The 115844-nt window shown below is 53.3% G+C and overlaps 5 protein-coding genes across 12 annotated transcripts; 1 reads left to right on the top strand and 4 right to left on the bottom strand.

Moving 5' to 3' along the window:
- Nucleotides 1-1444: 1444 nt before the first annotated feature.
- On the bottom strand, nucleotides 1445-11101 carry TOR4A (torsin family 4 member A). 5 transcript variants are annotated; one of them, XM_050319791.1, is made up of 2 exons: nucleotides 11047-11101; nucleotides 1445-4243 (listed from the first exon to the last, which is right to left on the bottom strand). In XM_050319791.1, the coding sequence occupies exon 2, from the start codon at nucleotides 4202-4204 to the stop codon at nucleotides 2645-2647; it is 1560 nt and encodes a 519-aa protein (XP_050175748.1). In that variant the 5' UTR covers nucleotides 4205-4243; nucleotides 11047-11101; the 3' UTR covers nucleotides 1445-2644. The 5 variants fall into 5 exon arrangements, with proteins under 5 accessions (XP_050175748.1, XP_050175749.1, XP_050175747.1 ...); XM_050319792.1 differs by lacking the exon at nucleotides 11047-11101 and adding an exon at nucleotides 10050-10096; XM_050319790.1 differs by lacking the exon at nucleotides 11047-11101 and adding an exon at nucleotides 8400-8573.
- A 4827-nt stretch (nucleotides 11102-15928) lies between these two features.
- On the bottom strand, nucleotides 15929-25980 carry ANAPC2 (anaphase promoting complex subunit 2). The gene is made up of 13 exons (XM_050319786.1): nucleotides 25906-25980; nucleotides 24503-25125; nucleotides 23807-23939; nucleotides 21506-21680; nucleotides 21240-21359; nucleotides 20696-20813; nucleotides 20434-20615; nucleotides 20153-20294; nucleotides 19341-19416; nucleotides 18584-18787; nucleotides 18256-18385; nucleotides 17731-17966; nucleotides 15929-16426 (listed from the first exon to the last, which is right to left on the bottom strand). The coding sequence occupies exons 1-13, from the start codon at nucleotides 25969-25971 to the stop codon at nucleotides 16214-16216; spliced, it is 2418 nt and encodes an 805-aa protein (XP_050175743.1). The 5' UTR covers nucleotides 25972-25980; the 3' UTR covers nucleotides 15929-16213.
- A 28-nt stretch (nucleotides 25981-26008) lies between these two features.
- On the top strand, nucleotides 26009-28844 carry LOC126642329 (microtubule nucleation factor SSNA1-like). The gene is made up of 3 exons (XM_050319830.1): nucleotides 26009-26060; nucleotides 26136-26335; nucleotides 28709-28844. The coding sequence occupies exons 1-3, from the start codon at nucleotides 26009-26011 to the stop codon at nucleotides 28829-28831; spliced, it is 375 nt and encodes a 124-aa protein (XP_050175787.1). The 3' UTR covers nucleotides 28832-28844.
- A 1428-nt stretch (nucleotides 28845-30272) lies between these two features.
- Nucleotides 30273-48069, bottom strand: TPRN (taperin). The gene is given in 7 exon segments (XM_050319777.1): nucleotides 30273-31463; nucleotides 32250-32374; nucleotides 32594-32777; nucleotides 45892-46991; nucleotides 46994-47089; nucleotides 47092-47256; nucleotides 47259-48069. Coding segments are annotated over 7 exon segments (2544 nt in total). The 3' UTR covers nucleotides 30273-31400.
- A 5101-nt stretch (nucleotides 48070-53170) lies between these two features.
- On the bottom strand, nucleotides 53171-100854 carry NSMF (NMDA receptor synaptonuclear signaling and neuronal migration factor). Of its 4 annotated transcripts, XM_050319800.1 has the most exons (16): nucleotides 100603-100760; nucleotides 92075-92136; nucleotides 81071-81547; nucleotides 75798-75873; nucleotides 74268-74273; nucleotides 73681-73749; nucleotides 69902-69954; nucleotides 67783-67872; nucleotides 66061-66182; nucleotides 65196-65279; nucleotides 64130-64163; nucleotides 63503-63573; nucleotides 62289-62368; nucleotides 60737-60839; nucleotides 60580-60655; nucleotides 53171-58765 (listed from the first exon to the last, which is right to left on the bottom strand). In XM_050319800.1, the coding sequence occupies exons 1-16, from the start codon at nucleotides 100713-100715 to the stop codon at nucleotides 58668-58670; spliced, it is 1614 nt and encodes a 537-aa protein (XP_050175757.1). In that variant the 5' UTR covers nucleotides 100716-100760; the 3' UTR covers nucleotides 53171-58667. The 4 variants fall into 4 exon arrangements, with proteins under 4 accessions (XP_050175757.1, XP_050175758.1, XP_050175755.1 ...); XM_050319801.1 differs by lacking the exon at nucleotides 67783-67872; XM_050319798.1 differs by lacking the exons at nucleotides 73681-73749; nucleotides 74268-74273 and having other exon boundaries at nucleotides 100603-100854.
- Nucleotides 100855-115844: the final 14990 nt, after the last annotated feature.

The following is a 115844-nucleotide window of genomic DNA, read 5'->3' as shown; positions in this document are numbered from 1 at the left end:
GGAACCCCAACCACAGTGTTCCTGCCTGGAGGGCTCCAAGCCCACAATTCCGGTGGAAGCAGTTCACTGTCACTCTATCACAGAATCCCAGAATATGCTGAGTTGGAAGGGACCCACAAGGGTCATGGAGTCCAAGCCTCAGCCCTGCACAGGCCCATCCCCAAGAATCACACTCTCCAAGAGTCAGTCCCATGTTCCTGAGAGTATCATCCCAATGCTTCTTGAACATAAAGTAAAAACCTCCCAACTCACATGGAGAAGCAATTTGAGGGCCAACTGGTCTCCAGCTTCCAGCCCTTTCTCAGGAGCCACTAAGGATCCTCCTGCCACTGGAAGATGGGAGAGCCTGGCTGGGGGGTGGAACCAAGGACAGGCCACTTTGTCCTTTGGTCCCCAAATTCCAACCTCGGAATTTGAAGGATTACCTGTTTACTTCCCAAGCCAGGCTCATCATCCCAGCCCTCAGTGGGTGTGCCAGGGTGTAATCTGGACCAGGTAGGTAAGTGTGGGAGCTGATGTCAGCTCCTCCAGCTAAGCCCCCACCTTCTTAGCACTGAGAGGAGCTTCGTGAGAGGCAAAGACCTTGGCAGGTCTTCAAGGTGCACAGGGCACCCAAAGCCTTGTGCCAAATCGTCAGGACAGCTTTGCTTTGAGAGGGTTTTGATGTGCAGAAGTGGGGGGAGACAGAGGGGGAGGCCAGAGAGTGCAGGATGTCCCTGACCTCCCCAAGCAGAGCCATGAGGGGCCTTTTGCTGCTGCACCCAAGGGTGCTGAGCTGCTCACGGTGACCCAGTGTGCAGGTCCTGGTGGGTACAGAGCCGTGGGCTGTGGTGCCTCAGCAAAACTCAGGCAGCTCACTCAGGGAAGGGCTGGGCACCCTGGTTTGGGGCAGGTGAGTCTTAGAGGGTTGGGAACAAGCTCTGCTTGAAGTCACCCTCCCATTTCACATGGCATGATGGTTGGTGCAGGGGCACCCAGGGGACTTCTGGCACAACTAAACACTCCATGGGGGTGTTTAGGAACAAGAGACCTCGGCTGAGAAAACAGAACTAACATCTGTCCCTCTCCCAGCTGGAAGAGGAGGAGAATCCTCGTTCCTGAGTTGTGTCTTATCCAGGATAAAAACATCTTAACTGTCCTAGTAGTAAAATCTCTCTAAGCTATGAAAACCAGCTCACACACGTTGGTTTTTGAGGACACTTGAATTTAGGAGATGGCTTAGATGGAGGAGCTGTGCAGTGCCCAGACTGTGGCACTGCTGCACCGTGTGGGTTTGGGATTGGGCTCACCAGGAGCACCTCGAGGTGCTGCTCACACACTGCATCGAGGTGGCCTGCAAAAAACCTGCAGCAAAGCTGTAACTCTTGCTCCCAGTCCAAGCACCAGGAAGCACAGGCATGAGAAATTTGTGAGGAAAACCACATTTCAGTCCAATAAAAGGAAATGCACTTTGAATTATTTTATTCAGGACAGTTTGGGTTTACTCCTGACAATAGCTCTGGAAGCAGGAGCTGGTGACGGAGTCTTCGCAGACCAACAAATTAGCAAGAGGTGAATCAAACACCCAGTGCAAACATCCACAGGGTCACCTGTGTGGGAATTCACAGCGAATTGTAGAACCCTTGCACAAAACCCAAACCTGAAAAAACCAACGTCATAAATACCTGCTCGGTTTGCCTGCTCAGAACATGGACGTGTGCTCTTCCTGAGGTGCTCCCACTTCTCACCTGGGTCTTGCTGGCAAAGAGCCTCCTCCTGGCCTCACAGGACTGGGAACAAGCCCAGCATTGCCACTGCACAGGCCCAGGCAGCCCAAACTGTCTTCTCACTGTGTGCTGCTTAATATACATCAGTTGCTATTTTGGGCTCTCTAGATAAGCAGCACAGTGACGTGGGCCCAGAGCAGAAAGCAGAAGAGCTCTCGGGACGAGACCTGAAACAATCCGGAGGTTACTCCTGCACCGGCTGGCACAGCCCAGCACTCTCCAAGGCGAGCCCAAACAGACCTGCAGGGCAGAGAACTCGCTGCAGGTGCCAAAGGTGAGCTCAGGTATGAGCTCAGAAGAGCAACAGCCCAGGAGCAGATCCAAAAGGCGCTCTCCCGAGGATGTGGTCGCGTGGGAGGTGTGGAAAGCAGAGCTCTGGCTGCCCGCGGTTTGGGGGAGCAGGAGCCACAAATTCTCTCAGTTCCCCCAGGTGTCCAGCCCTGCCTCTGCTCTGCACACACCAGCCAGGACCAAGAACAGCAAAGAGCTGGTGACTGTGAGCCTGGGAGGGAGTGAGACACGTGAGGAGACGTGTTCTGCAGGGGCAGCGACCCAGGAATTGTTTCATCCTCCTCTTTAGGTCCTACAGCTTTTGATGCCACCTCACAGCTCCCTAATGACAAGTATCCCAATGAGAACGTGAGGAACTGGGAGGTGGTTTGGGCTTCCTTGCCCTTCCTTATTCACAGAACATCAGGAACAAGCGAAGCCTCAGGAGAACAGGGTTGTCTGGGCTGCCATCCCTCCACCTCGACCAGGACAGAGTCAGTGCAGGGCTGAGAAAGGACACCTTGACCACAGCCTGATGTAACACACCCCTCCATGAGCCCACAGTTTGGCCAATCCTGAGAGCAGGGCTTGGTCTCTGCAGTAAATCCCTACTGGAGGCTGACTTTGGCCACAACCTGCTTGCAGCCCGTCCTGGAGTACTGCTTGCCCCCTGCAGAGTAGTAACTGAGCTGATCCGCCAAATGTTCAAGGTGCTTCTGCTCGGGGTACAGCCCTTCCCTCCTCATCTGCTCTAGGAAGCAGTTTACGACGTGAGTCTTCTCCAGAAGAACAAACGGGACGATGTCTGCAGACTTCCAGAGAGGGTGGACGTGGCTCAGCACTGGCTGGACGATGCTCACCAGCTCTTCAGCTCCCCGGTGCTGACGCAGGAGCTCAGCGGAGTCGTTCTGGATAAGGAACTTCGTTATTTCACCACCTCCTATGTTGCTGATTAAAATGTAGATGGCGTTGAGGAACTCGTTGGTTTGGTTGGGTTCAAAGAATCGGCTGAGAGTATCCAGCAGGACGGGAGACATGAGTTCCACCTCATCCAGAATAAACAGCGGTGTCTTCTCCTCTATTTCAGCTCTCGTAACGATGTCAGAAATCTTCTCTGACAGGTCTATCTCACACGTCAGAGGAGCCACCCCGCTGGGGCAGTGGTGCATTACGAAGTACTGCAGCACAAAGTCACTGGCCATGACGGAACGAAAATGCTTGGCCAGCAGCCAGCCCACGTGGCTCTTCCCTACTCCTGTCGGGCCATTTAAAGAGATGACTAGAGGCTTGTTGTGGATGTGGGTGGCCAGATAGTCTTTCAGTAATTCCACAATACTTTCCACAGCCACCCTCTGCCCAAACACTTCCCGGTGCATTGTTTTCTCCAAACCGTCCAGGTCGTATTTTTGGAGGTTATCATCCAGGTTCTCTATTGCGTTGAGAATCTGGAAGAAGATAATGGCCATGAGCAAGAAGAGGCAGCGTTTTGCTTTGCTCTTCTCCTCTGTTGGAAGGTACCTCTTTGTTTTGTCTGGGTAGAGGACCATCCGAGACTTCCTTCGGCTCTTTTTCCGCCGGCACTTTTTCATCGCGTGCTGCTCCACCGATGTGTCGAAGGTGAAGTACTGGGAGCTTTCAAAGCCTGTCTGGTTAAAGAGGGACATGGAAGGGCCATACAGGCCAGTTCTGTTCAGGGAGAGCTGCCTCTGGAGCAGCCTTGTGTGGACAAACTCGGCAGGCTTTTCCCGAGGGAGCTCCAAGTGCAGGCGGCTTTTCTTCTGCACGCGGTATCGCCGCCGCAGCCGGACGATCGCCCGTAGGGGAGAAGAAAGAGAAGCTATTTTCCTTGAAGCAGCAGGGATTCCAGCATCTGGTACTTCTTCCCCATCGCTCTCAGAGCAAGATGCCTCTTCTTTTGCATCGCTTTCAGCACAGGGCATTTCCCCTTCCCCATCGCTGTCAGTGCCGGGAATCTCTCCTTCCACACTGCCCTCAGCACAAGCTTCCTCTTCTTTTGGGCTGGTCATCTCTCCTTCTGCATCTCTCTGGGCACCAGACACTTCTCCTTCAGTAGAACTCTCCACACAGGGCATCTCCCCTCCCAGATCCGCTGTTGTGGCAGAGGACACTTCTCCATCCACCTCAGCACAGGGCAGCTCTCCATCCATCTTGTCGGGTTCTTGCAGCCCATTCACATCATCTTCTCTCTAAAAAGAAAAAGAACAATATAAGATCAGTCTTTGTCAGATCAGGAAGTGACCAAGGACAGTGAAATTAGACAGATATCCCACTTTCTAATGGACAGAACAATTACCTGCAGCAATCAGCAGTGGCAAGGTGGCAGAGAGAGACTCTCAGACCTAAGCTAACTTTCTGGAAGGCGGTCTAGATGTGCAAAACCACAGATGAAATTCAGTATAAATAAATGCCAACGGATGCATAACACAAACCCAACCCTGCCTTCACATGCAGAAGGAAAGGTCAGAGCTGGCTGAGGCCAAAGCCAGAGGCTCCACCGTGAGGAAGAGGCAGGACAGCAGGACAGACTGACCCATGCTCTGAACCAGAGCTGCCCAGTCCTCCTTCCCTACACCTGCTAAATTTAAGGAAGACACAAAGCCACACCCCTGTGCCAGCACACCCCTCCACCCCTCTAGGGAACAGTCACTCCTACACCCACGGAGATCCCTCGTGGTGTGGGAGTAAGCCTGTGGAAAGACTCTTGCCATGCTGGCTGTAGTGGCACAGCATCTCCCAGGGGAGGATTTTTCCCGGCTCTTCCAATGGGTATGCCAAGCAGCACCAGTGCTGCCAGCAGGAACAGCTGCCCCTGGATGGGAAGGGCTCAGAGAGGCTGCAGAGAACCGACATGGGTGTGAGTGAGCCTGTCAGCAGCACAGGGCTGTGGGGAGAGGAGCAGGGCTGCCCCACAGCGAGAGGTGGAGTCACCATCCCTGGAGGGGCTTAAGGAGAGCCTGGATGTGGCATCAGTGCCATGGGCTGGGTGACAGGGTGGGGTTGGGTCACAGGTTGGACTTGATGACCTCAGAGGTCTTTTCCAATCCTAATGATTCTGTGACCCTGCTACCCCCACAGTCCAAGCCTGCCCCATGTGCCCACACCCTGCCACCCCTGGACACTCAGCAGGCACTGTGCCCCTCCCACAGGAGACCCCCGAGCTGCACAGGGGAGTGCAGGGACACGATCCCCCTGGGAATACCCATCTGGGTGGAGAACACACAGACAAACCTCAGCTGGCAAAGGAAGAGGACAGAGAGAGGCTCCAGCAGCGGGGTGTGACGACAAGAAGCACAGACCCGTTGGGGAAGCCCTCAGGAGAACACAGCTCTGCCAGCCTGGGCGCAGCCACACGGCACAGGACACACAGCCACCTCCATGTGCTGCAGCCCCAGGAGGGCTCTGTCCCTGCAGAAGCTGTGTCACAGCGGGAGGGAGGGTGTTTTTCTCCGCCTCAGGACCGCAGCAGCACTGACGCAAGGGGTGGTTTGCTGTGGTGACAGTGCCAGCCCCGAGAGCAGGAAACCGGCGCGGGCAGAGCGGGAAAAGCTGCTTTCATCACCCACCCAGAAAGGTCAGCCCTGGGTCCTGCCAAAGCACCACGTCTCTGGGGAGGAGGAGGAGGAGGAAGACGTCCTAGAGGGTTTCTTATTAACTCGTTTCAGCTCAGCAGGAAGTCACCAACCTGCACAAAGTCACGCTCCCGAGTAGGTTCTGCTTCCCCCGTGCGAGGCTGATGCCAGCACGTTCCGAGCCCGAGGGCACCCAGGGAGCCTCATGGGAGCCACAGGCACTGGGAAACTCTGCCAGAGCCTCCTGGGTTCACCCTGCACCTTCCCTGGCTCCTCTGAAATGCTGGGACACACGAGTGAAGCCTTTACCCCACTCCAGGGACAGGTTGGTCTCAGGACCATGTGCCAGTGGCTGACTGAACCGAGCCTGGCGCTCATCGCTGGAGCTGCCACTGCTATGTAGCAATTAACCCTGAGTGCTAATTGCTGACCTAATTCCTGACCCGGTACAGGCTCTGGTGTGCAAAGGCAAAACCAGCCAGACGGGATCCGGAGGAGGCCCTGAGGCAGCACCGGGAAGGAGGGCAGGATGCCACCATCACCCAGGATGCCACCGGGAGCCCTGGGCTGTCCCCACACCATGCTGGCATCACACCCTTGCTCCTCTCCATCCTGCACACTTTGCCTTGCTCACACAGGCCCTGAAGGTCCCCAAATGGATCAGCCCCTGTGGCACAGACCAGCACTGGTCCCCAGGGAGCTGCAGAGCTCAGCCTGGGACTGAGACAACCCTCTGGGCCCTGCCACACATCGACACAAACACAGGGGCAAGCTTTTCTCAGCCCCAAACACATGCAGATATAGAGGGAGCTGGTTAAATGCCAGGGAGGAGGCTGTGGAAATTTACAGGAAAAGTTTTAGGGAGCAGAAGGAACACAGAATCATGGAATAGTTTAGGTTGGAAGGGACCTTAAAGTTCATCTCATTCCACCCCCTTGCCATGGGCAGGGACACCTTCCACTAGCCCAGGTTGCTCCAAGCCCAAACCAACCCCTTGGACACTTCCAGGGATGGGGCAGCCACAGCTTCTCTGGGCATCCTGTGCCAGGGCCTCCCCACCCTCACCGTAAAAAACTTTCTTATATCTAATCTAAACCCACCTTCTTTTAGTTTAAAACCATCACCCCCTGTCCTATCACAACAGACCTTGCTGAAAATTTGGTCATAGGCTCCCTTTCAGTCCTGGAAGGCTGCTCCTGGCAGGGAAACCTGGGACACCCCAGGCACTCCCCATGGATGCTGCCGGATGCAGCCCCAGCTGAAGCATGAAGTGATTTGGCTCCTCACACCCAGAGCAGATGCTCCCACTGCCATGTCCATGCAGAGAGCCTGAAACTCCTGCAAGGCTGATGAAAAACAGCTGAGTGCTGATTTAGCCAGGAGATGCTCAAGACCCTCTTTCCCAAACGCCACAGCACATCCATCCCACCACCAGCACAGGATGCCCAACCCTCCAGATGAGCCAAGCAAGGCAGGGTGGAAGGACAAAACCCCATCCTCAGTAAGGAATCTGTCCAGTCATGCATATAATAACCCTGTTAATGCCATGACTCAGTCCCTAATACCTGCTGGTATTTACATAGGACTGGAATTTTCTAAGAGCAGCCCCTGCACGCTCAGAGTCGGATCAGGGCCGGGGCAGGAGGCTGTGCCAGCCTGCAGCAATGTGCTCTGGGCAGCCTAATTTACTGTTGGTGAAAAGCAGAGGAAAGAGAACCCGGGAATTCAGTCTGCAGCATCCCAGCGCTCGTGTAAACACCATCAGTCACTGCTCCGTGCCAAACCCGGACACCTCAGGAGAACTTGCGCTTGGAAGCGCTTCCAGCTTTCCTCCTTTAGCTGTTCCCCAGTGTCTGCATTCGTGTGCCACCCTGCTCCTCCAAAACAAGCTCTGCACAACAGAGGAGCCTGTGTGGGCAGCCGGAGGCAGAGGGAGGGGAGCGGGATGGGGCAGCCCCAGCAGTCACCGGTAGGAAGTGTTCTGCTGGCAGGAGATGCCAGCTGGAGAAACGTGGCCCTGGTTAAAGTGCTGCCGAATCCCGAGGATGGCACTGGGGAAGGGGGAGCTGCACCCCTGTCTCAGGCTCCTTGGGTTGGCAAAGTTGCTGGGAAAAGGGAACAGCTGGAAAAGCCTAAAGATTGACACCTCCCTGCCCCCAGGTGGGATCCGAGCCCCTCCATCCAAAAATGAGCATTTTCAGGGGTAAGGCAGAACAAAAGAGCCCCTTGCAGAGGCAGCTGTGGATCACAGGGATCAGGGGCTGGGAGCAGAAATCCGGGATGCTGGCAAAGGCCAGCAGGGCCCCGGCACCCCGAGCTGCAGCTCCCCGGGGGCCCCTTGGGAACAAGCTGAGCAATGTGGTTTGGGTCAGGGCTGGAGCTGGGGGTGTGCAGGCGCCCGACCCTCCCCAAAAACAGCGCAGGGCGACAACCGAGGCGATGCAAAACCCCCTCCCTGTGCTCCCCCAGCAGCCTGTTCACCACCAAACCCCACCGGCTCCGCTCCCAGCCGAAATTTTTGCCGAGACCGACGGGAAGGGCAGCAAAGCCAAGACCAAGGGGAAGGGCAGCAAGCGGACGGAAAGAGCCTGAAGCATCCTAAAACAATCGGGAGCAGGAGCATCCCCCCGAAACTGGGGCAGATTTTGGTGGAAAGGACGCGCAGAAGGCAGCGCCGGGGAGATGGAGCTCGAAGTAGCCGAGGGGTGCCGCGGTGACCCCCCGAGGGGTGGGGAGCAGGGCGGGGGAGCCGAAGCCAGCGCAGTTTACCCACAGTGTCCCCCTCGGGGCCGGTCGCTGTCGCTTCCCTCCGTCCGCCGAGCGGAGCCTGCGGCCTCGCACGGGCCGGCAGCTGCTCCGGCCCTGCTCTCATCCGCAGAAAAGCGTCCCCAGAGAGGAAATGTGAGGAGGAGTGGCCCACGGCAGCACTTCCTTCTCCCCGTGCCATGGGATGGCCGCCGGACGGGTCCGTCTGTGTCGCCGCAGCCGCTCAGAGCCCGCTCGGCGCTGCCGTCACCCCGTGCGGACACAAAGGACGGGGCAGCGGGGTGAGCTCATCGCCCTCACCGCCCCGAGAGCCCGGGGCTCGGGCAAAACATCCCCACCCTCCGGGGTGCCCTTAGTCATTAGCCGGGAAACCGGCCCCGTAAAGGTCAGAGCGGTGACGCTGCCGAGGGAGGTTATCGGGGCTGACCCCGCGCCCGGGGCTGAGAGACCTCGGCAGCGGGGAAAACAGGGAGAGCAGAACGCAGTCTGAGGGAATCTGGGGAAAAGGAGCGAGTCTCTAAAAAAGGAGAGTCTGGAAAAACAAATAGCAAGTCCGGAGCGGTTGGTTTGTCTGTCCCTGGGCAGGGTCCCGCTCCGCTGCCCCCGGCCCTCCAGACCCCACGGAGGATTTTGGCCCCTTGGCAGCCCCGGCCCTGCAGCACAGGGACACGGGGACGTGGGGACAGCCAGGGCCAGGCTGCTGTGGGACCGAGTTCTGGTGCGGGCACAGAAACTCCCCGGGGAAAACCACTTCATCCATCAGCTGCATTCAGAGACGGAAGCAAAGGGGAGAGGTTCTGTACCCAGCAGTGCAAAGGATCATCACGGCAGCTCCTCCTCACCTGCACCTGCACTCACCTCACTTTTAGCCCTAACAAACACGCCCTGGAAACTCCCACCTCTCACCTGCACTTGCACAACCCGGCCAAGGCTTTTTTTCCCCCAAAACAAACCTATTTGGTAAAACCAGAGCAGCCCAAAGCAATCTCTTGCTGGCGTTTCAAGCTCCTGTTTTTGAATAACCCCTCCAGCTGGCACCTGCTCCCTCCAGCTGCACAGGAGCAAAAATAAGGGGAAAAAAACCGAATTTTGGGTGTTTTAGAGCATCAGGGCACAGATCCCAACCTGGCTGGGTAAGGGGATGCTCCAAGCAGGGTCCCCCCAGCCTGGACTCACAAAGTTTCCCCAGCCCCGTGCCAGGCAGCTGGATGTGCCTCTGCTGGGGCCAGCGGGGATTTGCCTAACAAATCCTTGCAAATGTGGGGATTTCTGTGTCACGAAGGGGCAGGAGCTCAGCTGGAGCAAAGCCACTGGCACAAAGCGTCTGGGAGCTGCCCTCGGAGTCGAGGAACACGGCAGGGCTGACCCCGAGCAGAGGTCCCCCCTGGAGGAAGTTTTGGGAGCAGCCGGGAAGAAAGATGCTTTTCTGGCTAAGTCAGGTTTTTGAGAAGGAAGAGCTTCCTCTGAGCAGCATGGTTGAAAACCATTTAAAAAAAAACACCCAAAACACAATGCCCCCCCACCAAAAACCAAAACCAAAAACACAAAAACCACCCAAAAACAAACCAACCAACCAAACAAACAAGCAAACAAACAAGCAAACAAACAACAACCAAACTCTAAAAGAAGCAAAATTAGAGGAGCAAGAAACTGCTACCTGCTCTTGAGGACTGTCAGTGAACCTCAACAGCCCAAAAAAACCTGTCTTGCTGTAACTGGGAAGGAACTTGATCCCTCCCAGCACCCCGTGGAGGGGGCAGGAAGCCTCCAAAATGCAGCAGGAAACCCAGGGAGGGTGGAAGCAGAGCTGGAAGTGCCCGTTAGGGATATGCACCCTGCCCAGGAAATGCGGGTTCCAAACCCCTCCTGAGCTGGGGGACAGAGGGCACTGCTGGGGCCACGGCTGGAGCAGAGGGTGACGAGCTCCTGGTGACAACAGGGACATGGGACTGACCACCCTGGGATCCCCACGGTGCTGGGGGAGCCCGATGGCACACGGGGACGAGGATCTGGAGGGGCAGCACAGCCACTGCCAGCCTGTGCCCAACCCAGGGCCAAGCAGAGCTGTGGGGTGAGGAGGGGATGCAGGGCTGGGGACACTGCCCTGGTGTCAGTGCCAACCAGCCTCCAAAATCACCAGCTCAGTCTGGAGTGGCTGCCAAAACATCCAGGGAGCACCTGGGGAGGGCAGGGGCAGGGCTGGCACCCAGAGGTGTCCCATGGGGGGATGTCCCTCCAGCACGGCCCATCGGGCAGGGGGGACTAGGGGGACAGGATGGTGGAAAACAGCCTTGCTCACATTCCCAGCCAAAATATCCCCTTGTGCCGTGTCCCCCACGGGGCTTTGGGGACCTCCAGCACCCCAAAGTGTGTGGGGGAAGCTGCTGTGCCATGGGGAGGGGACATGCTGGGGGGCACATGCAGGCACAGGGGCAGTGCCCAACATGTGGGCACTGAGGGCAGCGCTTTGGGGGGCAGCGCTTTGGGGGGCAGTGCTTTGGGGGGCAGCGCTTTGGGGGGCAGCGCTTTGGGGGCCATGTGTGAGCAGAGCAGTGAGGAGGGGCAGGCAGGGGTGTGCAGAGGGGTCTCTGCAGGGCCAGGAGGGGTGCCCCGGGATCAGCCCTCTCTCCCCCCAGCCCCAGTCCCCCACTCACCCCGGGACTCGAGCCGTGTCCCCCGTGTCCCTGACGGTGCCGAGGCTGCACCGACGCCCCCGTCGGGGCCCCACGGAGGGAGGAGACGGCGCCGGGCCGGGATGGGGACGAGCCGCGGGGCCACGGCCCTTCCTGCGGCCACGGATGCAAATCCTGTGCAAGCACAGCCCCTGCCAGGGCTCTGCCCCGCCGGGGGCACCCGGGGGACACGGGGCAAGGAAGTGCCGGGGACGGAGAGGTGGCAGCTCTGAGCTGAGATGGTTTGGGCACCCCCCAGGTGATGGACACCCCCTGGTTTGGTACCCACCAAGAGGCATCACCAGAGTTTGGGCAGCCACACTGCCTCGAACTGCTGGGCACAGACTTATAGGACAATTTTAGGGTTTCCTCCATTTTTTGGCACGTCACTTTTTTAATCTGAACACTTCCAGGGCTGAGTAGCAGCAGCTGCACTCCAGACATGGACAAACCCCCCTGGTACCTCTGCCCCCAGGAAGCCAGAATTAGGTAGATGAACCCCCCAGGGCCAGCAGGTCCCTTTGGGGGGAGTCCAGTGGTAAATGGGGCCAGGGTGAGTCCCAGCAGCTCCAGGATAGAGGGCAGTTCCCACACCCACAGCACTGGCCTTACCTGGAAAAAACTGCAAAAAAGAGAAAGTCTGTCAAAAAGGAGAAAGTCTGTCAAAAAAGAAACTAAGAGCAGCTGCAAAATTGTCAGGAAAATGGATGTAGAGATCAGAAACACGGCCCGTGGAGGCAAAGCCTGGAGCAGGCAGGGAGCCCCAAAAGTAAAAGGGAGAGGCTGCAAGTGGAGAAGGGGAAATGGGGCTGGGGTGAGGATACAGAAACCCCTGAGAAGCCCTGCAGCCCCAAAAAGGGAAGAACTAAAAGTATATGCTAAAATAATCTGCTCCATGGTGAGCAGCAGATCCCCTGGTGTGGGGCTGCCCGTGCAGACGGGGTCAGCAGCCCCTGGCAGAGGTGCAGGATCCAGCCCTGCAGGCTCATTCCTGGAGCCAAAGGTTCTTTTCCCGAGCCTGGAGCTTCCCCTCTGCAGTGTGACCCACCAGCTCCATGGACACATTAGCAATGGCTTGGGCTGATGGGTGGGTTTTTCTCCTTTTACATCACCCACCTTGGGTTATCTGCCCTGAACTGCTGCTGCTCCAGCCCCTCTCTCCCCTGGGGTCCCTCCACACCATCAGCCCTCCTGAACCCTAAACCCATCAGAAATCCAGCAATTCCCTGGGCAAGATGCACTCCCAGGGCTGTTGAGCTGCACCCCTCACCCTTCCCAATCTCACCCTTAGCAAAAATTTCCAGCCTCCGCCAGCAGCCCCTGCTTTAACACATCTGAGATAACCCAAACAGTTTATCCGTGGGCCGGGGAATGTCCCCTGCAGGGACACCGCATCCTGCTTGGGTTATCGTGGCCCTTCTAAACAGTTTATAAATAGACCAAGGTGAATGAGGGCGAGGGCTCTCTGTCAGAGGGTTTTTATCTTATTGCTTCTTCTCTCGCCGTTGGAGGGGCGCTGGGTCAGATGGTGGCTCCCAAAACCTAAGGTAAAGCTGCTGCTTCTTTGTCCTTCCAGCTGAGCTCCGTCCCCACCTCACTAAAACAACAAGAAAAGAGGTAAAAACTAAGAAAAATGGGATTGGTGGGTTCAGCCAACGTGCCAGACACAGTGGGGCCAAAGGGAAGGTCATGGCCATGCCACGAGGCACCATCCAGGCCCAGCACGAGGGTGGCAGTGAGAGAGGGCAGGGAGCAGCCCTGGGAAGGTGTGGGCTCACACTGCTTCTCACTTTGGAAAGAAGAAGAGGTACATCAGGGAAAAAAACCTGGAAAACCTGGGAAATAATTTGAAAAACATTGGAGAGCAGCGAGTGCCTGCAGCAGTGGGACAATAACTGAGGCATCCCCCAGTGCCACCAGTATGGACTCGTTTCATGAGTGGTCATCAGAGAAAATCCCTCTAACACCTCTCCCTGTGACACAGGGTGTGCAGAGGGGTTTGCATCTGTAAAACACCCCTGAGGAACTGGAGCCATTCCCAAGCACCTGAGTAAAGAAGTGTTAAAGGGCAGCTTGGAGCAACCAGGTCTAGTGGAAGGTGTCCCTGCCCACGGGAGGGGAGTGGAACGAGATCATCTTTGATGTCCCTTCCAACCCAAGCCATTCTATGAGTCGGTGATTCTATGACTTTACGTGCATTTTTGAGCTATCAATATTTTTTTCTTTCTTTCTTCGAAAGGGGGAGAGATTTGTGAAGGCAAGGGATGTGGAACAGGGCTTTGCCTCAACCAGCAGTCACAGCTCCAGCCTGGAGCAACACAACTGCACAGCAAACAGCAGAGGGAAGAGCCCAAAGCCCTTTTTGGTTTTGTTTTTTTTTTCTCCCCAGCTTCCTCCATCAGGCTGAAAAAAAAAAATCACATTTCCAGCTTGTTTCAATTAATTTTAAGACTTTGACATTCCATGAAAGCCAAAGCAGTCATTAAACCAGAGTTTTTTCCTGTTGTAACACTTTGAAACGACCACACTGCAGCTCAGCTGCTGGCTCTGGCTCCGCCGTGCCGGGACCTCCTGTGGGGAGAGGAGACACTCCAGGTCCCTTCAGCTGTGGCAGCGCTCATCCCCTGGCTCAGGATGGACCAGCTCATCACACCCCATGGCTCCAGCCCATCAGGGCAGCTGGGAAAAGCCAGGGCAGGAATGATGCTCATCCCGTGCCCTCCCACAGCATGGCCAGGGCTGGAACGCTGCGGGAATGGGGCACAGGGAGGACACACCACTCCACAGCCCCTGGGGGGTGAGGAAGCACTGCAGGAGCAATAAATCCACCTGCACCCACACGTAAATCAATCAGTATTTTTGCATCCATAAGCAAAGCAGGCACAGCCAAGGCCCTGAGTCACCCACAGCCACCTCCCTTACAGCCGGCCCCGGCTCTGGGGACAGCCCTGCTGCAGCAGCCCTGCTCCAAACTGGAGTTTCTTTGATCTCCAAGGATCAAAAAGAGCTGTTTCCCTGCCCTGTCGCAGCCACAGCCCGGCCAGACACTCTCTGGGCAGTGACCAAGCAGGGAGTGAGACGTGGGCTGGCACACCCTGGGCTGCCAGACACTGACCCCGCTGACCCACAGTGCTGGCCCTGCCAGGCGCTCCCAGGGGCTCAAACAGTGTTCTTTCATGAAATAAAACAGTGTGAAATGCAGCCCTGGGGCTCTGCACCTGCAGCACATCAGAGAAGAGGTCAGGCCAGGGGCTCTCTGCCCGTTCTCCTTCCCTCCTGCCCTGCCAGGGCAGGTGAGTTCGGATGGAGCCCGGGCATTTGTGGCTGCTGGGGTTTATTCCGTGGTGAGTGAGAGCCCAGGCAAGAGCTGAGCAAGGGCACGAGGAGCCTGAGGGAATGTGAAGTCCCCAGGAGGTGTTTTCTGCAAGGGAAAGCCCACCAGGACCTGCTGCAGGAGCTCTGAGCAGGCAGCAGGACCTGCCTGGGAACGTTAAAGCAGCTGTGGTTCCACATGTGGTCCCCAAAATGTGTGTCCCAGGGATGGCCCAGCCCCATCCCAGGCTGGGCACGGCAATGACAAGGCCAGTGGTGTGTCCTGGACACCCCACCTAACCTCAAATGCCAGTGGATACATCCAGTGTCCTACCAGGGTCCCGTGGGGCTCCTCAGGCATGGATGTCCATGCCCTCCCTGCTGTTTATCTTAATTGGAGTGATGTCCTCCCTGTTCACAGGCTGGGGTTTATTCAGTTATTACCAAATCTCCTTCAGCACAAGGAATATTTTAACCTTCACAACAGAAAAGAGTTCCCAGTGCCACCCCCCCACCAGCCCAGGGCAAAGTGTCACCAGGGAACAAAAAACGTGACCCCCATGTAGGAAAAACCACCAGCCTGCCCAAGGGGGAGAGGAGTGCTGTACCCCACAGCCCCTGGCTGCAGGAAGGGTGTCCACAGGGTGGGACCTGTGGGGCTTCAGGCACTGAGAAACAAGGTTAAAGGGTAAATACAGGCTGATTCTACATTCCACAAGCCCTCGATGCAAGGCCAGGCTCACAGGCTGCTCCCTTGTTTTCACTGTGCTATCTCAATTCCAGCTGCTGCAGCGCCCACAGGCTGGGACAGAAGACTCAGCACAGGGGAGGGAAGACCCCTTGGGCTGTGGAAACTCATTGTTTGCTTCACAGAAAGCAAATTTTTAGTGAAAGCCAGATTTCCCCAGCACATTCCTCCTGATGGGCAAAACTCAGGACTGGAGGAAGCCCGGACACTGTGGAATGGAGTTGGAATAGAGTCCTGAAACCCCCAGCTCCACACCTGGGTGGGGGGCAGGATGATTAACCAGGAGCTCAGGGATTATCCCATCCAGCTGAGTCTCAGTGGTGCAGCTCTGAAGCTGAGCAGGAGGATGTGCCCCAGAGCAGCTCCACGAGACAGACATTACCAGTGCCATGGCCAAGCAATCCTGCCAGTGCCTGGATAAGACACTTAACTTTTCTCCAGGACTATCCAGCTTGCCCTGAGGAACTGCTCCATCTCATCCATCTGAAGCATTCTTCATCCCACAATAAAACTATTCCACACCGTTTAAGAGCCCCAGACAAGGGGACCCTGGAGTTGTTCCCCCTCCCTCAGCCAGAGGAGACAGCACCAACATTTGCTTTTGGGCAGGGTCTTGCTCATCACACCCGGCTGCAAGACACTGCTTTAGCCACACACAGAGCCCCAGACAGCAGCTGGAGCCAACAGCCCCCTCCCAAAACCTCCTGGGGCTGCAGATGCAGACCCACGGAAAGGGAGCTGCTGCCCAGCAGACTGGGGAGTTTCCTGCCTGCCCTTGGCTGATGCCAAGAGGAAAGCAAAGAGTTGGAAAAAGAAGACTGCTGTTCTTTATTAACCAGTGAAGTGGGCCCAGGCACTGACATTCAGCAGGAAGGAATGTGGGGGGCAGGCCCAGACGTTTTGGGGGTGCACAGCCCAGGCTGCTGCTGAGGGAAACGACACCCGTGTGGTGAAGGGGGCACAGCAAACCCCCAGAGCACAGAAACCCCCCAGCAGGACAACAGGAGCTGGTGGCACCCTGGTGACACTCCAGAGTGGAGCACAGGCAGGGGGCAGGGGTGCTGAGGGGGCAGCAGGGACTCTGCCAGCCTAGTTGCAGTTCTTGGGCAGGCGATAGACCCCCCCTGAGAAGATGAGCTGCTGGTCCCGCACCTTCTTCTGCAGGAAACCCTGCAGCTCCTGGATATCGATCTCGGTCACCACGGGGCCCGTCATCACAAACATCTTCAGCATGCTGTGAATCCTCTCCAGGGACAGGCTCTCCAGGTTGGTCAGCATGGCCTGGATGTACGTCCAGAACAGCTGCAGAGGGACACAAGCAGCAGTGAGTCACACTGACACCTCCACCACGAAGCAAACATCCCACGTCCCAAAAGCAGGGCAGGGCTGGAGGCAGGAAGTTCTGCCTTCATGCAGTCTTTGAACAGGGAATATCCAAGAACAGCAGCTTGGATATCCAGGCACACACAGCTAGAAAGTTGGACTAGATGATCCTGAAGGTTTCTTCCAACCTTGGTGGCTCTGTGGTTCTGTAAAGAAGGATCTGACGTGCAGCACAAGCATGACCCTCCGTGGATGAACACCAGTATGACACCCCCGTGTTGCACAACACACAAAACATGACTCACAGGCAGGAAAGGCACTGGAAGTGTCCAGGAACCACAACACAGAGAAGGCAGAGATCCAGCTGTTAGTGCTGGGTAAGCCTTTTGGGCAGCCAGAAGTGCTGGGGTGCATCCAAACAAGTTATGACCATTTGCTAATATGAAATCATGTCTCAGATTATTTTTTTTTTGAACTGAAAAAAAGAGACCTAGAGTTGTCCAAGTGGTTCCCTGACTCAGCAGCCAGACACTTGTCTGGAGGGAAGGCTGTGATCCAGCACCTGCACCAGTGAGCCTTAACCAAGGACACCCACTTCAAAACCCAAACCCTCGTGGCTGGACTCAGCCACTTGAAGTGGAAAATGTAAATACAAAGTGTAAATAGAATCCATCATCTTAAGTCAGACTCCCCAAACCCAAAACCACAGGATATTTCACAGAATCCCAGAATCAACCAGGTTGGAAAAGACCTCTGAGATCATCGAGTCCAACCTGTGACCCAACCCCACCCTTGTCACCCAGCCCATGGCACTGATGCCACATCCAGGCTCTGCTCAAACCCCTCCAGGCACGGGGACTCCACCCCCTCCCTGGGCAGCCCATTCCAAAGGCTGAGCCCTCTCTCTGCAAAGAACTTCTTCCCAATGGCCAACCCAAACCTCCCCTGGGGCAGCTCAAGGCTGGGCCCTCTTGTCCTGCTGCTGCTTCCTGGGAGCAGAGCCCGACCCCCCCCGGCTCCCCCTCCTGTCAGGGGGTTGCAGAGAGTGAGAAGGTCCCCCCTGAGCCTCCTCCTCTCCAGGCTGAGCCCCCCCAGCTCCCTCAGCTGCTCCTCCCAGCACTTGTGCTCCAACTTGGTGCCATCTGCAAATTTGCTATGGGTAGACTCGATCCCCTCATCCAGATCATCAACAAAGATATTAAACAGGACTGACTGAAGATATCAAACAGGACTTTGCATCATCCTGCTGGCTCCACAAGCAGCCAAGACACAGGGACAGGTACCTGCAGCTCCTCCTCCTTCTGGTCAGCCTGTGAGGCCATGGCAGAGTCCCCCTCCTCGTCACTGTCAATCAGAACCACCTTCTCCACCTGGTCCTTCTGCTCCTCCTCAATCACAGTGAAGGTGCCCTCGGGCTCTTCCCTCAGCACACCCTGCTGCAGCCACAGCGTCATCTTGCGCTTCAGCGACGTCACGGGCACCTTGAGCACCTCGCTCAGCTCTGTCAGCGTCCAGGTGCCTGCAGAGACCACAGAGATCAGAGGGGAGAAGAGAACAGGACACCTGCCCACGCCCCAGCATGCCAGGAATGGGTAAGAGGCTGGGGAAGCGCTGGCAGGAACCAGCAGCTGTGTGCAGCCACTGCCCAAGGCAGATGGGTGAGCAGCTGTAGCCCTGATGGGTGACAGACCTGCCTGAGCCCTGTGCTAGACCCAAGCCCATGGACCAACTCTGGGTCCTGCTGCCAGGGCTCTGAGAGCCTTCAGCCATCTGTGGGAGCACCCAGACAGGGCTGGCACAGCACTCACTCTTGGTCTGGAAGTGCAGGATGATGGCGGCGTGAACAGGAGAGACGGAGAGGGACAGGGTGCGGTCGGCCAGCTCCACATCCAGGCTCACCAGCCCCAGGTGGTACTTCCAGTTCAGGGTCCTCATGGCCTGGAAAAGGGGGAAGCAGCCACTCACAGCAGATCTCCCAGCAGGAACCACTGAGTGCTGGGTTACTGGGAATGTCACCCTAACGGCGTGGGCAAACTGACAGCTACAGTCTAAAGGATGACAAAGGGGACTCTGCAAAAACCACGCCACGTAACAAAATCCGACCAGCTTTTTAAAGGAGGGTTAAGGTGGCCTCACCTTTAACTTCTCATACTTCTTGGAATAGGCTTCCATGGCTTCCTTGATCTGCTCTGGAAGTTCCAGCTTCTCCTCTTTCAGCGGTGGCCAGAACTCGCTGGACAGGATGACGGCAACGAGGCTGAACGGGGGCCTCTCCTCCTCCGGCAGCTTCTCCTCCTCATCCCGAATGTTGGCGTTGATGCGCCGCGAGTCAGCCATGTCCTGCAACAGCCAGAGCAGCCTGAGGTGGCTCCTTCTCTTCCAAGTCACTGCTAATCCTTAGTGAAGCAGCTTAAACAAGCTTTGTCCCCAAATGACAACAGGGAAACTGGAAAGGACACGATCATGTGTGTCTACCAGAAAGATTATGAGGCTACACACTCAGAAACATTCGAGGGAGGGCTTACAACTCCTCACTAGCCTTGACTGGAGTCCCTCCAGACCTGTGTTCTTCCTACAGTGCTCCAAGAGAATCAAACTCCAGAGTCCCATGCCCAGAGGAGCTGGAAGAGCCCAGCTCTTCAATGCCAGGATACTCTACTGCAGGAAGGCCAGGAGAGGCAGCAGCACCAGAGCAACCATTCCCCAAAAACCCAACCCACAGGGCTTAAAACACGGACATGATTTCAAAGCACTTCTGCCTGTCACAAATCAGCCCCCTCACTGGCCTTCTGGGCCCCCCTTTCTAAAAGACCCTTTTTGGGATGTTCCTCAAGTCCCTCCTCTTCCCCAATGGGCTCAAAGACCCTGGACTTGAATTTAAAAATAAAGTTACTTTTAACATGACTTCACAAAAGTGCATCTGAGCTTCACCAAACCGCAGCTTCAGCAGCTCCACGTTGCGGATTTCCCTGGCAAGAGACACAACAGGTCAGACAAAGGTCCCTTGGATGGACAAACCTGGCTTGGCCTCCACCCCTTGCCACACAGCCAAAAATAGGGGGTCCCTGGCACAAGGGTGCTTTTCCTAGGAAGCCTTGCAAGGCACATTATCTGACCAGGATGGCTCCCAGTACCCAAGTGAGGAAAGGCACCTCTTCTAGGCCAGCAGCTTTTTGAAGACTGAATCCCAGAAAGGTTCAGGATGGAAGGTCAACCTTGCTGCTCAAGCAGGGTCACCTGGAGCAGTCACTCAGGACTGTGTCCAGATGGATTTGGAATATCTGCAGGGCAGAAGACCCCCACACTGTCTGTGCACTCTGTTCCCGTGCTCAGTCACCTCACAGTAATGTTCTTGCTTATGCTCAGGTGGAACTTCCCGTGTTTCAGAAATACAGACCTTCCCATCCCTTCCATTTGGGAGGGCCACCACAACATGTGGGATGGAGCTAAGAGGGTGTGTGTGCCTCCCATGTCCTACACACTGCTGCACTAGCACAGGCCGAGGGCAGGGCTGGGCAGGAAGCAGCCCGAGAAGAGGCGAGCACATGGAATTCTAGACACAGAGCTGCAGAAGGAATGGCCAAGGACATCCCTGGCTCCACAAACAGCCATTGACAGGACTGAGCCTGAAGGTGTTATCCTTCGGACAGCAGACAGAAGAAACCCCAGGTGATTTTTCCCTGGGGCTGGGCAGGGAGGCCTCACCTCTCGGCACTGTAGTTGAACTGATGCAGCAGCCGGTCGGCCAGCAGCGTGCGGTACTCGTTGATGAACAGGTCCTTGCTGCCGTAGATGCTCACCAGCAGGCTGATGATGTCTGAGGAACGACGCTTGGAGCTCGATTTTCCTAAAGGAATCCAGCAGACAACAGTGGGAGATTAACAGAGCCCTGCCCCAGCCCAGCTCAGCTCCAGAGCACCAGCAAGCGAGCCGGTCCCCTGAATCAGCCCACCAGGCTGCCAGGACTCCTGGGCTTGGCATCACACCTGGATCTGCATCAACCGGGTCAGGGACCCAGTCCCCTGGCTCTGAGATGTCATCATCACTCTCCTGGCCGTTCTCCAGGGTCACTGGGTCAGCTTTGGAGAGCTCATTCGCCAGGTCACCGGAGCCCTCGGCGTCCCCGGTGAGGCCGGCCACGATCTGCCGCACCGTGTCATCCCGGGTCCTGCCGACGGCAAAGACACGGAGCAAGTGAAGGGAGGGGAGGGAGCAGGAATGTGCCAGACTGCCCAGCACGCCTCTTACCTCAGATACTTCCTGATGGGCTCACAGGCAACCTCCAGGATAACCATGGAGGGATCCAGCTCCCGCAAGGCCTTGATGGCCGAGATGTACAGAGTGATGATGTCGGATGTGTTGACTCCTACAGGAGAGGAGCAGAGGGAGTCAGAGCCCTGAAGCACAGCCCTCTGTTTGACCTGTGGTGTCAGAGGAGAAAAGCTCCCTGCCCTGCTGCCCCAGGCAACAGGAGGGATCCGAGAATGCCTGAGAAAATAGATCCAACCATGAACGGAGCTCAGAGATGAGCCCTGACACAGTGTCAGGAGCTCAGACCACACACAGTAAAGAAGTCTTTGCCCACGTGGACCAAAGCTAAACTTCTAGCTCAGCTCCTGACCATACTGTAAAACTGAGGCCAAAAGGGGCTGGGATACAATGAGCTGCTGCTGCCCACACCCACTGGAACATGGAGAGCGTGCCACGGGCACAGCCACTGCCTCTCGCTCACCAGACTGGCTCCCTGCTCATGCCCAGGCTCCCCACAGGGTCAGGACACAGGCAAACCCACCAGGATGTAGGAGTCGCATTTCCAGAGCACTTTTCAGGGAGCTGAGCAGCTGCTGCCTCTGGTTAGTCCTTTCCAGGCAGAACTTGAGGTCCTCCACAGCCGGCTTCGACTCCGGGAAATCTGCAAAGCAAGCAGTGAGCAGGGGCAGGGCCACGCTCCGAGGGGAGGCACAGGGAGGCAGTGTGGCCCCTCAGGGGATGCAGACAGCTCTATCATCCACCCAGGCCCAGCCCAAGAGTGAATGAGCACTGGCTGGGCCACCCTACCTCGGATGATGCTGAAGAGCTCCTCGATGCGCATGCTGGCGTAGATGCGGTAGAAGAACCTCTGGACGTGGCACCTCCAGCGTTTCAGGGTGCTGCTGGCTTCTGGGGAGGAGCGTGCCAAGGGCCCATCCTGCAGGAACACCCTGCTGAGCCAGCCAATCACCTTCTCAATCCACTGCACGAGGAGAGGGAGACACAGGTGTGAACACTGCAACCACGTCCCACACTTAACCCACCCCAGGCAGCCACCACGGCCAGCAGGAACAAGGACAGCATCACCACCAGCTGCCTTCCAAATCTATCCCAGCCTGGCTTAGGGCTGGGGAAAGCCCAGCTGAAAGAATTGGGACTTTAAAGACCCAGGATATGGACTGTGCAGGTGTGCATGAGAAGATAAGCGATGACTGAGGGCTGTGTGCAGGTTCTGGGCTCCAGAAAGGACAGGGTACATTCCAACACTTGCAGACTATTCCATTCTTGCAGAATTCCATCCCATTCTATAGTTGCAGAACTATCCCATTCATGAGAAAATTAACAAGTTGCCCATCACACCACCCTTGGCCCACAATTTTTGTGGTTCCTGAAATCAACGAAAAGCAAACAAGCCATCCCAAGGGCTCACAGACACCCAACCCAGGCACTTGAAACCTCAAACACCAGCCCAGCCACTGAATAATAAAGTAAAAACCTGAACAGAGAGCATCAGAAGGTTATCTACATTTGAGATTTGGTTTTCTACAGAGAAATGTGTAATTGTCAAATTTCAAAGGTATTCAACTACAAGATCCAGATGTTCAAAAGAGATGTGCTTTTTTCCCACTATGGTGGCAAATATATGGTGCTTCCTGGGATAGTATTTGAGTATTAACAGCTAATAGATATTAATATATTTTTCATAGGCGAATTCTGACAGCCTGAAAGAAAAATGCTAAGTCAAGGTCTGTTTTGCTGATGCTCATTTTTAATTATCTGCTCAACTGAGGAAACACTGAAGAAATGCACAAGTTCTGCCAATGACCAGGCAGGATGAGCCTGAGAACTACAAACACCTGGGCCTTGACCCAGGCACAGCTGTGAGCAGCTGATACAGAATTTTCCTAAAGGACAAAAGGATGGGACCATAACTGAAAAAAAAAACTCAATTTTAAGGAATTACTATCAAACCGACCCATTCTTCCCCACGGTTTATCTTCTCCAAGTGCTCCTGTTACAGCCTGATTGCAAACTGACCCTCCAGGCAGCTGCTGCTGTGTCTGCAAAGGGGTTTTGCCCTCAGCACCTCTACTTTCAGAGCAACCTGTTTCTCAGGGTTCTCCTATTTTACCTTTAGGTTGCCAGGCTTGTGCTTTCTTTTTTTTCTTAAAATTGCCCCTTCCTAATTCTGACACGCTCCAATATTCTGTGGCCAAACACACAGGCCCTTCTGAAGGGGTGGGAGCAAGGGGACCTTCTGTAATGCCTGATGAGCAGAATGCAGCTGCATTTTGCCTGGTGCCCTCAAAATACCCTTAAACAATCTCCAGCTCACCCAAAAGCATTTCACACCAGGTGCAGTAAAGAAAGTGTTGCAGAGCCACTGAAGGGCAGTAAACACAAAGTGACTCCTGATGTTTGCAGGCAACAAAAACAGTGGGGATGGCAAACAGTGAGGGAACCAGGGCAGCCACCACGGTCTGGCTTGTATGGCAACCTGGCTGCACACCCTGTTCTCTGACACAGGCAAAGGTAAAGTCATGACTGAGGGACACAGAGCACAGGACTGTGTCCTGGAAGAGCCATAACCCACAGAATTTTATTTTAAGCTCATAGTGGTAAACAGCCTCACATAAACTTGGTTTAAGTAGCAGCAAAGCAACTGGACAGTTGCAAAGAAAGGTTTTAATTCTCTGGGTGGCCACTGGTGAGATCAATAACAGAGTATCCTCTCCTCTCCTTGCTTCCTGAAAGAGGACAGAAAGCAGCCACACAAACTCTAGTTGTGGGCTCACCTACACAGAGGGAGGGTCCTCTGCAGGCCAGGTTGTGGATTTTGTAAACTGGAACCACAGAAATCCCCTCATTACTGTGGACATCACAAGGTGAAACACAACGGTCCACTGTGCATGGGTCAGAGCAAACCTTTCCTTCCAGCAGCAATCAGAATGGGGAGTTTAAACCACCTCTCCTGCCAAGGGATGGTGGAAGCCATAGCCCTGGATCAGGTGTTTTCAGGTGGGATCTGCTTGAAGCCCGAGCTGCTGAAGCAAGAGCAGCTGCACAACTCCAAAGGACGGGCCCTGGCTGCCCACACCCCTGCCTTACCTCCTGGAACTCACTGAGGAAGGAGTGCTCGTACTCCCCCCGGCAGCGCTGCTCCATCCTCTCCTCGATCATCCTGTGCAGGATGGTGGTGACAGCATCAGCACTCACCCTCTCCAGCAAATTCAGCCGGCGCCTACGGACACACAGTGACCCATCAGGAGCGTGTGGGAGCAAAGGTACAAGCAAATGAAGAAAATCTAAAACCTGAGGGCACCTTTCTCCCTGTACACATGCTCAGTTCACATGCTCTGATAGCCCAGAGATGCACTACATATGTAACACATGACACTACTGCTGTCCAATCTTCCTTACTAACGTTATTCTCTAGCCATCAAAAGCTTTTTAGAAGAGTTTCATAGAGGTTGGGATAGAAAAGGACCTTAAAGATCATCTAGTACAAACCCCTGTCATAGGCAGGGACACCTTCCACTAGTTTGTTTCTTTGTGGTCAGAAGGCCTCAGAGCAAGAACAAAAATATTCTCATACCCAGGGAGAGGAACTTTCTGTCCAAAGATCTGTTCTACTTCAACCACCAGTTGGAAACCAGCTGTGTTAGGCTCTCTACCCAGTACCATGACACAGCCTGACCTCACACACAACTCCTCGGGTTCTCAGGGCTCAGTAAACCTGCTGCTGCTCCCCATCCAGACCCTCCCTTGTTCCCAGTGACAGCCACCACCCCATGACACACGTACAGGATGTCATTGAGCTGCTGAAACTGCTCCATGGCTTCGGGGCACCAGCACTGCTCCCTCTTGCTGCTGCAGCCCGGGCACAGCGAGCCCTCTCCCCCAGCCTCCTCTGTGTCGCTCTCCTGCTCGGCCTCGCTCATGCTGCTCTCGCACTCGGTCGTTCCATCCTCTCCCTTCTTCCACTGCCGCATGTAGATCCTGAAAGTGCGGCTGTAGAACTGCTGGATCATTTCCTGGAAGGATTTGGTCGTGGAGAAGAAGAGGATGGCCTTGAACATGGTATAGACCTTCTCCCGCAGCGTCTGAGCGCCTGTGCCCAGGAGCAGGCCCGCCTTGGTCCACTCCTCCAGGAGCTCCAGGCTGTTCAGGTAGGGCTCCAGGCGGCTCTTGAGCCGACTGAAGGCGTCCAGGAGGAGCGCGGCGCACTGGGGCTCCTCGGCCGTGTTCTCATACTGGATGATGCACTTCCAGAACTCAGGGCCGATGTTTGCCTGCAGGTCTGTCTGCAGCACCTCGGTGAACCACTCCTCCACCACCGAGTGCAGGTCATAGCACTGCAGCACGTCCAGGGCCGCCCGGAGCTCCGCATCCTGTAGAGGCCCTGCAGTCTCCGGCCTCGGGGCTGCCTGGAAAGGAAAGGGCAGGGGGACACTGAGTTCAGCATCTGATGGAACACACACACGGACTCTGCTGCCAAACAGCACCACGTGAATGCCTGCCAGGGTCTCAGCCCACTGCTGGAAACCCAGTGTCCACCTCCCAGGGCTCACACCTGCACACCATCCATCCCTCCATCCCTCCATCCACCCATCCATCCATCCATCCATCCATCCATCCATCCATCCATCCATCCATCCATCCACCCATCCATCCATCCATCCATCCATCCACCCATCCATCGCTGTCCCTGCTGGTGGCTGCTGCAGGGCACACACCCTTGGGTGCCTGAAAACGCCAGACTGTGGGGCAAAACCCTTCTTTACGGCCAGGTACTGGGGTAAAACCCCTCCTCACAGCCAAGCTCTGGGGCAAAAACCCTTCCTTGGCCAACACCAGCTCCCTCGGGGAGCGAGCAGAGCCACAGATCGGCCCGGGGAAGCTGCGCCCCTTTGGGCACATCCCTCTCCTGGCTGGGGTGCTGGGGAGAGGGGCCGGCTGGACCCTGGGACCCCGACAGCCCCCAGGAGAGACCACTCGCACACCCCCAGGCGCCCCTGCCCCTCTGCCCCGCAGATCCCCGGCGGCCCGGGCCGTTCCTCCCTCAGCCCCGGCGGCTCCACCCGCCCCGCGGGCCCGGGGGCGGAGGGGCCCGGCCGGGGCGGGGCCGGAGCCGGGGCTGGAGCCCCCCCGGGTGGGTGCCGAGACAGCTCAGGGTCCCCCGAGGGTCCCCCCCGGTGCCCCCTCACCAGCCCCAGCGCGGCGGGCGGCACCAGCGCGGTGCTGAGCGTGTGCCAGGCGGCCGAGAGCTCCATGGGGCCGGGCCGGGCCGCAGGAAGGGGCGGAGCGGCGATGAGCGGGGCCGGGGCCGCGCTGCGGGGGCAGCGCCGGGCGCTGCGGGAGGGTGAGCGGGGCCGGGCCGGGCAGGGCCGGGCCGGGGGCCGGGCAGGGCCCCCCGTGTGACGGTGCCGCCCCGCAGGGCTGTCGGAGCTCCGCGCCCGGCGGGACGAGCTGAGCGGGCAGATCCGGGCGCAGGAGGCGGAGCGGGGCCGGCTGCAGGCGCGGATGGCGGCGCTGGCCCGGCGCTTGGCCGACACCAGCGAGAGCCTGGCGGGGCTCCGGGCCGCCCGCGCTCAGATCGACCGCACCATCGCAGAGACCGAGGCGGCCTGCGGGCAGGTACGGAGGGAATGCAGTGCCGGCCCTGCGGTGTAACATCCTCGGGAGAAGAGGAGGGACGGCACCGATCTCTGCTCCCTGCGACCCCCGGATCGTGGAATACAGAATCACAGAACATCCTGAGCATCCGGCTCCTGGCTCTGCACAGACACCCCAGCAATCCCACCCTGTCCCTCAGAGCGTTGTCCAAACCCTCCTGCAGCTCTGGCAGCCTTGGGGCTGTGCCCACTGCCCTGGGGAGCCTGTTCAGTGCCAACCACCCTCTGGGGGAAGAACCTTTCCCTGAGATCCAGCCTAATGTTGTGTCAGGGGAGGTTTAGGCCCCAGGGCTGCCAGAGCTCAAGGAGCATTTGGACAACACTCTCAGGGACAGGGGGGGATTGTTGGGGTGTCTGTGCAGGACCAGGAGCTGGACTGGATGATCCCTGTGGGTCCCTTCCAGCTCGGGGTATTTTGTGATCCTGGGAACTCAGGAGCTGGTTTTACCTGAAGGTCTGTCTGCAGCACCTCCATGAACCATCGCCCACACTGCAGTGAAAATCGTAGCACTGCAGCCGAAACAACCGCCCCGACTGCTGCCTGGGATATGATTCCAGCTCCAGCACACACACCCTGGTCACAAGGGGGTTGAGTTGGACTGGGATTAGTTTTGGTGCTCTTTGAGGTTGGGCAAAGCTTATTGTCAAAATACATCAAAGTGGTCCTTGAAACAGACCCCTAAAAGCAACCATCCCACAGCCATCGTTTGGGGAAAAGGAGGAAACCAGAGACATGACACAAGAAGCCCACAAATTCATGCAGTTAATAACAGTGCTGATGGAGGTGTTGGCCTGACACTCTTCCTGCCCAACATTTAGTGTAGTTTCTTTCATCTTTAATATAATAATGTCATTAAGAGTCAGAGTGTTGGGGCAGTAGATGGGGAGAAGGAGCAAACTGTGAAGGCTGGTGCTGTCATTTCAGCTCCTGGGACAGCTCTACCCTTTCATTCTTCCTGGATTTGTAAACTGCCAGGCAGGGATTGCCTCATTACAGGATCATGGCTTAAGTCACTTCTGCATTACACACCAACCAGATTTTTATTTTTCAAAAAGGATCTTTCCAGGCTACTTTCAGAGAAGTGGCAATTTTCCTTCTGTTGGTGGCAGGGCAGCTTGGGCCAGAAACACTCGTTTCCCCTATTAGCTGCTGTCTTCTCCTTCTCCCATTTGCTTTTTGAATGAGATCAACTACTCTGTGTCAGCTTCTCTTCCTCTCCCAAAGTCAGTACTTTTCCATGACAATTATTTTTCAGGTGAGGCTGGAGCTGTTTCCTCATCAGGTCCTGAAGCAGGCTGGTTTGAAGTGAAGGGGGAAGCTCACATAAAAATTTAACAGCTTAAAAATTGTATCATAAAGCTACACAAAGAGCCCCTTTGAAAAGAAACCTTACCTGAGACCCAAGTCACACCCCCAGCCTACAGGTGAATTCCTGTTTATTGAAAGGAACTTACACTCAAAGGAGATAAAAAGAGGTGAGGAGGAGAGGGAGGTGTCCTACAAACAAACCAGTAACAGAGTTCCTTTCCTGGGGATGTACAACACTGGTTTGTGATCACTCCTTGCTTTCCCCAATCCCCACAGGACTCCACCTTCCTCCAGCATGGCAAGATCCCACCTGCGCCTCATCCTGCTGGGCACTTCCCTTTGGCTCCTCTCCGACCACTTAGTGATTTCCACAAGCTCACAGGAACATAAAATGATCTTTGGGGCTCCAACCATCACATTTTGTTACTGTGTTAAAATTTTACACTGGTGAGATGGGCAGGCAGCAAGGTCTCCTAAACCTCTTGTGGCCTAGAGCACAGTAAGGGATGTTAGATTATATACACTGCAAGGTAAAAATAGGAGAGAGTTCATGAGAGATTTAGTCTGACTTAAGGTCACTGTGGAGCTGAGTTAGGCTTGAAGCCAGAAGCCCCAAATGTGCAGTTTTAACAGCAGAATAGTTGAAACTGGGTGAGCTGAACACAATACTGATCTAAAAAGCCCAGGGATCAACATCTCCCTTAACAAAACCAACCAATCAACCAACCAACCAACCAACCAAAAACCCCAGAAGTTCATCCCAGTCTGCTTTGGGAAGTTCTCTGCCTTGTGCTCCAAGACAGATAAGTTGCTTAAGGTGTTTCGTATTCAGAATATGGGCACAAACCAGAGAAACTCCCCCACAGACATTCCTGCAGGAATGTTACAGGATGATACATCACCAGGAATTTGGGACTGTAAGGGCTGGAGAACTCCTCTTGCTGCAAGGCACATCAGCTGAACTTGAAGGGAACTCATAAGAGAAACAGTTTATGTAAAAATAAGCTATTTTTATTTCTTTCCCAGGTACTGGACAATTCTCAGACATTGCTAGATATCCTGAAGGAAGAAAGTGGGAATGATGGTAAAGCCAGAGAGCCACAAAGCAGTTCATTAGGACAACAAGCACATCAACAAAAGCGTTCCTAAACTTGATTTTCAGCCTGGGAAGTCCTGCTGGTCTGGGACAGCTGCTGCTCTGGTACAAGGATGCCACATTTAATAAAAGCCTTTGTTTTGCAGAAGTAAATTCTCCTTTCAGATGTGCTTTGGTATTAGTTAGAGAGCCACTAAAGTTGATCCTCAGATGCTAGAGATGAGGGTAGGCATGTGTACAAAAACACCCTTTATTTTGAGCACAGTGACCCTGAAGCTGCTTCTGCCCTCAGCACAGCACTCACCTTGCTCTGCCAGGAGTGAGCTCAGGGCACGTGGCACAGGCAGGGAGCAGAGCAGAGCTGGGCAGTGGGAAGGCAGCGCTGGGTGAGGTTGAATCAGGGCCAGAGCAGAGCAGGAGGAAGGAGCAGAGGAGGCAGCAGCACACACGCACCATCCCCCACCCCCTGAGCCTGCCCTGCCCAGGGGCTGCAGGCACTGAGTTAACTCAGGGTACAGCACACCGAGTACCAGAGCAGTGTTTCAGCTGGCTGAGGTCAGGGGAACAAGCTGCAGGATATTGTTGGCTTTAGCATTCCTCATTGATCCATAGCAGAACAAAGTCAGGACTAGTTCAGACACCTTGTCCCTAACGTGAGCTGAAAGCAGCTTTTGCCTTACCACCTGCAGTTTTGCTAAGCTGTGGATCTAGAAACAGAGCTGCCTTAGACTGACCTGGGCTTTTCCACAGGGAAGGATGCGCACTGGGACCCTGCCTGCTAAAAAAGCTGTCAAAAAACCTTTTCTTCAAACATAGTCCCTGATCTTTGGCTGTGGGCAGTGTTTAACTCCACACAGCTGAGAACTTACCCCTTAAATCCAGCACTCATTAGAGGCCTTGCATTTTCCCTCATTCTACCCCAGCCTCGGCACCTTGTCCTGAAGTATTTCATTAAGAGAAGCTTTACCACATGAAATTCCACAGTACCCACAGTACCTGTGTCATGTCCCAGGCAGATGCAGTGCAGACACGTCCTGCTCCTGGGAGGTCAAGCAGGGAGCAGGTTTTGAGTTGGCCTGGACAGGACAAGGAGGTGCAAAGTGTTCCTTTGTGGCCCCTCCCTCTAAAAACATCTAACAAACTACTGAGTATCTCATCTTTTTTTTTTTTTTTTTTGTGTGTGTGTGTGTGTGTTCTCTTTCCAGAATTATTTAGGCACAGAAGGGAACAGCTACAAGTAGGTATGTGCTAACATTTAATCCTGACCGTGTTTTTCAGCAGAACAACCTTCCCCTGCTGCTACAATACACACCAAACCCAGAGCAAGGTATGCAGAGCATTTTCAGTTCACAGACCTTGAGTAGACATCCATCATCTCTATATAACGGGCAAACCAATAAACATATCAAATTTAATCAAAGATTCCAGCCTGTTCCTTTGGACAGAGCCTCATGCTGGGGCACCACTCATTCCATAGAGCCCAAAGAGGCCGGATCTGTTCCAACTGCATCTCTTTTAATCCCAAAGTACAAATCACATTAGCAGCAGTGTTCCATCTGTTCCAGAGTGCAATTTTGACCCTGAGTTTACAGTAGTAGAAAATGTAAATGGAAGATTCTAGCAGATTCCTTTGCATATTGGCTGCATTAAACAATTACAATAGAACTATAAAAATCCTAGAAAAAAAACAAAACAAAAAAAATTTCCCACATTCCTTGTTCAAGTTCTGCAGAAGAAAGGAGTGAAAGTGCCCTCCTGTGCTTTGATTAGAGGAGCAGAGCGAGCGTGGTTCAAAGGAACCCTCCCCACCAACCACGACAGATCAGTCAGATCTGGAACAGAGCAACAAGAGGAACTGGCAAACTGGAGCACAACCAGCAATTCCTAGAGACTGGATGCCAAAATTGGGTAGGTAGGGACAGATCAAAGCTATGGCCAATGTTTGGGAATTTTCAAGAGGCTCGAGCCAGTCTGGACACGTCGTTACAGACTCGGTGCAAAAAGGACACCTAAAGTTAAAGGCGTTCATTCCTCTCCCTCCCTCACAGGGTGTGCAGTGAACTCCACAGGCACGGAACGGGCACATTGATTCCATGATGGTTCAGTGAAACCAGTCCCAGAAACATGCCAAGAACAAAGCAATGGTTTTCCAAACTGACACCCCACCTGTCAATCACAGCCACGCTGTGAATCCAGCTCAGATGCTCCCAGTGCTTGCTCCAACTCCAGAGCCATTCTCCACTGAGGCCTCTGATGGGAAAAGCGTTACAGGAACTGTCCAGACCCCACACAGTGCCTGGACTCAGACAAGCACCGAGAGAATCGACATCCATCCCGGGATCACAGCTCTGCCCTTCACACACTCGCCTAATCAGCAGCCGATCTTGAACAAGGAACGTGCAAGGCCACAGGCAGAATGAATCATACGCCTCAAAAGTAGTAATTAGGTCCCAAAATCCAGTGCAAATATTCTCCGGAGATGCCCGACAGCACCTGGTCCCCCCTTGGCATCGGGATGCAGCGCAGGCGGCGGGGCGGGAGGGCGGGCGCTGTGCGGGCTCGGGGCAGCTGCACTGACACGTCCTGCCCAGCAGCTGCTGCTGCAGGACCGCGGTGAGTCCCTCAGAAGTAGAGCGCGGGCTCGCTGCTGAAATCCGAGAGCCCGCCCTTCTCTGCCGGGGTGAGCTGTGGGGAGAGCAGAGCGGCAGGAGGGGTCATCAGCCAGGGCAAATCAGCACCCACACCTCTGCACTGGCACCTGGCCCAGGGCATTGATCCCCCCCTCCAAATGTGCCCCGGGTTATCACAGAATCCCACAACAGTTTGCATTGGAAGGAACCTTAAAGCCACGGGCAGGGACACCTTCCACTGGCCCAGGCTGCTCCAGTCCCCCTCCAACCTGGCCTTGGACACTCCCAGGGATGGGGCAGCCACAGCTTCTCTGGGCAACCTGTGCCAGGGCCTCCCCACCCTCACAGGGAACAATTTCTTCCTAAAATCTAATCTAAATCTCTTCTCTTTTAGTTTAAAACCCTTTCCCCCTTGTTCTATCACCCACCCATGTAAAAAGTCAATCTCCTTCTTTTTTACAAGCCCCTTTAGGCCCTGGAAGGGGCTCTCAGGTCTCCCTGGAGCCTTCTCTTCTCCAGGTGAACCCCCCCAGCTCTCCCAGCCTGGCTCCAGAGCAGAGGGGCTCCAGCCCTTGGAGCATCTCCATGGGCTCCTCTGGACTTATTCCAACAAGTCCATGTCTTTCCAGTGCTGAGTGCAGAGTGTGCAGCTGCCCCAAGACTCGTTCACACTGAGAGGGAGGTCTGTACGTGGCAGTGGGAGCGTGTGTTGGTCCCTTTGGGAGCAGTGACACACCTCCCTGGACAGTGAACACAAAGGCACATCCCGTCCCATCCACTGCCCAGAACAACCCCAGCACCACAGAAAAACTCAGCAAGACTTCCTTATTAAAAGCCTCACCATGTCCTGGTTCCCATGGGAATCAGCTTCCTTTGGGAGGGGTCCCTCTGCAGCAGGACCCTCATACTTCTGCTCCTGCCACTCGCTGAACTTCACGGAGTGCTTTGGGGTGTAGCTGGATAAATCTGCAGGAAGGAGAAAGCTGGTGTAAATATTCCTCACCACCACAAAGGAAGTGGGGCCAGGATCCTGGCAGGGACAGCATGGAAGCTGCCCAGCTGCAGTTCCCTGTTCACCTCCATTGGCATCTCCACTCGTGTGGAGCCCCAAAGGGTCTGTAGGAAACACAGACAGTGACAGACACCACCAGAAACCCCACAGTGCCAACACAGGGCCTCACTCACCTGAGTTGGGTGTACTGGGATGCAAAGTGCCATTTGGGCGTGGAACGTAAAAGGGGCAAGATTTCTCCTCCTCTGTTTCCGAAGCGTGGCCTTCCTCCTCCTCCTCCTCCTCCTCTGCCAGGGAGCTCTCCGAGGGGTACTCGAACATAGTCTGCAAACTTGTCTCATTGAAGGAGATCTTCATCTAGACAAGAGCCAAGGAGGATTGTCAGGGAGCAGCACAGGAACCCACCGATCCCAACACTGGCTCAGGTCACTGTGCCCCCCAGGGCTGCACCCTGGTTTATAGGAATGACTGAATATCCCCCCCATCCCTTCCCATGGGCCTTGGTGGATCTCTTGGCACGCTGACAGAGGGCCAAATGGATGGGATGGGATGGAGGCAGGAGGCTGAGGGGTCTAGAGCACCTCTGGCCTTTTGCCCTTCACCATCATCTCACTGATGCCCAGCACCCAGGAGCAGCTGCCAGCGGGTCTCTCAAGAGATCAGTGTTGCCAAGCAGGAAAGGAAAACATCCTCATGTTGGAAAAGTGACATTGCTAATGCCTGACAACTGGTTTGTGTACCCAGCCTACAGAAATACTGGTGATCAGGACCCCGGTCCTAGGAGGACATCCTGGCAAAGAGCTACTTAAGCTACATAAAACAGGGCTTAATAGCAGAAGTGAGAAGGTGGAAACAGCTGAAGGAGAGATGGTAACAGGTGGTAGCAGAGAAAGGAAAATACTGGACAGGGTTCTGGTTTGAAACCAGTTTTATTCAGTATTCTCACTAATGACCTTGGCACAGTAACTGGGAGAATGAAGGTGAATGAATGAAGGAGGAATTGAGGAATGAAGGTGCCTCAAACCTCAAGGGAAAACCAGAATTTTATGGGTCATGAAGAAAACTAGAGAGCAAAAACACTAGAAATGGAACGGTGTTTAAGACCAACCCTTGCTCTGAGACAAATTCATCACCTGTGAATAACAGGAAGAAAATTTCGGATTGGCTACACGCCTGTAATCACCATTAGGATACTGCTTAAAGCAGGACTGAAGCAAAGCATTTCTGCTGGAAATAGGGACTGCCTGGCTCCATCCTGCCTGTAACACCCAGCAGGTGGTGGAAGTAACTCCAGATGTGCTCTTCCAAGTTGAAAAGAAAAGCTGAGGGAAGGGTTTGCTCCCCTGCAGCCTGTCCTGTCCTAATCATCAGCTACCCTTGTGCTCCGAGGATCTGGTTGCAGGACACCTCAGCAGGTGCAGAGGAGATTCACTGGCTAAAAAACTTCCCACCAGCACAAGTGCAGGTGGAGAAAAAGCACCACAGCTCTTTAAGAACACCAGAAAATAACCCCCAAGGAGCAGAGAGCTGCTGATGCCAGCACACAGCAGACAAACAAGGAGGAACTGCCAGGAATAGATTTATGCCAGAAGTAGGGAAGTATCCAGCCAACAGGGATCAAGGTTCAGGAGCAGCTGTCTAAAAGGGTGTTGTGATCCCTCTACTTCTAAATGCAATTAAACCCCAGACAGTAAGGTTATAAACAGAATTAAAAGGACGTGGTAGCTTGTGGCAGGCGGCAGGAGCTGGATGGATCTCTCCAGGCGCTGTGTAACGACCGGCAAAGGAGCAAGTGCAGCACGTTCACCTCCTGGGCCATATCTGCAGTTACTCTCACACCCAAACTCCCCCCAGGGGCTGGGAAGTGGCACCTGGCCCCAGGCAGCTCTCAAGCACCACAAGTGCTGCCCAGGTGCACCTATTCCCTGGAAGAGCTGTCTCTGCATGTCCAGTGGCCGGAGCACTGGTGCCACACCACTGGGGGCTGCTGAAAGTGCCCAGGGGCCAGAGCTGCCATCAGGCACTGCCACAGTGTCACCTGTGCTGCCCACAGACAGGACCCAGGAGCTGTGGGGGATCAGGGTCTGCAGGGCCAGACAGGGAGCATTTCACTGCTGCATGTCAGCAAAACAGCAAGGGGAGTTTAACTCGAATCTGGGTAACAGAGTGAGCACCTGCACCTCTCCCACCCTGCAAATGCACACTTGGGGTGCCACTCCACCCCAGGACGGGATGGACCTTGGACACACTCCCAGGATGGAAACAGCACAGAGGGCAACCAGCTGCCTTTCCCCATTCCCTGCCCCAGAGCCACTCGGACCTTCTCCAGCTGACACATGGGGAGAAAAGTGACTGCATTTCAGAGAAATGGGGCTGGAATAAAACAGCCCTGAAGACTGGAGCATCCCAGTTGCTGTTCCCTGAATTTCCCATCCCTGCTGCTGACCTAGATGCTCCCTGATCCGAGCCAGGCTGGGACTGCTCACAATGTGGTGTCTGTGCTGGGGATGAGCCACTCTGCCAGGCACGAGGGCCAGAGGGTGGAGGTGCCCAGGGCTCCTGGAAGCTCAGGAGCTATCCCAGAACCAGACACTGCACACAGGCTGCTTCCCAGTGCTGGCAACTGCACTGAAGGGCAAGAACTACTTGGCTAAACGTGGAAAACAAAGGAGACAGGAGAGATATGCCTTGGATTTAGAATTTAAGCTTGGGAGACGGAACTCAGTGTTCCTGGTTTTCTGTTATCTGGAGGAAATCTCTGAGAAAAATGACTTGGAGTCCAGTTTGGGCCAAAGGTGCGTGTAGTGCTGGAGGAGGAAACAGCCTCACCAGGGAGCCAAACCAAAGGGCAGAACGCAGCAGAAGTGACCCAGAGATGTGGCCCTGCCCACACAGTGCCCAGAGGCAACACCCCAACAGCCCTAAACTCACACAGCTCCCAATTCCCACAGCCAGTTCAGCCGGGGCCACGCTCCCTCCTGGAGCAGGGCTGGGTGTCCTGCAGGAGCCCCCCAGGCAGGAGGTGCAGGAGGCAGTGCTGGAGCCCTTCACGCAGAGCAATCATTAACCACAGCAGTGCAGTAACCCACACACCCAGGGACAGCTCAGGACAAGACAACCTGCTGCCCCAGCAGCACACGCCGAAGTTCACACCGGCCAGTCGTGTGAACGCGGCTGCACCACGGCACAACCCCCTCAAAAACCACCCTCTGCATCCAGAGCCTGCTCCCAAGCACCAGCAGAGCCCCACAGAGCTCCAATAAAGCTCTGGACGCACCCAGGCAGAGCAAACACAAGGAACAACCAGGAAAGGACTGCAGGGAGCTCAGTCAGCCCTGCCCGTGCAGGGAGCACTAAAACCCAGAGCAATAAACGTGCTGGGCTGCCCTTCCCAAGCATGACGTGGTTTCAGGGAAGCACAACCCAAGCTCGACCCAAAAGACGATGGAGGGTGAGCTGCTCAGGCAAAACCAGGGGCCACAGGGGCAGAGCTGCCTGAAGAAATGCTCTGAGCAGAACAGAGCACTGTGTGGGGAGCACGGGCAGCTTCAGGCCCAGGAACCATCTAAACAGGAAAATCAAGAGCCCAGCAATGGCACAGACAACGGGTCTGCACAGCCAGCAGCCCCTTGCCAGACCACTGAGGCTTTTATGGGAACACAAAAGGCAAGAGGGGACGTTTCTGTAGAAGAAAAGCGTCTCCCAGCAGAGCCAAGCACGCTGGAGCCCAGCCAGAGGGCTCTGCTCAACGTGTCTCAGCACTGCTTTCCCCACTTCTGCCCCAGCAGCAGCTGCCAGTTGTGGCAAGGAAGAATTTTGCACCCTTCAGCTGTGGATGTTTGCAGGGATTTGTCACTCTTCACTCAGCTGAAGGCTTCACCCACAAAACTGTGTCACAAACCAACCCATATATCTATATATTGCTACTCTGCCCTGCAATCAGAGACACGCTGGGAAGAGCAAAGTAGGCTTTTCAGGGAATATTGTGCTGTTCAGCCAGCAGATTCTTGTTGCCATAGCAAGAATCATTTATTTATTTGCTAGGATTTGAACAGCAATGAGTAATAAAGTACCCAGGAAAAGAGAAGGCAGGGTAAACATTGCCCAACGTGCGTAAATCAGAGTAGTCATACAGGGCCCCCATTTAGAAAAGAAAACAAAAGTCAACCTTCTTTCAGGGCAGGCTGCTCCCAGACCAACCACCAGAGAGTCCCCGTGGACACAGACGTATCAGAAATAACCAATTTATAGAACCCAACCTATGACACAAGCAAGGCCAGTCAGCAGATACCTCACCTCCAAAAGGGAGGCAGGGAAGTCTGCAAGGCAGTTTTAATGACAGAGCAAACACCCGATGGCTTCTCACACGAGGGAGCTCTCTGGGAGTCTCCTGGGGTTAATCTGCATCCTCAGCTCCAGAAACAATCTCTTTAGTGTGGCTTTTCTCTTCTCCACCCATTATCACATTTGCTTCTTGGCTGATGAGGCAAAGCCCAAATGATCACCTAGGGTGTTTACACCTTTTAAACAGGAACTTCTTTGCAATCCAAATCCTCACCTTGTGAGAGTCAGAAAAAAAATACACGTTCTGGGCATTAAAAGAAACAAAACAAAACAAAAAATCACCCTGTAACTCTATTCCAGCAGGGAGAGTCAGAGTCAGCAGATTGCTGACAACCCACAGCACCCAAGTGCTTCACCAGATCCAAAGAGCTGAGCAGCACCAGGGATCAAGACTCTTCTTTTCAGCTACTAATTTTCCTCTGATCATCCTCTCTCCTCAAGCAACTTAATTCCTAAGTGACAAACCCAGGGACTGCTCTGACCCCCCGGGACATGTGTGGGCTGCCAAATGCTGCTGGGTGTGATTTTAAAGCAGCTTTTCACACCTGGTCAATCCAGCGCCTCCTCCTCCTCTCTCAGCAATGTCACAGGAGGGCTTGGCTGGCATCTGCAGGGAGGGAGGACCATTCAGCGTGAGTGAATCCCAGAGATCAAGCATGAACAAAGTGAGTGTTTGGGAGAACCTCGTGTTCCTGTGCACTCTTACGCTGCGCTCCCTTTGTGCTGCACTGGTTGTCTAAGGATTGGGTGGACAACATGAAAGCAACAAGGACATCACACCTGATGACCTGAGACTGCAGCAGCCAGCTGGGAATGGGTCAGGAAGCCTGGGCACACAGAGCATCCCTGGGCTGAGCAGGAAAACTGTTCAAAGACCAAACCCATTCGGGTGGCTGATGGAGGCTCTGCCCAGCAGAGCTCAGGACCCTTCTAAACACAGAACAACCTCCCAGCTGCCACGGGCTGAGAGGGAAGGTCTCTGCACAGATAAATAACTGTTTGTGACACTGGAAACAGAGGGCAGAAGCAGGTATTTTATGGTGGGAAAGATCTCCAAAGGGTTTACCCTGGTCCTCCCACCTGACCATTCTCACAGAGCAGTAGGTTTAGCAAAAGGAGGCAGAGGAGCAGAAACCTTTTTTTTTTTTTATAGCAACCTGCAGTCAGTGATCTAGACAACTCCCCTGGAAAGAAAGTTTTAGATAAAGGATTTGTGTAAAAATGAGCCATTTCCTCAGAGTTAGCAATGAGCTTGTCTATGTGCCTGCACATGTCCTGAAAACGTGGCCATGTGTCAGCCCAAATTGTTGAAACTGTGTGCAGCAGCCTGGAATAGTACCCTGGGGACTGCAGGAGCATCAGCACATGACCAAGGCTTTTGCTATCATTCAGAGAAGATAAGGAGCTTTTGCACCTCTAAAGCCTTTCCTTGACACGGGAATAAAGGGGTTTTCCCTGACAAGTATCCCTTGGAACTGAGGGGACTTGAGGCTCGGCTCCTAAATCGGATTAACCCTGTGCTGCTGTGGCTGAAGCAGCCTAAGTGTGCCCAGGAAACTGCACATGGCACTTCAGAAATGTGCTTTTCTGTCATTCTGCACAAAAAGAATAATTTTGGGGAACTGGAGTTGGCTGCATCACCACAGGCTTGCCTGATCACATGTAATCCTCTTTTCCAAGAAGTGTTTCCTAAGAGCAACACTGACTTCTGCTCAGCTATTAACTGCACCACAGTTACTGAGCAGAGCTGAGGGCACTAAAGATTTACAGCAGGAGCATGCCAGGGAAGCCCTGTGGGGCTGGCAAAGGAGAGGTTTCCTCCAGGATCACATCCCAGCTCCCAAGCCACAAGGCAAAACAAGAAAGTCTCCATTTACAAGGCAACCCACACAGCCAGCCCTGTGTAATCAATATGCTGGAGCACATGGCAGATAGGAGCAATGCATGGAGATTCGAAATATTAAACTCCTCGTGCAAGACAGGGGCAAGTTTCAAGTTCCTGATGAGAAGTGACAGGGTGGGGACAGCCCCAGGAGCATCACAGGACAGGCAGCTTGGTTAACTCTTCCCTCGACTGTGTTGGACAAGGAGAGATTCCAGAGCCCAAACGACCACAGCTGGAGCCCCAGTGTGCCAGGGCACAGAGCAGCCATTCACCAGAGAATCCCTTTATTCCTCCTCACATCTGCAGGCAGAGGAGCCAGAGCCTCCCACGGTTTAACAAGCAATTCAAATATTACTTATTTGGCCCTTTAGAATTGGACAAATCTCCCTACATCTACAAACAAGGCTCCTCTGAGTACACAAAGAGAGCAGGATAAACAAGGTACAATTAGTGTCAAGACTTGGTGTCTTCATAAACAACACCCAGAACTCCCCATCAGCAGAGGATTCTGCTTGGCAGGCAGCTCTGAGCACACCACTTGTGGCTACAACGTGGGGCACCCACAAACATTTCTGTGCAACCCAGACTGCCCAGAGCAGCTCAGACAAATGCCTTGGCCTGGTGCTGGAATGGGACCCACTGGAGCATCATTCCATGGGAAATATAGGGAGGCTGGAAACAGAATTACTTCCCACCTCGCCAAGGAGCTCATTCCAGACTTCAGGACGGAAAGGTTTCAGTGATGTGCACAGTTATCCCCTGCATGACGCAGTTCATGTCTCTCTTGCCCTTTTTCTCCACTCCTACCATGCAAAAGGTGCTTCCTCAATGGGAAGTGCAGCAGCCCCAGGGATGTGCCCTCAGCCCTGCACGTTCACCAGCTGCAAGAGACACCATTTCCCCGAGCACACAAGTGTTTTGCTGTCATTGTGTCTGAGATATTTCCTCCAGCTTGCCTACATTCCTTCCAGCGCCCCAAACCCAGCAGCTCCATCCTGCCAAGTTCCCAAGATCATCCCAAGGGCACTTCTCGGAACACATCAGCACCAAGCTCCTGCAGTGCAGATTTTCCCAGGATGTTTGTGAAGCTGCTCTGTGTGACACAGATGCTTCACATGACTCTTCCTACACAAACTGTCCCAACGGTGGCATCCTCACAGCCTTGTGCCATACCCACATCCCACTGCAGTCACCAGGAGGAGTCTGGGTTGTAAATAGGTTTTAAATTCAGGTTTCACTCGGGAGGGGGGTGAGCACAACCCCTCAGGTGAAGGAGATGTTGCTGCAGCAGCTCTTACAGAGAGTTCCTTTGCTACCACTGAACTAAGAAACTAAACATTTTAACTTTTTTTGCTACTGTTCCCCACATGTAAGACAGAGCAGCAGGGCTCCTGCCCCAGCAGGCTGAGCATGTCCTTCCTCTGCTCCTCTCAGGAACACCATGACCACGTACTGGAAAAAACCAGAGTGGGCAGGAAAACCCCAACCCAAGCCAAACTGAATCCTTGAGATAGAGGGAAATGATAAACTGTCTCCAATCTGGTCCACAGATTAAGGAAACTGATTAAGATAAGGTTAACTGTAATCCTTGTGATTAGACTTCAGAGCACAAAGTATTTCAAATCTCCTCTCGAGCTCTGGGGCAGGCTGAGCCCTGGGCACATCCTAACCAGCTTCAAAGCCAGGCTTGCCTCTAATTTGCCTAAGAGTTTCTATTTTAGCTCTTCTGTCCTGTTCCACTCACTGCTGACAACAACAGGGGATGGGAGGAAGAAAACCAGGGGAATCTGGAGCAGCTCAGGCTGTTGCTGCAGCACGAGGCGAAGCATGGGAGTGGTGAGGCCATGGGGAACCTCAGTCACTGAAAGTTTCCCACTACAGAGATGAGATAAATCTGACTCATCTGCTCTGCCAGGGTTTCGTACAACAAAGCACCAGCATTTCAAGCAGCTGGCAGGCAGGGGGGAAACCAAAAAAAAACCCTACTGCCCCACCATCAGCCTTGGGTGCAGCTTGTGAAGTGGTTTAGAAGATAAAACCACAGCAAATTCTGATTTGTAGAGCCTTCAGCCATCAACATCACAGGGTAAAAACCAGCAGAGTTAGAGCCTGCTGACATCTGACAGCTAATGGAGATCGGCCCTGCAGGGGAGGAGGGACTGTGCCTCCTCATCCAGGACCTTATTTCCTGAGCATGACTTATCACTGCTGACCTCATCTACCAAAAATGCAATACATCCATGTCAGATACTGCCACAGCCCCTCCTTAAATGTGGCAGATGGACCTGCCCCAGCAGAGCACAGACAGAGACAGAAAACAGAACAAGAACAAGCTCTCTGAGAGCTGAAGAACATAAATCTATGCTCTGATCCTTCCAGAACACAGAGGACATAATTAATCTAAGGAATTCTTGCAGTGAGATTTTTGCTTCTACCACCACATTAATTTACTTGTGTTACAGTTAATTTAATTGTGTTATACATTGCAAAAAAAATACTTCAGGCAGCCACTGATGTTTAGACTCCCCACTGTGCAGACTTGCTCCAAACAGGTCTGGGCAATAGCTGGAGGTGTTCATCCCTGCCAGCATCCTGAGCCTACAGCTGGTTCTCACAGGAGACCATCTCCAACAGAACTGAGCTGATGGAGAACTGCAGAGCAGGAAGTTCAGCTGGTTAGACCAACAAAGCTGCTGCCCAATCCTGCCCACGATGAAAACTGAGGGATATTAAGAATAAATTTTTAACAGACATTTAAGTGGGAATTTGGAAGCCACATTCAGGCATTATGCAGCTCAAAACATTAAGAAATGGACCTTGCTGAAGTCCACATGAGCTGGAACATTTTGAAGTTCAGCTGAACATCTCTGAAGACAATTTACCATTAGATCCAACTGTTTGGATCCCACCAGCCTTGTTCCCGTAATCCCTGCTCCCACAGGGCTCAGGCTCGTCTGCCAGCACATGGCAAACCACCAGCTGTGATGGGAAACACACATCAAAACCATCAACAACCTGATGAGTGTTGGCTCTCAGGTCCTGTTACTCACAGGACTTTGGGTGGCCTGGCCAGAAGTCACTTTCCCCAGAGAGGACAAACATGCTGTGGCTTGGGATGAACCGCAGGAGCGACGGGACACGTGGAAGGAGCACACTCAGGGCAAGTGCTGCACACACAGGAGCTCCCCAGCACAGTCCAGCCTCCAAGGAGATGAGAGCATGAAGCCTAAAGGCAGTGGCTGCTCCTCAGGAGCCCGGCTGGCTCCGCACTTTGCCGTCCTTCCCAAGCCCTCGCTCCAACGTGCCAGTCACACGCTCTGCAGAAACCCAGATTTCTATCTCACTGAAAAACATTGTTGTACGTTATTCTGGCAGGTGACCAAACTACCATTGACTCTTTTCAGCTCAGACGAGGTAGATTTTATCCTCTGAGATGCCAAAGATCCACATCCTGCAGCAAAGCCTCCCCTTCCTCCCAGGGCTACGGGGCTGAAAGGCTTTCAGTTCTCTGTGATAACAAAGAGGAGCCCTGAGCTGAGGCCAGCAGCAGTGCTCTGCATCCTCTGCCCCACTCCTGCTTTAGAATAAAGGTCAGTAGGTCTCCTTCCACCCCTGTGCTCGTATCCTGTCCTCACCACCGGAGCTGAGAGCTCAGCCAGGCTCCTCCAGCAGCTGCCCAGCACATCCGTTCGGAGCTGGAAACGGTCACTGAGTCCTCACACTGAGTCACACCCCCACTGCTTTATCTGAACCAACCTTGGGACACCTTGGAGAGGCCTCAAAACAGCCACAAGAGCAGATGAAGGGTCCTCAAGGGCACCTGAACCCTGCAGGAGGACAAAAGCTCCAAGTCCCTGCCCACACAGGCAGCCTGATCCCCAGGATGGGCACAGCCCATCCAGCTGCAGATCCCGCTGTGTCCCATCACACACAGCCCCACACTGACCTTCAGAGCCCTGGGTGAGCACTGCCTGTCCCACCACAGCAGCTCCAGTTGCACAACAGAGCTGGGAAATTGTTGTCCTGACACAGGAACAGCATCTCTCTCCCCCTCACCAAGATCCAGCTCCAACTCCAAAACTAACAGCTGCCTCACATATTTGAAGGTCTGGAAGGAGCAATAAAGCTGTTTTTCCTGAAATGTCTTGCACACCAGCAGCACCCCTCAGGCCACAGCAAAGTCACAAGTCTTGCAGACTGCCAGCAGCCCAGGGCAGGGGCTGGAGCTCCCTCTGTGCAGCCCAGAGCAGTGCTGGAACCTGCTCCCGGCCTGTCCCAGCCACCCTCCACTCCCAAAAGCCAGGCAGGATGTGGGCCAGAGGACGTGGACCTCACCAGCTCCATCTTGCTGGGATCTGTACCACAGTCAGGCTTTCAGTGGCCAGACATGGGGATGAAAAGAGAGGCTGAATTCCCACATTTGAAGCAAAACACCATTTGCATCTCACAGAACAGAGGGTCCAACTGCCAGGGCTGCCTCCCTCCCTCCTAATAAATCCTTAGCCCTGGCTGTACATGGAGACACCCACTGATCCACAGCATGTCCAGGCTGTGCTAGACCTGCCTTTTATCTCTCCCAGATCCCTGCTGGGCACCAGCAAATCGCTGACATTTTCCAAGTCGTCAGTTTCCCTAAACACTAATTCCTTGAGCAAGGAGCATCACTAAAGACCCTTGAGCAAATCCAAGGCAGGGTTTGGAAAGGAAGATGCTTAGCACAAGGTGGGCTCATTCACCCCAAGAGACACAGGTTCACTAAAACCAGCGTCAGGTTTGATTTTGATGCCCCAAAAGAGAAAGGGATTGTGGTTTGAGCTCTCAGCTCACAGGATCCCTCTGCTTCTGCCCAATTCAGGCCAAAATCAAGTTTCTGAAAACCCCTGCACAGCTACAAAACAGAACCCTTGTTTTTGGCTGGTTGCCTTGGCGACACACAGCGATCTCTTGGGAAGAAACCAAGGAATGCATCCTAATACGAGCTCCTTCCTTTTCAGGCATCAGCACTCAGCCTTATTACCCAGAGTAAAAGCCACAAACATCCTCTAGGTCAAGAGTAAACAGAAATCTTTCCATTTGCTCCAGCATCAGCATCTTCTAAACGCTGTCTACAGAGTCAAACCCTGGGCTTGCCCCTCCGAGCAGGAAGGGAACTGAAAGAAAAATGGCTGTTTCTCCCACTCCATCACCACATTTAATTTTACCCAGAAACTTGTGTCTCTACTACTTCTCCTTAAGCTGGATCTTAGTTTCCAGAGGGTCCACATTTGTTTCAGTCCCCTGAGCTCTGCAATATTCAAAGGCAGAGCAGGAACTGCCTGTTACATCCCTCCTCTCCAAACCTAGATGTTTACCCAAGTTCTCATGCAGGACACCCCCCTGAAGGCTGTTAGAGCTGTGTGTGCACTTTGCAGTATTTAGCACCTCATGTGCACAGTGGGACAGTCAATGCCATTAAGCTGATAAGAACACGGGCAGAGAAGCTCCATGACCTGCCCAATGTCACACAAACCCAACACTGACAGACAAAACAGCTCCTAACCAATATCATGACATTTTTGGTTAGGAAAGATCCTCTGGAGGTCTCTAGTCCCAACTCCTGCCTTAAGCAGGTCTGACCTGCCAGTTGCTCAAGGCTTTCCCCAGGCCAAGTTTCAGACAGCTCCAGGGTTGGAGGTGCCACGACTTCTCTGGGTTCCTGTTCCGGTGTTTGACCAACTTAAAAACAACTCAGTCACTGCACTGGCCTTGCCCTCATCTCCCTCCCTTCATTTTGTAATGTTAAGGACAGCTTCCATTGTGCACCATTTAATTTTAGTTTGGCTCTGTTCTTTGTGCCCCTGCAGCACTCCCTGCTCAGAGGAATCGGCTCCTCAGCTGCATCAGGAGCAGGGCTTACCCAAGCGTGGCTGTCCCACAAGGTTTCCCCTGGATCTTCTGCTCCATCCTAAGAGCACCCATAACTGTAACATGTTGTCTTGATATTTTCACCATTTATTTACACCTGATTTGGTGTAAATCTGTTTAACACCCCAAACTGAACAGAGCAGAGCCAAGAGAACAGCTGGAATGGGTTCAAGCCAGCAGGTGTTTAAACAGAACAACTCCAGTCAGAACAACTCCAAGCATTCCCCTGTAGGAGAACAAGATAAAACTTCAGGAGCACTGAGCCAGAATCATCGCTCCTCATTTGCTTATTCTGGATCTCAAGGTGCTCGTGCTCCAGACCTGCTCCCTGCATTAGTCACCATCAAATTAACACGGGCTGCATGTGCTTAGGAAGGAATTTAACAGCGTTAAGCCAGGGCAGCAGCACTCCCCGTCTCCCTTCAAATGAGATGCATCCTGCTCAAGGGATTTCCTCAAATTATAATACTCAGCGCCTCAGGCACCTGTGTGGATTCAGTCCATCAGCAATCCAGTTGGATTTAGGTAACGGGAATGTCAAACAACTCTTCTTGTTACGGGAAAACATGTTACACTGCAGCTTAGAAGTTGGGATCTGTCACCTCAGCGTGCTGCTTTCAGAGCCCAACAACACGCCCACTCCTCCTCTTATCACATCCAGCTGCGTTTCACCAAGCCCTACAAAGATTAATTCTCAATGGAGGGCTCACAAGGATCTAAGTTAGATCCCAAGCAGTGAGAAAATCTGGCATTCACTCCAAAGGCACTTGGAGCAATCGACATCTCGGGGATCTTCAGAGCTGTAGCTGCACATCCAGAATGCGCAGGTGGTTTAATCCTATCAAGGGGAGTTAAGTTCTTGTTGATCTCTTTCTGCCTAATCGAGACCTAATTCTTGAGCCTCTATCAATAGATCACTAATGCGGGGAGGAGGCCAATGCCACGCTGCCCAAGTGACCACAGGCAGCTCAACATGTCCAGCACCTACAGACACAGCCAGCAGAGCTGGAGGGAAAGCCCACAGCTGTTCAAACCATGCAACTCACCCTGATTTCCTAAATATCTGAAATATTTTACTTTCTGTTATCATATCTCCAAGAGGAGACGGGGTGGGAGAGGCCCTGCAGTTATCACAGGGCATATCCCACCCTCATCTGCTTTGTGGAACAGCACCCAGTGCCCCCTCCCCGAGAGCAGCCTCTGGCTCCCAAAAGGACCAAGCCCTTCTTCCCAAACACACTTCCCATCTTCCCACCCGGAGCCTCACGGAAAGAGAGCCCAAAAGCAGCCACGTCCAGCCTGGCTGTTCAGCACAGAGCTGCCCCAGGCAGTTCTTACCTTCTTGCGGCGGGAGCCCGTCTTGCTCATGCAGGACCTCTCCAGGGACAGGTACCCTCCGATCACTTCGATCTCGTTCACCGAGGGGTAGCGCTTTTTATGGGGTATCCCCACCTGGGGCCCATCAGCGTTCTCCATGGCTTTGCCTCTTCCTTTGCTCTCCTCCTCCTCGTCCTCTTCCTCCCGCTGCGGCTTTCCGCTGGCATCAGCGAGAGTCTGCAGCCCCGAGGCAACGGGCTTCCTTTTGGGCACGACAGTGAAGGTGCTGCCTCCCCTCTGGTGGGGCGCGGAGTGGGGTCTGTAGAGGGGCACGGAGGAGAACTCCATCTCCAGGTCAGGCCCAGCTCCCCCGGGCTGATCCAAGCTCCCCGTCCTCGCAGTCGAGCCGGCCCTGGGAGAAACCTCCCCGCTGTCCGGCTCCACAATGTCATCGATGTAAGTCACAGGTACCAACGGGTCCAGAGGCGCCGGCGGGGAAGCCACGGGCTCCTCCTGCTCCGGGGCGGGAGCCCTCGGGGGCTCCTTCGCTGCCTTCTCCTCCGAGGGCGGTGGCGGTGGCCCCGGCCGGGCAATGTGGGCCGGGGGCCGAGCCGGGCCGCCCTCCCGCCGGGGCACGAACAGGAAGGAATTGCGTGAATTCAGGCGCAGCTTGGCCAGAGCCTGAGCCTGCAGGTCGTGGGCTGGGATGGCCGCCAAGTCGGGCTTGGGGGCCGGGTGGATCTCGAAGGAGCCCCCGGCCCGGGGGGCTGAGGCGGAGAGCGGCTGAGTGGCGCCGGTGGCACGGGGGGCCAGACTGGCACTGGGCAGGGGCGACACGGGCGCCTCGGCCTCCTCTGGCTTTGGCCTCCTGGCGTTGGCTCTGGCATGGGAAGGGCTGGCGGATGGCACTGGCGGCCCCTTGGGCGGCGCGGGGCGGCCCGCGGGGACAGCTCCGGGCTCGGGGACGCGGGCGCTGGGGGGCTGCCCCCGGGGGGTGACGGTGAACGAGTTGGAGCTGATCTTGTGGAGGAAGCAGTTGGCCTGGGGGGCTGCAGCCTTGGGGGCGGCGGGGACCGCCTGGGGGGCTGCGGCCCGGGGGGCAGCCGGGGTGGGCTGGGGGCCGCGGGCTCGGGGTGACGGCCCGGGGAAACCGCGGGCTGCGGGGCGACAGCCCGGGCGGCGGTCGAGGGCTGCGGGGTGACAGCCCGAGGGGGAGCCAGGGCTGCCTGGGGGACACGGGCTGGGGGGTGACAGCCCGGGGAGGTGCCGCGGGCTCGGGGGTGACAGCCCGCGGGGGAGCCGGCAGCGGCTGGGGGGGGACAGCCCGGGACGGTGCCGTGGGCTGGGGTGGCAGCCCGGGGAACACCGGCTGCAGGACAGCGGGCTGGGGGCGGCCGGCACCGCCGGGGTGGCAGCCCGGGGGGCCGCCGGCAGCGGCTGCGGAGCGGCGCGGACCGCGGGCGGGGATGCCGGTGCCGCCTTTGGCGCCGGGGCCCGGGGGGAGCCGGGGCCCCTGTGGATGGGCGCGGGGGCGCCGGGCCCCGCGGCCCGGGCAGCGCCCGGTCCCACCTGCGGAAGAGCCGCGGCCCCGCCGGTCCCGGTCCCGCTCAGCGCGTCCCCCCCGCGGCGGCGGCGGCCCCGCGGGCGCTGCCCGAACTTCTCCAGGAGGCGGCTGACGGTGCCCGGCTCGGCCGCCTCGGGCGGCTCCGGCGGCTCGCCCGTCTCGTAGATGACGACCTGGTCTGCGCGGATCTCGGCGAGCGCGGCCCCGCGCCGGGCCAGCAGCTCCCGCAGCGGGTCGGGGCCGGCCGGGTCCCGGCGGCGGGCGGGCGGCGCGTCCCCCGCGGCGAAGCAGGCGGCGGGGTCGGTGCGGGACTCGATGATGAGGATGTTGTCGGCGCGGATGGTGCGGATCCCGGGCACGGCGCTGTACAGCTCCAGCAGCTGCTGCAGCGGCCGCGCCGCGGCGCCGGGCCCGGGCCGCCCCTGCCGCAGCCGGCGGCGCTCGCTCTCCAGCCGCATGAAGGGGTTCTCCCGGAGCGGGCCCAGGCTCTCGGCCACCACCAGCCGCTCCCCGGCGGGGGGCTCGGGCTCGCCGCCCGCCCCCGCCAGCTTGGCCCGCTTGCGCTCCAGGATCTCCCGCTGCCAGGCGGGCTGAGCCCGCGGCCCGGCGCCGAGCGGCGGCTCCGCGCTGCTCATGGCGGCGGCGCTGGGGCTCTGCGGGACGGGCCCCGCCGCGCCGGGCCGGCCCCGCGGCACCGCCCCCGGGCCGGGCCTCCCCCCTCCCGGCCGGCCCGGGCCGCTCCCAGCGCTCCGCCCCGCCCGGCCCCGCTCGGGGTGGGGCTCACCCGGGGGAGCAGCCCCGGCGCTGGGACCGCTGCCTGCAGCGCCCTCCCCTCGCACTCAGCAGCCCCCGGCCCGCGGGGTCTCAGCCTCACACGGGCCTCGCTGACCGACACAAAGAATCCTAAACACACAGATCTGCCCTTTCCTCCATCCCGGACTTGCCAGCGGGGCACCAGCCAAGGACAAGAGTAAAGTCGCCCTTCGGGGTCACTCACGGGATCTTGGCCATGGTCCGGGCAGGTGCCTGGGCGGGAGCGGCCGCGGTGGGCAGGGAACCAGCCCCGGGTGCCAGAGCAGTGCCCATCCCACCCATCCCGTCACAGTAGTGTTTTAGGGAGAGCCCTGATGGAGACAAGGGGGACTTTCCACGGCACATGGCAGCAAAGCAGGGAAAGCATTTTTCCCACCGGCTTCGCTCTTCAGGCTGCCCAGGGAGGTCGTGGAGTCTCCCTCTCTTGGAGACATTCCAAACGCACCTGGACACGGTCCTGTGTCACTGGCTCTGGGTGCCCCTGCCTTGGCAGGGAATTGGACTGGATTATCTCCAGAGGTCCCTTCCAACCCCAGCTATTCTGTGACTCAACAGCCACTTGTTGAGTACAAAAGTGCCGCCGTCGCGTTATTTCCAGTCAGTGCCTGTTATCAGCCACCTGCAGGTGTCTTTGGGAACTCTGTGCAAGCAGGAAACGATCACGGGTCAGTGCAGGACTTCCCACACCTCCCACAGCGCACTGGGCTGGAATCCTCACCCTGGGAGGCACGAGGGACGTGGCCCACGGTGACATAAATAATCTTTGGCCAGGTTTGGGGGAGGTTCTGGCCTGGCTGGGAGCTGTGGAGCCGCACCCCGGCATGCCCGGTGTGGGTGATGCACCCACTGCAACCGGGCTGCCCAAAACACAGGTGTGTTTACAGGAAGCAGCTCCCTGTGCTCCTGATAAGGCTCCTACCTTTGCACTCCCAAGCCACAACAGAGCAATTGCACCTTCTTCAAACGCTACCTGGAAATTACACTACTAAAAATAGAAATTTTTTTTTCTTTATTGCCAAAGCTGCCCACGTATGCCCAGCTGTACCGTGTGCCCCGAGGAGCTGCTCTGCTGCACCGCAGAGCTCAGGGGAAGCAGGCAGCTCTTCGCCTTTCACCTTAAATAACACCCGGGTGATGTGAGGTTCACACATGACCTGCTGTTCTCCCCGAAGCGACAGGTCCCTGATGCACCACCCGCCTGCAGCCCTCGCTGCCCGGGGCCGAGGATAAAGACCAGGCAAGCGGGCAGAGACATTTCCCCGCCTCTGGTGACTCATGGCTCAGGCACGGCCAGAGCCAACAATGTGCCTTTGTGCTCGGAGATCTCAATGGATTTCTCTTTCGTGGTCTTGTCTGGTTGGCTTTTGAGCCCGTGTAAAGCCCGCAAAGCCTGAAATAATGAATCCCACACAGTTTTGCTGCACCTGGCGCAAAGAAAACGCCTCCCTTTGTGGGCACTGAACCTGACATCTGCTGGTTTCGCTGCGTGCCCGCCTGCCTTTAGAACAAAACAATAAATCCAGCCATTATTCATCTCCTCCCCTGCCAGTCAGGATTGGAGAGCCTTCTATCACTTCTGTCAGCTGCGCCGTTCCCCGGCTGAGAAGCAGTGTCAAGGGCTGGGCAGTGAGCCTCGGCTGGCAGGAGGGTGCTTTGGAGCTAATCCCCTGCTCAGCTGTGTTCACAGCCCCGGGGAACCCCCGGGCAGCCCAGGGTGTGTTACTGAGAGGCTCCCGGGAATGCCGCTCGGAGCTCGCGTTTTGGCACAGGGAGGAGCGCTCGGTTACAAACCCCAGGTATTACAAACCCCAGGTATTACAAACCCGAGGTGAGGTGGCAGGGCCCAGGCTGGGAGGGTGTGATGGCAGTGTCACCGTGGGGCACAGGCACGAGTTCCCGGTGCCCAGCGCGGATGGAGCGGCTGTGGACGTGGCACATCAGAACCAGTCGTGGCACTGGGGGCTGGCAACACCGGGGTCTACTGGGCCAGCCCCAAGGACAGCCCGGTGAGGAGGGAACAGGGACAGAGCAGGGCCCAGCAGGACTGGGGGATTTCTCCTCATACCCCAGGGCAGAGCAAAACTCCACCTACACAGCTCCTGCTCCGGCTCTGTCCATCACACACCCTGTGTGAGAGAGGGAGGAGGGCGACAGGTAAAAGTAATCCATCGTAGCTGGGCTTCTCCAGGGAGTTTGGCTTTGTACCCTGACACTGATTTAAAGCCAGGACAGTGCCCACGTGGAACAGTTCCGGGGTAAGGAATAAAGACCAATTTTCTGGCCACTGGGCACCAGCGATGCCAAAAGGGAGACCACTGGCCAGGCCACTGGCTGTGCAGTGGGTGAGAAGGCACTAAAAGTGATTTCTGTCATCTGTCACACTGCTGAGATGTCACACACAGGCCATGTCCCATCCCACTGTGGTGGTGGCACTGGGAGAATGTCCCCACATGGGGAGCGAGGACTGAGGAACAGAGGCTGAGAGATCCCAGGGCTGAAGGAAAATGCCTCAAATGACAGAGCTGCCCAGCCTGTTTCTGCCTCTGCTCTGAGGGGCTGCAGTTACCACATTTATCAGACCATGAACACGCAGGTGACTGTCAGCATTAGAGATAAGGGGAAAATTTGCAGCTGGGAGTTCAAGCTAGAGCTGTTCCCTCTGGCAATTCAGTCAAACACACCTGTGAGAGAGAAAGTGGCTTGTCAGAATTCATTGCCTTCTGCTCCCCTGGGATGTGCTGTATTTTGGAGTCGCTCTGTTTTCCCCAGAGGGATTTCCAGGCCTTTGGCCTCCTGTGAATTTCTCCAGGGCTCTGTTTCTGTGTCCAGGAGGGTGCTCAGGGATTAGCCTTCCTCCCAGGAAGAGGCACAATCCCTAATGCACTCTAAGTTCCTTAGCACCCCAGTCCATGCTCACTAAGCCTTAGATACTCTCAGGACCTGAATCACTCTGTGCTATCCCTGTACTATCCCCGTCACTGGATTTGTGGTCCTCAGATGGCATCAGGATTTTTTACTTTCCTCCTCTTTGAGCTGCATCTGGGCCTCTTGCCCCTCTGGAGCTTTGTCCATCGTTTCCCTGGCTGCTGCCATTCAGAAGTGCCTGGTGCCTGTGTGTCCCTCACCTGCATCACAGGCTCATCACACACCATTTCCCTCACACAGCATCTGCCAAGTGCCATTTCCCGGGCTTATAAACTCAGCCAAAGAGAACAACAACAGCAAAAAAACAAACAAGAGAAAAAACCCCTGCTTTCCCAGAAATATGTTTTTATTAAACCACATCTTTAACCCCAGACATGTTCATGTACTCAAGGCCTGGTTGTCACACACGAGGCAGCAGAGCCTCAGAGGGACCCCTTAACAAAGGCAGAGGAGATGGCAGAGGCTCCTGCCTGGGCAGCAGCAGCAGCAGCAGCCAGAAACCACCTTGAAAGCTGGGGAGAGTGCTGGGGTAACTTCCTTCTGACTTTTCCAAGGAGCTGCTCCAGGGCCTGCCAACACCTCAGAGCTTACAGTCTTTGTTTTCAAAACTCTCCCGTTTTGGCCCCACACCAGCCTGTCTCAGGTTGAGCTCTCTAACCCTGGGGCTCTCTTGGGGCCAACATTTCCAGCTCCTTCAGCTTCCCACTGAGGTGGGATGGGCAAAGAGAGGCCCCAGTGCTCGGACACTCGTGGGCAGTGCAGACTCAGCCTGGCTGGAGCAGCACAGACGAACTCAGCCACACTGCCCTGCCCTCGAGTTTGATCTATGAAAGGAGCAGGATGCTGTCAGCTCCCTCTGAACACAGCTGAGAGCAGGGGCAGGATCAGCAGAGTGTTCTATCTCCACAAGGTTTGTCAGCTGATCAATCACACTTAAGTGATCTGGGGTTCCCCTTCAGTCTTTTGATCATGTTGCTTCACCCTTTTTCTCATTTGGACAAAAGTAACTTAAACATCTCAGAATTTAGGGGCATTGCTGGACACAACCTGCCCTCCTCCACATTACCAGCCCCATGTCCAAAGCCTGTTGCTCAGGCTCTTGTTTTCTTTTCAGAAAGCTGCTGATGCCCCTCACTCACAGCTCTGCAGAAGCAAAGGGAGGAGTTGCAGATGAGTAAAGGAGCTGGAAATGAAAACATGCCTGAACTCTGCTGGGAAACAGTAAAGATCTCAAAGGGCACTGACTCCCAGCCATCTGACAGCTCAGGTTGTTGTTGCTTGGTATCACAGCCCAGTTCCAGGAATAGTGTTATTAAAGAACAACAGGAAATACACAGCAGAAAAAGCACAGCCCCTTCAGCTCGTTTGGGTCCAATCCAGCCTGGTTCCCTGGGGTGGGGAACACCAAAACCCGCTCGGCTCCTTCAGCCATCCCCACCTGAAGACCCGGCAAAGTCAGGTCTCACTTAGCACAGGGGCACAGGGAGCAGGATCAGTGCTCAGGGGCCTCACTTGGTTGTGCTTATCTGCCAGGTTTTTAGGGCATTTCAAATGTCAGGGCAAAGATCCCTGTCCTTGAATTCCCAGCTCTGCACCAGCTCCACCTTAAGAGCACCTTGTAGTCGTGACTCTATCGCTACAACAGAGATTCAGCACTAAAAATACGAACTAGAAAAAGATTATCTCATAACCCCACACCTTCTGTTGAAGCTTTTGAACCCCCTGAGGTGCATCTGAGCTGGTCCTCGAGCCAGAGAGCAGGGTGGTGGTGGCAGTGCCCAGTCCCCACAGCTGCAGTGTCCCTCAGTGAGAAACATTCCCCAGGTACAACTCAACACATCCCTGAGTGACTGGAGGGGAAGGAAGATTGGAATGCCCAGTTAACTGAGTTACTGTCCCCACTCTGGGAATATAGGGCAACTTGTGATGGGTCTTACCTGTCCTTACCTATGTCACTTCTAAGGACACTCCCAAAGCAATACAATACTGTGACGAATGTTTAGGTTGTATTAGTTCTTTAATATTTACCAAACATTTATGGAAAGCAGCAATGTGGTTTCTCTTCAAACGGATTCTTTACATTTAATGTCCATAATGTTTATTCCTTCCAGTCTTTACATTTCTCACACTGACTGGCAGTAGGTTGGGCTGAAGTTATTTCTGAGCCAAAGCTGCTGTTGGTTCCTGCTCTTTTCACAGATCATGCAGTGCCTCAGTAAGAGGTTATCTTACTGTTAACTCTGCCAGTTACACAGCAGGATCACCTGGGAGTAACCATGACCCCAGTCAGGTTCATGGCCTATTAAACCACCCATTTACTCACTCAGCTCCCATTTAAGATACCATTAGCAGGCTGACTCGCCCACAGAAGTTTCCAGTTGCCTTTGGCTTGTGTTTCCACAATGAGAATTTAAAAACACTTCCATGGAAGATGCAGAAAGCCACAGATCCACTGTGGTCAGTGGGACAAAGTACAGGATCACAAACAGCTCTTTACAGATGATGTGGAAGATGATAGTGCCACTCCACATCCCTCAGGAGGAATCCTTGGGAAGGGCTGTCTCTATCACCAGCTCCAGGGACTGGCACAGCAAAACCCAGGGCACAGAGAGGCTCAGCTCCACCTGCAGCTGCAGATCCCTGTCCTGCTGTTGGCAGTGGGGCCGATCCCCCAAGGGATGGCACAGCCCAGCTCATCCCCTGATGGAGGGTCTGACAGCAGGTGCCAACTGCCAAGACCCCCAGCAGGATCTTTTTTCCTCATCCAGTAACACATCTTATCCTGGACTACCACCTAATGATACACAAGTGTGACTCAAACTGGCTTGTGATGGGTGGGATGTTTACACTTGCACCAAGCCTGCCATTCCACCTCCAGGGGGATTAAAAGGACACATTCCCATCTCCAGACCCTGCCAGGCTGGCTATTGAAAATCAGCCCTTTCCATCCTCTCAGGTAACCCCACTCGTGCTGTGTGCGGGTGCCAAGGCAGCCCTGCAGTCCCTGCCAGCAGAGCCTGGGAACAGGAACTCCCAGGGACGGGTGACCAGCACAGCCACGTCCTGGAACAGCAGCAGCTGTTTGGGGTGGGTGTGTGCCAGGCTCTGGAGCGGTGCCAGGCTCTGGAGCGGTGCCAGGGCAGCAGGGACGTGTCACTGCCTCGCACTGCACGTGGCAGTGGAGGGGAGCAGCTCCCCTGAGCAGGGACAGGGCCTGTGTGTGGGGAAGGAACACACACACACTCCAGAAGCCCTGGAACCCTGTGCTGAGCTCCAGGCAACGAGTGCAGGCTGAGAAATGAGGAATAAATTCCTTCTGGGAGTCCCCTGTGCAGAGGATCAGCAGAGCCCCTCCACAGGCCATGGGACGTGGCTCAGGTGGCTCCAGAGGCACTGGGAGGCAGGACTGGGTGGGATCCCAGGGATGCACAGCAGAGTCCTCCCACGGGCAGGATGAGCTGCCTGGGGGCCTTTTGCACTCAGATGTTTTGCTGGAGCTACAAGGACTTTTCTGTTTTGGTTTTTAACACAGGAAGGGATTATTTGGGAGTTCATCTGTTTCCCACCCCAGGCCTGGAGCTCAGCTGCAAAGGGAAGCTGCTGGCTGCAGCATGAGGAGAGGTAAAAAAATCATCATCTCAGTTTTCTACCTATGTCTGTCAGGTAACTTGAATTTTCTTTTTCCCTCTCCTTCCCAGCCAAACAAGAGGAAAACAGTAAAGACTCTCTGAAAATCCCTGTACAGGACAAGTGCCACATCCAAGAAGACAAAACAATCCCCCCAGGCCTCTACAGCTCAGTGAACATTCCCTGCAGGCACCAGAGGACACGGTGGGGCCATTCCCAGCAGGTGAGCCAGCCTGGTGCCCCTCCTGCCACCCTTCTCCCCTCCTGGAGGTGACACTGCCAGCCCAGGCCAAAACACATTCATCCACACAAGGGGCTGGAGGTCACATCCAGTTCTGCCTCACAGCGAGGGCAGCACAAACCCCACCCTCGGCTGGTGAACAGCCAGGGCTGGTACCCAATTCAGCCATCCCGGGTCCATCTGCCTCCCTCCAGGGTTACCCAGGGCTCTCCTGCCCCTGGGAAAAGCAATTCCAGGGCACACAGGAGCTGCAGCAGCAGTTCCTCGTGGAGGGACTGAGTGGAACAGTGGGACAGGGCACAGGGATGGGACCAAGCCAAATCCCACAGCAATTACCGGCAGCACGTGAGAGAACTGGTTTCAGACACACCCCGAGAGCAGGCTGAGCTGTTGGGGGCTGGGAGGAGCTGGTGGGAGTGGAATGACAAATTGCCCTGCGTGCCCAGCAGCCACAGCTGCCCCAGGCAGGCACTGCAGGAGCTGTGCCCTGGCCTTGGCATTCCCAGGGGAGACACTGCAGGGATGCACAGGGAGCTGTGCCCGTGGGTGCTGCCCTGGCCCTGGCACTGCCAGGGAGATGCTGCAGGAGCACACAGGGAGCAAGGAAGGGGTGCTTGGCCTCGGAGATGTCCTGGCTGGGGCTGTGCCGGGCGCTGGCAGCGAGGGCACACCCACAGCTCATCATTCCTTACAGGTTGGTCTCACTGAGGAAGTTCCAGGCTCTATTTTTACCTCTAAAGTTTAAAGAATGACAATTTTTATTTTCCTCTGCTGACCCCTTCCTTTCCCAGCAGCCACTTGAAAAGCTCAGCTGGCGACAAAGGGCAAGAACTGTTGTTTTCCTCTGTCACCAAAGGTTAATTCCAACGATGCTGCTCCACACAGGATGTCAAACATCACAACTCTGTTCCAGTCACAGCTCTGAGAATATTTCCTCTCTTTAGGCAAATGAAGGCTACAAAGGAAATAATATGCTCATGTCATAAACATCACAAACTATGAGGAATATAGATCTTTGGAGGGAAATCAATTCATCAGTTGTCATTATCCTATAAACTGCACCAGGAAAACAGTCCACAGAGTCCATTCCAACACACATCTTCCACCAGGAGTTACTGTACAATCTACCTCCTACTTTGCACCCCGAGTTCTACAAGTGGTCAGTGAGAATATACAATAATTCTACAGAGAAATCACTCCAGTGGATACAGAAACGGGCCCTTTGAGGGTTAAATAAGATTTTCAATAGTTCCACAATGCTACATTCATGCTACCAAGTTCACTGAATTGGGATTTCACTTCAGGAAAGAGAAAGGAAGAACAGTTTGTCTGTCTCCAGTTAGGAGGTGAAAGGGTTAGAAAGGGAGAGAGTTTTGTGTCAGCATTTTAATCCTCCCACAACCATTTCCCTCTCCAGATGACTGACCTTGTGCTTCCATCGCACCTCTGGCTCCCACCTCTCACCTCAGAGCTGGTGGAGAGCCACAACATTAGATAGTAATTGGCATAAATTTTGGGTTGGTTTTTTATTTTTTTTTTTACATCTGGCATTTTCTTCCAAAAGCTACAGACTGGTGCCTGTTCTCCCCTTCACTGCAAGTCTGGCAAACCTCAATCCAGGGATGAGATGTGGCTCCCAAAGCTCCCGAGGTCAGGGCAGCTCCCAGGAGCTCCCAACCAGGGGGAGGCAACAGCCCACACCTGTTTGGTTCAGTATGTGGCTTTTCAACAACTTTAAACCATCTCTCTCCACTTATTCCTCTCCTTACTTGTATGTACATTATTTCTTCAAAGTAGTTTTGCTATAAAACTGCCATAAATGTAAAGGGTTCAGCAGTTCTAGCCAGGGAACCTGCTCCCCAAAATCACAACCACAGGGGGAGGAGGACTCTACAGATCAGAACAAATAGTTCTTTTTGTAAGTAGTTAAAAGAAGATTTATACACATATTTTCCTTCACTTCACAATCAACTAATTTTAGATAACAGGAAATCAGGAAAACAAGGTAATCATTCCCTGTTACTTCTTTTGCTTGTAAAAGAAGTCATTTGTGTCACCTCCCAGAATTGCCAGTGACCTACACAGACTCTAAGTACTATTTGTCCTTGAGAGGACAGTAGAATGTGAGAAAAAAGCCCTTCCCAAAACAAAAAGCACCCCTCGACCTGACCAAAACAAAAAGTAAAGAGATTGCAAAATGTAGCATCAAATATCAAGACCTGGGTTCTCAGGTCTGACAGAGCTTGGGGTTTTCTCTGTCCTGCTCAGGAAGGGAAGGGAAGGGAAGGGAAGGGAACAGCTCAGACCAAGAAATAGGTCTTTTAGCCAGGGAAAAGAGGTGTTTTATGCACAAACAACTGGCAATCAAGTGAACACAGGGAAGATTCAAACTCATGCTCCAAACCTGTTCCTCCAGAAGCATTTCTCCCAAATGCCTCAATGCACAGTCCCCTCAGAGGGGTCCCAACAGCTGCTCCTCGTGGCAGGTCAGGAAGGGAGCTCATCTCCCAGCACACAGCAAAGCACTGGCATGAACAGGTAATTACCATGGCTATTAATTTCTAATTCATTTTTATACCACAGTGGGCCTGGCAGAGGTTTCCCCAGCCAGGCCCCATATTCCTAACCTAAAGTATTTCAGCAAAACTAAAGTCCCATAGTTTTGCAAGCAGCAAAAGAGAAAGTAATGAAGTTGTGGCTAATTGGAGGAGAACTATACATTCGTGAGAGCAGGTACAGTTAGTGCAACACAGCTACTCTGAAAGGAAGGAACCAAACCAATGCAGCAGACATGCAGGGTCTGCCAAGTTATGTTAAAACCATGTTTGCTGGTGATTAAATATGTCTACAGAAGATATATTACCAATCTGAATATATTTTCAAGCAGACCAGAAATACCTCATCTATTGGTTATGGTGTGTTATTTTTAACTAATTAAATACTGGGAGGGATTTTACCCCCACCCCTTGCTATAAAAATTGCACTTATTTTCTATTAAACAAAACAAAAAAACGAAAAAAGAAGATTTCAATTCTATATCCCAGTATATATTCACATGGAAACTGGGTTGTCTTGCTCTAAGCTTGCAGGAGTAGGTGTAGCAGTCCTTGCTCTCCGAGATCCTCAGCACAGAAGGTCCCAGCAGCACAACCCCCTCCTCCCTCTGTGCTCTGGTGACTTCTCCATTGTAGTGCACGGGTAAGTGGGTTTCTTTTTTTTTTCTTTTTTTTTTTTTTTTTTTTTTTTTTTTTGTGTGTGTGTGTGTGTGTAAGAAAACCTGAGCTTCAAAAGTCTTTAAAAGGACCTGGAATCAAATCTGGCCCATTCTGACCCAAAACAGCTCAGTTCTGCCAGGAACTCCATCCTGTCCTGGTTGCACACAGCTCCTCCTGAGACCCCACGGCTCGGACTGGGGCCAGCCAGGGTCACCCCCTTTCCCTCCAGTCTCTCTTGACCCAGGAGACTTTCCTTGGACGCGCTTCCGAGGGCTCCTCCTCCCCTGCCTTCAGCACTGCTGCTCCCATGGGGCTGTGAAGGGCTCCCTGTGCCAATAAAAAAGTCTCTCTGCAGTAAGCATGACTTCTTGGACACTGGTGATGAGCTTCCTCTCGCAAAGTCTTCTCCAGCTCATAAAATGTCATCGTAATCCAATAGTTTCGAGTGCTGCCGGGTCTTCCAGAGGCGGTAAAGGCGGAAGTCAAAGTAAGTCTCGATCATTTGCTTACCTAGAGGTGAAATGAAGCAGAGGGGTCACACCCTGCAGCACAAGGGACACAGGGGAGAGGCCACAGCACCACAAAAACCCCAGGCCACCCGTGGGCAGGGCACAGGAACCCATCCAGACACTTCCCTGGGGGTACACTGGCACTGGGCACCTGCTGGGGGCACGTGGGGGTGAGAACCAAACATCTCTTTAGATCTCCCCAACCATGAATGGCTCCTCGTGATCCCCTGGCAGGGTTTGCCCATGGGGGAAGGAGCTGAGCACAAAGTCTGTCTCCAGACTTTGACCTCTCTGCTCTGAGTGCTGAGCTGGGGGCAGGGGCTGGAGAGGATCAGCCAACAGCCCCAGTGAGGCACAGGGACTTCAGAAACTACAAACCAAGAGTTAACTCACTGGAAAGGCTTGTGGGAAACACTGAAAATAATTAACACTGAAAATTCAAACAAAAATATGCTTTTTGGTTTTTTTTTTCAATTACTAGGCCATCTCTGTCCTGCAGGGCTGTCTCTGCTCCCAGCAAGGAGCTCACAGGACACACCAGTGCCAGCTCTGAGCCCCTCTGATCAAAGAGGGGTCTCACAGGCAGTCACAGAGCAAAGGCTGTGCCCAGGAGGCAGTGGGTGCATTGGAAAACACAAGGGCAAACAACCCTGCACTCAGACAGGGCTTAAGGAGGGGATTTTGGCTTGTGGGGCCTGATTAAGATTAGTTTTAGATGACTTTGCAAAGGATTAAGAGGGTACAGCATTAGTGCGTCCCAGACCGCCCAAGGGGATCAATGCAGACGTGTTCTTCAGCCCAGCCTCCTGCAAGATCAACTGCTCAGAGCCTGCACACAGAACCCTCTGCCTGCCTGCTGAGCTGCCCACAAACCTGGGAATGTCCCTGCAAGCTGCCCTGGGACACATGTCCAAGCATGCTCAGCACGGGATCTGTGTGAGCAGCGGGTACAGCTGCTGACCCTGGCAGGACACAACAGAGAACTGAGAACGTGGTTTAGTTGGAAGTGTCCCTGCCCATGGAGGGCTTGGAACTGGATGAGCTTTAAGGTCCCTTCCAACTAAACCCAGTCTGGGACTCCTGTGATTCCATGAACCAAAGTGCTCAACTCCTGCACATTCCTGAGGGAGAGGGGAGTCAAGAATAACCCAGCAGTGCTGAGGCCAGCTGGGAGCAGCTGAGGAAGCACCCACAGCCTGATGCTGCGTGGTTTTGTTTGCCAGGAGAACAAAGTGCCAAGGAATACAGCAAACATAAAAAACAAGGGCCAATTCAGAACCTGCTGCTTGTAAAACCTCACCAGTTACTGACACTGAGCAGAGAACAGGAAGGATCCTGCAGCCCCTTGAAATATCTTGAGCTACAGGCAGAAAAGGGAAAAAAAGCCAACAGACTGAGCTGTAGAATGGCTCTGATGGGTCACATCCCAGCTGCTCGTTGATGACACAACTCTTTCAGTGCCAGTGGCTTGAGCCCTGGAGACCTGGCTACAGAAAAGGTTCTGCTCCATGTGCATTTCTCCCACATGCCCTAATATTGATAGATCTCCTACAGTCAGCTTGGAAAGCTGCTTACTTTGCACTGCCAGTAGCCTGGGACAGGCTCTGCAGCCTCAGGCACGGGACAGATGAAGTGTGAACATGAAGGAAAGGGGAAAACCAGGAAAACAAGGTTTTACAAGGTTTTTTTTTACAAGCAAACCAAAGACCATGGCAGGACTTAAGGGAGCTCAAAACTGCTTTTTCAGGAAGATGCCCCCCTGAAGGTGGCAGGCTGGTTAGGAGGGTGTGTGTCTTTGCGAAGAAAATAAATTACCTTGAGCTGATAGTTCAAGTGGAGACTCAAAGGCAACCCTATAAGGATTCATTAAGTTTTTCAGATTCTGAAATAGCTGAAAGGAAAATATATCAGAGTTAGCAGCTGAAAACAGGGATGGCTCCTGGGGACCCAGAACTGATCCAGAAGCTCCTACCTTCTCCCCATTGGGGTTTCCAAGAACATAGCAGCCCATGATGTGGATGATATTTGGTTCAGGATTGACTTTACTCATCAGCCGGCTCAACCTCTTCCAGAAGCTGGAAAAAACCAGGAAAAAACAGAACACATAATTAAAATATAAAGCATCTCTCCTCATAGGCATGATTTACCCAAGGATGTGTGCACACACCACTCAGAAGGGTGTTCAGGAAAAGCCAAATCTTAGACAAGGAAGAGCAGTGGCAGAGCAAGGGCCTGAGGAGCAGGTCCAAGTCATGTGGCTGAGAAGGAGGAGCAGCCCATCGAGCCAAGGAGGCTCCAAGGTGAAGAGAAGGGAGCAAAGTCCACCAGGAGTGCTTTTAGAGTGACAGTTTTACTGTCATCCCCTCCAGTTTCCTCTCTCCCGTTTCTATCCCCAGTGTTGTCAGTGCACTGGTTCGTGCCCAGGGCAGGAAATCAGCAGGGAGCAGCTGGAGAAGTTGCTCACAGTCAGACCCACTTTAGGTGTTGTGACTGTGCCCAGGAACCTCGTGGGATGTGAAACACAGCCCTGGGCAGAGGGGCTGGAGCTGGGGAGGCTCTAAAGCCCAGCAGTTCCTCCATGGGTTTTCCAACCATTCTGCAGCCTCAGGTTTCCTCAGGACAGCCTCCCGAGGAACACACAGGAGACATTCACTGCCAAGCTTCCAAATTTTCAGCTGTGTGTTCACAGCTTTCTGCAGCTCCCTGATTTATCAGCCTGGGAGCACTTATGGTGCCTGGAACGTGTTCAGAATCGTGCATGGGCACACGTGCTCCAAGATTTTACAGCCAGTGCTTGTGCCAGAGCAGGGGATTGCTGAGCAGATGTTGATTTTAATACTCAGTTCTCTGGCCAACGAAAAGTTGTGTAGGAACAGGTTGGTGTAACATCCTCTCCCCCACAGCCAAGCACTCTTAGCCAAGGAAGTTTGAGCCAGCACAAGTGAGTAGGCAGCGAAACAGGCAAAGCTTAACTCTGCAAGGAGAAGCAAAATTGCCTCATCAACCCCAGCTGACAGGCTGGCATGTTAGTGAAAAGCCTCCTCAGCAACAGGCTGGACTTTGAGCAGGCTTTGCGGAGACAAATTCCACTTCCCCCTGACTGGAGACAGCTGTGGGGGAACACTCTGGATTTCTGCCACTTGGTGCCTGCTCAGCAGTGCTACTGCAGCCACTGCTGGTTCTGGTTTCTGGTCAGCAAAGCCTTTGTTAGGAGGGGAAATACCTTTTCTTTTTTTATCTTTTGATACTTTCTAGTCCAGAGAGACACTAAATAGCAGACAGAAGCATAAACCTCCTGGTGACCAGGGCTGCAGCACCCCAGGGACGAGCTGAGCTCTGTCACCTTTGCATCTCCCCCTGAAGGAGCTTCAACATCCTGACAACCCCCCCTCAGCCTCCTCATTCCCTGAACAACCCACCCCAACTCCCTCCACCTCTCCTGCTTGGCCATGTGCTGCAAACACTGAGCAAACCCAGCAGGAAAACTCCATGCAAGCCCAGATCATCACGACAGAGCCACTCACAGGATCAGATCTTCCTCCTTCTCCACTTTGGCAAAAGTGGCGACTTTGTTCTTTAACAAGTATAAGTGCCCGGGCCCTCCCTGCAAGAGAGAGACACGCACATGGAAACCCCTTTGCACAGGCCCCGGGGATAAAAACCCTGGATGCACTTCCAGTCCTGCCCAGCCATTCCCAGAACTGCCACAGGGGAGCAGGGCACACACACCGGGAACTGTCCCCGGCAGGCACCGGCTCGGGGAACATCCACAGTGGGGAGCGTGGGGGTTGGATTCGCCAGTTTTTACTGTTCTGTGCCCACCTTGCTCTAGAGAGGCACAATAATAAACAAAAATCGTCACTGTGGGTCGCTGGTGAGTAATAGGGAAGACAAGAAAGTCCGGGTCATTTGGGGACAAGGGACATCCCCTGTCGCTTGGGGGACTTGCCGTGGTGGGCAGAGGAGAAGCTGAGCACAGCAGGGATGAAGAGGAAAGGGATGGCACTGCAGAGGAACGGACTCGGGCAGCAGAAGGCATAAACAGATTGAGCACAACACCAGGAACATTAAAAGCCACAATCTCTAGGTCAGTGTGCAGCAAACCTGGCAGTCTACAGCACCGGGGACAGGGGAGGGAGTTGGAGTCAGCTTTCCCTCCTCATTTCTCATGTCAAGATTCCTGGCACAGCTGCTGGGCAAGTCCAGAACTGACATCCCGAGGAACAGGACACTTGGCAAGGAAATCCCCAGCAAGCCACAGATCCAGCAGGGTTTGAAGCTGACCAAGCCACAGCTCCAGCCTGTACCCTGAGCCCTGTCCTGCCTGCACTGGCCTCCAGCTCCCAGCTGAGCCACCTGCCAGCCTGATCTGCAGCTTGCACCACCGTCACTGCCACACCGAAGCTGGATGCAAATGATGACGACACTGCAAATGCTTGTTCCTGGCTCTCGAATCCCCTTTTGAGGTCTGTGCTGCTGCTGGTTTGCCTGGGGTTCCTTGAGAGTAGCTGAGAACCAGCCCAGCTCTTGACCCGGCCTCACTGAATCAGGTTTGATTTGCTGCTGTCACAGCAACTCCAGCCTGCTCAGTGCCTGGGAAATGGGAAGTGAAAGCTCTGCACTGGCAGTTACTTCAACAGAACCTGACTTTGGAATATTGCTTCCTTTATGTCATTCTCCCCAGAGAAAAAGACAAACTTGTAGCAAATCACCCAAGCACTTCACAACTTCCACATACCTGGCAAAATATCAGCATCTTCCAGATTTTGCAGCCTTTGCGATAAATGTTAAGTTTCTTCTCTATTTCCTCTGTAAAAAAAAAACCCAAAACAAAACAACAAAACTCAAACATGTTGGAAAATATGAACCATGGAGGAGGTTAAAAATCAATCATCTTGTTTCTTTTCGCTTCAGTCCTGCAGGCAGGAGGCTGAGCTGGGAGAGTTGCTCAGCACCAACGTGCCACGGGTGCCGTGGGAAGCAGGAATCCCAGGGTGTCACAGGGCAGGGGAGGGATGGCAGCACCAACCACTGCTCTGACCATGGCACTGGAGCAGAGCCAGCCCTCCTGACCCTGTTCATGCTCCCACCCACCACACAGGTGCAATTCACAGGTATCTGCTGCCCCCGGGCCTCACTTTCCCTTCCACAAACCAGGAGCTTGGCATAGAAAAGGAGCCCCAGAAGTGAAGGTTTATGACAGCAGCACATCCAAGAGCAGCTGACTGACTGCCATGTGTCACTGGGGTGGCAGAAACGCCTTTATGAGTGGCAGCTGAGGCACAGGGCAGCTGAGCGACTGGCACATTGATGGGTTCCATGTGCAATGGGCAGGAAGTGAGAAAAGGAAGTAACACTCACGTACCTAAGATGTCATCGAAGGTGGCATGTTCATGGTCCTGGAAACCAAGACAAAGGACAGACAAAGGTTCACTGTCACTACACCAGCTCCCATGACAGCATCATGGTCTCTAATACTGCACACAATCCCGTTCCCAGGTCAGCAGATGCTCTAAGGGCACAGTTACACCAGCTCCAGGCTGGTAGTCACAGCACAGCAATCACCACCTAAATCACATTTCACCACAGAAGCTGAAGGCTCAGCTGCCCATGAAGACCAAATCCACCCAAAGGCTTGGAGATGAAGGCTGCAGACACATCCAGAGCACAGACTGTCCATCAGATGCAGTCAGCATCAGCAATGCCTATTTGCCTCTTGGCCCACACTTTGTAGCCAGCTTTAGCCATGTGCAAGCTGGCTGACAAACAGCTGCACTCCCAACACAGTGCCTCTGGCACAGCAGGATCATCAGGACAACTGCACAACTCCCCAAGGAAGGGAGGCAGCAAGGCCCCCAGCAGCACTGCCTGCTGCACACAGGGCTCTCTGGGCTCTCAGTCCCACTTTCCCTTTCAAATTAAGTCAGCAAGTCATCAGGAAAAAGAGACCCACAACTCCTTGCTGCTGTTTCAGACACCTGCTCAGGCCAGATTCCCAGACGAAAATCAGAGTTCATTTAGTGACTGGCAGGGATGCACCACAGCCCGTGGGGTGGTGGGGTTTGTGTTCACTGCTGAGCTCCGAGGTCCTGCTCATCCCAAGGATGAGCATAAGGAGGAGCCCTAAGCCTGGCAATGCAGAGCTCTGCCTGTGATCCAGCCTGCCCTGCCTTGCCTTGATAATCTCCCCGTGCAGCCTGGCTGGGCCTGAAGAGCCCAACAACCCTCATGGGCCAATTTTCACTGCCCCTTCCTGTTCCACCCAGCCCCTGAGCCCCCACAAAGCTGCTGTGGGTTCACAGCACAGCCCCTCCCTGGCAGCTCTTCCAGATCACATCAGTGCTTTGGATTGACCATAACAGGAACTTGGGAAATCAAAAATTCTCCCTATGAAGTCTGTTCCCCAGCCCTAGCAGAAGGGATTTACTTACATAGAGGATGGGGATGATGGAGGGGTCGTCCCTGCGGATAATGGTTGGGACATACTCTGCTTTGGGCACCTTGGAAGAAATGAGCTGCAAGAGATAAAACAGAGGTGCAAGAGCATGAGGAGGAGGCAGAGCAGGGTGGACAGAAGCACATAATCCATGCTAACAGTGCCCTGTTCAGCTGCTCTCAGGTGTCCCTTAAGCCTCTCTGCATCCCTGTGGAAGGTATTCCAGCCTTTGTTCCACCACAGAGCATCCCAGGCCTGCCAAGTACCTGCTGTGTCACAGCCTCCTGCACCCCCAACACAGGAGCACACAGCTCTGCCTCACAGGCAGCAGAGAGAACAGTTTGGGAAGGGGAGGCTGGTGTGCACAGAGGATGTGTCACCAGGAATGGCTGTATCCCAGTAAGGATCCCTCCTGTGCAGCCTCTCCTCTGGCTGTAGGGAGTGCAGGGAGTGTTCAAAGGGCAGGAGTGGCTGGCTGCTGGTGGGACACTGCATCAGGCTCAGGGCCACAGGCATCAGGAAGGTGCCTGGCAACTCTGGCTGAAGGTTAGGGCTCAGGTTCAGGACTCAGGTCTCCATTTTCAGGGTTAACCAGACTCAGGCTTTGTGTTGGTGTCAGTCCTGCTCTGATTTGTATTACAGGCCCTTCCTTCCAGTTTTCTTTCAACACATGAACCCCAACAATAACAGGTCTGAACACCATGTCACGTCTTGGCTGATCTCTGAGTGACCCTCACACACACCTGAGGCACTGCCTGCACAACAGACTTGCCTCTTCCCACAGAGATCCCAAACTTAGCAGCTCTGAAAGGGCACACAGAGCCTGAGCAGACACAGGCAGCTGAGCTGGAAGCCCTCACCATTATTTTTGGTGGAATAAAGTCTTCTCCGTCACATGCCATGGCTTCAAGTTCCTTTTCTGCTTCCCAGTTCAAGTCGAAGTCACCCTCCAGAGTGCCACAGGAATCCTGAAGGTCATGGCCTGCCAGGACACAGGGAGCATTACCAGGGCAGAACAGCCTTCCCCATCCATGCTGGCGGCTGCCTCGCAGGAGGCTCCACAAGCCCCCAGACTTGTGCCCTCCTGCGTCCCCCGGAGTGACAGACACCACACTCTGGGGCTGGTGTCTCCACACAGACAGACACGGAACGGATGGAAGGTGCACGAGGAGCTCCACACCACGAACCACAGAGCTTCACCACCCTCACAGGCACCAGGAAACCTTCACAACAGTCACCCCGTCATTCCAGACATGGAGGAGGAGACAGAACACAGACAGACTCTCTACACTTCAGCATTGCCAAGCTGAGAAGCAAAAGTCCAAAGACTTCAAAGCTGGTCTCCTCGTAGTAATTACTGCTCTGACTACATCTTTTGAGGGATTATAGAGCCAATCTGCCTTGTTGGTCAGACTGATCCTGGCAGAGGATTCTTAGAGCGTGCGTGAGGACAGCTGCAGCAAACACAGTCAGAGTGCAACAGTGGACTTGAATTTGCTCTCCAAATTGACCTTACCTGTTGGCCTTCAATGCCTCCTGGGGAAAAAAACATCTGGAAGGAATATAATGGACCATTAAAGGTTAAAAATAAGAGATGGTTCCTGGACTGAGGAAAGAGAACCGAGATGCCTCCCTTTGTGCCTGTCGGGATGTCCGGGTGTCGCTGGGCAGTGCCTGGAGCCTGTCTGAACCGTGGCTGTTCCGTGTGCCTCTGGTTAGCTGAGGGAGCAGGGGGGGAGCAGACTGCCAAGCAACAAGCAGGTCACGTTTTGAACCTGGCCTGCCTTCCAGACACCTCCCCCTGCAGTCTGGTGCAGCTACCAGGGCCAGATCTCACGCTTACCTGGTAGGTCAGGCCATTTCAGTAGTGAAATCCATTTCAACATGGGCAAACTCATCACCACCAAGTTCCTGCCTACAGGCTTTCAACAAAATCTTTGTAAAACAGCCATTCCCTCCATAAGAATACAGTGGGAAGATGCTGGCATTTCCTCCTGTAAATTAGCACAACAGCATCTCAGGCCCCACGAGCAGAACGTGGCAGCACTACTGGGGATTCCCAGAGGAATTCCTGGCAGCCCAAATGAAGATCACCACCTATCAAGCTATGACCTGTGCAGGCAGCACGGCCAGGAAATCAAAGCTCCATCTCACAGAGCACTTCAGTTGTGTTCTGGAGCTATTCCAGCCTAGGGAAGAGCTCAGAAGGGGCTCCTGCATGGGAAGCCAAGTCAGCCCCACTCTGGTGAAGGTAAGCTTGGACTGGCAAGCTTCCAGGTGGGTTGTTTGGGTCCCAAGCAAATAAGGGATGATGGGAACAGAGGGCTGTAAGAGAGCTGTACCACTGGGTATCCTTTGGCAACTGCTCAATAACCTGAGGTTCGATGGGTTGTGCTCTACAGACGAATAGAGGTACACACAGAGGAACAGGTACAAACACCTGGAGCGTCACGTGCTCCGATCTCAGCAAACTAAAAGGATCACAGACAGGACAGAAGGGCACAGAGGAGTTACTCCAGTGGGACTCCAGCCAACACCTCCACTGGAGGGTTTGCCCACAGGAGGAAGGACTCAGAACTCACTTTCTCGAGAGTCATGGAAGGAATCAGCTTTGATGGGAGTCGGGTCACTCCAGGACCTGCTGAAGCTCCTCTCACGCCGTTCGGCAAAGGCTAGGATAAAACCAGAGCAGGACATTAACAGATCCCAAAGCCACCTCTGCTGCTGCCACCAAACAAAACAGCCAGTAGATTTCCACCAAAGCCACACATCCCAGACTCCCCTGGGCTCGTCCTTCCACTTGCCAAACGTGAGTCCTTTCCACACAGCAAACATGGGTCTCTCTTCTACACAGCACAAAGTGCCCTGCACAGGACAGGGTGTGTAACACGGAGAAAGGACGACACTTGATGGTCTCCTGAAATGCACACAGCTCAAACCTCAATTCAACAAGGCTATTCCAGTGTCCCAGTGCGAGTGCTTGGACTCAGAGGCCTCACAGGAAGATGCACTGCACAGCTAATGACCTGCATGACCAGAAGAAGGCAGCAGTTCTCCAGGCAGCTTTCCCTTCATGTTCTTCATCCCTTCATCCCAGTCAGAGCTGGACCAAACAGCAGGACAGGAATGGCTCTGGAAATCTCATGCTTTCTAACTTTCACTGCCAAAGAGGGGATCCTTCAGCCTTTGCTTGCCTGCACTTCTGTGATCACCACCTCTGCTTTGTTTTTCTTTCCCATGGAGAATTGTATTGTTTGTACTGGCATTTCCCAATTGGAATCCAGGGAGCTTGGCCCAGCTGGCTGCACCACAGGCAAATTCCTGGGAAGTGCCAACCACCATGTCTGACTTGGCAAGCCCGTGTGAGAGCCATTATGCCAAGATAACAGCCACTTATAGCCACTAATATCTATTTCTGGTGGCAGACAGGGAGTTTGCAGCAGTCACAGCAGCACAGGAATCCACTGCAGGTCTGGATCAGAAGAGCTGAGAAGCGACCTGTCCCCTCCTGCAGGGTGTCCAGGGTGGGTGTGACCTGTCCCCTCCTGCAGGGTGTCCAGGGTGGGTGTGACCTGTCCCCTCCTGCAGGGTGTCCAGGGTGGGTGTCCAGGGAGAGAAATCTTCAGTTCTTCAGGTGATCTCCACCCTCAGTTTGCATTTCAAAGCAGGCACTGAGGTACTGTGCACACGAGGAAAGCTTTGAAAACATGATCCCAGAGTTGCAGAGGCACAGACATGCCTGAGCTTCCCCCCAGCTCTGGGGGGGGTGAGCCCTGGCCACGTCAGGCAGTGCTAACTCAGATGCCAATAAAGACTCTGGAAAGGGCAAAGCTCTTTGCTGATCACTTCCCACAGCGTATGAGAGAGGAAAGAATGCAGATTGAACTCAGCAGTGCTTTGCTGTGGGCAGTCTGTACATGATGCCTGGCCAGGGGGTGGGAAGAACAAGCTGTTCTGGAGCAATCCTCAGCTCTCAGGAGCAGGTTACACCACTCTCAGCCCACTTCACAGTGACAAGGCAGCTGCCCCATCCAAGTTATGAAGGAGTGTTGCCTTCTGCAGGGAAAGGGAACTGCCATCTCCTGGGCCTAAGAGGGGATTTCTTCCCCAGTGAAAAGCACAACACTCCCTTATTTCCCCCTTGCTCCAGTCTCTTCCCTGTTGCTCTTCTTTCTCCCTTCCATCCTCTTAGCTCCCAGCAGGCAACTTTCCCCCAGGTCCTGCTGTGGGAATGGCAGTGGGAGAAGGACACAGCCAGCAGCCTGCAGGGCACATGGAGCACTGCCCACCCCAGGAGGCACAGCTGGCACAGCTGGCACAGCTGCACAGGAGCCCAGGCAGCCCTTCCAGCTCTGCTCAACTCCCAGCTCGGCTTCTCCTCACGAGCCTCCACCAAAACCCCCACACAGGGCAAGGATGCTGCAGCTTTCCTTCCATTCCTTGCACCAAAGATCTCCCACAGCCAAGGCAGAGGGTGCTTGGAAGTAACTTTCAGGCTGCTTGGTGACATCCACACGTCCTGGAGACTTGCAGCAACCTGGCCTTCTGTTTTGTAGGATAAATGGCACCAGCAGGTCAAATCCTCTCTCCAGCCCAGTGCCAGGTCCTTTCCACCCCCACCTACATGTGACAGAGCTCCCCCACGTCCCTCCAGCACAAACCCCAGCTCCTCACAGCCACAGCTCACAGGTGCTCACTTACTTTGTGCTTTAACCCTTCGGCTCCCCACCATGCGGAGGTGCTTCCGAAAATTCCTGAAAGAAAGGCCAAACACAACCTTTGAGGAAGGTGAGGCAAAGCAACACCTGGGCCCAGCAGGACTGAAGAAATGGGAGGAACAAAACCAAAATGGGGATGGATGATGGTGTATTCCCTTCTGGGCTTTCAGGAGCTGGAGGTCAGGTCCCCAGCCTGCACCGACACTGGTTGTGTTTGCCAAGAGTGGGACTATTCTGAGCTCCCTGGCACGGGCCAAGGGGGGTCCTACCTGGCATCCCCTGCTCACAGCCTGCTGTCCCTTTGCTGTGACTAAGGCACAGTCCCCAGGGACCTGCTCTCTGCTGCAGCTGCCACCCCCACTGCCCTGGAGGGTAAGCCCTGGGGAGCAGCTCCACCCCACAGTCAGGTCTGGGTAAAACAGTCTGGCCTGGCCACCCCTGAGAGGCCACGGCCAGGGGATTCTTTGTGCAGCCCCTCTGAGAGCAAGGGACCTGTTTCCTTTAGCTTCTCACCACTCACCGAGGCAGGAACAGGACAGGAATCAAACAGGACAGCAGAAGAGACAGAGGGAGGAGCAGCATTTGGACTATCAAGAGAAGTGTCACCTCTCCACAAACCCTACTCAGTCAGGGTGACTTCACCCCACAGTGCAGCCCCAGGATGTTAGGGAACCTACAGGGAGTGGGGGAGCCTTCCTGGATTCCCTTCTGCCCCCCAACACACACCACAGACACCGAGCAACAGAGACTCCAGCTGGTGAAAGGGGTCAATGGTCAATGGCAAGCTGTCCGGCTCACACACAGGTTAATGGGGTCAGTAGGGACATGTTACACCATGCAGATGCTTTAGCACTGGACCAGGAGACACTCCCAGCACCAGTGTGAAGCTGTTCAGAGAAATTTGGATGCCCCTGCTCCTGTACAGGGAGATCCACCCAAACACAGTCCTCGTGGGAGAGCACTTAACCCACGTCACCCTCTGCACTTCCCCACTTAGCCCCTGGATCCCTTCTTGTCATCAGGATCCAAATTCGGCAGCTCAAGAAGGAAAACCAGCAGCTGGGAGCAACATTATTTCCTGCCAAATTTCCATCTGCACTTGGGCTATTAATGTTTTCCAAAGATTTATTATATCTGTAATGGAGTGTGTGAAGAATCCCTGCTGTGGATCAGAAAACTGCCCCTTCAGACACATCCACTCACACATGCTGGGCTGGCCCAACACACAAAGCCTTCTGGGGTGCACCATGACTGACAATGGGGTCTGTCCTACTGTGCATTGGATTCAAATCCAAATAAATACGTCATTTTAAGGGAACCAGGGCTGCCCTTTACACAAAGAAAAAGTCTTAGATCTTAGACTCATCAGAATGAAAATCTTTGTGGTCCACTGTCAGCCCAAGATCAAACCAGACACTGAGCACCACTGTTAATTGCCAAGGCCCCTGTTACATCCTTTGGGCTTTTGGTATTTTGGAGTAAAATCCCCTTTTTTGTTAAATGCTCAGTTGTCCTCTCCACAGAGGAGATTCTTCAGCCCCTGAGGGCAGAGGGGTAAAACAGTCTTTGCCAGAGAACGCTGCTCCCAGCTGCTTGGACAGCTTGGATTCTCCCATGAGAGACCTAAATACTGCTGAGAGCAGCTCCAGGGAGCTCCAGCTGCTCAAGGTTAACACCACACTAAATGCTCAGAGAATGGGATGAAGAACTTTTGCTCCTTCTCATCTCCTCTAGAAAAAACCAGCACTTTGGAAAGGAGGTGCAAGCCTGGGATTGACTCCTAATGTGGGCATCCTGTGGGCATCCAGATTGCTCTAAGGGTTTTTTGTAGGTCCATGTCAGCACGGCAGGACTGGCCCTGGGGAAGGTGCAACCTGCTCTGTGAGTGCTGGGGCTCCATAAACCTGCCCAGCCTTCCTGCCTGGCTCCTGCCATTGCACCCAGAACCCCTGTGTCACCTGATCACCTGCAAGATCTCTTCACCCCTCACCACACAACCAGCATCCCTCAAGTTTCAGTGACAAAATCTCCTTACTCCCTTTTCTGACCAGTGCTCCTCCTGACAGACTCCAGTCTGCTTGATGGGCACGACCCCGTGGCACCTCCAGGGTTTTCATCTCAGCCAGAGGGGACTCTAAGACACCACAGCCTCACTCCACAGCCTGTAGCTCTGCCCACAGAGGGTCACCACACTGTGCAGAGAAGCCTTTTCTCTACCCACACTCCTGGCAGCACCTCTCCTGTTCCCCTCCCTGGCTGCTCCCACAGCAGGCACATGGTTCACTCTGGGCATCCCTGAGTGCCAAGGCAGCATCCCTGGGTGCCATGTCATGCAATCCAACCTCCCTGAGCACCAGAGCCACCCCTGTGTGCCAGGCCACACAAACCAGCCTCCCAGGTCAAGGACTGAAGGGGCTGGGCAGCAACAACTGAACCCCAGAACACTCGAGGCCACGCCGGGCTGCACAACAAGCACCCAGAAGTGAGGTGGGGCTGGGGTCTTCCTCACCCCCTGCAGGAGGCAGCTGAACACTGCCAGCAGTCCTGGTAACTGGTCAGGGCCTGCCTGCACGTGGCACAGCCAAAATCCCACCAGTGCTGTCCTACTCCTCTCTGGGACGTGATAAACACAGATGTGCTCCTGCTGTGCAGCCCTGCCTGGACCTTCAGCGTGCACAGGGGACATCCTGGCCACCCAACACAAGGAGGAGGTGACTCCACCCTCTCCCCTGACCACACAGCACCACCAAGGCACGAAGCTCCTGCTCCTGCACTCACAGCACCACATGAACAAGCCAATTCCTCACCAAGACTTGCCTCTGTCTTCCTGACTCTGAGAAATCTCCCTCTTTTTAAAGATACACTGTCTATTTGTTGAGAGCGTCTTCAGTATCGATTTTTATTTCTCTTCATTCTTGTTTTAAAAAGAAACACACCATCCTTAAGCTGCTAAAAAAAAAAAAAAAAAGTCTGCCTGGCAATTTCCCAGATAAAAAAAACCTGATGTTTTTCTCCCACTTGGTTTTGAGCAGTGAAGTCATCATGGCACTTTTTAAGCAGTGACACAAACACTGTGTTACCCTTTTTAGTAGGCTGCCAAAATACACGAGCCTTGGCACATTTTAAAAAAACAAACCAGTTCTGATTCCCACTGTGGGTAAGTGATGTGCCACAGGAGGCCTGCAGAGGGAAACCAGCCCTCTGTGTAATAATACATGGAAAAGGAATCAGTCCCCATCCCCCTTTTTCCCTTTCTATTATTGAAAAAAAAAAGGTGAAAAACCAGACTTCTTGTTGTTAATTCTGCCTAAGTCTCAGATTTTTGAGGTGCATTTGTAGATGCAGCAGCAGCACATAAAAGTGTTCAGCCAACCTCAACCAAATTCCTTCCCATGGCAGAGGAGCTGGAAGCAGATGATGTTTAAGGTCCCTTCCAACCTAAACCATTGTATGATGATATAAAATTCCAAGCATTTGGGAGAAGGCTGGGAAATTGCATCTTCAATTTTTTAAACTCTTCTGCCTGAGACACAGATCTCACAGTGTATTAAATTTGGAATGCTGTAAGGAACTTGACAGTGCTCTTTAAGAAGATGGAGATCAGCTCCTCCCCTCCACAGTTCCAACACAGCCACTGCCAGTGTCCCTACGGACAGCACACAGACAGGGACACACTCAATGCCACCAGGGTTCACTGCTGACACCCAAAGGGCCCATGCAACACCAGGCAGGGTCACGGCTCCCGGAGGGAAGGGGCCCTACCTCTGGATAAGAGCTGCGGAATCATTCTCCCGTTTCCGTCTCTTCCTCTCTGCGTAGCCCCTGAACGCCCTGGGAAACCATTTCAAGCCATTAAGCAACTCCACAGCTTTGAACTGGAGAGGACACGGAACACAGACAGGAAAAGCTCTCACCACACAACACAGAGGCTGTGCTGCCCTGGGATGGACAGCCCTGAGTGTGGGGCAGGGCACTCCCCAAACCACAGCTCCTCACTCCCAGGGCAGGGGCCGGACAAGCAGCTGCTCCTCAAGCACAGATCAGCCCCAAAGACCAGGGCTGAGCAGCCCCATCCCTGCTACAGAGAATGGACCTGGGAGCTGCAGACACATCCCCTCTGCACACCAGGACTGAGAGGGGTAGAAGTGTGCCAGCAACTGGGGTCTGCACCTCGAAGATGGGGATGGCTGTGGTGTGATCCATGTAGGCCTTCTGTGTAACCTCCTGCCAGCTGAGAGACAGCCCCTGGCACAGGGAAAGCATGAGTGGATATGATGGACAGGAGAGGAAAGGAGAGTTTATCCAGTACACCAACAGACAAGGAAATAAAAATCGAAGATTATACTTACGAGATGCTAGAGATTCCAGGAGATGCAGGGAAAAAGAAAGAGAAGAGGAAGTCGTTAGTGCTCAGCCCCAGCCAGTGTTCTGAGGGAGTTCTCACTCCAGAAGGAATACTTCTTGTTAGGTGGAAGGAAATTGCTTTTTAAATTAAACATTTCTCAGTGGTGAGAACTCCAACTTGCCCAAGCTTTATCCTCCCTGGGGCAGCGGTGACAATGGGGCTTGGATGCCAGGTAAGCTCCACACAGACCCAGAGAACATGCAGAGGTACAAGAGCTGGATGGGGCCCATCAGGCTACACCTCCACAGGCTTCTGGAGCAGGGGCAGCACTGGAGCAGAGTCCAGGGGCACGTGGGGAGCCACCCCAACACCTCAGGGAGGTGCCCTGAACTTCTGGAGATGTTTCTGTGCAGTGTCCAGAGGCAGCAAAGAACCTCCAGACATGGTAACCCAGGGGGGTTGTGCTCCTCAAGGGTTTCCTTAGGACACCATTCCCCAAACCACCCTCACTTTGGCCTTCAAGCCCTGTAAGCCCTGCCATGGGCCATCACCCTGCCACAGATCTTCAGGCCAGCAAATCTGCATTCAGAGAGCAAAGAATGTGCCCAAAGACAACGTGCTGATTTTGTGCATGGTCTGTGGGTCAGATCAGAACTGTAAAACACCATGAACTGGTATCAGCCAACATTTAAAAAGAGTTTTTCTCTGGGGAATGCAGCTACTCTGCTCCTCAGGGTTGGATCCAGCCCTCCCTGCAGCAATCCTTACAGGTCTGGTCCAGTCTGGGTTATCCCAGGATCAACAATCAGCCCCTCTTCAGGATTTGAGAAGGGAAGAGTATGAAGGAAAGAAGAAATGTCAGAAAAACAGATTACAAAAAGGACACCAGATGAGACAAGAAGAAAACAGGGAGAGCAGGAGAGCTGAGGGAGTCCCAGACATCAAAGAAGCACACAGGGAAAAAGTGATAAGGCTGGAGAAGGGCCTTGGAAGGCAGGACATTGTCTCATTTTCCTCACTGCTTGCCCTGGCTTTCCAGGCAGGGAGGAAATACTTGAAGCCAGGAAGACAAAACTTCCCTGACAAGCTGGGTACAACCTGGAAATGAGGCTTTCCTCACTCTCTTCAGCCCTTTGAGAACTGTCTCCTCCCAGTGCACAGCAACCAGGGCCACCAAATCCTGCACAGAGTGTGCAGGGAAAGGCCCTTCCAACTCACATCCCTTCATGCTTCGCAGGGATTTTAGTGACAACTTCTTCACATGGCCAGACCAGTGCAGAACTGCAGGGCTACATCTTATCCCATGGAAAGGGAGATCTGAGGAGCCCCAAGGAGTTCAAGAAGGTAGAACCAAATAAATGAGAGCAGTAGGAAAGAACTAATCAGTGGGAAAAAAATTAATGAGAGACAAGTTTCTCTCTCTCTCACCCCTGGACTGTGGTGCCAAACACACGACTCAAGGCTCTCAGACACAGCCCTGAGCAGGCTCTGGGCTCTGAGAACACACAGAAGCCACAGCAGGGGTTTCACTTACGCTTGCATAGTTGTAGTAGCGGTGTGAAAACTGAAGAGGTTCTCCTTTGGGAACCAGGTTCGTATGGGGACATCATCTGGAAGAGAGAGAGAGCAAAGCCTGAGCATCCAGAGGGCACAGACATCCTTTAGACAGTCAGACTTCCCAAGATCCTTCTCTGAGGACTTTTTTTCTTCAGCATCCTGCCCTGTACTGAGCAGGAGTCTCATCCTCCTCATATATATGCACACTGCCACCCAGTGCTCTGTAAATTGGTGCTAAGCCTGTCTATCAGGCTACTAAATGAAGAATAAAAGCTCTGTCCTAAGCACAGAAGATTAGAGTAATCCAGGAATTACAGAAGTGACATTTGAACCAGGAAAAAAAAACAAAACAGGGGAAAGAAAAATTTTTCATTAAAAGCATTTTCCAGTCTCTGTCTTCTCCTTTATACCATTAATTTGAAATGTCCCATTCCTCCAGTTCTTTCTGATACAGCCTCTGGTACGAGCCCCTCCTGAGAACTGTGAGCCTGAGATCTCTTTTGGTGCCACTGAAGCTTCAATAAACCCCTCACACACCTCCTGGAGACCTGGCCCTCAGGAGTTCATCTGGTTTGGAAGTCAAGCTGCCCCTCAGCTATAAATCTGCAGGTAAATGGGCTGACTTGGTCACCTCTGTTTGTAAACTGCCCTTCCAAAACCAGCTGGGGATTATTTCCTAATTCCAGGGCATTAGGACACTGCATCATCTTCCCAGAATGATCACTAAGACAAAAAGCAGGCAGCAAAACAAGCCACTAATTTCAAGTGTGGGATGGTGGTGAGCAGGAGGAGGGACCTGTCCCTGAGAACTCTCAGCCTGGAGTCAGGCAGGCAGAAAGTCAGAGGGGTACTGAAATCCACTGACACAAGACTTGAGAGATCTCAGTGGACTGGATTCCTGGGATTTGGGGCTCCCTGATTTTTCATCTTGCTTCACTCCCAGTTTGTGGCTTCCTTGCCCAGTGTTGGTGTTGCTTCAGTCATTCAAGTTTTCAGATCACTTGCAGCTGTGGTATCTCAGCCATTCACAACCTGGCATTGTCCAGGGGTTTTTTAGCTCACTTGCACTGGCCCAGACCCAGTCCAACCCCACATGTCCACTGCAGACACGACTACTGCAGACCAAAACATCTCACCACGTGTTTTGTACAGCTCATCACATATTCCAGACTGACCCTGCTACTCCCTGAAAGAACAAGAAGTGGCTGCAATCACAGATGCAAAAACTGCCAACTGCAACTGGGGAGGATTCCTCTGAAGTGCAGCTTCCCAGAAATCTACAGAAAGCTGTACCAGACACTCCTTCTCAGCTAAGAGTTTACGTCAAGTCTTGTTTAAAGGCACCCTGAGGAAATATATATGTGAAATGAAAGCTGCATTCCAGCATGGTAAAGACTTGTGATGCAGTCCCTAAATCTGCTCTCCTCCAAAACACAGAGAAGCAACGCAGAACAACTCAAGACTGCAAAGGAATTACTCGTTTGAAGTCTCAAACCCCCAGAAGTGGTGAAGGAGAAGTTGTACAAATTCCTTTTTTAGCCAACAATTCTGTACAGACTTCTCAGGGGCAACACATCTCAAAGAACTGACATCTCTTGATGTATTTTACAGCTTTTAAGCCACGAGCTTTGGTTCAAAGCAAAGCTTGTGAAGAACAGCTCATTTCCTTAGGAGGCTTTGCCTGGACCATCCCTGGGAGCCTCCCCTGCTTTTCTCATAGTCAGGAATCAACTTAAGAAAGATATCCCTGCCCTACACACAGCACTCAATGGAGAATTAAGGATTTGGGACCCTTCAGAGGTGTCTCTTTACCAGCCAGAGGTAGAACAGCAGCAGAGGAGCACACAGCTGGGGACCAGGCAGCACAGCTCAGCTCCAGAGCTCACCCACTCAATTAAAATTCAGATTATGGGTATGGCTGTTGCTGCCAGGAGTTTACAGGCAGCAAACTCCTTTTTGGCCAGGCAGAGCAGCTTGTTCTCCTTTCATGTTGTATCAACTATGATGAGACAGTTGAGGGGCCAGGGGCTTGGTGAGGCTGGAGGAACACCAGAAAAACAATCAGCATCTCCAGCCACTGCACCCAAATCCACAAGTGGATGTGTCTGTGTGAGATGCTGGGAGCAGCCCAGGAGATGACAGCTTGTGCTTCCCTGGAATGGTGTAAACTCAGCATCAAAATCCATATTAAATGATGCCACGAGGGTTGGTTTGCAGCAACATGTCATGTAAATCCAAACAGCAGCGGCACTGCAGGGTGAACCTCTGGGGAAATCAGCCTCTCCCCCACCTCCCCTCCCCTCTGCTCCCTTTTCCTGCTAGCCAGGCATGAAGGGCATGCCAGGGATTTCTTCCTGCAGCCTGTGCCACTTGTGCTGCTCGGTTCTCTGGTTATCTCTGAGGGACAGCACTTGGGTACAGAGTGCAAATGAAACCAAGCTGAGGAAAATTTCCTTCCACGCTGCCAGTGCTGCGCTGGGATCCGGGCTGGGAGACGCAGCCTGTGCAGCCACACGTGCCCAAACTCAGCTCGAGACAATCCCCAAGGGGAGCTGCTGCCTGTTTGGATGAAACACAAACCACTCAGGGAGGCATCCACTGGCCCACTTTGTTCCCATTTAAGTGACTACTCTCTGATATGTTTTCAGAAAGACAGATCTCCATTTCACACTGGTAACCGGCCCCAGCAAAAATTGCTGCCTGGTTAAAAACGCAGATTAAACTCCAAGGCCCAGAAACAGAACATGGCATCTCCCTGCAGGATTTGCTAGGACACATTTTCCAGCAAATTGAGCAGTTTAGGTCCAGCTATGAGGAGTTAAACCCCTCCTTTAGTGATGTGGAGCTCTCCTTTGGTTCTGCATCAAGTAACCTGCTTCAGTCCCACAGTGCTCAGTGCAATTTTGATTTGTTCAGATGTGCTGGTTTGGGATGGGATGAAGTTAATTTTCTTCACAGTAGGTGGTATGGGGCTGTGCTTTGGATTTGTATTGAAATTTGCACTGAAATCCAGCCAGGTTGGACGGGGCTTGGAGCAAACTGGGCTAGTGGAAGGTGTCCCGGCCCATGGCAGGGGTTGGAATGAGATCAGATTTAAGGTGCCTTCCAACCCAAACCATTCCCTGATTCTCTGAAAAGAGTGCTGATAACACAGGGATGTTTTGTTATCACTGAGCATCCCTTCCCAAGGAGAGTGGGGGAATTAATTCCTTATTTTGCTTCACTTGCTTTACCTAAATTGTCTTTATCTCAACCCACAAGTTTTCCCACTTTACCCTTCCCCACCTCACCGGGGCAGTGCTGAGGCCAGAGTTCAACCACAACATCACCAAAGCTTGCAACATAAACCCACCAGCACTAGGACAGGAAATCTTCCTTTTCTTAATTCAGCACACATCATGAGGCTGCAACCAAGTCAAGTCAGCACCCTGATCTCCAGCAGACCAAGCCCCTGGGGTTGGGCTCTCCTTTCCTGAAAATACTTTCTTTTTCTATCCTCAGACAGGCTTGCTGGCTCTGTCAACACATGCAGAGCCATCTTTTTAAGGGGAAAACACATGTGATCATAAAACCCTAAAAGGTTTCTACACAGAAATACTCTTATCACTCCTTTTCTTGCACTTTAGCAATAAAAATAATAAAGTCTAAACTTGCACATGCAGTGTCTGATGTGAAGCCCCAAAAATCCCAGGGAACAGAGGAATAATGCTTAAAAAACATGCACAGGATTCCAATGGACAGCAGTTGTTCTGCACATTTGATAATCACCTGGTTTTTCACTACTATTCTTCAGTTTTAGGCCATATATTAATTTAGCCACATAATTTCAAGCATCTAAGCATGGAAATACGGTCCAGAACCCAAACTTTGGTGATCTTACCAGTAGTAAACATCACTATAATATTTACTAGGAAACTATGAACACAGGAAAGATGGACAGCTTGATCTCCACAGTCCTTATACTCAATTTCTTCTCCAGGAGAAAACCTGGACCTTTCCTGGCTGGACTCTCTGCTCTAAAAGCCTGGATGTGTGTTTACAGTAAAAATCAGACAAATTAGGTCAGACTCCTTGCCAGCCACATACAGGCAAAGATGGACTGTGCACTAGTTTGTAATTCAAAGCACACAGGCTGTGACATATATTTGATTAATGGCTCAGTTTTTGAAGACAGCCAGGGATTTCTTTAATGTAATTGAATAATTACAAGCCCTATTCCCTGAGAACACTGAGCAAATGGATAGTGAGCAGGGAAGAAAGTTCAATACTGTGCTGTTTGCTGCATTTATGGGAAGCCCATGAGGTGGCAGTACATGGGGGACCCTGTTAAAACGCTTCCAGCCACACAGATGAGCATTTTGGGGGACACACCAAAGCACAGAACACTGTAGCCTGAGCTGAGGGTCCTACAGAGCACTGTGGCACATTGACAAAGATTTCCCCTGCCCAGCATGAGGCAGAGAGAGTCCTGCTCTGGGATGAGCAGGGATGAAGGTTCTTAGGCAAAGCCCCTCCTCTCTTGCAGAGCTCACCCTCACTGAGCTGCAGGAAGGTGTCCTGAGAACCACCCAGATCAGCTGCTGCTCTCCAGCTGGAGGGAGAGACAACAGAGCTTGGAGAGCTGGCCCCCAGCTGAGCTCAGCTTATTTCCAACTCCTTCCTGGAAAATCCCTTTCCAGGAATGCTGGTGCAGGGCCTTGATTTGGAGCCGTGTGAGGACACTGAGGGCACTTGGTGTGTTCAGCTGGAGCAGAGGAGACTGAGGGGAGACCTCCCTGCAGTTCCAACTGCCTGGGCAGGGGCAGAGGAGGGGTAGGACTGAGCTCTGCTCTGGGGGGACCAGGGACAGCCCCCAGGGAATGGCTGGAGCTGTGTCAGGGCAGGCTCAGGGTGGATCTCAGGGAAAGGTTCTTCCCCCAGAGGGTGGTTGGCACTGAACAGGCTCCCCAGGGCAGTGGGCACAGCCCCAAGGCTGCCAGAGCTCCAGGAGGGTTTGGATGATCCTCTGGGGCACAGGGGGTGACCCTTGGGGATGGGCCTGTGCAGGGCTGAGGGCTGGACTGGATGAGTCCTTGTGGGTCCCCTCCAACTCAGCACATTCTCTGATTCTGTGAAGGTACCAGCAAGGTGCCAAAAGTGAAATGCTACAGGGCCCAACTCCAGGCACACGGCAACAAACCCTCCATGCTGGGCTGACATGGGTGCCACCCTCTGCGTCCCTCCAGCACCCAACCCTCACCCCTCACTTACCAGACACTCGATCGACACTGTACATCCTCTCCAGCCTCTTCCTGTGCCACCCAGCCTCGCTGGGCGGGTGCTGCTCCAGGTCAAAGGATTGCTGGGAAGGGGCAGCCAGGCGGGTGCAGTTTGGGCACTCCTTGGAGCCCTGGCGGCTGCCCGGCCAGCCCTTGCAGTGCCTGCTGACGCCGTGGGAGCCGCCGGCGCCGTGCCCGTGGTGGCCGTGGTGACACTCGTCCTGGGCGGCCCCTTTCATCACCACCAGCTCCATGCCGTCGTTCTCGTGGTCCGACAGCATCGGCCGCTCGCCGGAGATGGTGTAGACTCGTGGCTTGGCTGCCTCGCTCGGGATCTTCTCCGCCTGCTCCTCGAAGCTCCTCTCAAACTTGCCGTCCGAGATGACCGAGAGCCGGCGCTTGTTCTGTGCCGCCTGCTGCATCTCAGGGGAGTCCTCCTGCCCGATGTAGGAGTCTGCCAGCAGGTGATCTGAAACAGAGGGCACGTGTTCCTTAAACCCAAAGCACCCCAGATTCAAACTCAAATTCACGAGGCTCTTTGCTGCTGCTGTTGCTGCAGGAAGGGGAGCAAGGAGAGAAATACAGCAGGTTCCCCCAGGAAGCATTTCAGATGAACATTGTGCCCACTGCCGCCTTCTGAACCTCCAGAGCTGGCACTGAAATGAGAGACATTCCTCACAAATAGGCCCAATATTGTAAGCATGTGTGGCCACCAAGGCAGGTCTTATTGCACAGCCTGAAAACGCTCCCAGTGCAAGACAGCCCTGGTTCAGCTGCAGCCCTGTCTGCTCCAGTGGGTTCTGGGGGCTACTGAGCTGGTCTCAGCCTGCAGGACAAGGACCAGCACAAACCTCTTCAAGTGCCAAACTCTGTTTTACTCATCGAGTTCTTTTAGAACGCTGGGAAAGGGTTGGGTTTTTTTTTCCTCCTGATTTCCTGCCAACAGGGCAGGTACTACTGATCCTGGCTGAGTGTACAGACTAGGGAACAAAAGGCTGGAGGGAAGCACTGCAGAGAGGGCCCTGGGGGTGGTGGTGTGTGGCCAGTTGGCCCTGAGTCAGCAGTGCCCTGGCAGCCAGGAGGGCCCACCCTGTCCTGGGGGGCACCAGGCCCAGCATCGCCTTGTCCTGCTCTGCTCTGCCCTGAGCGGCTTCCCCTGCAATGTTGGGGCAGGCTGGGGGGACACAATTTGAGGAAGATCTGAAGCCATTGGAGAGTGTCCAAAGGAGCCAACGAGGATGGGGAAGGGCCTGGATTTGAAGGCGTGTGAGGACACTGAGGGCACTTGGTGTGTTCAGCTGGAGCAGAGGAGACTGAGGGGAGAGCTCACTGGGGTCTTCAACATCCTCCTGAGGGGCAGCTCCAATCTCTGCTCTCTGTGACCAGTGACAGGACCCCAGGGAATGGCTGGAGCTGTGTCAGGGAGGTTTAGGTTGGATCTCAAGAAAAGGATTTTCACCCAGAGGGTGGTTGGCACTGAACAGGCTCCCCAGGGCAGTGGGCACAGCACCAACCCTGTCTGAGTTCAGGAAGCCTTTGGACAACGCTCTCAGGCACAGGGTGGGATTGTTGGGGTGTCCTGTGCAGGGCCAGGGAGTTGGACTCAATAACCCTTGTGGGTCCCTTCCCACTCAGATATTCTGTGACATGAATATGACATGACAGAAATGCAGACAGACTTCAGGTGACAGGTGCAGCACAGCACCCCTGGCCAGCACACCACTGTGACAGCACAGCCCGTGGAAGCTGCCCTGGAGGAAAACACAGCAGCTCCCTTTGTAGGGTAGGAAGATGGAAAGGAGACAGGCCCATGAGTGCAACTATCTTTGGAGCCCACACACTGGATGAAGTGCCAGGAAATCTCAGCATTTCCATGGCAATTCCATGCATGAACCCAACAGTAGCTCCCACCCACCTGCTAATCCTTTTTTCAAGTGGCTGTTAATTACCTCTTACACTTCCCTTCAGATGGGAAGCAGCTATGGGGGACTGGCAAAAAGGCTCAGCAGGGAATGCATTATTCATGTGACTACTACCCCGAAAAAAATGAAATCATTAGTGTCCAGCACAGACAGCAGCACTTAAAACAGACACAGAAGGAAAACCCAAGCCTTCACTTCAGTAGATATTTAAGGAGTTACTGAGTCATGACCTGGAAGAACTCAGCCACGTTTTGAGGCTTGGCTGGATTGATAAATGGCCATGAAGAGATGAGGGAGGAAGAAACCTATCTCAGGACAAGACTGGTGGTGTATGAGTGACACGGGCTTTTCACTGCTGCCTTTGAAGGGCTCTTGTCACCCTCTCAGAAGGGCCCTCCCAAGCTGCAGACTGTCAGATTCTGAATCTGAAATCCATCCTGGATCAGGCTCCCATTGCCCAGGGCCTCTCCCCCTGCTCTGTTTGCAACCAAGACTGCCCAGAACTGAGCTGGTCCAGGGTGTCACCCTTATCTCATTTTTCTGCTTGAGACACGACTTCCTCCAGCACCACCAGGAGATAAACACATCTCTGGCCACTCTGCTCCAGGAGTGACTGTCAGGACTGCTCAGGCTTCCTAGTGAGGCCTCACAGTCTCTGGATACTGGAGCCAAGCAGGAGGAGACACTGCAGGAGTGCTAAAGAAAGAGCTGTGCCTGCTGACCTTGCAGCTGATGCTGTCTTTCCAGGCTTCCCATGAAGTCAAAAATGCATGTGTAGATGTAGTGGGGAACCATGCACCTCACTGATACTGTCCAGGTAAAACAGGAAAGGCAGGTCTCCTGCACAGAGATGGTGTGGACATCAGCACCTTTTCCAGGAGGAAAGCCTGATGGATAACAAGGGCCATTCCAATGGAAAAAGGTGCTCCACCAGCTGTCATGCAGCAGCTTGTCCACCCAGTCCTACCAGCTGCAGGACATAAAACAACCAGTGCAGAAAGAGCCCACAGGCTCCAAAGCCTCTCCAGCCACATTTCACCCCTCAAAGGGCAGCAGGTGAAGGGATCTGCTCTCCAGCACCTCAGCTCCTCTCCAGTTCCAAGACTAACTGTGCTCCAGAGTGGGCAAGACTTGGGAAAACACCACCAAGTGACTCTCCGAGATCTGCCAAGATCTGTGCCGGTTAACAGTGCCAAGCACACCATTTTTAAAATTAAAAACAAAGGCCAGTTCTCAGTACTCATCTCAACTTGTCAAACTTACTAATCTGTGTGGGCACAGTGACGCTACAGATTTCTCCACCAGCCCAGAATCGTGGCTGACAGCTGCCCCTGCTCCTCCTGAAATGAATACTAGGATGGAAGATGCACAGCCTCCTCAGAGCAAACACACAGGAGTGTCACCTTCCCTCACACACTGACAGCAGCACAATTCAGAGATCTGACAACTCCTGAGCTCTGGGATCTGTGGCTAAATGGAAAAACGAAGCCCCCGAAGCACAGTATGTCTGAAAATGGTGATGATCACAAGTGCAAAGGGACCAATTCCACTCTCTGTTTTATAAGCACTGAGGCCTGTTCAGCCCCATAAAATTTACAGATGTGCAAGTGGAACAGGCCTGGCTTCATGTAAAAGTCAGGTTTTTTACTGAAATCCTGGCAGGATTACAATTCTTGACCAGATATATTTGACATCAACTACCTGTTTGATTTAGCATGCAAAAGATGAGGACAATTCTTTCTTCCTACCTTATTTGTCCCTTCCTCAAGGTTTTTTCATTTGTACTTATGTAGGAGTTTTCATGATTTACACTACAAAAGGCTGCCAGCACACCAATGTTCTTTCTTTTTGTGAAACAACTGGATAATTCTTCATTTTCATTCAATTTAGCACCTTCAGTAACCACACACTGAAGAAACAACTTCATATGCAAAGGGAATGTGAAGCTTCATTCCAGACTTGTCGTTAATAAGGAATTTATCTACAGCAAAAAAGCCAGTATGGAAGGAAAAGAGATTCAAAAATCCATCATAATGAATTATTGGCTGCTAAAACCGAACCTGCACCATTTCAGGAGCAAGTCTGGGCGCTCACATACATGTGAGGTCACACAAACAGGCAGCCCCAAGATGTGAGCAGTGACCCTTTCTGTGCTTGCAGCGAACTGGATGCAGGTGCCACCTGCCTCCACTGTGGCATTTTAAGTTAATGGTTTGCTCCTGACAAGAAAAAAAGTCAGGCTGGTCCAGGAGTCAGTCCTGAATTAGATCTGAGCCACAGGGATGTGAGGGGTGAGACAGAGGGACACTGAGGGGAGTTCAGCAGTGCCTGGCAGTCAGCTGCAGCAGGCTGCTGTTAACACCCTGTGCCTGGTGACTGCTGCTCCCCTCATCTCATTGTCACATTGCTCTTGTCACTTCTCCCACTCCCAGCTGCTCCATCCAACTGCCACAGCAGCCCAGGCCAGCGGGATTCAGGACTCCTGGCACAGCTCCCTCCTCTCCAGCCACTCCAGGGAATCTGGCCTGGGAATGCCTCTCTCTCCACTTGCCTTCAGCAGCAAAGACACCTTTGTCTCACACAGCTGCAAAGCTACTTGGGACCAGACAAATCAGGCTCCTCAGATGAGTTTCTTTCCATCCAGATTTCTGCTCCACACGGGTTTGTTGTGCCTGAGATACTTCACAGCCAGATGAAGGGAAGGAGACCAACATGCTCTATCTGTAGATCATGAGTCTGCTGGTAACAGAAACATCCAAATGGTACTGTCATCACTTCCCTGCCACCTGGGCCGAGTCCAACAGCCTGTCCAGAGCCCAGGGGCTTGACAGCCCAGTCCTGAGGGCCAACCCACTTCTCACCCCCCTTGTCATTACTTGAACAGATGTTTTTTTTGGCCTCATTGCTCCTGTCTGACATTTCTTTCTTCCACTTCTACACAGCACTGCCCACCACAGTCCCCAGGGCACGTGTATCACCAAAGACACTGCCAGCACTGATAACCTGTGCTGGGGAACTGGCAGTATCCTGGAAAAGAGACAATCCACACTTTCAGTACATGTAGTTCCCAATAACTAGACCCTTATTAGACACTTACAATACATCTTTTCTCAGTCAGTAACTCCAACCTGAGCACTCGCTCTGACCCAGGGAACTGTGAAACGACTTGGGCTGTTTTTCTTTCACTGTCACCACGTTCCTGCAGAGCAGGGAACATGTTGGGACCAGCCCCAGCTGACTGATGTCCATCCACAACTCACAGAGCCGAACTCGCCTCTGCTGCAGACTGCCTTGTAACCCCGTGGGATGAGAAGTTTATAAATCAAGGCAGAACATGGCCAAAAGGCACAGACAGAAGCACCAAATTTATTCCTGCATTTAGCAGCTAAACTGATGATTAAAGCACCTTAGATTTAAAGCTTCCGCTCCAGCATCAGAAGCAAAGCGGCAAAGGGGAAATCAGATAAACCCTATTAAAAGAACATCTGTCATCTCAGCAAAATAAATTTCAGAGAGATGGTTCTCTCTTCCCTGCTCCACCTCAGCTGGATCTCTCTGGACCTGATGTTTATGGTACCAATTTGAAATGAAAGAACTGACTTGGCCATTGAAGATGAACGGGGAGATTTTGGGTGCACAGTTTATGGCCCTGCAGCACCGCTCACAGCAGCAGGAATGAAGTTAATGCTGGTTTTATCTTACACCCAGAGGAGTCCAGGTGATCAGTGAGGAGAGCAGAGACCATAGAAACTATTCAAAGTGCACAGCTGAGCAGTTTCTCTTGCAGTCTCAGTTCTGGGACCTCCCACATGCCTGTCCCTGCCCCTCGGGTGTGCTCCTCCACTCCCTCATCAGAGCCCTAATGCAGAGCTCCCTACCGTGCCCTTCCCAAAGCTGCTGAGCCCCAGTGGGACCCCCCAGCACAGGGCTGGCAGCCCACCTAGCTGGGCTCAGGGCTGAGGTGTAGCCAAGAAACAGGCATGGGAAAAAAAGGGAAACTTGTTCAAAATATTGAAGCACGAGGCAGGGATCTAAAAATGGAGATACGACAAAAAAAAGGTCACAGTGGCATTTCAGTCGTGCAGGAGCTTCAGGGTCAAGTGAACAGAATCACTGAATCCCAGAATAGCTGGGGTTGGGAGGGCCCTCTGGGGATCATCCAGTCCAACCCCCTGCCAAGGCAGGGTCACCCCCAGCAGTGACACAGGAACACATCCAGGTGGGTTTGGGATGTCTCCAGAGAGGGAGACTCCACACCCTCCCTGGGCAGCTGTTCCATGCTCTGCCACCTCCCTGGAAATGAGTTCTGCCTCATAATGAGGTGTTTCAGTTGTGTTTTAGTTTATGGCCATTGCTCTTGTCCTGTCGCTGGGCACCACTGAACAGAGCCTGGCACCGTCCTCTTGGCATCTGCCTTAGAGATATTTGTATGGATTGATGAGATCCCACTTGAGTCTTCTCTTCTCTAGACTAACCAGGCCCAGCTCCTGCAGTGTCTCCTTGTGTGAGAGATGCTCCAGACCCCTCATATCTTTGTGACCTCTGCTGGACCCTCTGCAGTAGCTCCTTGTCCTTCCTGATCTGTGCATGATGATGTGCACAGTGTTCACTGTGGGTTACCCAAATCCTGACCACAGCCCTGCTGTGACTGTACTGGGCCCCACGACCCCACTGCTCCCGAGGAAGGAATGTCACACACCTCCCTGCAAAGCCACAGGGAAGAGGCAAGGGCTGCTTCTGTAAGGGAGCTGCTCTGAGAAACCACAAGGTCACTTAGCTATGACAAAATGGTTCCAACTGGTCTTCTGTGCTCAAATGGGCCTAGAAAACAAACAAACTCCAGATAGTACTGACATAGTGTCTCAGAGGTGAGTAACCTTTTAGTCTGGCCTCTAACATTAATGTGAACAGATGAAATTGTTACGGTGAGACACGACCCAAAGGAGCAAGTGGCAGCTCCATCACTGGCCTCAGCATCTCCATGGAAACACTGTGACCTACGCTTTCACTCCCTTTATAGGCCAGCAACACATTCCATGGCAAATTTCAGGATACACCCACACCATAATTGCTCTGGCTTATGCTGGAAGTGGCCTGAAACCCACAGAGATGAGGCTTCACATCCCTGCTCTGCCCTGAGCTCAGGACGCCTACAGCCCCTCCAGAGCACAGGCTCTTTCTAGAAAGGCCACCCCCACTGCTCAAGGCCACCTCATCACACTGGGAGCAGGGCCAGGGGCACTGCTGGCCCATCCTGGGGACAGGGCAAACATCCTCTACACAAAAAAGGCCTCCTTGGTGCTTACCCTGCACCAGGCTCCACGGGCAGCTCCACAGCCTGACCAGGGGCAAACTGCAGGTCCCTCAGAGCACTGCACAGCTCCAGCTTCACTTCACGGAGGTACAGAAAGCACAGCTCGCAGGTTGTTTTAGCCTGAAGCACCTACAGGGCCTCACACCGGGTTCTCTCCAGCCCCAGGCCGGTTCTGGCAGCGTCAGGAGGCTCCTCTGGGTGTGGCTGCTCCTCAACACACACTCCCAGCCTCTTCAGAGGCAGCCAAAGCCCAGGCTGCAAATACCATGGGTTGACCCGGCGCAGGCTCTGCACCTGGGACAGGTGTAACATGCTTTGTTCCTGCCACCCCTCCCCACTGTCATTTGGCTCACAAGTGCCCTCTTCTCCTCACACATCGCACTGATGACTGAAACACGAGGCAAAAACAAAGGAAAGACATGAAGATGATCTTTTTTGAGCTTAAAAGGAAGCTTGTTGCGGTTTCAGGTAACCACCCCTTTGGTTTGTACTGATGCAAGCCAGTGGCCAAGCTGTTTTGGCAAAAATCACATCAAATTTGGGTCAAAATCAGTGAGGTAGCTCTGGCCCATGGCCCATCCATCACCTCTGCTGCACAAAGCACACCTTATATCTACTGGGGTCTCTCCTTTCTCTTGCTTCCAGAGCCTTTCCCACTCATCCTGCCCAGAGCAGTCAATCCCAGGGCAGCCCAGAGCTGCATCCCACAGCCCTGCACTCACAGCAGCAGCAGCAGCAGCAGCAGCTCCCTCCCAACAACCCCAAAACTGCCTGAGAAAAAAGTAACAGGAAAACAACCCACACAGCTCCCTCTCTTTCCTCCAAGGATCACTGTGTCTGACTCCCAGCTCACTGGCATGCATCACTGCTTCCCCAGGCAGGAGGGAGCTTCTCAAAGGCTCTGCTTGCTGTCCTTTTTAATATCGCTGCCCTGGGTACCTTCTCCTCTCACAGTGTCAGTACAAGGAGATAACAAAATCTAAACCATTATCTCAGTGTGGGGCCTCTGACATCTAAGTTGGGAGAAAGGAACTGTCCAAAATTCCATGAGCTCTGGTGACACTTTGAGAGGTTATTTCTTCTGTGCTTTGTCCCCTGCAGCCTTTTTTACACTTCCACAATGTTTCAGTCCTTTCCTCCTACACTAAAACCATGCCCCAGACAAGATGGAAAGTCTTTGGAAGGTACCAGAAAGATACAAAAGAAAGCAAGGACTCAGCACAAATAGACTCTGTGGTGTGGAAGTCACCACTGAAGAACAAGCTCCTTGATCAGTTGTAGAACGTGATCCTATGAGGGATACAAAAGCCATTAGACCATTTCCTTTCCTTGGAGTCAAGGGACTCTAAAGATGAAAGAAGTCAGAGCAAAATGGACAATCCTCAGAGAACAAAGTGCAGCAGAAGTGGAGCAAGCTGGGGCAGTGTCTGCACACTTGGTATCTCCCCCAGGTCGGTCTCCTGGGGCTGGATTAGCAGGTAAAGCAGCAAAAGAGCTGACAGCCCAAAGACACACACCCACCTCATTTTCTGCATGAGGATTGCCCTCTGCAGGGAGAGGGTTCAAGCTCCTGGATCCACAGAAGAGCAGGATCCTTCCCTTCCCTTCTCCCTCCAGGCTTTCAGCTGTCCCTCTAATGGCTCTACCACCTTCCTGCTCCTCAAAAACCACAACTGAGAGTTAATCCTACAGCTCCACCACTCTGCCCAGCCAAAGGTGCAGCCTTCAGAAACTTGCACTGTGATCCCATGACAGAATCTCTGCAGGAAGCAAAGACATGACTTCCCTGTGACTGGACTAGTGGGATGAATAAAAGGGAGCCAAATTTTCTACTCTCAACATATTTTATAGGATAGCAACCTTCCTACCATGGTTATTTATACAGAAGTGTTACAGACTGTGTTAAATTATACACTGCAGGATTTCAGAAGATGACTTAAAAATGACGATTCTTCTCCCCCCCAACCCCCCTTTAGAATTTAGAGTAATTTCTAGGGAATTTTTTTATTTCCAAGTGAGTACTTGAGGATCCCATAAGTATTGTGGTATTTCCATGTGTACCTCTCACAGCTTGATTCTTGCCTGTGGCAACTAAATTCACTTGGATTCAAGACAATCTCAAGCTTGACACACCAAGGGGCAGTGGGTGAAAAGGCTTCCCTGGAGAGCTTAGGGATGTGTAACAAGCACAGAGGGGGCTGAAATGGTGCTCTGGGGAGCCCAACACATTATCCAGGAGTCACATCAGCTCCACTTCCATGTTCTCCTTACCCACAGTCCACGAGGAACAAGCAACCAGGAGCACCCCTAAGGCTGAGTAAACAACAACAGCTTTGTAAGTGCAGTCAGAGAGGCTCCTGCTCCTTGGACGTGAGCAGAGCTCCCCAGCCCTCAGGCACCTGAACAAACCTGCAATTGTCTCCATCAGGGATTCCCTGCCTGGCCTCAATGTGACCCCACAGGTGCTATGAGGGCACTACAAAGGGAGCAGGAGCCACCACTTCTCCCTGTTGGAAACTGGGCTGGGAGGCTGCAAAAAAAAAGGCCCAGCAAAGACTCCAGCTGGCAGGAACAGCTGCAAAATGGCCACGATGGAAGGATGGTTTTGCCACCCTGGGAAGCTCCTGCCAGCCTGTCTGTCCAACCCTCCCTTCCTCCTCTGCCTCCCAGACACTTCATCTCAGCTGCACTAAACCCCAGCCTTTCCCCACCCTTCCCTTCCTACCACCACGGGCTGTTCTTAGACCAAATATTGTAAGTAAAGTGTCACTGGAGTTCCTCATGCCTGAAAAACATCCAGGAAAATTGCAGTACGTTGTTTTAGATCCCTTCCATTCACAGTGTTAGCACAACTCAGCCAAGGACAACTTGAAGGTCATTAGAACAGATCCAAGAAAAAAGGCAGGGACTCATTCAGCTGGCTGCCACAGACTAGTGTGACTGGGCTTGCTCTTTCAGCAAGAGGTTTAAACACACACAGAAATCACCTAAAATTACAACACCACCCTACATCACGTTCTGTTTAATAACTTTATCCCCTGCAAAACAGTTCAACAGTACAGAACAATCTGCTACTTATTCACATAGGATTTTCTGTGGATTCCACAAGATTTTCTATAGACTTTTTTAGAGAATGTATTGTCTGCAAAATATTTTCTTTCCTCACAGAGAAGGCAGAGCCCTGCTAGAAGTCGAGTGAGTTTCTCTTGTGCTCTCTTGCCCATCAAGTAGAACTCATCATAAGCTGATGGGGACAATACCTTGCATCTAAAATACTGACACATTAACTGGCTGATGCCCTCAACTGGGCAACTCTCAGTTTAACCCCTGTGGAAGCAAACCCTGGGAATAAATCCAGATGTTACCTTTGCCAGCAAGGACAGATTGCTGCACATACACTAAGCACACCACTGACCACACTAAAACTCATCTTTTCTTAGTCCCCAGTGAAAGCAAGACCTAGGAGTGACAAACCACTGCAGAAACCTTGTGCAGTGCTGTCACCTCCCAGCTGAAACTTCTCCCAGGGACATCAGCTCCAGGGGTGCATTTACCACAGGGCACTTGCCCGCTGAAAGTGAACTTGTCCCCACAGCCCACCCAGCACTGAGTCACCAAACTGCCTCTTCTCCTCGAGAGCGACTCCTGCTGAGCTCTCCCACCGACCCTTTAGGACAAATAAATGCACTGTGACTTTAGGGCTATCCAGCAGTAGGTGCATGCACACACGGACACGAACAAGGCACAGCAGTTCTCTTACCTGAGCCGTTCCTGCCTTCGGGGTGGTTTTGTGACAGGTATTCTCCAAAAGCCCTCGCCGCTCTGCGCGTCCCGGCAAAGGAGAGAGACAGAGATGGGGAGTGGTTAAAGGGCGAGGCAAGAAGGAACAGTTCAACACCAACACACTGCTGAGTTCCTGCAGCTGCCACTCCCTCAGCCCCAGGTGACACCAGTGCTAACTTGCTGCCACAGCAGTGAGGGCTTCCTGGCTACACAGTGTTCTGCTGGCCAGAGGGGGAAACAGAGCTGCACTAGAAGTCCAGGACTACGTTAGTCTTTACCTTCCCTGTTAAAATTGAAAACTAAAATTGAAATGCACCTGCATTAAATCTGGCCTTGTTTCTCTGATGCACACAGGAACTGGCTCACTGTCTTCAACCCCCTCCTGGCAGCTCACAGAAGGAGGAATCTCCATCCCAGCACCAACCACCTCTCCAACCTCCTACTCAGGTCCTGAGTGCTCCCACCCGTGAGCTGCAAGAGCCTAGACACGAATGCTAATGCTCATTTTAACCACCTGCACCCCAAGTTCTCAAGCACCAACTATGTCAGTGATTGGATTACTGGAGAAGCTTATTTGAGAGACACCCACAACTACCCCAAAAAGCAGTTCCTGGTTCTCTGATGGATTGAGGTCCCGTGGATGACCGAGATTTTATTGGAATATATTAAGAACCAACGAAGCAGGGGGAGCTCAACCCTTATCACACATCAAGGCCTACGTAAGAGAGCAAACCTATGAATATTCCAACTAGGGAAAAGCTTTCTGCTTGCAACCTACACAGCAAAGGAATCCTTGGTCAAGGCATGCATTCCCTGGAATACAGTAATCTCCAGACTCCAACTGCCAAGGCTTTTGTACAGTCCTGCTGCAGTGCTTGTTATTCTGTACCCAGCAGACCTGTGACTCAAGAGAGCCAACACTAATGCCAGCTTTTCCCCAGCCATCCATCTTCCCCAGGTTTGTACAACAATCTCTCCAGGGTCTGCAGCCTCACAATCAGGCTGAGTTGCTGATGGGCCTCACAAAGAGGGAGGTGAGACAGCCACCCATCTCCTTGGCAAGCCACGCCAACAGACCCAGAGCCCACCAGCACAGCAGCATCTCTTGGGAAGGAGACAAGACTTGCTGCACCAAGGGAGACTGTCCACATCAAGGTACCACACCCACTGTCCTCCTCCTTCAGACATTCTCAACCTCAACATCCCTCTCCAGTTCAAGCTGCTGCAAAAATCTCCTAAGGGCCACTAAATATCTAAGTGGAAAACGGCTTTGACCTCCAAAACAACCTTCTGCTTTGCTACCCGACGCAGCAGCAAACCCCAACTTGTGTTGCCACTGCTTTTAGGCACCTCCTCCCAAAGGGGAAAAATTAACAAAGCTGGAACGCACCTCCCAGCACGACTCGGGCTGGAGGGAGCGGGAAGTCCATTTGTCATCCTGAGCCGGCAACGCGGGATCAATAAGAACAATGAAGAAAGAGTAATTTAATCTCCCTGGGACTAAATTTCAGCACAGCCCAATGCAAAATGCTTTGGAGCAGCACAGCTGGAGCTGTGCAAGAAGCAAGGTTTAAGCTTCTGCATCTTTACAGACTAACATCCAGCGCTGAGCTTTTCCCTGTTTCTGGATCCTCACCTGTCCAGTCCCAGGCTGTACCTTTGGACACTCATTTGGGGTGGCAGTTGCCCAAACTGTCCTCCTCAGTGCCTAAGCACACCTAGAGATGGTCACACAGAGGCTCTGTCACAGGGGGAGCTGTACAACCATCCCACAACCCCCACTACAAACAACAGAGGGATGATCATCAAGGTTCACCCAATCCAGGAGGAAAAGCAACTCATGGATGTTCCCTCCACCAACCTTTCTGTCCGGGCAAAAAGCAGGACTTGGTCCCAGGACAACAAACAAATGCAGAGTTGGGAGCTGGAATGTGGTTAATTTGGGGCAGTAGTTGAGCCACCATTACTGGAGGGATTTAAAAGACAAGCAGATGTGGCACCTGGGGACACAGTTTAGTGGTGGATGTGGCAGCGTTCGGTTTGTGGTTGGACTCCTCAACCTCAGAGGTCGTTTCCAACCTAAATAATTCTATGATTCTATCATCAGGATATGCAGCTGCAAGAGCACTCCTGAGCTACTCCTGCACTCCATGGCAGAGGTGGTAAAGCTCAGCCAAAGCCCCAGCTGATCTGCACAGCATCGGCAACAGCCCAGCTTTGAGCAGATGCCTGGGCTCGAGACTTCCAAGATCCCTTCCACCAAGACTTCTGGGACTCCAAGGCTTCCCAAGGAAATGTCTGTCCTTGCAAGGCATCACCAACACCATTCACAAACGGAGCTCTTACACCCTTGGGAAAGACTCTGAAGCTTCTCTTTTGCATCAGCAGTTATTCTGTGTAGATAAAACAACAACGATCAAGTTCTCAGGTAATAATTTATCAGTGAGAGAACAAGGGGATTTACACAAAAAATGGTGAAATATGATGATAAAATGTAGTCTGTAGCTAGTTCAGAAGCTCCTAGATCATCTATCATTCTCTCCATTCATCTCTCTGCCGACGCCTGAAGCTGATTTGTCTCTCTGAAAACCTGAACCAACGCAGGCTCAAAAAACTAGTACCAAACACTTCCTAAGAGCCAGACTGAAAACTGGCTAACACAGAGCCAGAGAGAAACAATGCCACCCTCCATGGTGAAATGCTTTCCATGGTGAAAACAGTGTCACTCAGAGCAGGAGCCCAAGCAGAGAGGTGCTGCAGTGTCTCTAACCTCCCTCTCCTGTTTGCCCAAGCACACGAGGCAGGAGGGTGCAATCCCAAGTGCCAGAGCCCCCAGGGAACAGGCAATACCCAGACCTCTCGTGCAGGACAGAAGCCCAGTGGAGGAGCACAGGGCTGCTCCAAAGCCCTGCTGCCCTGCCCTGGCTGAACCTGCACTTCTGTCCCTGCCTTTCCACCCCCACAGCTCTCGGACCCCACAGGCCAAGCCAAGAGCAAACTCAGACACGCGGTCGCTGCTCTGCCCCGGCAGCAAACACGGCGGTGACGCCTGCACAGCACACTGTGCAACGGGGGGTTTCCAGCCAATTACACCGCAAACTTCAGGCTAATTATTTTGCCTATTATCTCAGTGGTTCTCTTCTGCATTCCTGCTTCCCAAGTGCCATCGGCTCCTCCTTGGCTGTGCCTCAGAGGATCTCCCACTGATGTCTGCACGTGCCCTTTGCCAAGGGGACTCTGATGGCCATGCTGATGGCTCCTTATGCCTGTTTTCCCCTTGCCAAGCCTTTTGTGTTCCTTCTCTGCCCTCACTGTGCTCACAGCCACCCCAGTTTACCAGCACCTGCCCATATCATTGCTGTGCCATTCCCCGCTCTCCTTGGCTACCCATTGGTTTCATCAAAATAAAGCCAGAGCAAAATTCAAACAGATGGTAGCTGCTCTGTTCATGCCATTCTTTTCTAACCCTTTAATCTACACCCTGTATTACCACAAGTCACACAATCAGACTTTTCTCCCAGCTCAGCTTTGCCTCCATTGTCATCAGCAATGGAGTTCAAGCCCCATCACACCGTCAGATGGCACTGGACACAAAACTCTTCAACTGGGCTCAGAGCAGAGACACTTTGGGATAATTTAGCTGGCCAAGGATGAAAAAGAAAACTTGTTTCACATAAATGAGATGAGCTGCAAGGTGCCTTAGAGCTGCACGGGCTGGAGAGCTATAACCCTGAGTGTATGACAGTGCAAAAGCTGCATACAAATGAGCAGGTAGTACTGAGAGGTTATCAGCTGATGACATGACAAGTTTAGCCCTGACTCATCTGCAGGTTCTCATCTTAGTGGCAGATCAGACCTGCATGTTACACAGTCAGCACAGCTTGATGTAACAGAAGGACATCGAGCAGGGACCTCAGCTTTAGCACGCTGTGCTGCCCAGCCTAAGCACAGACCAGCCTGCCACGGCCCCAGACACCACCAGCCCCTCCTGCAGCATTCCAGCAGAACGGCTTCAGGAGCGAGCAGGGCGGGCTGGGGCAGCACAACGCAGGCAGCAAAGGCAGCTGCCCTTCAGGGGGGCATTTTCAGTACTCACTGTGCGTCAGATGGCAGAGCTGGACCCGGCTCTGGACCAGAACTGCGAGAAGCGCAGCCAGTCTAGACAGAGATTTGCTAGAAGGAGCGAAGCCACCAAATAACAAAGAGCTCAATTACAGCGTGATAAGCATGGAATAGCCTTCATGTCTCTGAAATAATCACATCAGCTGGATAAAAGGGGCCTTGATGCACACTAGCAGCTATGAGAAATTGGTGCACGTAAATTTATGCAATCCACCAAACTGACACTGAACTGAGTGAAGAAATGTGGATTGAAACACTCAGAGAGACAGGAAAGACCTCAGATAACTCCATTTAGAGCAAGCTAAGCAAAACCTGGACTGTTCAAAAGTATTACATGGAAAAAATAAAGAACACCCACCACCTTCTTGTGCTCCTTCAGAAGTAATGCCCAGAGGAGCTGCAGCAGGAATCTGTTGTGACAGCAGCTGACAGTGCTGCATCTCAGGCAAACAGGAGACAAGAGACCTCCTGCATCATCAGGACCTACGTCCTCCTACAGCAGCAATCCCGCTCTTGTCATCAAGCAGAGAAGGGAACACCTCCAGCATACCCACAGTTAACAGCTCAGTCATTAAAGACTGTTGACACCTACGTTATTTAAGCCTAATAGTAACAATACCCTGAGGAAAATTAGTTTTCTGAAATATCTATGTAGAGAGATGGGAGCTGGAAAAATTTAATTTGAAAATTCTCACTCTCAAGGAAGGGAAAGTGAAGAATGTCAGCAACGGATCATGAAGTCCAAGACCCCACAGCCCTGGAGGAATTTAGTCACGAAGTTTGGACAGGAGGAGAGAGGAAAAGCAGGAAGAAGTTGAAAGAAAAAGGCAATCAAAGCATGAGAGAGTTCATACCACTCACCAGAACATTCACAGGCAGAAAAAAAGGATCTAGACTCCATGAAGAACCCCCCAGCCTAAGCCAAAAATCTCTCACACAGCAAGAAATCTGGGATAAGGAACATGTCCAAGTACCTCTGCACTTTGTCAGTGCAAAACCTACCCTTTCACAGCAACTAATGCCACTAAAGCCACTCTCCAGCCCTCTCTAATCAGCAGAGAGGGAGACCAAATCCTTGTATCTTTTTGGGGTATCTTGGACTAGATGCCGAAGTCCTGGACTTGGGCAAGATGAACCACACTCTCAACTCAAATATTTCCTGTGCTCACTACAGCAAGGAGAGATGGTTCTGGAACAGCCAGCAAGAGCCTCATGTCCGTTTGCTCGCACTGCCACGCTCTCCCAGAGAACAGCACACTCCAAAGTGGAGCTGTAGGAAAAGACTTCCTTTACTGCCCCATTTGGGGTGCCAGTATTCTTCTGTAGGTGTCAAGGCAGCAAGGGCAAAGAGAGCCTGTTTCTAAGGGTTCATCTGCACCCTTGGCAGTGTGCTGGGAAAGCCAAGGAGCACAGGTCAGACACCCCCTGACCCTGCAGGAGCCCGAAGCGCAGCAGCCCCGTCGGTCGGAGGGGGCAGCACCAAGGTCACGGCTCAAGGACGACTGCGTCATCCCTGCCCTCGGCACTCAGGAGCTGCACACAGGGCAATAAATGCACTCACAGGGAGGAAACGGCCCGACAGGGAGATCTCACAGCCCAGCACTTCGGATGAGATCAGAGCAGCAGCTCCAAGCTCAGCCACTGCCCGGGTGTGAGCGCGGAATCGGCGCAGGTCGCTGCAACTCCCTCGGGAGAGCTCGACTACAGAGACCCAAGCCAGCAGCACTGGGGGTGCTCCCCACAAGGCAGGCACGGAGCAACCGTGCTGTCAGTTTGGAAGAAGCTGTTTAAAAGACCTTAGCACACAACAAGCCGTGTGGAGCTTAATTAATTCTCCTGGGACAGGAGACTCCCCTGAGCCGCTCTGCAGAGGTTTTAATTTAACAATCCGGGGAGCCTGCACCTCCCGCTCAGATCCCATTATTCACGCCAGCAAACAAGCCATGCTCCTCGCTCAGTAAGAGTCAAGTGTGCACACAGACTCCATCCATTCATAATAAATACACATCAGTGGCCCCTTGGACTTGCGGAGGATTTCAGGAGATGATTTTTCTCTCCAAAGAAAAAGTCGTGAGAAATCTGAACAGGGCAGAGCTCAGGAGAGACAGACAAAAATCCCAGGGCACCTCTTTCTGCAGCACAGGAGCAGGATTCTACAGCTGCCTGTACCCACAGGGCACCTGATCATTGCAGCAGTGCTACCACACAGGTGACACAAGACCCAGCACTCGAGGGATGGACGGAACAGTCTCTGTAGCCTTATCCAGTGTCCTGCAGAGTCCTTGCTGTAGATAAGGACACAGGGAATACATGGGGGAGGATCCAGGGCAGAGCAGGGGGGCTGTGTGTGATGTGCTCTGGGAAGCCTGTAGGAAACCTTTCAGCAGGTGGGTCATCACGACTGGGGACATTCTAAGGGTGGCAGAGCCCACAGGAGGGAGGGGCTGAGCTGTGCATGGAGAGGCGGGATGGAGGCACATGGACAGCACCTTCTCCATGCAAAGAGGCACTGCAGGGAGCCCCTCAGCAGGTTCTCTGCCCTCCTCAAAGGAGGATTAGGCATTTCTAGCACAGGGCACCAACAGGGAGACACACAAAAACATCTGTCCTGTGCCGTGGTCTACGTGACCAGACACTCCTCAAGGACTTTATGTTCCCCAGCCCAAGTCCAGCTAACTTTTTTTAGTCAAGCCACCCCAATTCACACCAGCAAGAGACTCCTCAGGACTCCCACTCCCACATAACTGTACCTGCAGGATGTCAGTAGTTACAGCAGGTATGTAGGAAACCAGAATCCCAGAGGCACCTCCCAGTCTCCACACAATTGATACTACCCGAGTAGCATCTGCCCACCTTGGTGTAGGCTAACAAGTCATTACGTTCAAAACACATTAGTCGCTCCCAAACACCCACGCAGCCATTTGAAATCTTACCAATTACCGAATATGTTGTTTGTGTGACTGTCTAAATCCCGCTCCCAGAACCCCATCGCAGCAGTTATGGTGCTTTACGTGCCGTTTCTGTATATCCACCTGGCTGACGTCACCAAAAAGAATCCCACTTCCAAATCTCTGGATGCCACTGAAAGCACCCGCGTTTCCTTTACTGATTATGGGCAGGGTGCACCAAAACATGGGGAAAAGTTGCAGGCTCTGCCCAGGGAGCCTTCCCAAGAGACACTCCAGACTTTGAAGGATGGATTTCTTTACAACTCAAACAGATGGCAATATACAGACAGCTCCTAATCTCTTCAAGCCCCAAGACTTCTCCTTCCTCCCGGCACAGCAGAGATGCCATTAATGCTGAGTTACACAGAGAGGTGACTGAGATCCCTCAGCAACAGGGATCGCGTCCTACACATGACTCCGGGTTATTCTAAATGCAATTTTTGTCTGACACAAAGAAGGTGTTACATAATGCAGCTGAAAAGTTTATTTCTCCCCATTTTTCTCCCAGCAGCAAAGAGCTGGTGTAGATGTAGCAGCGACAGCGACAGACCTACCCCTTGGCACAGCTGTGCTGTAGGAGCAGCTAAAAAGCTGCGCCAATGCCCCCAGATAGTCACCAGATGATTTCTGTGACACTTGCACTGCAGCGTGGGAGAAGGGTCCTCTCCACCTACCTGGGCATTGTAGCAACCCTCATCTCTGACAGCTTTTTAAAGCCCAGTAAATTCAAGCAGCAAATCTATTTTCTAGGATCTCCCGTGTTCGGTACTGAAAAGCAGTGGGACTAGTCAGCGAGTGAAACGCTACGCTGTAGGACAAGCAATATAAAAGCAAAACAGGCACAATAGAGAACCCAAATCTTTTAACTGGTCCATGCAGTGGGCTCGGGACGCTGCCGGAGAGGGCAGACGAGGTGGGTGCAGATTTCCGCACGGCAGTTTTCCCATTCAAAGTGAAACGGGAGCCGCTGACTTTGCCCTCGGACACGCAGACCGCGTTTCAGCCGAGGAGAACCCACCGAGCCGAACCGACCGCGCTCCCAATTCCCGGAGGTCAGAAAGACCCATCCCTAACATAATCCACGCTCCTTGCCAACCCAGCAAACAGAACCTGCGGGCGCTGCCGCCGGGCCGGTGGCGGAGACACCTCCGAGAGAAGTCACCTCTCCCGAGGCGGATGGAGCGCTGGCTCAGGGGGAGCAGGGTCACCCGCCAGTGCGCGGCTGGTCTGGGGGGCTCGGGGCAGCCAGCGAGGGGGACCCACCGGCAGGGCTGCCATTCCCCAACCCCACCATGGCCCTAGGGGACAAACCCCGGGCCGTGCCCGCAGCCGGTGCCTTGGCTCGTCCGGAGGCTCTCGGGTCCCCCCAGCCCCGCAGAGCCCCCGGGGGCGCGCAGGGTCCCGGCAGCGCGGGGACCCCTCCGAGGGCACCCACCTCACTTTGGCCGCCACGGACGACATGGCCTCGTTCCTCAGCGTCTTCCTTTTGGACACGGCTGTGCCCATATTCGCGCGGGGGGGAGCGGGAGCGGCCGGGGGAGCGCTCATCGCCGGGCCCTGCGGCTGCCCATGCCGGGGCGCGCCCCTCGCCGCCGCCTCGCCGCCTCAGCGCCCCGCCATGCCGCCCCCCGCCCCGCCGGCCCCGCCGGCCCTGCGCTCCGCCGCGGCCGCTGCCGCCCCATTGACTGCGGCAGGAGGCAGGGGAGGAGGGACGGAGGGAGGGAAGCAGGAGAGGAGGGACGAGCCCGCCCCGCCGCCCAGGAAGCGCCGCTATATTTGGCCGGCGGCGCCTCCTCCGTGCCCTGACATCATGGGGAGGGGGCGCCGGCCCCGCCTGAGGCAGAGACCCCCGGCCCGGAGACCCCCGGGGTGCGCGGCCGTGCCCAGCGCTGCTCGGTGCGAGCCCGCAGATGGGGGACGGGCGCTGAGGGGGCACATCAGGGGGCTGCGCCTTCCTCCTGAGGGGCAGCTCCGATCTCTGCTCCTGTGAGCAGGGACAGCACCCTGGGAACGGCTGGAGCTGTGTCAGGGCAGGCTCAGAGTGGATCTCAGGGAAAGGTTCTTCCCCCAGAGGGTGGTTGGCACTGAACAGGCTCCCCAGGGCAGTGGGCACAGCCCCAAGGCTGCCAGAGCTCCAGGAGGGTTTGGACAACGCTATCAGGGACAGGGTGGGATTGTTGGGGTGTCCTGTGAGTTGGACTGGATGACACTTGTGAGTCCCTTGCAGCTCGGGATACTCTGTGATTCCACGATTCTGCCTGAGGTGAACATCCAGCCATCAGCCGGCAGACACGGCTGCGAGGGGAGGCCCGGGAGACGCTCCCTCCAAGCTCCTGTCAGGAAGCAGATGTGCAACCTGCAAAAAAAAAAAATCAGTCGTTTTGACATAAAACTGCAGCCTTTGACAGATCTGCTTTGACAGATCGGGTGGGAGGTTTTGCACATGGTTTACTTTCCACAGCTGGGCGCTGTGTTGGTGGCAGGGCAGGGGTGGGTGCAGGGGTGTCGCATTGCTCACGAAAGTTGGGCTGTTGGGTTTTGGGCACGACAGCTCTGAAGGATTGACAAAAACGCCCATCACTTTGTCCCCTGAGGATGTCACCACTCCCCACCACCATCCCAGAGCGGGCTCCCAGGCAGCACAGCAGTTCCCAGAGGTGACTGGAGGCAGCAGAGCCATGAGGCAGAGCTGGGCATCAAGATGCCTCCTTGTCCCCCCAGTGTCACCTGGCAGAACAAACACCTGCCTTAAGGTCACTGAATGTTTGAAAACAAACCCAACAAAAGGAGCTGATCAACCGCTCAGTCAGTCGAGCCTCAGAGGGTTTTCGGTTCAGAACATCACGGAACTGCCTGGGTTGGAAGGAACATTCAAAGATCTCTTAGTCCACGTTCCACCAGCCCAGGTTGCTCCAAGCCCCGTCCAACCTGGCCTTGAGCAATTCCAGGGATGGAACAACCACGACTTTTCTGGGCAATCTGTGCCAGGGTCTCACCACCCTCATCATAAAAAAAGTTCTTATTGCACAACCTAAATCTCTTTCTTTTCCCCTTGTCCTGTCAATACAGGCTCTGGTTAAAAGTCTCCCACCATCTTTCTTGTAAACCCCTTCATGTGTTGAAAGGCTGCAAGAAGGTCTCCCCAGAGCCATCTCTTCTCTGAACAATCCCAGCACCTTCAGCCTTTCTTTACAGCAGAGGGGTTCCAGCCCTCAGATCAATTCCATGGGTGTAGGTTTTGATCCCAAGGAAGGTTTGTAAAAGTGTTTTTCCTTGGGAAAGTGTTTTATAAATCTGCTTTCAGGCCAGCTGAGGGAGTAGGGGCAGCAAATTCTGAAATATTATTCATATAAGATATATAGAGCAAAAGCACTTGGACAGTCCTCCTGACTCTGCAAGCGAGTGCATGAATCCCAGGAATTCAGAGCCAGCTCATTCAACAATATTTGATAGAGGGGTAGAAGTTTTATAGATAATTAAAGTTCCTACAGGCTTTGTGAAAAGAGGCAGCTGAAGGAGGGACTGACAGACACACCTTGTCTTGTCGGTACCTGAGGAGAGGTTGTATCATAAGTTCATGTTTCACTGTCCTGGAGAGACCAAAAGTTTGGGAAAAGCTTCAGTCCTCTCTCTCCACAGACTTCAAACTCAAATCTACAAGAAAACATAGGAGGATTTCAACAAATTAGGTCTAACTATTTGGTCTATTAATCTACACATTGAAAAATAATTTGTGTAGAGAGCAGAGAAACAATGCATCAGGTGCCCAACTTCCCATGTGTGTTTGGACACAAGGAGCAGGATATAAACACATCATCAGGCAGAATTTTATCACAGACTGAGGAATTCACTCTGAAAAACAAACTTTTGGAGCTGTATCTTTGCCGAGATCCAAGCTGGGAGCAGAAAAGGTGCCATGTGCACAAAACAAAGATATCTCCCTGGGTTTTAGCTTAGAGCAGCTGCCCAAAGGAGAGGGTGAACACAGCTCTGCTGTTACCTGGCACTGAACTGAGTGGTGGGACTTGAACAGACCTTTGGGCAGGTGCACCTCATTTCTGTGGGTTGGAGTCAAGGGTGGTAGGTCTGATCTGATGCCCAGACCTGTTTCATGTCATAGAAACACAGAGACAGAGATCTGGAGGTGCACACACGGTCAAAAGATGGGAAGAAAAGATGTGTAACTAGAAGGTGGGAAATGTTCTTTATGTTTAAATAATTTACCAGTTGAGGCAAATGTTATTCCTTAAAAATACACACACCCCCTCCAAACTAACAGAGAGATCTGCTCTACCCCTGACACAATCCCCACCAGTTCTACCTGGAAACACCCCAGAGCTGCTCACAGTGACATTTCCCAGGTACAAAACAAAACCCAGCGTCAGTGCATTGGATCCCTTCCCACAGAGAATGACTCCCATGAAACTTCTCCTCATGACTATCCCCCGCCCCAGTTTTTGTCGCACAGTCATGTCAACAAAGAGTTCCTACAACAGAAAATGAGAGAAAATCCATCTGTTTTGAGGGAGCAACTTAAAGAAAAACTGTAGAGAACCTGAGCTGTGCAAGCACTTACAATCTCTACGAAGCTGTGCCTGGCACTGTGCATTCCCAAACTTGAAAGGCAGGGATGCCTCCATCTTCATCCTGTTTTCAGACTGCTCTCTTGTGCCTCTTGGAGCTCTCTCCAACTTTCCCTTGCCCATTCCCCACCAAGCTCTCCATCTTTGAGGCTGGGGAGGGTGCAGCCCCATGCAGGGCTCATTTCAAAGGCACAGTGACTGCTCAGGGCTCAGCCTGATGGGTTTTGAAGACCTCCAAGGATGGAGATGCCACCAATGCTCTGGCCTGTGTCTGCCCCATTGTCACAGGAAAGATTTCCATGTATCTAATGGGATTTTCCCATGTTGGTCTGTGTGCCCCCTGCTCCATCACTCCACAGCACCCCACGAGCAGCTTCCACTCTTGCTCTCTGCTCCTTCCCTACCTTCCTTTAGAGCTCCCTCCCTGCCTTTTGTGGCGTGGGGGGCTCTTGTTTACCCCAGTGTGGTGCAGAAGAGGAGGCAGCAGGCCCCCAGCTCGCTACAGCTGGAGAGACGCCTTTGCTTCGTGCTAGGAAAAGAGTCGGGCGAGCCAGGCAGACAGTTCCCATCGCTTCTCCATGGCAACAGGCCTTCCAGACATAGGCACATAGGCAGGGAACATCACAGTCCCTCCACTTGTGGGGCTCTGCCTGCTGAGCTCGTGTCATCCCCGGGGGGGGCTCACCCCGAAACAGCTCCCAGAATAATCACAGCTGCTCAGAATGTTCCCTCCTCCCACCGGTGAAGGTGCAATGCCCCGAGGGCCAAGCCAGGCAAAATCCATCCCAGCCAGAGATTGGTTTTGTCCATAGAAATGCATCACACTTGAAAATCTGGTGTCAAGCCAAACAGCACGTCTCTGTCTAGTGGGAAACCCAGAGCCTTAGACCTGGTTAAGACTGGGTCTTGGATCAGGTTGTGATTCTCAGACTTTAAGGAACCAGTCTTTTTATGTTTAGAAAAGCCATTTTTGTCTCAACCAGCAAAAAATGTGTATCCTGACAATTTAAATGCAAAAAAAGGAGAAATAAGGCGAGCCAAAATCAGTCACAGCAGCAACCTGCAAAGGGCAGAGGCAAACAACAATAAATACTTCTTCAAACACGTCAAGCTGGAGAGGCTGGAGAGGCAGAAGTTGGCCACAGTGCAAGAGAAGCATTCGCAGGAGATAAGGTCAGAACAGAAAAACAATGAATATTTTGCATCTGTAGTCAGAGAGGAAAAGCTTGGAGACGTTCCTGTGCCAAAAGTTCTCTTTATATGGACGTGGCATTGGACCTGGCACACAGTCAAGTGTCAGCAGAAGAAGTTGAGGAATAAATAGCCAAACCAGAGAGTGCAAATTCACCAGACTGAGATGCTTCACCCAAGTGCTCAGTGAGAACTCAGAGGTGAAACAGTTTAAGTAATTAACTGTAGCATGTAATCACTGTGTGTAACAGCCTCAGTGTCTGAGAGCTTCAAGCTGACAGATGGAAAGGGTTTGGGGTTAAGACAGACCCTGAAATCCGAGGTCCCTCCTGGGCAAACTGAAATCATAATAAAGAATCCCATTAGTGCAGGGTTGGATACATCTGAAATACTGGGAAGAAGAAAAGTTGGTTTTCCTGGAATAAAAGAATGTTTCATAAATCTGTTACAGCCCTTTAGAGGGGTCAATAAGCATGTGGTATTGTCTGCCTGGAATTTCAAAAGGGTCTGCCGGGTGAGTTTCTTACAGGAATGCAGCTAAACCATGGGATCAACAGGAAAGGCTGGAAATAGATAAATACCTGGTGAAAGGACTCTCAAAGAGCAGCTCTCAACAGGCAGTGGAGAGAGGGCTGGAATGGAGCCCACAGGGACCTGAGGGGGGTCTGCTCACTTCAGCATATTCAGAAATAATCTTGAAAAGGATCTGAAAACAGGGGGTGACGAAGCTCGCTGCTGATGTTGAGGCAGACAGGGTCACAAATACATGAGGTGCTGTGAAGAGTTATACAAGGACCTCATGAGAGTGAATTACTGAGTAATAAAATGGCTCAGGACATCCAGAGGAAATAATTACAAAGATAGACACACAAGAGAAAAACAATCCCAACTCCACAAGCACTGGGCTCTGCACTGATCCTTATCCTCAGAAATGGCCTCTTTTTCTCCCAGGTTCAGCTGGATATCATCCCCCCATCCCAGCTGCAGTTGTGCCTCGTGCTGGGCCCGGCTTTGATGGGAATATAAACCTGGGAGGAGAAGGGAAGGGACTCAGTGTGGTGAGCACAGAACCAGGATAAAGCAGGGTGTTCAATGGGCCAGGTGAGATGGCAGCAGTTCCTGGGGTCCAAACTGAGACCAGGATTGTTTGTGGTCCCTGCAGAGACCACAGTGAGTCACTCAGTTCCTGGGAAGGGCGGAATACCAGGGGTAGCAGTGCCAAGGGAGGGGTGGGACCCCCTCCTCAGGGACATTTCCCAGGGCTGGGCATCACCACAGCTCAAGCCAAGGTGCAGATGCCTCCCCAGGCACATGATGTGCTGAGACAGCAGAAGTGGTAGGGAAAGGCCTGGCTCAGACAGGGATGATTTTAGCCCCCTGCCCTCTGCTCCCATTTCTCTGCACAAAACAGCTGGCCCAAGTATGTTGAAGCACCAGACTGCAAAGAGAAAACAAACTGATTTGTCCATAAAGGTGCTGTCCTAGTTGAGCTCATCTGACAAGCCCCAGCAGCCCCAAGAGATGGTGATAAAACCATGGCACTGGGGGGATCTGGAGGAGCTGTTGTTTATCTGCACTGCACTGCTTGCAAAGAGTTTGAGGACAATGGTTATGGCCAACTGCACTGGGAAGCTCAAGGTCTCCTGAGTACCAGAAGGTCACTCAACTATCACCTTCCTGTTTGGCCAGTCTGTCACTTCAAGATGTTGCTGTTAAATTCATCGATTGGAAACTTCACCCTAACGAAGCACTGCAAGAAAATAACTTTCCCAACACTGGCATAATTAAAATTAGGCCATACATCACTGAAGCAATATCAATAGCTAACAAGTTGGACTTTTAGCCAAGAATTATGGTTTTGCTTTGAGCAAATTCACTTGAACAGAGCTGTTCTTACATAGCCAAGCGTTGTACATCAGAAATCAGGAGCTTGTTCAAATGCAGTCCCAGAGGTAGTCCCAGTCTCTGGGTGAACAGTTCTGAACCAGCTGGGATATGGAGCACTCAGACCCAAGGCTGACCAGCTCACCCCCAGCTATTTTTAGTGAAAGACCTAATCAGTGATTGCCAGGGCCGGGTTCAGCCTCTCAGCCTTGCCTTCTGCTCCGTGACACGTCCCAGCCACGTGTGCTAAGGAGGGCAGCACTGGTGGGAAGGGAATTCAGACCCCTGAGAGCCTGATCCCGGGGTTACCTGTGCTCAAAGCCTCTCTTCAGTCCTCCTAAGTCACTGCATTTTCCCAAAGCTTCTAATTTTGCCAACATTATGGAGAGGTTTAATAGTAGTTTACATTATCTGTCTGCTCCTGCACGAGGCAGCAAGGTCCTGGCAGGGCAAGCCAGGGCTGCCCTGGTCTAAAGTGGGGATTTGGAAGGGAGGCTCTGTGCTTAGCTGTGGGTGGAGGGCATGGAAAACCAAAGCGTTTTATCCCAAATTTGGAAAATAAAAACACTGAAAAAGGCCTTGGAGCCTTATTTCCCACACAGAGTCATAGTCTGGGGGGGATCTGGGGGCTAGTGGACTCTCCTGGGCTGGGAGCAGGAGCCTGTTAGCAGCTCACACTGCCAGTGCTCAGGGCAGAGCCCAGCGTGGCTCAGGGGGCACAACCTGCTCCTGCTCCCTGCTCTGGGCTGGCCACGAGGGGCTTTCCTGGGCACAGACACCAGGCTGTGTGTCCCCCAAATCCCAGCCACACAGAGGTGTTGGCTCAGCCCCCCTGACCTCCCAACAGTGACTCAGAGCAGGAGCTCCTCCAAGCTGGGGCAGTGGCAGCAGCCTGGCTTCCCACTGGCACACTCCCACTGGGTTGGCCTGGGTCTGTCTGGCTCTTCAAGCACAACCTGAGCAGACTTTGCTGTTCCTGCCACTCTGAGAGGTGGGAAGGTGGTGAGGCTGCAGGGTTTCTTTTACCACCTTCTTGCTGGGAGCAGTGCAGGAGCCTCAGCAGCTTTCTCAGAGCAGACATTAGAGATGGGAAGGATGGGCTTCAGCTTCACCCCGTCGTGCCACAGCCCCTTTCCTGCTCCCTGCACTGCAGCACCAGCACTGGCACGGCACGACCCCAGTGGGAGGCATCATACTACTTAAAGAAAATTATGTTGCTGGCCTTTTCATTATGTTGCCCAGCAAATGTTCCCATGAAATATAGGCCTAATTATCTACCCACATTCAGATTACTCTAAGATGCAATTTCCTTCTACTCTGTGGAGTTTGCTTTCCTTCTGTGCATCTCATGATTGAAATACACTCAATTAGCTATTACTCTGCTGGCTGGAATCTTGAGCTGCCTTCCTGACACGGCTGCTCCAGCCAGGTCTGGCTGGCAGTAGAACAGCCAGGTGACACAGGCTCACATGGAACCACAGACATGTCTCACCTCCCAGCCATGCCTGTTACTTGCTAGATTTGCATTGCAAATGGAAGGCTAGTCAGGACTGAGGGCTTGTAATGGGACATGTCAGGATCACAGAATCATTTAGGTTGGAAAAGGCCTCTCAGGTCATCAACTCCAACCATTCCCCCAGCACTGCCCGTGTCCCCAAGTGCCTCATCCACACAGCTTGCAGATCCCTCCAGGGATGGTGACTGCACCACTTTCTTGGGCAGACTATTGAACAGAGAAAGGAAACAGCCTCAGCACGGGCAGGTTGCTGTGGTCAGTGTCCATCCCTTGGGTGGGATAACTCCAAAAGCATTCTCCTAAATCCCTGAGAGGGAACTCATTCTGCCCAGGAGAGGAGGTCTCTGGATGAAACACTGTGTTTCTGAGTCAGGAGAGCTGAACATTTCAAGAGCAGCATAATATTATAGACCTCTTTTTATTCTTAAAATGATACAGCAGGTGGAGAGAAACAAAAGGCTGTATCAGGAATGAGAATTTGAGCAGGGTGGTAACATCATTTCATTCCTATTGTGGCATCAAATTGACATGAGCTAGTCCCTCAGAATAAACCACAAGAAATAAAGCCAATTGATATAACAAAGGAAACAACAGTGTGGATATGTTAGATAGGGAAAAGAATCCTCATCTTCTCCACAGAATAGTGGGAGCTCTGGTGTGAAGGCTGCCTGGAGGTCTTTGCTGGAAGCGGGACTGGTGCCTACACAGAGCAGCTTCACTGGGCCATGTTGAGACACCTCCCAGGGTGATGTGTGGACACTGCACCACCCTCCTGGTGAAAGGAAATGGATTTTGTACCTACCAGAGACATGTTTCACTCCCAGGGATCCCAGCACCATCAGGGGCCATTCAGCAGCCAGGGAGATGCAGGACTTGGCCCTTCCAATGCAGGTGCCTCAAGGTCGGGATTCCCGAAAGAGCTCCAGGAACAGATCAAATGGTAATTGATTGCTCAATGATTCACTGATTACTCAGTTTTTGCTCCATCCACACCTCAGTATTTCATTGTTTGGCAAAATATCAGCCTGACTTTGTCCTGACATTGGCACCACACAGCAGAAGAAGAGCTGAAGTGAATGTGTCAGACGGAGGAAAAGATGCTGTGACTACAGGAAAGTCTGTGTGATTGTGTCCCTTGAAACCATCTCCCAAAACTCTGCTCCAACCCTCCCCTGCTCCGTGTCCAACCCTGAAGGTGCTGGGTGCAGAAATGAAAGAATTTCCAGCTTTCTTGTGCATTTGCTGTAACTGTTGGGAAGAGGGCTCAGGCAGAGCTGGAAATGCAGCACCCACTCTCCTTGGAGCCCAGGGCACAGCAGGGTCAGCTCCCTGCGAGCCTTCTGCCCAATCACGAGGCTGTGTGAGGACACAGGGACTGATCCTGCACAGAGAGAGGCCGAGGAGCAGGGAGAGAGCAGGGAGGAACATAAGGGGAGGATGACTCAGAAAGCTCAGCTGGAGGATGAGGAGGGCTGCACACAATTCAGGGCCATCAGCAGCTCCTGGCCATGGTGAGGGTGTAGCAAAATAGGTGCCATCTGCTTCAGCTGGAGCATCACACAAAGGCACAGGCAGCAAAGAGCCTCTTGCTTTGACCCTGTTGGCAAGGATAACAAACTCCACAGTTGCAACTAAAATAGCCCAAGGCACACGAAAGGAATGGCCATGGTGTGCATTGAGGTTATCCATTCTGTCCCTGCCCCACTTCCAAGCTGTCCTGTGGTGAGGAGGAGGAGCAGCCCCCCAAGGTTCATAGTGAAACCAGACCAGTGCTGAGTGGGATTTGGCACAGGGGCTTGGGATGGGCAGCAGCTGAATCTGTTGCTGTTCTGCAGAAAAGGACCTGGATGCTGCTGCAAATCTTCAGCTGAACCGGACTCACAAGTGCTGTGCTGGTGCAGAGCAGGTGAATGTCACAGCAGGTGAAACAGCACAGGAATGTGCAGCACAGGGCAGGGACCACGCCAGCCAGAGGGCCTGGGCTGGCTCTGCCCATGATGCTTCAGGGGAAATTTGGGCTGGAGAGGGCTCAGGTGGAGCACTGGGAGCACTGGGATAGTGTGAAAGTGCATCCTGTGAGCAAAGGTTGAAAATGGGCCCAACTCAGCCCAGGAAATTAAAGATCTGGGGGAAGGCACAGAAACACACTCCAGTCATGTAAAAGGCTGAAGGCAGGACAGGGCAAGGAGCAATGGGGTTATACTGGGGAAAATTCAGGTTAGACCTAAAGAAAAACTGTAAAGGAGAGTGAAGCAGTGGAACAGACTGGAGGGAGAGCAGCAGTGCTCTGGAGTGGGGACAGCAGTGCAGATGCTTCATCAGGTGTGAGCAGCTGGGGCAGAACCTCCCTTGGGCACCGGGTCAGAGGGGATGGGCTCAGCACTGCTGCTCCTGCCTGGCATGTGCCACAGAGTCACCTCACCTCCCATGGCCTGGTAGGGCTGGTTGGGCTCTTCATCACTCGTGGAACCAGCAGCTTCACAAACCTCATGGAGATGGTGACAGTTATGAGGATTGAAGGGGGAAGAGCCTCTGCAAAGTGGGAAATCAGCAATTCTTGGAGTCAAGCTTTGCAACAGGGCAGAAAAGCTGATATTGCAGAGTCAAGAAACTTTGGCTGAAAGCCCATCCTGTAAGTTGGTCATCCTGAAAACAGCCATTGGAAGCAAAATGACACTATATAGGAAGAAGAAGAAAGGAATAGATACTGATCAATATGCAGCAATCACCTCAACAATCTATGGACGAGAGATATTGATAGAGGAAGGTAAACAGCCAGAGGAAAATCCATGTCTGGCAAAGCCACAACCAGTAAAAAGTTGTTCACTAACTATATTAGAAACAAAAGAAATGTTATAGACTCATTTCATAGACTTAGAGAAGCAGAAAAGAATTTTAGTCAGGAGCAAACTCAGGTGTATCTCTTCCAGCATCCTGCCTGGAGCAGGACTGATGTCCAATGACACTGCCTCGCTCAGGGAATTTTGGAAATCTCCAAGCGTGGAGAGGCCAAAGCATTCCTGGATGAGGAGATACTCTGCTAGTGACAAGGCCCTCAGGGGTTTTCTTCTGCACTTGGAGAGGATGGGAATGTAAGACATGAGGATGCTGAAATGTCTGTGCTCTAATAAAAACGAGAGCATCTTGGGTGACATCTGTGGGGCTTCTAAACCAGCAGATCCATGTGATGTGCACCTGAGGGCCCTCAAGCAGCGTGCCAAGCTGAGCTGAGCTGCCTTCCCTCGCTGCTGAGAAGCTGGAATTTGGGGAGGTGCCAGGCTTGGCAGGATGCTGACACGGTGCTCGGCCGGCAGAGCGGGTGCCCTGGTTAACAGCTGGTCGGTCCAGCATGACACACTGAGATTGAAAAATGGAGAGGGCACAGAGGATCCAATTAATAGAGAATTCAAGGATTAAAAATACACCCGTCAATGTGGTGTAATGGAACATGTCTTGTCAAATGAGCCTCTGTTCATCCTTTGAGAAAATTGCGAGTTTGTAGATAGAGGTTACCACGTAGCCATTACTCGCTTAGCTTTTGGCAACGTGTTTGACTTAATATCCTATGACACCCTAATTACAAATTTAGAGCTATACAATCCCAATAAAGCCCACATTAAATGGATGGAGGGCTGCAAAGCCAGCTCCAAAACAAGGACTCGTCAGTGAACAGAGATGATTTAGAGGGATTCTGCCGGAGTCGGTCCCAGCCTGACACTAATCAATGTTTTCATCATTGATTGAGAAATGAGCACAAAACACAGCTGATAAATTATACAGCTGCTGGAAGCACAAGGACTGGCAGTGAATAATTATGGCAGACAAGTTCTACAGAGCAAGTGGGATCTTTTCTGTGCACAAACCCATTTTTACTTGGCAGTGTTAAAATAGGCCAGCTTTCAAACAGGAACGGAGCAGAAGTTTCATCCAAAAGAGATGGGAGGAAAGGTTTCATCCAAAAGAGATGGGAGGAAAGGTTTCATCCATAAAGAATGGGATGCAAAAAAATGGAGACATAATTAGGGGAAAGTAAGTCAGAGGCAGCTGCTTTTGCAGGATTCCAGCACTGTAGAGCTGGCCCTGGGTGCAGAGACTGGAGGCAGAGGATGAGGAAAGTGGGACAGTCCTGCAGGACATGGAATGATGGGCAAAGGACACAGAAGTGGCCAATGGTGGCTTCAGGGGACAGCTGAAGTGCCAAAGGAGACAGACAAGTCCCCAGAGGGGAGATGGACAAAGTCACTGAGCTGCAGGTACCCTACAGGGTGCAAGTCATGGGGCTGGTGATGGGTTCCAGCTTGCAATCTACTGCCATCTCCACATCAGAGCAGCACAGTCCATGCCTGTCCCCACAGCACCCTCCAGACCTCTCATCCCCATCCTCTCGGTGCCCTCCAAAAGCACAGCACTAAAATAAAAGCAAAACAAAACAAATGAAAACAAAACAAAACAAATAAAAGCAAAATTAAAAAAGGGCAAAAATCCTTCACTTTCCCAACATAAAAAAAGATTGCTTTGCTGAGCTCTGGCATCAGGCTGGGGGCACATTCCTGCCCCCAAGGGTGTTTTCTGCCAGTGATTGTTAACAGGCAGTGAAGGGAAGCTGAGGGGGTTTTCTGAGGAGGCAGGTGAGGAGGCTGGAGATGAGACATCCAAGGCTCACGGGAGGGTCTGTGCGAGGAGCAGGGAGTCACCTCACAATGATTTATACGCCAGCAGCACAGAGACGTTTTCATGGGTGCATTCCTGCAGCCACAGGAGGAGCTTTTCCATCACCTGCTCCTAAACCACCCCAGCCCCAGCAGCCCAAGGGCCCTGGTGACCCCCCTGGACAGGGTTTGAGGCACCTGATGGCCACGGTCTGACCTGGAGAGGCCACGGCCCTTCCCAGCAGCCGGGGAGCGCTCGGCTCGGTCGGTATTTTTAGCTCTGCCCACGATGTTGCTCGAGTTCACGGCGTGACCTACTTTGGGAAGGCAAAGCACGAGCCCCGCTGGGTCCCTGCTCAGCCACGTGCTGGGGAAGATGCTGATGGCCCTGGAACAGCTCCCCCAGGGCCCCACGTCCCCAGCACGTGGTGCTTTGCCTCCCTGGGGATCCACACAGCCCACCCAGGGGCAGATTTTGGGGAGGAGGAGGATCCTGTGGGAGCCAGGGCTGTCTGCAGCAGGGACATGTGCAGGGCCCCCAGGAGGGTGCTGCTCTGCAGGGACTCAGCAGCCTTTTGGTGGGCTCTGCATTCCCACTTTTCTCTTGCCTCCTGTGAAATCAGCAGCTCCCAGATGGGCACAGGCTGGATTGGGGTCCCCAGGGGAGTTGCCTTCAACCACTCAGCTTCCCAGTGGGCCAACCTGTGTGGCCAGCCCAGCTGAGCCCTTATGGAGCCCCCAGCTTGACTCTGGGATAATAAAACCATACACTGGGTTGGGAGGGACCTTAAAGCTCATCCCAATGCCATGGGCAGGGACACCTTCCACTAGCCCAGGTTGCTCCAAGCCCCATCCAACCTGGCCTTGGACACTTCCAGGGACGGGGAGAGGAGCTGCTGTGATGTGTGGTCCATGACCACGCATGTCCACCCTGCCCACAGCTCCATCAGGGACTGGGATTAGCCCTGACATCCCTCAGCCACTGATGGATCTGTGGGGACCTCTGCAGAGCCTCCCCCCACAGCCACCAGTGCTGAGGGCTCGATGGAAGGCTTGGCTGTGCAATCCCAGTGCTCGAGGGATGGGGCTGGCAGGGTGTTACCAGCCACACAGCCAGGTACTATTTTAGATCACCCATCCTCTGCCGGCCCTTTAAAATTCCCACTTGCTGCCCCAGTTTTAGTGCAAGGGGCATGAGCAGAAGTGCTCTCCTCCCACTGCCCATTCCACACCGAGGAACAGACACCCCTCCATGAGTGTGGCAGCTCTTGGACACTTGGAAAACCTCTTTCCTGACACTTGGAGTGCATGGGAAGGTTCACTGCCTGCAGAAGAGCTCCAGAAAGAGACACACTCACCCCAACAACCCCTGCAAGGCTCAGCTCTCCCCTCTGCTTCAAGGAACCAAAAGCTCCTTCAGCACCAAGTAATGTGGGCCTTGAGGGTGGCTGTGGCTGCCTGGGTTGTGCAGCCCCGTGCTGGCTGTCCTGGCTCTGTCCTGGGCACTGATCCATGAGGCTGCCACAACCTTCTCCTCACCAGCTCTTTCCTGCCTCATTACCCCCGAGATCCCTGGGGCTCATTGCTTTGCCAGCCCAGCTCTAGAAGCTTTTCTGAACTTTGCTTTGTTAAAAGCTTTCTATTTCCAGCGAGGAAGCAAGTGGAGGGATTTTATAGCCACCAGGTGACTTAAGCCGGGGCTGAGCTGAGGGCAGCAGTTTAAGGGAGGTTCTGGTTTGGCATCACTCAGCTCTGCAGTGGGGAGAGAAGTCACCCACCAGGCACTTCTGAGATCCCTCTAACTGGGGACAGGGACAGCAACAGCCTGGTCACATGCAGGGGGAGCAGACCCACACCACTGGGAGGGGGGAAAGCACCAAGACAGGACTGAGAATGATGAAGCCAAGGACAACAGAGCTGGCACACGTGTCCAACCATGCAAGAGCCAACACCCAGCACAACCCGGGCAAATTCTCATTCCAAACGCAGAAACAACCCTCCTGGCAATGGCAGTGACCAGATGACACCTTCCTCTGAGTGCTTCTGCCTCGAGGCAGCCTTAGTCACTGCGAGGAGAGAGGGTTTCACAGCTCAGCCCACGCAGAGCGGGACAGGCACGTGGAATGGAAACCTTGCAAAGGCAGCCACAGGCACAGCCAGTGCCACAAAGCACCTCCTGTGCTTCCCTGGGTTCAGCAGGGTGCAGAGCAGTCAATGCCAAGGGCAAACAGGGCATTTGTGGCACAGTGGAGCAGCACCGTGCTCAGCACAGGCACAGCTCAGAGCTCTCCATCCTGCCCGGGGATGCACAGGCAGGTCAGGGCTGCTCGAGCTGCACCAGCCACGCTTGACACATTCCCCTGGGGCTGTGCAGCACATCTAATGTGCCTTCTGCAAGGGAAAAACGTGTCATTTATGGTACATTTAAAATTAATGCACATTTGGTGTTCTCTCTGGTCCCAAATTACCCACCACATGAGAGCTGCTGCTCCTCCCTCCCTCACACATCCACTGCCACCGACAAACTCCCAAAAAGAAGTGCTTCCAGCAGCATCCTTAGTGTCTGTACCTCACAGGTACCAACTCCTGCCGGTGCCAGGGGTGTCTGTGGCCCCCAGGAGGGCCTGGGCTCAGCACAGTCTCTCTGGGGGCCATGATGGATCCTCATGGATAAATCTCTGCATTTCCAGAGCTGGAGGCCCTGGAGCTGCTTCCTGGTGGGAAGTGCATCCCTGTCCACAACCCTGATGGTGTGAGGTTTAATTAAAAGCCATCCCTGCTAGTGCTGGTGAGTGGTGATGGTGGCTCTGCCAACTACCCCTGAAAATGCCACCTTTATGAAGGGCACAGGTGC

Source organism: Myiozetetes cayanensis, unplaced genomic scaffold, assembly GCF_022539395.1.
Source record: "Myiozetetes cayanensis isolate MyiCay16 unplaced genomic scaffold, myiCay2020 scf23, whole genome shotgun sequence".
Classification (NCBI taxonomy): domain Eukaryota; kingdom Metazoa; phylum Chordata; class Aves; order Passeriformes; family Tyrannidae; genus Myiozetetes; species Myiozetetes cayanensis.
The sequence above is the reverse complement of the archived record's forward strand: the minus strand, read 5'-3'. Positions and strand labels throughout refer to the sequence as shown.

Excerpts from the sequence above, each read along its gene's own strand:
- NSMF (XM_050319800.1), bottom strand. The coding sequence starts at position 100,715 with ATGAGCGCTCCCCCGGCCGCTCCCGCTCCCCCCCGCGCGAATATGGGC. Across the intron at positions 75,874-81,070 it reads CAGTGTCGATCGAGTGTCTG|ATGATGTCCCCATACGAACC; the intron begins GTAAGTGAGGGG and ends TCTCTCTTCCAG. Across the intron at positions 62,369-63,502 it reads AGATGCTGATATTTTGCCAG|GGAGGGCCCGGGCACTTATA; the intron begins GTATGTGGAAGT and ends TCTCTCTTGCAG.
- LOC126642329 (XM_050319830.1), top strand. The coding sequence starts at position 26,009 with ATGAGCGGGGCCGGGGCCGCGCTGCGGGGGCAGCGCCGGGCGCTGCGG. Across the intron at positions 26,061-26,135 it reads GCGCCGGGCGCTGCGGGAGG|GGCTGTCGGAGCTCCGCGCC; the intron begins GTGAGCGGGGCC and ends GCCGCCCCGCAG. Across the intron at positions 26,336-28,708 it reads CCGAGGCGGCCTGCGGGCAG|GTACTGGACAATTCTCAGAC; the intron begins GTACGGAGGGAA and ends TTTCTTTCCCAG.
- TOR4A (XM_050319790.1), bottom strand. The coding sequence starts at position 8,573 with ATGGCACGGGGAGAAGGAAGTGCTGCCGTGGGCCACTCCTCCTCACAT. Across the intron at positions 4,244-8,399 it reads CCGGCCCCGAGGGGGACACT|AGAGAAGATGATGTGAATGG; the intron begins GTGGGTAAACTG and ends TTTTCTTTTTAG.
- ANAPC2 (XM_050319786.1), bottom strand. The coding sequence starts at position 25,971 with ATGGAGCTCTCGGCCGCCTGGCACACGCTCAGCACCGCGCTGGTGCCG. Across the intron at positions 20,616-20,695 it reads CCCATCAGGAAGTATCTGAG|GACCCGGGATGACACGGTGC; the intron begins GTAAGAGGCGTG and ends TGCCGTCGGCAG. Across the intron at positions 18,386-18,583 it reads AGAAGTATGAGAAGTTAAAG|GCCATGAGGACCCTGAACTG; the intron begins GTGAGGCCACCT and ends CCCCTTTTCCAG.